This window comes from Molossus molossus, unplaced genomic scaffold (assembly GCF_014108415.1).
Source record: "Molossus molossus isolate mMolMol1 unplaced genomic scaffold, mMolMol1.p scaffold_m16_p_10, whole genome shotgun sequence".
Lineage (NCBI taxonomy): Eukaryota > Metazoa > Chordata > Mammalia > Chiroptera > Molossidae > Molossus > Molossus molossus.
This window is the reverse complement of record NW_023425345.1, coordinates 89,084,279-89,207,737: the sequence shown is the minus strand read 5'-3', so window position 1 is coordinate 89,207,737 and position 123,459 is coordinate 89,084,279. Positions and strand designations below refer to the sequence as shown.

The following is a 123,459-nucleotide window of genomic DNA, read 5'->3' as shown; positions in this document are numbered from 1 at the left end:
ATTTTGTGCTATTTTTGCAAGCAATGAATTACTAAAAATAGAAGGTAGTGTTTACTCTCATGGCTTCGGGGAACAGCTATGACTTGGTCTCTGACCAAGTAGATTCGGTGGTAGAGTAAACGTCCTGGTAAATGCCTCTCAGTGCAGACCACATCCTGACTGGACCTCGCTCCAGGGAGGTTTGGATAGCCCAGAAAAGCAGGCCCAGCACATTTCTAGGGGCCAGGCCCTTCACAAGGCTTTCCAAGGGGAGTGGGCCTTTGCCTTTGCTGTTTCTCCTGGGACACTGCAAAGACAGCAGAAGACCCAGGTGACAACCTGTGTGAGTTCATTAACCTCCGGAGTTCTTTATCTCACCACCACCACTCGATATAATGCCAGGGTCAATGTCCTAGTGAATTACAGCATGCAGGGCTCCGAGGCAGAAAAGAGCCCCCTCCTTCCCTAGGAGCTGAGCAGTGAAGGGGATTATGCTACAACCCACCCTGTGGATGAGCCTGACCGTGATCCCAGTGTTAGTGTTGGAAAAACAGTACCAGGTTTTAACCTCGGTTCTTGAGTTCTGGCTAAGAGAAGAATTCAAAGCCAAGACTCAAATTATAAGAGAAAGTTTATTTAGAAAGACACAGAGGTAGAAGAAGTGAGTCATAGAAGAAATGGGCTCTGGAAACAAGTTATAGCAAAAGAAGGGCCCTTGGAGCTTAGGGGAGGGAGGGGGAGGGGGGGAGAGAGAAAGAGAGAGAGAGAATGCATCTGTATGTGTTCTACAAGTACTGAAGATTGACATAATTTTTGTTTTTCTAATCCTCATCTGAGGATATTTTTCTATTTATCTTCAGATAGAGTGGGAGGGAGAGAGAGGGAGAGAAAGTGAGAGAGAGAGAAACATGGACATGAGAGGGACACACTGACTGGTTGCCTCCTGCTTGACCCCGACCAGGGCTGGGGATGAACTGCAACCGAGGTACTTGCTCTTGAAGATGACCTGCAACCGAGGTTATGTGCCCTTAACCAGAATCGAACCCATGACTCATTAGTCCGAGAGCTGACACTCTACTCCTGAGCCAAACTGGCGAGGGCTGACATTTTCTTTTTTTCATTTCTTCAGCCGTATCTCAGAATCTCTCATTAGTGCACCCTGTGTCTGCATCTCCAGTGGTACCACTGTCACCAGCAAGTGATCAATGATATCTAATCTCTGGAAACCTCTTAAAAATTATATTTATTCTTTATTATAAAAATTTTGGTGGACGTTTCCTAGTAAATTCAATAGATAAGGGAATAAAAAGTAAGAATAGAAAAAGATTGTTGTACAGTGTATCAAACTATTGCATATAAACATTGAGGCCCATGCTTACTTTTTACCCACACAGAATCACAGATCCTAGAGTTTGGAAGGGATTTAAGGTGGTTAACTAAATGCTAGTTAATTGAAAAAAAACCACAACAAAAAACTAGTAAAATAATTATTTGCAAACAATATGACTGTCTATGTAAAAAAAAAAAAAAAAAAAATCAGAAGACTCTCCTGACTACTAGAATTAGAATTTGAAGGTTACAGATAAATATTCAAAAATCAATAATGAGCTTATATCCCAACAGAAAACTAATTGAAAGTATAATTATAGCAATGACCTTTCATTTCATACTCATAAGATTGACAATGGCTAAAAGCACAATACCAAATTTTCAGGATGTGGAGAAATGGAAATTCTTATACACAGCTAGTGACCATGAATTGGTACAACCACTTTGGAGAACAATTTTGAACTATCTGACGAAGCTGACAATGAGCATACCTAAAAACCCCAGCAATTCTAGTGTATCTTGGAAAAACTCATACCCTATCCACAAGAATCCATATATAATGATGCTTTGGTCAGAACTGTGTATAGCAGAAAGAGATAGATCTTTAAAGTCTTAATAAAAGAATGAATAGATAAAGGAAAGTTGGTATATTCATAGAATGGGAGATACATAGCAATTAAAGTGAAGTGAATTAACTTTATCTAAAAGTATCAACATAGCCAGGGCGGTGTGGCTCAGTGGTTGAGCACTGACCCATGCATCAAGAGGTCGCTGTTTCCTGGTCAGGGCACATGCCCAGGTTGTGGGCCTAATCCCCAGTGTGGGGCATGCAGGAGGTGGCCAATCGATGTTCTCTCTCATCGATGTTTCTCTCTCTCTCTCTCCCTCTCTTGTCCCCTCTCTCTAAAAATAAATAAATTAAATAAATAAATAAATAAATGTATCAACAAAAGTAAATCTTGAAACACAATGTTGAATCTTAAAGGCAAAGGTGATACCAAGCCTTTTTATCTCATTAGAAGGCATCACCATCCCTTGGCTGATCTCTTCCCTGGAAACCGGCAACAACCTAACTGCTTCTCATTCCCACAAGGCAACTGTGGCACATCCTGCTTATACCTCTCAGTAGCTTCTCAGCGCAGCCTTAATAAAATCCAAACTTCTTCCCAAGGTCACTTTGGCCTTTTGCAATCCCTCACCCCTCTCTCACCTCACCTCCACCCCTCAGACCCCACCTCTTCAGGCGTTGCCATGGTTCCAGCCTCAGTGCATGTATTGTTCCTCCACGAGCACACCAACCGCATTCCTGCGCAAGAACATTACACTCGCTTGCTGTTCCTTTGGTTTGGCTTGTTTCTTCTTACCCTTTAGGGTTCCATGTTAATACAACATCCTCAGCAAGGCCTTTCCTCACTGCCCTGCCAACACCCTGGTTCACTCAGCTCTCTGCCAATCAGGACCACAATAAAATGGTACACCCCCCGCCCCCACCCACGGTTTCGCTTTCTGCACTTTCAGTTACCCACATTCAACCATGGTTGGAAAATATTAAATGGAAAATTCCAGAAATAAACAATTCATACGTTTTAAATTTCGTGCTGTTCTGAGTATCTCTTGCGGTCTTGCGTAAATCATCTCTCAGTTTCCAAGCTGTAGCTTCTCCCCGCCCCTTCGTTCCTTAGTAGCTGTCTCTCCCTTATCAGATGGTCACAGGATCTAAACCTTTGTGTTCAAGTCCCCCTTATTTTATTTAAAAATTTTCCTAAAGCACAAGAGTAGTGGTGCAGCCATTCAGAGACGCCCAAGAGAAACCCTTTGAAGTGCTGCCTTTAGGTGAAAAGGTAGTTCTCACCTTAGCAAGGAAAACCAATCTTGCTGAGGTTGCTGAGAACGAATCTTCCATCTGTGACACTGAGAAAGAAAAGGTTCCTGCCAGTTTTGCTCCTGCCTCAAACTGCAGAGGTTCCGGCCACGGGGCGTGGCGGGTGCTCAGTTCGGATGGAGAAGACACAACCTGTGCGGGTGAGACGGGGACAGAAAATGCGTCCCGATGAGCCGCAGCGCGTTGCGGCAGGAAGCACCGAGCTGTCAGAGGGCGACTTCGGCTCGGGGTCCCCTGGCACGGGTGACCACAGACCGATGGCTGCGAGTAAGGGTCGGTCACAGACTCAGGGCTAGGTCTGGACTGAGAAACATGAAGTTACCGGGAGGCTGCCCCTGCCGATGAAGACGCTGCTGCTATTTCTGGCGGGATGGAAGAAGTTGATTAAGGGTCCTATCCAAGCAAGTCTTCCGATACAGTGGAACGGGGCCCCCCTCCTGGAGCCCAGTAGAACCCATATTCTTGAAACTGCCGAGGAGATCCCCGGGCACAAGCCAAGGGAGGACCGAGTAACTGTGGTGCTGCGCAGCAATGCTGCAGGCGTGTGATCGAGCGGAGTGTCGTGTACAGAGCGAAGAACCCATGCAGTCTCAAAAACAAAAACAAAAATTAGCTCCTCGTGTTCTAGAAACATCATTAGAGAGCCTGGGCAACAGCCATCTTGTCTATGGAACGGTTCCACCCATGCGTGACAAAAAGACGTTTGAGGACAGTACAATATTTTGAGACCACATTCACATAACTTTTATGACAGTATAATGTTATCATTGTTATCTTGTTTATCTCTTACTCTGCCAAACTTATAAATTTAACTTTATAATAGGTAGGTATATATAGGAAAAAATATAGTATACATAGGGTTCCGTATTATCTGCGGTTTCAGGCATCCACTGGGGGGGTCTCAGAGCATGCCCCCCCCCCATAAGAGGGGACTACTCTATCCTATTTTACCATTTTCACACAGTCACAGATACCTGCAGATATCCTACTTAGTCATACATTTATATATTTAGGACAAGGGTTTTGCCTTACTCACTACCATATGCCCGGGGTCTAGAGTAGTGCCTAATATATAGTAAACACTCAATAAATGTTTGTTGATTTGTTTATGTAAAATTTAAAAACATTCAAAACTGCCCTGGTCGAGGTTGCTCAGTGGTTGGAGCATCAGCCTGTGCACCAAAGGATTGTGGGTATGGTTTCTGGTCAAGGACACATATCTGGGTTGCAGGTTCGATCCTTGGCTCCAGTCCGGGCATGTGCAGAAGGCAACCAATTGATGTGTTTCTCTCACATTGATGCCCCCCCTTCTACTCTCTCTAAGAATCAATGGAAAAAATATCCTCGAGAGAGGATTAACAACAACAACAAAAAAACAAAACTGTGCTCTATAATGTTATAGACACCTAGGTATGTAGAAAAAGATAAAAATATGAGTGGGAAAGATACAAATCACTTTGGAGTAGAGTTTATCTCTGGGGAGAGTAGATGTAGGACAGAGAGGCCTTAATCTCAGTGTGATTTTTTTTTTATTGTGAAGAAAATAAAACATTTATTAAATTTGCTTATTTGTTCAATCTGAGTGATGGTTATATATAAGAACTGCTAAAGTTTTTTTTTGTAATTTTCTGATCGAGATATTTTATAATAAAAACACAACCTTTTTTAAAGAGAGGTTTGAAATGACAAAATAGAGATGGAGAACAAATTAGTGGTTGGGGGCAGTGACTGTGAATGGGTAGCAGGTGGGAAATCTTAATGGTGACCAGAAAGTTCTACATCCTGATGTGGGTGTTGGTTACACTAATCTACAGGTGATAGATGGCACATAATTGGACGTACGTATACTTCATGCCAACACCAGTTTTGTGGTTCTGCTTGTGCTACAGTTACATAAGACACCACTACTGGGGGAAGCAGGGGAAAGGTACCAGGTCTTCTCTGTCCCTCTCTGTACTATCTTCATAACTTCCTCTGAATCAACAATTATTTCAAAGTCAAAAGGATTTTCTTAATAAAAAGAGAACTATATAGCCCACCTAAAGTAACGTTATTTCCATTTGACAGATGGGACAAGTAAGGCCCTCAAGAAGAAAAGCTCTTTGTAGTAGGTGGTGTGTGGGACCGCCAGTTTTCACTGAACAACCAAGTTACCACACGCCTGGGTCTAGACCCCTTAGTAGCCCTTTGTTAGGGCTCTGATATCACAGTGACTTCCCAGTGAGTAACTCAGGCTGCATAGCACAGCTGAATATCCCAGATATGAAATATTAAATCAGATATTAAAGTTGCATAACCTGGCTTGAAATCCCAGCTCTGCCACTTAGAAAGGGATTGGCCTACTTCAACCTCTTTAAGTATCAGTTTCCTCATCTGCAAAATAGGGACAATGTGATTATATGCCACACCTGGTGTTTAAATAAAATAATACATTTAAAATGCTTGGCATAAAACTTGGCACATGCAATTAAAAGTCTAGAAACACAGACTATTACCAGTGAAGTAAATCCAAATACATCGATTTGTCCCAAGGATCATGCTATAACCAAGCATATAACCGGGTTTTTGTGCCGAGTGAAGCGTGAAGGTTCTTGCTGGGTGGAGGTACAGAGGTAAGGCAAACTCAATAAAATTACCACAACTTCCTGTGCCCTCTATTTGATATGACAAAGTAGCTGGGAGCCCTGAATGGTGTGGCTCAGTTGGATGGGCACATCCAGTGCACCAAAAGGTTGCTGGTTTGATTCCCAGTCAGGGCACATGCCCAGGCTTTGGCCTCAATCCCTGGTAGGGGGTGTACAGGAGGAAGCTGATTGATGTTTTACTCTCACATTGATGTTTTGTTCTCTCTCTCCCTCTCTCTAAAAATCAATACAAATATTAAAAAGAGAGAGAGACAGAAAGTAGCTGGGAGAACCACACCCCCACCGGAAAAAGAAAAGACTATAAAATAAAACGGCTCATTTTGTTTGTGAAACCCTGTAGACCACCACAGGGTGTAATCACAAATTCAATGCCCAACCATATAGAATTAGATTCACCAGGCACAAAGCCAAAAATAGCTATATACTGCAAGTTCCCAAAGACCACAGCGAGACTATGGATCGTGGCTGTTTAAAATGAAACAGAAGAACATGGGCACTTCTTTTCTTCGGTCATGAACCAACTAAATTTAAAACTACTGAAACTAGATTTCATCTGCGAGAGGAGGACCAGGCTCCGCTTTCAGTTGGCCGAAGAAAAGCATTCCTGCTCCAGAGGCACACACACACACACAAGAAACTGGAGACTTAATTTATTCTCAAAAGGTACATTAAAGTTGACAACAAACCCACTTGAAATTCTGAAATCAGAACAACAAAGAAAGTAGAAAGAATTGGTCTTTCAATTGACTTTATAATGACAGGGTGTGATACATGTCTTCCAAAATATATAAATCAGGTATCTAAAGGAGGGAACAATCTAAAATAAAACTGTTTGTAAAACTAAGTCACAAAAATTAGTTAAAATATGTGAAGTATTCCCAAAGTTGCTTGGAATCAGTAAAATGCATGTCTATTATAAAAAGGAAAAAAAAAAAAAGGTAAGGCATATTTTATTTTCAGTAATGAGGGAGATTCCAAAAGCAAAGCCATCCATTTTAAATCAGTAATATTTATGACAAAAAGCACTTGTTTCATTTTGACAAGATATTAAGTATACCAGTAAATCTAAATTTCATACCCATCACATATTTTGCAAAAGTAATGAAATCAAAGTAATAAAAGAACTCTTAACAAATCCCTACTTTTAAAGTATTGCTGACAAGAAGAATGGATACCCTGTGTTTCTGGTTGGATTATTCAATTTGACATATTAACAGAATGTAGTATAATTTGCTTAAAGTACTGGTTATATAATAGTAAAATTCTTTTTTAATTTTTATTTAAAACATAAAGATTTAAATGATCAATGATCTACTAGCACAAATTTTCCCCTTAACTTTGGTGTCCGAGAGCTGATATTCTCCCACTAACTCCCTTATATAACATTCTTCTGAGCAATGTGGGTAAATGTGTATTCATATTATCAGCTGTCAGAACAACAGAATTCTCTACAATGAATTAATTTCACATTATTTACAAAAGAAAGGAATTGTATCTAAAGAAATAAGATAAGAATAATAAAAGTAAACCAGAATACTTCTTCTTATGGAAAATAAAAATGGAAAAATTATATCAATTCCATTAGCAAATTGTCAATTAAAGGATAGATTTGTTAAAGAATATCTTCTAAAGTCTTAAAAAGTTAGAAGGCTTAAAAAGTTAGAAGGCTTAGGCAGTAAAGAGTATAATAGTCAAGAAACATCTTTGTTTCACTTTTAAGCTTTTTTACAGAATATGTAAAGAGCTGTAAAAATGAAAGTACTGTAATATTGAAGGTCAATTTTAGTCAAAGTAAGAAAACGAGATTCAGTGTTAAGCTTAAATTTCCTATCTTGATGTTATCTGCATCCTTTCCTAAATTTAACTGCCTTTTATTTGAGTTCATTATCATCAGAATCCAGATTTATAAAAATGTATGTATGTAAAAATGTTAAAAGCAGCTGAATTTAGAAACCCATTTCTTTTTCCCTTCTTATTTCAAAAACAATTTATTTTCAAATTTCTAATGCAATCCCCCAGGTGCTTCCTGCCAGTTGCAAAGAATGTTCTATTTAGGGACAACATGGAACAATCCATTTCACCTCCTTTCTTCCTGCTGACTTCTAATGTGTTACAGAGAAATAAAGAGTTTGAAATGAAGAGTTCTGAATAGACAGGCTTTCTATGCCTGTTGGTTTATTTCCTTTATTTTAAGGCATAAGTCTTTGTATGATAATGGAATAGCTTACAAAGCCAGAGAGTTTCAGACCTTAAATGGGAAATTCATTTTAGTTTAGTTTGGGGTTTGTTTGCTTTTTCCCTTGTGCTAACACCTAGATCCAATTCTGGTGTGACGGTGTCTTTGTTTAAGATGAGTTTTAAGGGTGAGGGCACTGGGTTTTGAAAGGGCCATTTTCCAAACAAGCAAGTAATTTGTGAAGTAAAATACTCGTCAAAGTTCTGTCATTCCCAAAGAGTTGGTTATAATCCTAATAGGTATTATAGGTGCTACTGTGATCACTTATTAAGTAAGTTAGTAGCAACTTGAACCACAGGTTTTTTGCAACTTGACTTACATCTTGGTCTCTGGTTGTAGCTTGGTTTCATCTGTAACAGGTGTTAACAATAAAAATCTTAAAACTAAGAAATGAAGTGTTTCTGTAGAGGTAGAATGCTTTAAGCATTTAGAGTCATAAGCAGAGAGTGGGTATGGGTAGAATCTAGATACAGCGTCAGCTCACTGTGGTAATAACCACTGGTAGTTAATTCCCTTTCCAGACTACCTTTCAGTGGCAGGAAATCAATCCCATTGTCCTTACAAGTGTCCACCCCTCTGGTATCATGAGTGGTTGGTATATATGGATAAGAAACAAACGCTGAAAGAAAGAGGAGAGAAAACTAGGAGAAGGGGATGGAGAGTGGGGATGACAGGGAGTTGGAGGAGGATCTTTTTACCACAGTTGTGCTCAATCAATGTCTTTTGAACAGAACTAATTAAAGATGATATCACTAAACATTAAATCCTGTTTCTGATTTTTTCAATTCTGCCCCAGGATTTCTAAGGACAGTCAATTGTTTTATTGGGAGTGACCGGCAGAGCAAGCAGCAGCCATGTGCCAGCTCCTTAGCTTGGGTGTCTCTGGTCTTGCCGGCTCTCATGTTCTCCAGGCTGCCAGGCTCAGCCTCTTGCTGCTTCTAAAGGCCCAGGGCCCAGTACTCAGCAGAGACATTCTTCCTGGAGTGGAGATTTAACTTCCAGGTCATTTAATTAACAAATGAACAAGCTTATTTGGTCTCAATACTAAATATGCTATTTAAAAACTAACAGTATTTTAAGATGAACCCTAAATTATACTTACTACTTAAAGACAGTAACTTCTTTAAGCCTGACATATTAATTGGTGCACCCTTTTTGGACTATGATTTGGAATTACCTATTAAAATGTTCATGCACAGCCCTGGCCAGATAGCTCAGTTGTTAAGAGCATCCTCCTGATACTCCAGGGGTGGGAGTTCAATACCCTGTCAGGGCACATACAAGAATCAACCAATGAATGCAAAAATAGTGGAACAACAAATCAATGTTTCTCTCTCTAAAATCAATGAACACAAAATTTAGAAGTGTTAATGCACATGTTCTTTGACCCTAAAATTCCACTGCTAGAAATTTACTCAACATATATATCCCCAGAAGCACAAAGCAACATTAGCACAGAGATGGTTCCTGCCTTGTTGTTTGTAACAGCAGAAAACTGGAAACAACCTAAGTATCCACTGGTGGAGGATTGATTCAATGAATCGCGGGACATTTTATATCATGGAAGACTGTGCAAATGAGGTAGGGCTTTTTGTTACCATGAAAGATATATAAAGCTATGTAGACACAGAGCGATCCCAAATGTTAAATAAAGAAAACAAATTGCAGAGCAGAATGTATACTACTATTTGTGTGTGCTTTTAAAAAAATTGAAATATATGCATATCTTGCATTAAAAAAATTCTGGAGGAAAGATAAAGAAAACTTTTAACAACAGTCACCTCTGGAGTATGGGACCAGAGGGGTTCGCAATTTTATTTTTCACTTTATAGCCTTCTGAACTGATTAAATGTCTAACCATGGTAATAACCATGTAATTACTTTTGGATGAACTGAAAACCAGCTCATAATAAAAGGTTATATTAAACGTGCATTAACAAAAAAACAGAACGGAAGCTCTTTTCTGAGCCCGTCGGTGGAAGCCTCTTTGCCTAGCCACGTTCTCATCTGCAGCAGGATAACTAAGGCTATGAACAGATGTTAACCCATTCGATACACAGCAAGATGGTAAACACAGCTGTTTACTTTCACTACCTCACTCGACTGGTGAGCTTTCAGTATTAAACACGTCGAGATCGGTCCGTTTCTAAACGTCTCCTTTCTTCCCAGTCCACATTGCAGGAGGTCCAGCAGCCCAGAGCGGCGCCGGAACGCGTCTGGGAGGAGCTGCCCGGGCCACAGGGCGCGTGGGCTCCGCACTCGAGCAGGCTGCACACGAGCAGCGTTTCCTGCACCAGCCAGGGGCGCCTCGAGCCCCAGCCCGAGCGCACGGCGCAGACCTGCGAGCCGGCCCTGGTCCGAACTGGGTTTGAAAATTCTCGAGCAGGAAACGGGTAAGCGATTCCTCCTCTCGCAGACAGGCACTTTCTTCTCCTTACTCCCCCGGCTTTTTCCTTCTCCCTTGACTAGTTCCTAGAAATATCAGGCGCAGTTTCTTTCCTGGTCTTGCATATGTAAATCAAAGTCACTCGTTTGCAGTCTCTGGCTGGGTCTGGGTTTTTACCTCCTTGATTAACCATGAGCGTTCTCGCTGCCCATGCTCATTAAATGGTTGTGAAAAAGGTGGGTTGGAAGGTCTTGCGGCTTAAATATTTCTCCCAAGTCTAAAATTTTCCTCCTCTGAAAATTGTATTTCAAGAAAGCATTTTTAAAAATAGTCATTTTGCTCCAAGAGTAGTACTCTGAGGCTTAAGTACAGTGCCAACTAGTACGGACTTGTTACCCAGCCGGTTAGAGTTAAGGGAGAAGCCAGGAAGTTTAAAGGAAAGTTAACTCGCCTTTTCTCATGTCTTCACCAACTATCTCTAATGTGCTCTTCAAGTATTTATAATGTGAATGAAGAAAAGGACTGTGATTTTCATGTGTAAATTGGGAAGCTAACTTTTCCAGAGTCCGCTTCTCCCAAACCCTGCTCCGCCTCCTCCAAAAAACAGCAAGAACAGAAAACAGCAACCAAATCCCCAGGTTAACCCCAGAATGGTACTCGCTGGCTACTGGATTGAGAAATGTTATTTGGAAAATAAGGGGGAAAGGTACCTTTTTCTAAAAGTTTGGGGGGTTGGTCTAGTGTTGGTAGCTAAAACTGTATTTCACTGTATCGGTAACTCTTAAAAGTCCAGATACTTGCGTATTTTTGTCATAAATCCATATTAACACTGCCGTACTTTGTCAGCTTTCTCAGTTTGGGCACCAATGGGAGGTGCTGTTAACAGCCCTCAAAACTGAAGTTCCTTTATTTCTTCTGCCACTTGAGAAAAAGCTCTGCCACAAAATGGTAGTAACGCTAAGCTTCTACGAATCAACTTGGAGATATCTAAATGTGTATTTCCTAGAAAAAGCGCCAGGCATCAGTTTTATCTGGCAACCATCAAAATACATCAGACCACAAAACTATACATTTCTAGACCTCACAAGAAGCATGGCAAGGAATTTCAGCCAGCCAGTCAAGGATCCCAGCTGCAACTCCATCTGCAACTCAACACTGGCAACGGTACGAAAATTAACCACTGCTACCGGGAGAGGACCGGAACCCCACCCCCAAGCCCCCAAAAAAGTAATGGGCAGAAATTTCAAATCCACCTTCTTAATTTCTGGCTTTAGATTACATAGGATTATTGAACCCACCATCACACTAAACTCACACATAAACAACCAGAAAGCTCAAGTAAGTGGAATTTTTATTTGCACATTCTGTGTTATTTTACATGAAGATAAAGGACAGAAAATGAGAATTTTAGGTAAAAGCACCACATCCTAGAATGTCACAGTTGGTACAACTTCTGCAACTAGAGTATGGTACAATTGATGTACATAGGACCTTGAAACAGGAAGTGCCTTTGGAACCTTTCAGTCATGTATTCAACACCTAAAATAAAAAACACAGTGGGGATGACAAGGCATTTCCTGCAGAGAATTCCCAGTCTAGCTAGAAAGATGACACTATAAGAGTTCAATAATAGTGTACAAGGGATGGTTTTCCATTATCTTTCCATACTACTTGGGTTTTTTAAACCACACTTAACATGTATGACTTTGATAAAAGTTTAAGAGTTAAATAATGATAGCAATGAAAAGGGAGGGACAGACATGACAAGTAGTAAGAAGAATTCTGCTCTCGAAGAAGGGATCCCTCCCTCTGCTTTCGGCCCTGGATCAGGTTCACCCTGTCCCGAGAATCTCCCACAAATTCTTCCTCTTCACCTTCCTTCCCGTTATTGCTTTAGGTTGCAATGACCTCCTCACAGTTACCTTCCTCTGGTATATGAGTTCTGACCTTTTTTGACCCCTTTGGCAGTCAAGGTGAAGACTGGACCTGTTCCCAGGATACTATGTTTAAATCATAAAATTAAACGTATAGATCACAAAAGATGAATTAAAAAATGCACATACACAATCACTTTTAAGTTGTGATGTAATGATACATGTACTCCTTTATTAATTCATTAAATGACAAGATGTAGCCATGTGTCTAATGTACAGTAATTTGGGTTTAATGAAACATGTAGAGGGTATTTGGAGATATCTACAATAACTGTGATACCAAAATACCCGATTTCTACTGGTGATAAGCCCACATCTTCTGCTAATTCTACTGTGATCTGCTGCCTAGATGCATATTTGAAGGAAATGCTAAATTTCAGTTAGAGTTCAGTGACAATAACAATGTCATTTTTTTCCTATCCAAGTTCACAGATCCCAAATACACCATCTATGGATCTCTTTGCAAGTCCAAGGACTAGGTAAGAAGCCCTGATCTAGGGTCATGGCTCTCCAGACCAGTCTCCCACATTGCCACCTAATCTGATGCTGTCATTCTGCTAAAAGTCTTCAATGGCTCCCTCACTTCCGGGGTGGAATATAAACTTCTGAAAGGCAGGCAAAGCCTCGGTGCTCTGGTCTTTGCTCACCAGCTCAGGCTTATTCCCCAAGCCCAGCCCATTAGGTTCCTCTTTTGCATTAGAAGCTCCACACACAATGGGAGAACTTTGTTCTCTCCAGCTCCATGATGTCCTCTCAGCTTGGAACTCTCTCACCCTGCTTCTTGGTCAGCCCAGCTCCTTTTCTTTTTTTAATCCTCACCCATGGATTTTTTTCATTTATTTATTTATTTATTTATTTATTTATTTATTTTAGAGAAAGAAACATTGATCGGTTGCCTCCCATACGTGCCCAGACCAGGGAATCGAACACTTAACCTAGGTATGTGCCCTGACTGGAAATCAGACCCACAACCTTTTATCTTTTTCTGGTGGACAGGATGACACTCAACCAACTGAACCACCTGGCCAACACCTTTTCTTTAAGAACTAGTCAAAAGCCTCCTCCACTCTGATGCCTTCCTTCCAAGGGTTTCGTCTCTGCTTCCACTGCTCATTGTGTTGATTATCCTATTGTATAGATGACCCTTGAACAACATGGGGGTTACAGGCTCTGACTCCCCCAGCCCCCACAGTTAAAAACCCACATACAACTTTTGACTCCCCCAAAACTTTAGCCCTGGCCAGTTTGGCTCAGCGGTTAGAGCGTCAGCCTGTGGTCCAGAGAGACCCAGGTTCAGTTCCCGCTAAGGGCACGTACCTCGGTTGCAGTTTGTCCCCAGCCCTGGTTGGGTTGTGTGGGTGGCAGCCACTGGATGTGTCCCTTTCACGGCGATGTTTCTCTCTCTCTCTCCCTCCCTCCCTCCCACTCTATCTGAACAAAAAATGGAAAAATGTCCTCGGGTGAGAATAAAAAAAAAAACCTTTCCTAACAGCCTACTGTTGACTGGAAGCCTTACCAATAACAAAAGCAATTAATTAAGACCTGTTTTATATGTTATCTATATAGTATATGCTGTATTCTTACAATAAAGTAAGCTAGAAAAAATGTTATTGAGAAAATACATTCACAGTACTTATTGAAAAAAATACAGGTATAGGTGAACCCACATAGTTCAAACCCACACTGTTCAAGAGTCACCTGTCTTACAATTGCTGGCACGTGTGCCTCCCCGCTACCCAGAATCTCCTTAAGGGCAGAGACTTTCTCCAGGACTCTGCCTTGTGCCTGGCACAAGTAGATGCTCAGTAAGTAGTTGTTGAGTGACTGAGTGAGGGAATGACTAAATAAATGAAAGAGATAAATATAAACAGAAGTCAAAAATAATGTTAGCCGTAGCCAAGTGGCTCAGTTGGTTGGAGCATTGTCCTCTACACCAAAAGGCTACAGGTTCCAGACCCAGTCAGGGCATGTACAGGAGGCAACAGGTCGATGTTTCTCACATCAATGTTTCTTTCTCCTTTCCTTCCACTCTAAAAATCAATGAAAACATACTGTTGGCTGAGGATTAATAAGTAACACTACAGTTTCTGATCTCAGTTAATGTAGAAGTGTAAAAGAGAATGAAGGGGAGAATTGTGTTCATAACATTTTGAATTATGTAAATTTTACACATGTTAATTTTTTCCAAAGATAATAACCCATGATACAGTAGAGGATAACTGTCCATTAAAACACAGCATTTATACTCGTATTCTGATTATGCATAAATTATGCTATAGTAAAAGACACCAACCTCAAAATAGGTTGCATTCTAAAACGGCTTGCAAACCAGATGTCTGGAATTTAGAATAGTTTCCCTTAGAAGCTAGTTTAAATTGGTGATAAGGTACCCAATTCATCACACAAAAGTCCATTTGACTTATAATGTGCCTGAATGGGTCCATGTTTAATTTAAAATTGGTAGGAAATAATACTATCCAATACTATTGCAATATAGCTAATTAAGCAAAAAAGGAAGCAAAAAGTGGAAGTGAATGTGAGCATTACTGTCTCGAACACTGACAATGGAGGAAAGATGGGTTTAAATGCAGCAGGGTGAGGAAGCCCAGGGGAACATTTGTGAAGATCAGAAGAAATCTCTAGTTATTTCAGAAGCTTTTGAGGTTAGCAGCCCTAGCTCTTAAAATGTATAACTTCTCCCTGGCCAGTGTGTCTCACTTGGTTGAGCGTCCTCCCGTGCACAGTTCAATTACTGGTTAGGGCAAATGCCCCAGTTATGGGTTCACATTCCTGGTTGGGGTACATGAAAGAAGCAACTGATCAATGTTTATCTCTCACATTGATGTTTCTCTCTCTCCCTTTCTCGCTAAAAAAAAAAAAAAAAATCAATAAAAACATGTATTTTTTAAAATGTGTATAATTTCACTCAAGACTTAAGACCTTTCCTTCTGGCTCACACAAAGGAAAGAGAGACATTGTTTTGCAATATTTGAAAAAGTTTTGGAACACAAAAAAGAAAGAAGGAGCCCGGATGGTGTGGCTCAGTGGATTGAGCATCGTCCTGTGGACTGAGAAGTCCCAGTTAGATTCCTGGTCAGGGCACATGTCTGGGTTGTGGGCTCCATCCCCAGTAGGGGGCGTGCAGGAGTCAGCCAGTTGATGTTCCTCTGTCACATCGATGTTTTATATCTCTTTCTCCCTCTCTCTCTAAAAAATAAATCAATAAAAACATTCTTTTTTTAAAAAAGAAGGAATGGAATTAAAGGCTATATGTATCCTATAAAGTTTATCTGAGGTTGAATTAGCCAAACTAGGAAAAAGAAAGAAGGTATATTTTGCATGGTATATGTGGTGGTTATTACTGCTGCTCAGCAGACTTGTTTTTCTCCTTTGGGGCACAGGGGAGGACTGGACTGCTTGGACTCCTTGTGGTTGGGCGGCACCATTTCACAGGGCTCTGTCCAATGAGTTGGGAGTAGATGTGACCAGGCATTTCAATGCCAACAGAGATCCTTGGATTCTCCTTTCCCACTGGCTCAGCATCCCAAACATGGTCGAGGAGGTGGCTGCTTTGTCAGCCTAGGTTCCTGATGACTAAGAAAAAGAGCTTCCCTGGTGACACATGACAGACCTATATGGGTAGAGAAATCTTTATTTCAAGATATAAACCATTGTTCTTGTAAGCATCTGAGGGCTTGGGGTTGTTTGTTTTGCAGTATAACCTAGCATATTATGACTGAGGCAGTATTTATATAATTTACCTCCAAAGAAGGGAAAGGGGTGATAGGGAAGAGATGATGGCTTATAGTTGCACTGGAGAGAGCCTTACAGGAGATTAGAGGAAGGGGGGAGAGGTATAAATTCAGATGGAAGGAATCCTTCCAAGCTGGATGATGCAGGTTTGGGGAGATCTTGTATTACCTCTGAAATCAAAGTCCTAATAATATCACAATCACAAATTGGGCAGACAGGGTCATAGCCCTCTACTAATTGCGTATGACTAAAAGGCACATGCCTTCCATACATCATTGAGGTACATGCTGGCTGCAGGCCTCAGAGCTTAAAAGCATTTATAAGCTTATTGAGAAAAAGGATAGAACAGTGAATAAAAGCATGAGTTTGGAGTCCGACTGGCCTGAGTTCAAATCTCAGCACTCCCTCTTAAGCCACTCTATCTTTCTGTGTTCATCTCCTTATCTCTTAAGTGGAGATAAAAGCAGAACCTACTTGAAAGTTTTGTTGGGAGCACGACATGAGGTTATATTTATAAAGCACCAAGTGTTGTGCCTGGCATTACTAAATGTTCCAGCTTTTTCTAGTTCCCTGGAAGCCCAAGAGTTGGTTTGTTACAGAACAGCCACCTCACTGCCCTGCCTGGAACATCAAAAATCCCATGGTAGCTGCAACCTCGATCTCTTGAGACTTGCAGCCACTTCCAGGCTCAGTGATGCTCCTCTGCCTCTGTCTATGAGGTTTGCACATACCCACCCTCCTGGAGTGTGCCCCCAAGATCAGAGGTGTGCCAGTTTAAAACAGATCCAGGAAAATCGAAATAGGCAAGATGAACAGATTAGGGCAGGATCATTTATGCTCCAAGATTCTTTTCACTTTACCAAAGAATCTAAGAATTCCCTTCGTACTTTCCAGGTTTTTGTGGTTTCTTTTCTTTTTTCATTTCTTTCCTTCCTTTTCTTTTTTCCTTCCTTCCTTCCTTCCTTCCTTCCTTCCTTCCTTCCTTCCTTCCTTCCTTCCTTCCTTCCTTCCTTCCTTCCTTCCTTCCTTCCTTCCTTCCTTCCTTCCTTCCTTCCTTCCTTCCTTCCTTCCTTCCTTCCTTCCTTCCTTCCTTCCTTCCTTCCTTCCTTCCTTCCTTCCTTCCTTCCTTCCTTCCTTCCTTCCGACGTGTTTGACAGAGGAGAAAAAGGAAGCTCAGCGGCATCCCTGTCCATTTGACAATCAATCAGAAATGAGAACAAACTATTTAAATGGGAAAAATGACTTGCAGAAACATATTATTTGCCCACAACTGTCTGTGATCACATCTATTATATTGGCTCAGGGAACAAAGACAGCCCTCCAGGTCCCTTGATAATGAAAATTCATCCAAAGGGTTACTGTGATAATGGTCAACACACAGCAGATTCCTGTTTCTCCATCAGAACCGAGATCTAAAAACCCAAGTCCAAGCTACTCTCTGCTTATAGGGGAGCACTCAAAGATCCATGGCCAGATGAAAACCCAAGATTCTTTTAACCAGAATAAAAATGGAGTCAACTAACTCCAGCTGTGAAACAGTCCATAGTTAAGAGGAAGTTATTGTTTTTTTTTTTCAAAATAAATGAGAATATATTAAGGCATAGAGGCAAAATCTACACTACAGCTTAAGTAGAAACTGAGACTCCACAGATATGTGGAGCCAGTGGCCTCTGGCCACTCCCACCCCACCAGGAGAGAGGGTGCTGTTATATCTGGGCACATGGGGGTACCTCACTGGAACAACCAAAAAGCATGAAGGTGCCAAGTTCCTCATGTTACAGATGGGATAACTGAGGCCCTAGGAGATTCAGTGTTTGGCCCACAAACAATCAGAAGTGGACCCCGAGTTTTCCAATTCCTAGTTCAAGGTTCTGCCCACTGAACCACAACTTCCTACTTTCCTGGGAATGAAATCTGCCAGCTACCTAAGCTCACCCAGGGTAGAAACTAGCCTTCAAAGAGACGCATGCATCTGTGGAACCCAAAGCTCCAAACTCCAGCAGTGTGAGCCTACAGATGAGGGAAGTCAATGTCTGCACCCCTTCCCAATCTGCTTCCCAATCACTGCCCCCTTCCCACCTCATCACACCTATCAGCTCACACCTAACCAGTCTCCTTTTAAAAAAAACAAAAAAAGTTTTTATTGATTTCAGAGAGAGAGAAAGAAACATTGATGAGAGTGAAACATCAGTTGGCTGCCTCCCAAATGCCCCCTGCCAGGGATCCAGCCACAACCTGGGCATGTGCCCTGACCAGGACCAACCAGCGACCGACCTCCTGGTGCATGGGATGATGCTCAACCCACTGAGCCACACCAGCGGGGCCTAAAAAGGAACTCTTGCTTTTTTCCAATCCATTTCCAAAGGGCCTCCAGAGGATATAAAATACAAACCTAGTTCAGTTATTCCATTTTAAAAAGCTTTTTCCATGGCCCTCTGGATACATTCCAAGCTCTTCCGCAAGGCAAGATCCGTCCCTGCTCACCTCTGCTCTCCTCGTCAGCCTTTTCACAAAGACCTTCCTCACCAAGGGGCCGAAAGGTGTTCATCTGTAGCATCTGCTGGTTTCCACAGTGTAAATATTCCCACCGTGGCCGATTTCTATCTACCAGTGATTTACCCAGAGTGATTTAGCTCACAAAATCCCCAAGTAGTATGTTTAACAACTGCCTCTCAGGAGTTCTCAGCCCACTGATTCTCCAGCCTCCTCAATTTTCTCATCTTGCCATCTTTTTAGTCACTTTGTTGTTTATTAACATCCTCATTGTCTGATGGGCAGGGAAAATAAAGCGAGTGAACAAAGAAGCAGGTAATTTTTCTATCAGTGGTGCAAGCAAAGGAGATTGAATGGGGAGAAAGTCGAAACCAGCATTAGCTAGATGTGTTTGTTGAGTTTCAATTACCTCATTCTCTCTGCCCCTATTACTGCAGATAACTAAAAGCAGATGCCCTAATCAAATGTGCAAAATGCAAACACACTTTCTGACCAAATATAGTATTGATGACCACCATCTGGAAACAGCAAAGAGGAGAAATAAACTGGGCTGGAAACCCAAGAAGGGTCGGATTCATCAAGATGGGAGAGGGGAGGTTAAAATGGGAAATCAAACAACTTCTCTGGGTAGAAATAACAAGGAAAATATTCTTTTAAATGTTAAAGATCATAGCAGCTCTCCGAACCAAAATCTAAACAGTAAAAAAAAAAAAAACTAATAGAAGGGAAAACTTGTTTAGCAAAATATAAATTTTTATCTTAACATGCTTGGAAACTGGGGAAATACAGAAAAATTTTATGGAGTTCCATGATGAAGTCTCACTCTCTCCACCATGGAAATGGGAGGGCGCCTTGTGTGGTATCTATCCTCAGACAGAAGAGGAAGGCAGCGGGCCATGTTTCTTCCCTCTCTAGGGCTCGGGCTTGCCTTCCCCTTCCCTGTCTGCAACAGAGACAGCACCATATGAATACTGGTTCACAAAACGTGCGCCTGATCTCTAGGGCAAGTCGAAGTTCCTGTAAGTTAAGGATGTAGTTCCAAGTGAGACTGTCTGTGAAAGCAGTTTTATTTTTATGGCTCGCTGAACGTTTACTGACGTGAACCCATTCTCTGTGACAACACCTTTCGGATCCAGCCTCTTGTTAAAGCTCTGGGAGGGGTGGAAAGGAATATCCAGCTTTGCTCCATGATTTCGGCGTACTGACTATCTAGACACTGGGGACTCCAGGGCTCTGAAAGGCTACTGTAGTAACAGCTGTTACTGTACTTTGGTAATAAGGTTAAGTAACCTGAATTCAAGCCACATAGAAAAAAAAAATATGTGAAGATGGAAATAAAGAAAATAGATGCCAACGTAGTGAAACAAGACTATCACAGAAACAAGACTATCACAGAATCATTCTTACAGGTAGACAAGCAGAAGGACAGAATGGAGGGCATTTCCATTCCAATCAAATGAAATGCAACTTCAGACGGAGCCTCTGACACTTGAAAAAAAGTAAAACACGCACATAACAAAAGTGTGGTATTTGGGGCTGGCTACTTGTTTCAAAACCTGAAAGGAATCAAAGAGAGAGACTAAGAGACATATTTAATCTCAAGGTATTCTAAATCATTCAATTACCCCAAGGAGAATATAATGACCCTCTTTCACTGGAGTAGAAGATGGCCGGCAGGGCTGTTAGAGGAGCTAAAAGGTCAACTTAATGACACAAAAGGGAGAAAGTGAGGCAGGAATTAACTGTGCCATTATGCCCATGAGCGGGCAAAAGCAAGAATGGGCTCCACTGGTGCGGACAGGAGGTGGGCAGTCACCCGGACGTGGCTGTGTGTGAGTCACACCTGGCAGAGACAGAAATGAAATCATAAAAGAGCGTGGATGGCAGGTTTTAGACATTAAAACAGCAAATAGGTTAGAAACATGGAGGAGTTAAAATGAATGCAAGACTCTACTGTGGATCAAGACACCCTGAAACCCAGCAGGAGCCAATTATCTGAAGTGGGGCGAAAGGAGCCAGGAATTAGAATTACCCCGCACGGTATTCCAAAGACCGGCCGTCAAATTTCAGAGGAAGAAAAATGTGATGTTAAAAAAACTGCAGGGCTTTACAGGGTATTGAAACAGAGTAGTGACAATTTAAACAGAGTAGAAGGGTGCGGTTTTTACAAACACGAAATTGAAATATGCATTCAAGGACTCTCCCACCGATTTGCTGGAAATTGTGTTTGTGTGCATAGACACGACAATTTCCTGACTTCCCTGGGTCTGACAGTCTTCAGTAAAATGAAAAAGCTAAAATACATGATTGGAAAAATGGGAGAACACGGGCCCCTTAGTAAACAAAAGGCCTAGAATGAATGACAACACTTTTTTGCTCCAAAGGCTAGAAATGACCACTGGGAGCCGAGAGGCCTGAGCCCAGCTGTCCGATGTAACTACAGCCACTCAGCCCCGCCACCCTGCGCCTCCCCACACGGAGCGGAACACGGCCTGGTCTCAGGACATTCCATCCCGTGGATTATTTGATGACGTCTCTGTCTCTTACCCTTTTACCAGGGTACAATTTTCTAAAAGCAGAGAAAATCCTTCCCAAGAAAATAAACACTCCCAAACAACTGCACCATTCTCTTACCTATTTGGATTACATAATTACTATGAAGTCGACTCTTTTACTGACAGCCAGAAAAGAACTCTCAGTTCATAAGCTGAACTGCCTTTTCTCCACGGTCCAAAGCCCTGAAAACAAAACAAAAAATACCCAACTCCCTAAAAAGCAGTCTCCAGTGCCCACTTTGACAGAATGAAAAGCCCCTCTGCCTCAACTCGGCTCCCAATTGGAAACTCAGATCAAAGCACTTTAAGTTTGTGGGGATATAGGTCAGTCCTGAATACTATATTCTTCAACACTAGCAATAATACATCCCCTTATTAATGTGCAAAACTGTCCTGCACAGAAAGAGATCCCTAGATATTTTTCTTCACACTGTTGAGGATAATTTAGGCAAGTATACATCTTAAACTTTTTGTTCAATTGTCTATAAAATGGAGCTACCAATAATTGGTAACTGGAATCATGTACCAGCCACCAAGTAAAACAGTGAACTCCCTCCCAACCCACCGCTGCACCAGAGAAAACCACTGGGCCCAGCTGGCTGAAATCCCGCAGAGCACAACACTAATCAAGGTACCTATACTTTTCCGGTTGAGGCAGCAATAAAAATGCTGAGGGCTCCTTTTATAGCCTGCTCTAACATGTTCGTCTGCATCAACGTAGAAATAGTAGCAATTTGCTCTTTGTAATTCCAGAAGTAAAAAGGGCTAGGATATTCCTGGAATGCCTCCTCACTCACAAATCAGAATGCGTAGCTCCTGTGATCACTGTACTTTGCTCATTAGGTCTGTGTGAGGATTAAATGAGATAATGCAGGTAAGGGCTGAGTAAGAACTTGGCACACAATAAACTCAGTAAGTAAATAATGTTAGTAATTGTAAAAAACAAAAACAAAAGAGAGAGAGAGAGAGGAGACCATCTCTAATATTTATCAACGTACTTGAAACAGGGAAGACTGAAATGTAAGGCAATAGTTCCACAGGGCATTCGAGATGTCTTGTCTATCTTCTGGTTTTCTCATAATTAGTCACTTGCTGGCAATAACGCAGAACTTTCCACAGTTCCGCGGGTACTTATTACCCCACTACTGCATCCAATTCTCAATAACTGAGAAAAAACTGCAGGGTCTGAAACAATGAGAAGTGTGAAAGACAAAGAAATCCCACAAAGACCCATGGCACTGGCTATGTGGAAGTTTTGCCAGAAAAGTCCCACACTAGACAACTGTTTTCAGTGGAGAAAAAGGGTAAATAATGCACAGAACCTGAACCTCTTAATGAAAAGGTTAACTCCTGGTCATAGACCAGACCCTAAAAGTAACTTCAACTTTTAGGCTACAAATTAATTCTTTCGAAGGCACACCAAGCAATCTTTTGTGTTTGGCTCTGCTGTTTGAATACGCAGGCACTAAACCATTTTTCAAGAGCTTCGTGAAAATATTTAAGCAGATTTTGCTATAATTTATAAGCATCAATGATATGCTTCCGTCTTAGCATAATTCACTTGGGACACACATGATTCACTGGGCTCACCTTCCCAGTGTCACACCATTATATGTAGCTATGCAGGAAAAAATTTTTCAAGTTGGCAAACGAGTAACATCTGGACACCAAAAGATGGTACATTTTTAACAGTCATGTGGCAAAAAAAAAAAATGGTTATAAAACTTTTTAATTTTTGTATTATGTCTACTCAACCGCTGAAAGACTAGTATATGTCACAATTTTTGTATTTTCTAAACCATGTTTTTGGAAATACAAAGGGCATTTGTGTTATGCCTGTTCAACTCGTAAAAGGGCCCCTTGGCAAGTCTTATAGTTTGTAAACCAAGCTTTCCAAAATGCAAAGGGCAAGTAGGACCCATAGCTTCAGAGAAGGGCGATTAATGCTCTGCCTCTTGCTGAATATTTGGCTTATTCCACTTGATATAAGTTTTTATGGCAACCCCTACTACCACGAAAGTATATGTTTTCTACAATTCAAAGTAATATAAGCGCAACTTGTAAAAGTCAGGTTTCTTTTATTTAGTACATTCTAATCAAATAGTAACAGCAGTAAATAAACACTTTGAAAAACAGGCAGGTATCCCCTTATATCTGGAAGAAAATTAAGTCAAAGTTTTCTACATGGTAGAAGGGAGACAACTGCTGATGTCCATAGTTAGACAATTCAAGGACAACTTGGAAATTTCTAAAGCCATTTCCTAAAAAATCCATGGCAATAGGTTGGGACACAGCTACTTCAAAGGGTAAAATGTCTCTATCTACATGGTTTTATTAACCGGGATTGAGTTGCACCTGTATAGCATGGCATTCTTGTCTTTAGCCTTAAAGGAAAAAACAAAGTCTTTTCCATTTGCACCAGTTTGAAATATTTCTGAAGTAAGGCTCCCTTAAAAAGGATTACTACAGTACTCATTCACATGGGAGAGTTCATACATGTAGTAAAAAGACAAATACAGGATTTCATGGTTACTTTTTTTGGTTGACTCCGTTAATTGCATAAAATGAAGGATAAATACTCACAAGCATATCTGATCAATAAAACCCCTAGTTACATCAGAATGCAAAATATAACATGTCCAAAACAGACTCAGATCACCAGGCATATAGAATGGAAGTTAAGCCTGTCTCAGTTTCCTTCTCCTTCCTCAGTACTTCTCCACCGAGCTCCTCTACTACTGGTGGTTGGACCTTCAACCAAAAAGAAAGGAACCTCAGAAAGGCAAGGCATTCTGATAAAAATGTTACTTCAGCCTTTACTTGGGACATTTAATTTTTGACTGAAAAGGATCAACTGGTCTTAGCCTCAGGAAGGGAAGCATTACTCAGGTAAAACTATCTGAGGGAACTTGACCTAGCTACCTCGTCACACATGTAAGTTAGATTGTTTCAGCTGTTCTTAGAATTCCATGTAGTTATCCAGAGCAGTCACTCAAGTTTGGGTTCTCTTTTACATAGCTGCATTCGGAGATACTCTATATGAGGCATGTTTAGAAAAAGAGAAACACTTATACCTGGAATTTATATTCTTCCAAGTAATCTTTTAGTCTTGTTGGCAAAGGCAGTCCCCAGATGGTACCGGTGCATTTGTTAATGGTGAGTCTGCAGAGATGCTGCAGAGGTGGTGCTGATGTGTAGAGCGGTTTGGTCAGATAAAGGTGAACAGTGCCATTCCGGGGGGCTTCTGGGCCCGTCCGCTTATCCTTGCACATCTGAACATAGTAGTCGATCAGATGAACCACACTGTCAAATTGTTTAAGCTTGGACTTGACACATATGATAGAGTCCAATCTGAATTTCCCATCTTGATATTCGATTCGCAGATTAGTTGGTCCAGCTGATGTTTTAACAGATATTGTTAGTAGGTAGTCTGAATGAGAACTATCTCTAATCAAGAAAGTTCCTTCTGGTGCCTCTTTTAATTTCTCTTTGGCTTCATTAACAGTCATACTTCCCCAGTACCAACCTGGGGTTTTGTTCAAAAGGAAAAAGAAAAGAGGGTAAAATCGTTATTATAAAGGATGTTTTAAGTGGGCCAAGTACCTGACAACATTTTTTTCTAGTTTTAAAAAGAAGTGTGTGAGTGCAAGTTTACCAGGGGCTACCATAAATACTTTTAGTAGAAATTTAATGAAAATGTAGGTCCATGTTCTTTATGAACACAAAGTGTGAGCCAGTTTTTCTTAAGTAATTTTCTGTAGCTGTTCTTTAAAGTATCAAGATTTTCTCCCAATGAAACAAGCCATGTGCATTATGTATGACACACTGGCTGACAAAGCATGATGCTTCCAGCACCACTCAAGTGAAATCGAAGATTTAAAGTAATTAGAAATAAATCAGAAGTTAAAAATAAAAGCCATGCCCTTAACATGTGGAAAACCCAACTCCAAAAGCAACTTTCTGGATGGTTGGTGTCCCCCTACTCTCCCCCAAATCGGTCTATGGCTGCATCTCTGTTCAAAGCCCTAGAAAGCACTGCCATTTACTTGTTTTAAAAACGCAGTTCTAGGTACAATAGCTTCCATTTGCTGCTTCAATTACAACTACCTTATCAGTCATTGAGAAACGAGGGAAACCCCAACTGATAATAGTACTTCAAGTTTACAATCTTTTGGACTTTGCCCTAATTCAAATCCAATCCCAACCGTCCGTGGGTCTCCCTAGCATTCTAATTTGATTTGCCTGCACCATCTCCTGGACCCATCCCGTTTGCAAAAATGACTTAGAGACATTCTGCAATGAAGAAGTTAGAACAATATGCCTCTCCTGGGACCTGGGGTGGGGGTGGGGGGTTGCTCAGATCCCCGAATCTGCTGGTCCCTCCAAGCTGAGGGGAAGCTCATGGCCCGCACGGAAAGACCACAACCACAAGTGAAGGAACAGTCCCCTCGCCCTAGCGCTACCAAAACTTCAACTTTGCCCCAAATGCATGCTTTTAGGATCCAGAGATACTGTAAGCCTGCATGGTTTGCCAGAATTTTTTTCGCTCCTTTCTCCTTCCGGATGCCGAGAGACTACGGCGAGGGGCGCAAAGCGCAGGACTGCACTGGAAAGCCCGAGCTCGGCGGGGCTTCGCGGACCACGCTCCTCACAGCTCTGCTGCGCGGCTGTCTGTTGGCCCCTGAACTTGGCCGCCAAGAGCCCCGGCAGCAGCGGCTGCTGCGCTCGGGAGCCGGATGCAGCAGAAGCTGCGGGCAGCCCTGCGCCCACTCGCCACTCGGCACCCCACGGAAAGGAAGGCACTTTTCTCCAGCTAGGGCTCGAACCCGAGTGCCAACTCCTGAGCAGCGCTGGAAGCAGTTAAAGGTTCCAGTGCGCTAAGGGGCAGTTTCCAAGGAGCCCTTCTTGCGCCCTCCTGGTATCTCAAGAACCACTTTCCTTTCGCATTCCCAAGGATCCAGGCCGTGCGGGCACCCTCTCCGCTGTCCCCCGCCCTGAGGCGGGGACGGAAAACGAGGGGACGTTTATTCCATCTCATTCTTTGCTTCCTAGCTCATCCCCACTTCCCAGCTGCGCTCCCTGCCAGCATAGCCCCCAGCCGTGACTTTGGGGAAGCGCCCCCTCTCGCACGCGCGCGGCTGCCTTTCCGCTCCCTACCTGTTTGACTGAGCTCCCGCAAGGCCTTCGCCAGACGCGCCGCCTCCGGGGACGGCTCCTCCGCGGACCCCGCAGTCCCCCACTGGCTCCGCGTCCCTTCCGCGCCATTCCCGGAGGGCTCAAGGCACCGCAGGGTCATGGGCAAAGGGTCACCGCAGCAAACACAGGTGGCCGCCCGAGCTGGGGTCAGAGAAGGGCACGCGTCCTTCCTGGAAGTCAGTGGGAACCCCAAAACGCGTCCCTGCGGAGTATCCAAAATGGTGGTGGAGGGGGTGGGGAGCTGCTGGTTCTTCCTCCCCAGGTCCTGGTGGACAGATGGCAAAGTCCCCCGCAGGCGCGGTCACCCACAGTTTGCCTGCAAAGAGAAAGTGTGGGGTTGGATCAGTCCGAACTGGACCCCTGGCTGTGGTGTAGGTAGGAATACAGCGACGTGGAAAATCCCGGGGACTTCTTCGCGTCTATGCTCCTGCACCATTTAACCCCAAGCATCCAGTCACTGCCCAGGCCCAGCTCTAGAGACAGGAGGACAGAGAGAGCAGGGATCCGAGACGCCAGAGTTGGCCGGGGGAGGGGGGGGAGGAGCGGGAGAGACAGGATGAGGGTGGGGAACCGGGTGTCTTCCCGCCCAGGGCAGCTCACAGAAATCGCAGGCTAGCAGAATGGAAGAGCAAAGAGTCACCTGCAAACACAGTGGTAAAATATGCCCTAGTCAAGGGCAAGTGGAAAACTGTTTAAAGGCAAAAACAGAACTCTCAAAATTGCACTCTTATCTCTCACTTCGCACTGCCTGGGGAGCCCCAGGAGAAAGTGCCAGGCACAAACCCAGTTCCCCGCCCTAAGGCGCCGCGGGGCTCGTGGGGCCACAGCCACCAGCCTGGGGAACTGAGGTGAGCAAGTAACCGCATGGCCAGCCTGGAGGCGGCCTCGCTCCCCTCCCCCCCGCTTCGGGCAGCGGTGGGGGGCGCCGCCAGGGGCCGTGGCGGCCGCTCCCGGGGCCCAGCGGCTGCTGCTGTTGCTGTTGCCGCCGCGGGCGCTGTCGAGGAATCGACCCGAGCGCGCAGCCTTCGCGGGGGTTCGGAGCCCCGGCCCCTGCCGGGCCGAGCAGGCGGCAGCAAGAGCTGCGGGACCTACAAGACAACCAGAGCTGAGCCCTTACCTCGGCTTCGGCCGCGGTCTCCGCACTCAGCAGCCTCCCCAGCGGACCTGGGGCGGGGAAGCCGGGAGGGGCCCCAGAAAGGAGGGGTGTTGGCCCGAGTTTCCCCTGTTGACTTTTAATATGGGATTGAGATGCCTGGGGATGCAACGAGACCGGCGCTCAGCGGCAGCGGCCGGAGTTCTCAGCGCAGAGGGCAAACAAAAGGCCGTAGGATCATCGCCTAGAACCCCTGGGCTCCAACACCCCCTCCCGGGCTCGCACCCCCCTCCCCCACCCCGGGCAGCTGCTGGGTTCCCTCCGGCAGCGACCAAGGAGGTGGGAAGGACAGAGGGAGGAGTAAGGAGCCAGGGCGGGAGGCAGGAGGGTGGGGAGGAGCGGGAGATCAGGTTATTAGGAAGATTATTAATTTGGATGGCAGTTTAGGAGAAAAAAAACTCTGGAGACTTCCCGACGCCGGGAAGGAACCGGAGAAAGCCGGCAGTAGCTCCCGGCAGCGGAGCAGAACCGCGGCTCGGACTCTTCCCCTGGCGGCTCTAAACTGTGGAAGCCAAGGCCGCCCGGCGCTCGCGGCGGTGCCTGGGTGCCCTCCCCAGCGACCCTTCTGGGGCGGAGCCTTCGGGCTCCTCTGACCAGTACCTGCCACCAGCCCCGGCCCGAGCTCCTCCTGCGCCCCGACTGCGGGCACTGAGGATCCCGAGGCGGTGAGCCCGGAGCCCCAGCGCGCACTGTCCGCGGCCCGCGCAGCGCCGATGGCGGCGGGCAAGGAGGTTCATGCTTCAAGGGAAGCCCAAGGCCCGCGAGCCGCAGCGGCGGCGGCGGCGGCGAGACTTGGCAAGAGTTAAATGTCTGTCCCCGGAGCAATGTGTGCGCGCGACTTCCCAGCCCGACGCGCCTCCCAAGCTCCCCGCCTCCCTCCCCGGTCCAAGCTCTGAGAGCGCCCCGCCCGACTGCTGCGGAGGCCGCTTTCCAGGAACTTTCCAGGAATTCGCACCACGTGACCGCGCCCAGCTACTGCTTTAAAAAGGCCGGAGCGCTACTGCGCAGGCTTCAGGGGAGGCGGGCTCTGAGCGCTCGGGTGCAGGGCAGGGCGGCGCGGCTGCCTGGGAACCTGCCCTCCTCTGACCCCCCCTTCCTCCCCAACACAGACACACTCCCGATTGTTTGGAGACGCGCAGAACACCCCGGCCACCGTCGTCCGGGTTTCGGCCAGAGCCTGTCCTCCGGCCGTGCCAGGGGTGCGCCGAGATCGAGCGAATAACACCCTCGTCCCTTGGCCCGCGGCGGGTTTCTCTTTCTATCCCCTCTGCCCCTTCTCGCGTCCCTCCAGGCTGCATTTTTTGTGAGCGGCGGGCAGGAGAGACCGCAGGTCCTCGAAAAGGCCCTCCCTCTCGAAGAAGACGCTTGAGAGGTGGGGGAGGCCCCTTTCCAGCCCCTCGCCTGGTGTCCACGCCTGACCGCCGGAGGGAGCGGGCTGGAGGCGGTGCCTTCGGCCCCGGTCCTAGAAGGCATCCAGCGGCGGGAGAGCGGCGCCTGCTTAGTTCCCTCCTCCTGGCGTTGCTACTCGCGCTCTCCAGCACCCGCCTTGCCCGCTCCTCCCCTCCGCTCCGCTCCACCTCCGTCCGGCCGCCGGGCGGCCCCGGCTCACCTGAGCCGCCTGCGGAGGGGGCTCTCTTTCCCGCGCGCCTGGATGGTGCTGGGCTTGGGGCTCGGTGCCTGCAGTCGGGAAGGCGCGCGTCTCTGCGATTTCCTGCAAGGCTGGCGCCCAGGGACCGGGAATTCGGAAAGACCTCGTCACTTCTTCCCTGCTCGGGGACCCTTCACCTCTTCCCACCCGGTTGGAGGCTCCCTGGCCTCAGTTGGAACGCATCTCCTTGCCTGCACGCCCGCCCCGAAATGTGACCTACTTTTAAAAACCATTAACATTCACGGGAAAACCGGATCCAAAATTTCGATAACCATTTTTCTTTGAAATATTCTATTGCAAAACTGCTCCAAAGCTTGAAAGGTCAATGACCACTTTTGGTTGAAGCGGTAGCTATGGGGAAGTTGGGCGAGGAAGGGGGAGGAGGCGTGGGGAGGCGCGGCTCACAAACCTTGCCTGGTGCCCCCTCTGCTGTCTCTGGGAGGAAGCGTAAACCAGCTCCCCGCCTTCCCCGCTGGGAGCCAGGGACAGTTGTTTCCGCTTTGACTGCTTTTGATTACTATGCAAAGGATAGGCAGGTGAGCCCGGAGGGGTGGGGCATTTCCCAGCTAACAAAGAGCTTTCTCAAAGATGGAGTCGGGTGCATTGAATCATGTTTTAATTTTTATAGAGTCGTTGATGTGGAAGGCAGAGCTAATTGAACCCTAGTTTAAACCCTCTATAAAGTGGCTGCAGACTGGTACGGGTCGTTGACCGTTTTTAGACCCTCAGCCTTTTCTATAAAATTAAGGGACTGGACTCAAGTTTCCGGTAAGGGACTGGGATGAATGAACAAATCCGATTTCATGCAGAGGTTGTGTGCAGTCTGAGACCAAAAACCTTTAAGAATCATTGTTATCTACTAGGGTTCACTATGTTCTAAATTATTCCATATGGCTCCTTCCTTGGTAGAGAATCCCAGAGGCAAGGTGTACTCACTCTTCTGTAGTTTAATTAAAAGATAATTAAAAAAAAATTTTTTAAGATAAAATAAATTTCTATTTAATTGTCAGTTAAAATGAATCTGCCAGCAACTCTTCTTAATGTGCATTCCTGTTGCCTCCTAACACATGCTTTTGCCTCTTTAGCACATGCTGTTCTATCTCCCTGGAGTGCCCTTCTCCAGATTGGGTGCATGGCCAGCTCTCATCATTCAGGTCCCAGTTCAGAGTCACCCCCACAGAGAGTCATTGTCCACAAAGTTTACAATAAACACAATACCAGCTGTAGGATTTTCTAAATGTCTCTCAGCAATACCCAGCACTTGGTTGGCCTTTTTAATCCACAAGAAACACAGATGAGAGCCTCTTAGGAAAAATGTTCAAGGGATCATGTTAAGTGAAAAAAGTAAAATATGAAATTGTATTTATTTGAAGCTATTAAAATTATTTTTGCATGTGGGCAAAGACAAGGGAATGTGGAGAAATGAAAGCAGCTTTTAGTAGAGTGGCAGATATGGGTGTTTTTAAATTTGACTTCTCTTAGTACTGTTCTAGTATGTTTTATAAGTCAGCATTTTCCCAAAATTGCACGTAGGCCAGTGTCTTCAATTACTCTAAGGGAATAGAGTTTAGTTTGTAGAGCTTGTAACTCCAGTCCTGATGGACTTCTCTCCTAAACTCCAGACCGGCCACTTAGCATGGCTTTTGAACGTCAAAAGGCATCTCCAGGTTAATATGTCCCGAGGTGAGTCCTGATAACCCCTTAAAACAACACCCCTTTAAAACAAAAATACAAACCATTCCTCCTTCAATCTTCCCCGTCTCTGAAAATGTCAATTCCAGTCATCAGTTGCTCAGGCCAAAACCTTAGAGTCACCCTTGATTGCTGTTTCTCACCCACACACACACACACACACACACACACACACACACATTTCACCTGTCAGCCAATCCTTTGACTTCACAATAAACCCAGAATAGAAGCACCTACCACATCACCACACACCAGTCCAAGCCACCCCATTTGTCTCGCTTAGTGCTGCAGCCTCCTTCCTGCTGTCCCTGTACCCCTGACAGACTCCTGACAGAGCAGTGAGAGCGGTCCTCTTTAGACTAAGTCATTTCATGCCCCTCCTCTGCTCCAACCCAAATGGCTACATCACACCAGAGTAAAAGACAGAATCCTAAGAACCACCCGCAAATCCTAAGGGTCACCTCTAAGATCCGGTCCCATTTGCCTCTGATCTCATCTCTTCCTGCTCTGTTCCTAATCACTCTGTGCAAGTTACATTGGACTCCTTGCTATTTCTAGAAATGCTACTCTTTCTTCTTCCTCAGGCCTTTTTCTATGCTCTTTCCCTAAATATTATATTCTTCCTTTAAGATATTTGCATGGTGCCCTGGCCGGTTTGGCTCAGCGGTTAGAGCGTTGGACCATGGACCAATGAGTCGTGGTTTCAATTCCAGCCAAGGGCACGATACCTCGGTTATGGTTTGTCTCAGGCCCTGGTTGGGCAGTGTGGGAGGCAACCAGTCAATGTGGTTCTATCACATTGATATTTCTCTCTGTCTGTCTCTCTCTCCCTTCCTCCCACTCTATCTGATGATAAATAGAAAAGTATCCTGGGGTGAGGAATTAAAGAAAAAAAGAGAGAGAGAAATGCATGGTTTGCTTCCTCTGATCTTTACTGTCCCCTTCTTAGTGGGACCTTGCCTGATCACCTTATTCAGAAGCCACCCTCCCACAAGTACTTATCCCTCTTCCCTAGTGTAGTTTTTTTTCCTTAGCATTGATCACTATCTAGCCTAGTTTATATTTTATTTATTGGTCTGCCTGTCTTTTTCCTCCACTAGAATGTAAGCTTCATGAGGACATGTATTTGTCTTTGCATTTTTCACAGTTGTATCTTAGCACTTTGAATAGTTCCCAGCATGCAGTAGGCAATCCATAATTGTTGGATGAGTAAATGGATGGATGAATGAATGTTTTAGCAGCATAGCTTTATTTATATATTTATTTATTTATTTAGTCCTCACCCGAGGACATTTTACTGCAACCGAGGTACGTGCCCTTAGTGGGAACCGAACCCTGGATCGCAGGCCAACGCTCTAACCCAGGGCTAGCAGCATAGCTTTAAAATTAAACTGCCTAGGCATGAATCCTTACACTGCCACTGCTTGCCACATATTGATCTTTGGCAAATAATTTAGCCTCTTACAGAGATAATAATGGAAATTACCTCATATAGCTGTTGTGAGAATTAAATGAGATAATCTATGAAAAATGCTTTGGCTGTCAGCAAATAATAAAGATTAACTGCTTTTTCTACTATCACCCTTTTACCCTCAGTGAGTCTGGATTTTCTCCCCGTAGGTAAGATTATTATGTATTTGTCTGTGTGAAGCTCGACCGTTGCCCTCCTGAGACTGCCTGAGACTCTTACAGTTCGTTCCCTGGAGCTCAACTTCGGATTCAAATTTGTAGGGTTAAAAAGTGATTCCAGCCCTGGCTGGTTTGGCTCAGTGGTTAGAGTGTCGGCCCTCAGACCAAAGAGTCCTGGGTTCGATTCCAGCCAAGGGCACGTACCTTGGTCGTGGTTTGTCCCTGGCCCCAGTTGGGGTCGTTCGGGTGGCAATCAATCGATGTCTCTCTCACATCGATGTTTCCTTCTCTCCCTCCTTCTCTCCCTCCCACTCTATCTGAAGACAAATGTAAAAATATCCTCGGGTGAGGATTAAAAAAAAATAAGTGATTCCATTTGTTTCTAGATGTTCAGAATCATATCTGTTCTATTCAGTGGGGCAGCCGGGACACGGCTGCAGTGGCGAACTGTCACTTTGCATGAGGAGGGAAGGGAGAGTGATTTTCACAAAGCTGGAGAGCCTCTTCAGCTGCCTAGACGAACTACTTGCCAAGGCTTGAAAATCCCCTCTATGTGCCAAACCCAAACTGGACATTCTTGGTTTTTCAATGCAGATGTTTTATTACTGGAATTGACAAGTACTCCACACTGAGCTTCTGCCAAGTTGCAGAGATCTTTAGTTTTTGTTTTGAGGGTGGGGGAGCTATAGAGTGATCCTTGGCTGTTGTATCTGAAGCACTTATGAGCAGAAGTTATGCTTATAAGTGACCACCATCACTTCCTTTTAGAGTTTCCCATTGCACCACCACCACACACGCACACACACACACACCATTCAAGGATTCCCAGTGATTTTAGGACCCAGTCTCCTGGGGAGGATGTGATCCAGGTTAGGCACTAGGAATACCCTTTGCCCCTGGACACAGGGGTCTGTCCAGTATCACAACCCAAGTAAACTTTTTAAGGGTGTTATGTAAGCACTATAAGAGAAATAATCCCTTCCCTTATGAGTTGATGAGTAGCAATGACCATACAAGCCAACTCTTCTACCACTTGGAGAGGGCCCATCAAAGAATGAAGGCAAGAGAAAAAAGCAGAAGTTCAGAGTGTGTGTTGGGGGGGAGGCATTCCTGAGCACTTGAATCCAACAAACCTGAAGCTGTGCTGCCCTAGGCTTCTCAGATATGGGAGACAATGAGATTTTCCTCCTACCTGGCTTGATTTGTCTATAACTTTCAATCAAAGACACTTCCATGGGGTGTAGTGGAGGGACTCGTGGGAAGGAGTGGAATGGAGAACTGAGAAGACAAAGAAGAGAGATACCTTCTACTTTAATAAGGATCTCTTACTTTTCCTCTGGGGCTTCTCATTTTACCAATTCCCTTTTACAGTGTCCTTCTTGCCCCATCTCCATAGAGGAGGACACTCACCAGTGGACAAAGGAGGAAGAAAGGGAGCCAACCATTAGCTTCTATGCTCTAGGGCAGGGATAGAGAAGGGAGAAGTCAGGCAGATGGCTTTCCCTTAAACTTACGGGATCCAGGAACATGGGAAACGGTCATGCCCTCGGTCTTTTCTCCCACAAAAGTTGAGGGAAATCATGTTGTAGGACAGTGGTTGTTAATGTTAAGTCACATATCTCTCAGAAATTCTCGTAGAATCTAGGAGTGTTACGGTTGGTATGCCAGGATTCTTTAAAAAAATGTGAACCAAGTTAAAAATCTGGAGATTTCACTGCCAAGGAGATCCAGATTTCTGCTTTCTCTTAACCAGCCCTAAGATCTGTCAACACTGGGTCCCATTCCCTCAAGGCAGTGACCAGCTGAAGCAGAGTGGCTGCCGCCTTTGGAAGGCACATTCACCACAGTCCTCACCATCCTTGGTGGTCACCCTAACACTGGGCTGTATTTGCCCTTTCTTGTCATCCTTGCATTGTTGTTTTTCGTATGGTGGAGAAGTATTTCTCCGGACCAAAGTCTCTACCAGAAGCAAGGAAATAAAAGATAGATCCCCAAAACTGAATATTTCAAGATAAATGGAAAGAACTTACTTCTCTGTGAAAGTGAAGCATATTTCCCTGTGTTTAATAGGCAAAGTGTGGCTGGGTTTTCCCAGCTGACCCATTTCATTTTTCTATACTCTGACCCTGCAGGCACTTTCGTGTAGGTTCCATCTGGGGTTTCTTTGCAGAAAAATGTCCTGGAGGCACAGACTCAGGGCTTAACTGATAACCTGAAGCCTGATTCTGAATCCTCAAGGGCCTGTTGACCTCAGGTGAGCTCCTAAGGGTGGATGGTCTGCATTAAAGTACTGAGAGGTGAAGGTCTGCCTGCAGCATTCTGCAGGACTCTCTTTTTTGAACTGATCTTTCTAGACCAGCGGTTCTCAACCTTCCTAATGCTGCGACCCTTTAATACAGTTCCTCATGTTGTATGTGGGTGGACCTGCCTGGAGATAGATATAGGAGCGGTGTCTCGGTTCCTAAGACCATCAGAAATATGTGTTTTCCAATGGTCTTAGGCGACTTCTGTGAAAGGGTCGTTCAACCCCAAAGGGATGAGAACCGCTGATCTAGACAGAGGACCATCAGTCATAAGACTGGTGCTGGATTTCACTAATGCAGAATAATTTTCTTTATCTTTTTTTTCCTCCCTCATAACGCTGTCATCCTCTGGCCTCCTTGGTTCTCAAACATATCAAGCCTGTCTCAGGGCCTTTGTACTTGTTGTTCTCTATGAACTGCTCTTTGCCAACACTCTGATGACATCATTCCCTCACTCCATTCAGGTCTTTGCTCAGAGAGGCCCTCCCTTTTGTATCAGCGACTGTTTCTTTCCCTTGCTTTATTTTTCATTCCAGCACTTAGCACTACTTGACATTATAATGATTTTTCATTTGTCATTTGTTTGTGTACCTCCTATTGGAATACAAGCAAAGATTTTGTCTGTTTTATTTACCACTGTATCCTCAGTACCTAAAGCAACTTCTGGCCCATAGTAGACACCCACTATAAAATTACCGAGTCACGACATAATAAAGGCCATATATGAAAGACCTACAGCCAACATCATACTCAATGGGCAGAAACTAAAAACATTTCCATTAAGAACAGGAACAAGACAGGGATGTCCACTTTCGCCACTCTTATTTAACATTGTACTGGAAGTCTTAGCCACAGCAATCAGACATGAAGAAAAAATAAAAGGGATCCAAATTGGAAAGGAGGAAGTGAAACTGTCATTATTTGCAGATGACATGATATTATACATAGAAAACCATAAAGACTCCATCAAAAATCTACTAGACTTAATAAATGAATTTGGTAAAGTAGCAGGATACAAAATTAATGTCAAGAAATCGATGGCATTCTTGTACACCAATGATGAACTCACAGAAAGAGAAACTGAAAAAACAATCCCATTTACCATCACACCAAAAAAATTAAGTTACCTAGAAATAAACTTAACCAAAGAAGTAAAGGACCTATTTGCAGAAAACTACAGGTCATTGAAAAAAGAAATAGAGGAAGATATAAAAAAGTGGAAGCACATACCCTGTTCATGGATTGGAAGAATTAACATCATTAAAATGTCCATACTACCGAAAGCAATCTATAGATTCAATGCAATCCCCATCAAAATACCAACGACATATTTCATAGAACTAGAACAAATACTTCAAAAGTTCATATGGAACCAAAAAGACCCCGAATAGCCACAGCAATCTTGAAAAAGAAGAACAAAGTAGATGGGATCACAATACCAGATATCAGGTTATACTACAAAGCCACTGTAATCAAAACAAGAACAGGCATATAGACCAGTGGAACAGAACTGAAAACCCAGAAATGGACCCAAGGCAATACGCTCAATTAATATTTGACAAAGGTGGCAAGAGCATACAGTGGAGTAAAGACAGCCTCTTTAATAAATGGTGTTGGGAAAATTGGACAGCTACATGCAAAAAAAATGAAACTAGACCATCAACTTACACCATACACAAAAATAAACTCAAAATGGATAAAAGACTTAAATGTGACCCGTGAATCCATAAAAATCCTAGAAGAAAATGTAGGCAACAAAATTTCGGACATCATGCGCAGCAGAATTTTCACTGATACATCACCTAAGGCAACAGAAACAAAGGAAAAAATGAACACATGGGACTGCATCAAACTAAAAGCTTCTGCACAGCAAAAGAAACAATCATCAAAATGGAAAGGCAACCCACTGTATGGGAGAACATCATTGCCAATGATGTATCAGATAAGGGGTTAATTTCCAATATATATATAGTGCTCATACAACTCAACAAAAGGAAGATAAAGAACCCAATTAAAAAATGGGCAGAGGAGCTGAATAGACACCTCTCCAAACAGGACATACAAATGGCCAAGAGACATATGAAGAAATGCTCAACATCACTAATCATCAGAGAGATGCAAATTAAAACAACAATGAGGTATCACCTCATACCTGTCAGAATGGCCGCCATCAACAAATCATCAAACAACAAGTGTTGGCGAGGGTGTAGAGAAAAGGGGACTCTAATACACTGCTGGTGGGAATGCAGAATGGTGCAGCCACTATGGAAAACAATATGGTGTTACCTCAAAAAATTAAAAATTGAACTTCCATTTGACCCAGTTATCCCGTTTCTAGGAATATACCCTAAGAAGCCTGAAACACCCATCAGAAAGAATATATGTACCCCCATGTTCATAGCAGCACTATTTACAATAGCTAAGATCTGGAAACAGCCCAAGTGTCCATCAGTAGATGAATAGATAAAAAAGCAGTGGTACATATACACAATGGAGTACTATGCAGCGGTAAGAAAGAAAGATCTCTTATCCTTTGAGATGACATGGAGGGACCTGGAAAGTATTATCCTAAGTGAAATAAGCCAAGCAGAAAAAGACAAATACCACATGATCTCACTTATATACGGAATATAATGAACATAACAGTCTGAGGAATATAGTATACCCAGAAACATGGAAGTAGGGCACAGACTGACATCCCTCAGAAGAGGGGGTGGGGGTGGGGTGGGAAGAGATAAAACACAGAACTTATATGCATGTATGCATGACCAATGGACATGGACAACTGAGCTGGGGACGGGGCAGGGGTGGGGTGGGGAGGGGGTGCCAATGGGGTAAAAAAGGTAAAATATCTGTAACAGAAAAATAAATAAAAAATTTTTTAAAATAAAATAAAATAAAAATTACCGAGTCAATGAATGTATCTACAAGTGAGGAACCTGAAATACTTTGACTACCTTCTTTCTGGCCTGGATCCCCTTAACTCTCCTCTTCCCTTGCCTGGTTGTGCTTCTCAGCATAATCTATGGCTTAGCCTTCAGACTCTGGTGTGTCTGCTACCAAGAGGGGCTTGGCTCTCTTAGAGGAGTTTCTGCTTAATCTGCTTGAACCTGGCCTCGCAACTATAGTACCTAGTAGATAGCATGTAAGAGACTTGGCCGCTCAACACACATTCATGAGTATTTAAAATATGCCAGGCTTTGTGGACAGATATAAGTCAGCCCACTCCTAAGGAGATCTCAGTCTAGTGAACGAGACTCCATCTGCAAAGCATTCTAACAAAGGGTAAATATTCATGGAGGAATGCACACAGTGGTTTTGCAAACCATTGGAAAGCACCACTACAACCATCTTGGAAAACCCAGAAAGGCTTCATGGAAGAGGAGAACTTGATCAAGCCCCTTAGCTTCTCTGGATTCTTGTTTTCCTCATGAAAAACTTGGATTCAATGAGCTGTTATGTTTCCTTCTCGTTCAAATCACCTTCCAAGCTCTGTTCCATGACCTCACAAAGAGCAATTGATGGTGTTATTAGACCTAAGCCTGGGCCGCTTCTAGGTATGTTTGATTTTTCCAGAGAGGTTCACAAAGTTCAAGGCCTGGTATGATGATGTGGTAAGCAGAGCAGGCAGAAGAAATACCTATAAGTAAATAAACACCACTCCTGGTTTAATCATGGAATTCTGAGAAGCAACAGCACCCAGTGAACCAATGTAGAGCTTGGCAATCATGGATGAGACTAACTTTAACCAAAGGCATGCGGCAGAGCTACGGAACGCAAGCTCTAAGCGGTATGAACAGGAGCCACCTCCTCAAGCCACAGGGCAGCATCCACATACAGTCCATGTGGAGAGGCAGCTGAGCACACATGCAGGCCTTCTCTGCTGTCCTAGCACAGTAACATTATAATGGCCATGTCCTTCCATCAAAGAAAGCAGAAAATGATGGGTTTAATCTCTCTTCACCAATATGTTATAGCATATACCTGATTTTATTCTTATTACAACCCTTTGAGGATGGTAGAAAAAATACCTACTTTACATGTAAGCAACTTAAGCCAACGTAGAATAAGTAGGTTACTGTGCACTTGCAAACATGTTGTCTTTAGGAAAACAGTATAGGATTTAATGTGAACAAAGGAAACAATTTAAGTGGAAAAGTAGGTTAAAAGGCAAGTTGCTTTTAAAACAGGTTATTCTAATTATTGACAGTGCTATTCCACCAAATGTGGCTGTAACATTTTCAAAGGTTATTTACAATATTTAAACATAGGCTGGGGATAAAGAATTGAGGAGAAAGTTGGGTTCTTTCTGTTTTGTTTTAAAATAGTCCCTGTCAAGAAATCATTACATTTCAGTATGTGCCAATAATTCTAAAACAAACACTAAAGTAAAGTCGTGTTTCTTACGAATTACAAACAGAAAAATCTACTTACGAATAATTCTGTGAACATCATGCTGATAAGTCCTGCCATTTTCCCTTTGGCTTTTCCAATGCTTGCTCGAAAGGAGATTTTTGTTGCAAGTTCCCCTCTATTATTCTCAATTTTTTATTTATTTATTTATTTTTCTTTATTGATTTTAGAGACAGAGGAAGGGAGAGAAAGAGAGAGAGAGAAATATCGATGAGAGAGAACATTGATTGGCTGCCTCCTGCATGCCCCTCACTGGGGATTTGGCCCACAACCTGGGCATGTGACCTGACCGGGAATCAAACCGGCAACCTCTTGGTGCATGGGCTGATGCTCAACCACTGAGCCATTTAAAAAACCCATACTTAAAAGAGAAATTTGTCGACAAAGTCATCAGGCAAATCCTGTCTTTCTCAACATAATATTTTTAAGCCTGAGGTCTACAATGCCTTCCGCTCTGCCACAACCACCAAGTTTCTCCTGCCACATGTTCATTATCAACCAGATTAACTGTATTGTAATCTGTGGATTGGAACCATTAAATGGACATTAAAAGATGGCACAATACATTAAAATGATATGAATAAATAAATAAGATATTCCTGATAGCAACTGGGAAATCAGAAGACAGTCATAACATGCCAGCATCTCACACAAAGACTACCACAAAAAAAATAAACCACCAACTATCAAAACTCACACAAGAAGAAATGGACAACTTGTATAGACCTTTTTCTACTAAATAGACTCCAGATTGAGAAGACTTCACTGATTAGTTTTACCAAACACAATTAAGAAATAACACCTATTGCTGGGCAAGTGTGGCTTAGTTGGTTGGGCATCATCCCATGCACCAGGAGGTCACCAGTTGGATTCCTGGTCAGGGCTCATGCCCGGGTTTCAGGCTTGATCCCCAGTAGGGGGTGTGCAGAAGGCAGCCAATTGATATTTCTCTCTCCTCTTCTTCCTTCCTCTCTCTCTAAAATAAAATTTTTAAAAATTTAAAAACTCATTTATAAAGTTCAACATCCATCCATTATAAAAAATAAAAAAAAAATTCAGCAAACTAGAAACAGAAGGAAAATTTCTCAATTTGACAAGCCTTATAATAAAAAAAACCAATAGCTAACATCATTTTTACTGGTAAAGATTGAATACTTTCCCCCTAAGTTTGGGAACAATGCAAAAGTGTCCACTTTTACAATTTCTTTTCACCATTGTATTTGAGGTCTTAGCCAGTGCGATAAGATAAGAAAATGAGTAAAATTATATAGATTGCAAAAGAAGAGGTAAAAATGTCTATAATTACAAATGACATAATTTATATAGAAAATTCTAAGAAATCAAAAATACAAATAGTCACTACAAAAAATATGTGAATTTAGCTAGATTTTAGGACACAAGTCAATATAAAAAATAAGTTGTTTTTCTATTTACTAGCAACAAACTATTAGAAATTTAAAATGTTAAAAACACCATTTATAATATATTAAAAATATGAAATATTTCAATCCAAATTTAATCATAATATACAGCAAAAAACTGTATATTAAAAAACTTTTAATGCTGAGAGACATTAGGAAGAACTAAACAAATAAAGAGACAAAACATGCTATGGATGGGAAGAGTCAATATTGTTAAGATGTCAGTTCTCCCCAGATTGATCTATAGATTCCACACAATCTTAAGTAAACCTCTAAAGCCTTTTTGGTTTTGTTGTAGAAACTGACAAACTGATTCTAAAATGATTTGGAAATGCAAAGAACCTAGAAATGATTTAACAAAGTTACAAAATTCACTCTATCTGATTTTAACATTTATTCTAAAGCTACGGTAATAAAGAGAGTCCAGTACTAGTCTAAAGATAGACATATAAAGAAACAGACTAGGGAATCCAAAAATAGCTCCACCAAAATATAGTCAGCTGATTTTCAACAAAAGTGCCCAAGTAATTTAATGAATACAGGACAGTTTTTCAACAAATGGTGCATGTACAATTGGACATCCATACCAAAAGAGTGAACCTTGGCCTTTACTTCAAACAATACACAAAAATTAACTTAAAATGGATCATAGACCTAAATGCAAGAGATAAAACTATAAAACCTCTGAGAAAACATTGGAGAAAATCTTGTTAGGCAAAGGTTTCTTTCTTAGGACACAAACATCACAAACCATAAAAGAAAATGTTGATACATTGGGCTTCATCAAAATTAAACATTTCTGCTCTTCAAAAGGCTTGTTATGTTAATAAATCTCAATAAACCTGATATTATAAAAGACAAGGTTAATAAAGTTGGTGGAGGAGCCACAGACTTGGAAAATTATTTTAAAATTCTATATCCAATAAGGGACTTGTATTCAGAATACTTAGAAAGAACTTTTACAGTTCATTAAGATTATTTAAAAATCCAACTAAAAAAGGGTCAAATTATTAAACAGACACTTTCACCAAAGTGTGTGTGTGTGTGTGTGTGTGTGTGTGTGTATATATATATATATATATATGGCAAATTAGTTCATTAAAAGATGCTAATTTGAATGAAGAGAAATATAAGTTAAAGCATGACAAAATACTGCTGTACACCCACTAAAATGTCTAAAACTAAAAAGACCGACATTACCAAACACTGGCAAGCATGAGGAGCAATTGAAACTCCCAGATTGCTGGTAAGAATGAAAAATGGGCCCGGCTGGTGTGGCTCAGTAGTTGAGCATTGACCCATGAACCAAGAGGTCACCGGTTCAATTCCCAATCAGGGCACATGCCCAGGTTGTGGCCCTGATCCCCAGTGGCCTTTTCCATAAGCTCTTCCTTTTCTGCCATGGGCAGTGTTGGGGCCCCTCCTCTCTATTCTTCCATTATATTAAATCATTAATAAAAATGATAAAAGAGACTTGACTTAGGGTGGTGAACACACAATACAACATGCAAATGATGTATTATAGAATAGGATACCTGAAACCTATATAATTTTATTAACCAATGTCTTCCCAATACATTCAATTTTTTAAAAAAGTATTTATTGTATGTTTATCTCTCTCACTTAACTAGGAGCTACCAAGGGCAGGACCTGTGTCTTCTCTATTTTTCATCAAATCCAAACTGCTTATGATGGTTTACCAGGCCTGTATGACATCACTCCTCTGTCCCCCTCTTCTCCACTATGCCTGACTGCACATTGCTAGTTTCTCTCACTTCCTGGCTGCGCATTGCTAGTTTCTCCAACTAGAACATCCTCCCTCCCCATAACCCCTCTGATATATGAAAATGTCTTAATCATTTTTCATGTTTCAACTAAGCTATTGTTTCCCTGAGAATATCTCAAATAACCTTCTAAGCCTGGTATGGGGGCCCTCCTGAATGTTCCCACAGCAACTCAACCACTGGGTATATTAACACCACTCTGTTATAATTGCTTGTTTTCACATTAGCCTGTTAAGTTCCATAAGATCAAAGACCATATCTGTCTTATTTACTGTAGTAGCTATATTATTATTATCATATCATAACATTATATAATATATAATATACTATTACATTATATATTATATTATGTAATAATAATAGTAATATTGGCTAATGTTGATTAGGTACTTAATATGTACCAGGCATCCTTCTCTGTGTTTTGATGTATTAACTCAGACTTTATAGCAACCCTTCAAGGTAGACCCTACTGTTATCACTTTTTACAGGTTATGAAACTAAAATATCAAGAGGCAAGTAGCTTTCAAGGTCAACTTCTAAGAAGAGTACTTATAAACAACAACAACTGCTATTTATTGTGTGTTCTCCAGTTCTCAGTTCATATGCCATCGGAGAAATGATGTTCCGTCAATGTTTGCAGAATCGATTTGAGGGGAGGAGGCTGTACTCGAGCTGGCAGCTTATGTCTGGCAGAGAAAAGAGGGCAAACCAGGCAAAGCTCTCCCAAACACTGGGTGCCCACGCCGGGCTGAGTGGGGCACACGGAGGAAACACCATCCAGCACAGCCGCTCTGAGGCCCTAGGCTCCCTCTTCCTGATTTCTTTATCAAGCACACCCTTTGGACTTGTGACCCAGTGACCCTCCTGCTTCCTTCTGAAATGATTCCACACCCCATTCTCACCCTGCCTTATAGTGGCTGTCTCTTGTGTGCATGCTGTACCCTGACAATTTTCCTGGATGGCTACTAAGGCAAAGACACACCACCGTGAACAGTGGAGGTGCCCCGATGGGGTTGTTGATTCTGCACTGGAAGAGTCCTCAAGGAGCCACCCAGAACTGAGTGAGCCGGGAGGAGCTCGAGCTTCTCAACCTCAGCTGCACAGTGGCAATACCTGTAGAGTTTTTTAAACATTAATACCTAGCCCTGGCAGTGTGGCTCAGTGGTTGAGCGTTGACCTATGCACCAAGAGGTTGCCGGTTCGATTCCCGGTCAGGGCACATGCCCAGGTTGTGGGCCACATCCCCAGTGGGGGGCATGCAAGAGGCAGGTAATCAATGTTCTTTCTTGTCGATGTTTCTCTCTCTCTCTCTCAAATCAATAGAGAAAGGATTTTTTTAAAAAAAAAAAAACTTCAATGCCTAGAGTGTATCCTCAAATTAATTAAATCAAGATCCCTGGGGGTGAACCTCAGGAACCGGTGCTTTTAAGCTCCCAGGGAAATTCCTAGACTGAGACCCACTGCAGAGGAGCTAGATCTTCTCCTCTGTCGAGCCTTACTCTCCCTGCACTAGTTTGAGAACAGTATAAGCTTTGCCGGTGAGCCCTGGCGGGTAAGCGAGGCCAGGTAGACTTGACAAAGCCTTGTGGGAAGCAGCCAGCCCTCTGTGGCTGGCCAGGCTGCAGTTTTGTGCTTCTGGCCATCATAACCTGGTTGGTCTAGGTGCTGAAGGGAAAGTGGTACCTCCCCACTGGCTCCTGAAGGGACAGGATGACAGTGAGAATTGGATCTCTATCCCCAGGGCTGTATCTGTCCTTTTCTGAGAAACACCTAAAGCTGTCTACTCCTCAGAGATATTTATATGTCCTTAGGAGAGGAGAAGCTCAGTCCCCAAGGGAATATGGGGTACAGTGGTCTACTCACCCCTTCTTCACACTCAGATTCTCCCTCCAGTGCCAGGCTCAGAGGATCCAAGTCGTGCATTTGTTAAGGCAAACGGTGCTTGTCCTTACAACTCTCTTGATTTGATTTTTGGTAATAGCGGACTTTGATCTGAGGTATTCCTCCCCACGCCATGCCCGACCCTATACTTCTCTGGTTCCTTCTCCAAACTAAGGTGACAGCAGAGAGGAAATAGTCAGGAAATGAAAGATAAAGGCATCAGACACAATAGCACAAAAATGGAGGTAAGGATAACAATCATTGTCACTATTAGTACCGTGGCGGACATTTATTCAGTGCGCCGATGTTCTTAGCTCTGTGCTAAGGCATCTCTCATTTGTTCTCCCACCGGATCCTTGAAGGCAGGAAACACCGCCGCTTACCGGGAAGGAAGGGAAGCCACACGGGAGAGCAACGCTTTGACTTTTTTCAGAGGAGAGATTAGTGGTTCTCAGAATCACCTAGAACTGACTAGAAATGCAAATATTCTCTCCCCAGAGGCAAATTCATGGGCAACCAGTGTTTTCACACAGAGTCCACAGCTGAAGCCTGATTTTATCTTTGAACGAATGTTTGCTGAGTGAAGTCCGATGGGAGCAAGTTGGGTGGGAGGGAGGGGATGGGGGGGTCCTGGAGCCTCAGCTCCCACACAGTCCTGCCTCCTGGGACGCGTGCTTCGCCACCTCCCTGCTCCAGGGCCTGCGGCCCTGCACCCGAGAGGCAGCCAGGCTGCCTTGACGAGGGGAGGCTTGCGTTTGCCACGGTCCCCTGCCGCTGACCTGCACGCAGATGCAGGAGACAGGGGTCCGATGCAGCGCTGGGTACTCAGCAGGGCAAGGCGGCAGCTGTGCCCACCCGAGGCTGGCAGCACGACAGCGGGCCACTCTTCGGGGGCTCTCGCCTCCCCGATCCAGTTAGTGCGCGTGTCCTGGCGTGGGGGTTACATCTCCTCGAGGTGACAGGGGCCATAGTGCCCGCGGAAAGGACAGATTGACTCCCCTCCCCATGACAAGGCCCTGCATACTCCTTTCGCAGCAGACCCTGCGAATTATATACCCGGCCTGTCTCTGGCGAGTGAAAACTCGCCAGGCCGCCCAGCCGTGGCCCGAGAAGCCCTGCAGGTGAGTCGGGCCCGCGGGAGCCGGGCCGCGGACGCACCGGGAGGCCCGGAGCGAGCTCGAAGGAAGCGCACGGCTGGAGGCGAGGACGGCAGCAGCTTGGGGTCAGACACATCGTCTTCACATCCCACTCCTTTGCAAAGTGACCGTAAGTGCGTCACTTCACTCTCTGAATCTGTTCAGCCGTTTCTAAAATAGGGATAATTCTCCCTTGCAAGAATGTCGTGGGAGGTAAATACGAGTGTTATGGAAAGGTGCGCTGGATACTGTCAAGCTTGTGTCAACGAGCCGCAGCGCCTGACGAGTAAGCACCCCATAAATGGTTCTGTTTTCCGCTCAGATTTCTGAAAAGCAGCGGGACAGCACACACAGACTTTCCCCGCAACCAGGTCCTCCTTTTACACTGCACTTTGGGCTTCATTTCTAATTTTAGGTGCCCTCCAGAGGCGCCTCCCCAGATCCTCCCAGGTGTTATGTTTAAAGACCCCCTCACTCCGATTCTGACCTGAACTTCATTTCTGTTGCATCACTGCGATGGCTGATTGTATGTGTCACCTTGACTGGGCTGAGCGATGACCAGATAGCTGGTAAAACATTATGCCCTGGTGTGCCTCTAAAGGTGTGTTTGGAAGAGATTCATATAGGTAGATAGACTGAGTGAAGAAGATCGCTTTGTGGACGGGCAGAGTCTAACCCATTGAGGGCCTGAATAGAGCACAAAAGCAGAGGAAACATGAGTGTGTTCTCTGAGTGAGCGGGGACATCCACCTTCTGCCCTCAGACATCAGCACGCTTGGCTCTTGGACCTTCAGACTCAGACGGACACTTGTATCATTGTGCCCCCCACTCCCCCCTCCTCAGGCCTTTGGACTGGGACTGAATTACTCCAGTGGCTTTCCTCGTTCTCCAGCTCGCAGACAGCGGATCATGAGACTCCTATTGGTACTGTTTCTCTGGGAAAACCCTGGCTAGTACATCGCCTTATGTCTCTTTGCATTCTTTAGGCAGGAGCTTCCTGGGTCCAAGGAATCTTTCACTTCTTTTGGAGGAACTAGCATTTGAATGACCTCTCAGCCTCCTGCTGAATTCAACAGACCAGTTCACAATTCATGGCCATTTCCACAAACTCTGATGCTACCTTGTAACAATGCTTGTGTCCAGCTCAGAGGCCCCCTGCCAGCAGTGTGGCCATTCCCTGCCTGCACAGTGCTGGCTGCTGCAGGCCTATGGCCTCACCCTTCTCTGGAGAGTTGCCTTTGACCCATGGAAGCTTGCCCTGCCCGGAAAGGTTACTGTATCCCCAGAGTCAGCCACAGCCAATGAATGGCCAACTGATACAGGGTTGGAGCAACTTTGTAGTTCTGTATAGTGTCTCCTGACACCACTTCTGACACCAAATGTGTGGTTTTTCCTGATCAATTCTCCAACACCAACTGAGTGTTCGACAATTCAGTTCTAACATTACCTGCAGTTAGCGTCAGATCCCACAGTTAAAGGGCTCTGTCTCACAATGCTGCTCCCATTTCAGATGCTAGCCTCAGGTGGGGACCCCACATGACCAACTACAAGTTCAGGGGTTCCCACAAAGCCCCCCTCCCCAGGTTTGATAACTCACTAGAACAACTCAGAACTCCAGAAAATGCTCCGCGTACTATTATAGTTCACCACAAAGGATACAAATGAAGAGATACATAGGGTTGGAAGGATCCCAAGTGTGGGAATTTCTGTCCCTGTAGAGTTGGGTGTGACACCATCTTGGCATCTGGATGTGTTTACCCACTCAAAAGATCCCTGAATTCTGTCATTTAGGGGTTTTATGGAGGCTTCATTACATAAGCATGACTGATTAAGTCATTGACCATTGGTGATTAACCTGTCTCCAGCACCTCTGCCCTCTCCAGAGGCTGAGGTGTGGGACTGAAATTTCTAATCCTCTTTTCAAGTATTTGCTTTTTCTGGTCATCAGCCTCCATCCTGAAGCTATCCAGGGCCCCACAGGATTCATCTCATTAGTATACAAAAGATAACTTCTAAGGTATTTGGGACATCTGTGCCAGGATTCAGGGACGAAGACCAGATATATGTTCTATTTTGTTTTTTACTCCTCACCCGAGGCTATTTTTGCATTGATTTTTAGATAGAATGGGAGGGAGGGAGACAGAGAGAGAAACATTGATGTGAGAGAAACACATCAGTTGGCTCCCTCCCACCCAACCCTGACCAGGGCCAGGGATCAAACCTGCATCCCAGGTATGTGCCCTTGACTGGAAATTGAACCCAAGACTCTTCCACTCTAAGCACTGAGCCAAACCAGCCAGAATATATATATATATGTGTGTGTTTTAATTATAGCACAGGTACCTGTCATCCTTCAAAGCTCCTGTGGGGTCAGGCTGCACCCACCCTTTGCTAGCTTCTCCCTGCCCTGTCTCACTCATACCCTCAGACTGCACACAAGCCCTCTGCTGGCTCTGCTTCTGGAGAATCCAATCCAAAACACACCTGCAGCCCTGGCCAGTTTGGCTCAGCGGTTAGAGCGTTGGCCTGCGGTCCAGAGAGACCGGGGTTCGGTTCCCGCTAAGGGCGCGTACCTCGGTTGCAGTTTGTCCCCGGCCCTGGTCAGTCGTGCGGGTGGCAGCCACTCGATGTGTCCCTTTCATGTCGATGTTTCTCTTTCTCTCTCTCTGTTCCTCTCTCTCCCTCCCACTCTATCTGAACAAAAAATGGAAAAATGTCCTCCTGTGAGGATAAAAAAATAAAATAATAAAATAAAATAAAACACACCTGCAGCTGTCTACCCCCTACAGGTGCTTGTGTGTCTTTTATGTGACTCCTTTGACTGAGAGTTCCTTGAGGTTTAATCCATACCTAATTCATCTTTGCCTTCCTATAACACCTACACAACGCCTTGCATGCAGAAAATGGTCAGTAAATGTTGTGGAATGAGTATTTCATATTTTGAAATTCTTTACATGTCCGGGGAGATTGTTAAATGACTTATTTTTTTCTAGCTCCCATTCTGCACTCCTTCCTCAAACTTGGCACATGGACAGTTTAATTCTCCCCCCTGAAACGAGGGCAAAGGATTTCAAGAAGCTGCTCAACAGGCCCCTTCCATCTGGAGCCAGAGATAAAGTAAGCTGGTCAGTGCCTGAGGATCTCTGTTCTTTCCCATTTCTCTGCTCGATCAAGTTAAACAGTCCCTAAGAGTAAATAAACGTGGAAAAGATAAAACAAATATTTTTTCCCAAATGGATTGGTCCATTCCTTTTGTGGGTCAGAGGAGGGAGAACCAGCATGTTTTGATTAAATCAGCTATTGCCATGAAATGATTTGCTTGTTTACGACGGGCTGTCCTATTTCTTGTCATTATCTACGAAAGTGGGAATTCTTGGTATTGCTGAGAGGACGGCTCTGAATAGGAAAATGGCAAGGTTCCTTAACCTAATGTTCTTACTATGTTACAAAGTGTAAAAACACGGGATCCAAAGCAATGACAAGAACAACCCCACATAATTGCAGGGTAGAGAAACAAGAGGAGCAGGTGGGCTCTCCTTTGAGGAGTCTTTCCTTACAGTATGCTTCTGATATGTAATTCTTCCACTTCCCTTTCTTTTCATTTATTATATATGCATCACACCCAGGTGCTACCAAGGTTTGATTTATTGGTAGAGGAGAGGTACCGCTCCTTGTGACTCACACAGCATGAGAACCACAGTTCTTCCTAGCGTAAAATTAGGTCTTCATGACCATGAGATACCGTTGAATTCATAGTGTTGGTTGTTTAGTTTTTATTCTCCAGAGTGATGGTGACCCCCTACTACTAGTAATGGTAATGATGATAAATGACATTTACTGGATGTACCAGGCATTGTTCTATTTTGTATGTACTAACTGATTAATCCTCCACCACGACTCTGTGAGGTAGGTAACATTCATATGCCCATTTCACACATGAAGAACTGGGCCTTGTACATGTTAAATAACTTGCCCAAGCATAAAAGTTCTAAGTGATAGAGCTGGCTTCCACCTGACATAGTTAGCTCCAGATCCCTGCAGATGCTGCCCACTAGTATTAGTCGTAACAGCAACTGTTTACATCATTTGAGTAACATTCATTGTCTTAACTCTATGCCAGCAATGATTCTTAGTTACATGTATTAACATTGTTAATCCTCACAAAAACACCATCAGATAGATATGTATCGGCCCCATTTTACTGCAGCACAGAGCAGTTCAGTCACTTGCCCATGGTCACCCAGCTGGTGAGAGAAGGAACCAGGTTTTGAGTCAGTCCGCAGGCTGCGGAGGGGGCGCTCGGGATTTCTGCTCCTGCTCTCGGGTGCGCTCTGGCTGTGGGGACAGATGCACACTGCTCTCAACCACACTTTGTAAAGTCAACTCTGTCTCCCTGGGACACTATCCAGGGACTTACGGAACAAGAGTTTCTAGAGACCTAGTCTTCACCACACACCTGTTCTGATATTTGTTTGCCTGCCCAGCATTGCCCCCTTGTTTCGGTAAGAGCACTCTCGTTTCCTGTTCGAGAAATGTTTTAGTTTCTGTCATTGCCATAACAAATTCTCATATGCATAGTGGTTTAAAACAACACGAGTTGCCCTGGCTGGGAGGCTCAGTTGGTTGGAGCATCGTCCTGTACACCAAAAGGCTGTGCGTTCGATTCCCGATCAGGGCACCTACCGAGGTTTTGGGTTCAATACCTGGTCGGGGCATGTAAGGAAGCCAACCAGTCGATGTTTCTCTTTCTCTCTCTCCCTTCTCTCTAAAATGAATAAGCATATCCTCAGGTGAAGATTAAAAACAAAAAACACAAATTTATTATTTTATGCTTCTGGAGATCACAAATCCAAAATAGTTCTCGGTGAGCTCAAGCCAAGGTTTCTGCAGGACATGTTCCCCCTGGAGGCCCACGGGGAGAATCTATTTCTTTGCTGTCTCCAGTTTCTGGAGATTCCCACAGTCCTTGGCTCTTGGCCTCATCCCTCCGTCTTCAAAGCCAGTGATGCCGGGCCAAGTCCTCCTCAGGCCACCATCTCTCTAGCTGTCCCTCTTCCACCTCCTTCTCCCACTTTCAAGGACCCTGGTGATTATGTTGGGTTTACCTGGATCATCTTCCTAGTTTAAGGTCAGCTGACGGGCAATCTTAACTCCTCTTTGCCGTGTAAGATTCATAGTTTCTCAGGATTGGGATATAGACCTCTTTGGAGTAGGGTTGGAAGCATTATTCTGCCTGCTACAGGGAACCTCCCCTTTTTGCTCTTGGAGTATATATATATTCTGGGTTAGTCCAACTCAACAACTGTGAAGGATAGGCTTGGGACTTTTACTGGAATTCTTGGGAAAGAGCCCCCACCCTAAGAGCTGATCACAAATCATCTGCTCCAAAGATGGGTTAAGAGCAGGGCCTCTCCCTGAGTGGTCAGAGGCCCTTCTGTGCCGGCGGGTAAATATTGTGACGGTCCTCCCTGCTGCTGGGGTTGACATCTGATTTGTACACTTTTGCCAAAACATGGGGTGAGCAGTCCTAAAAACGAGGCCTCTTCCTCCTGCTCTTTTTTTTGGGAGTTACAATGGGATAGTTGCAATCTCCTTAAAATACTTCGAGAATAAGATTTCTTTAATGATGTCCAGCTGAGCACTGTTTAGTTGTACTTTGTTTAGCACTTGCTGACTTTGTTTAGTGCTTGCTGGCTTGATCGGAGCCTCGGGACTGTGCATCAGTTTTCAGCATTGATTTTGACTTTTTCTGTCACCTCATCTTTGTCGTTCTCAGCATCCCTAAAGTTTAAAAAAGATGTAGTTGGGTATCTGTTTGGTAGGATCCATTTGAAGGAGCCTTGTTAGTCAGGTATCTGCTGTGCGAATGCTGTGTAACAAATGGTTCTAAAATCTCAGTGGTTTGCCCTGACCAGTTTGGCTCAGCGGTTAGAGCGTCAGCCTGCGGTCCGGAGAGACCTGGGTTCGGTTCCCGCTAAGGGCACGTACCTCGGTTGCAGTTTGTCCCCGGCCCTGGTTGGTCGTGTGGGTGGCAGCCACTCGATGTGTCCCTTCACGTTGATGTTTCTCTCTCTCTCTCTCTCCCTCCCACTCTATCTGTACAAAAAATGGAAAAATATCCTCGGGTGAGGATAAAAAATAAATAAATAAATAAATAAATAAATAATAAATAAATAAATAAATCTCAGTGGTTTACCAAAGCATTTTTTCTCCCCACAGGTCTGTGGGACAGCTGGAGCAGTTCGGCTTTGGGCTGCAGATGGAGATCAGGTCTCTCCACCTTTCTCTTTTTCCTTGGACCAGTAGCTACCTGGGACAGTTGTCATGATAGAGGACAAGAGGCCAGAAGCACATTTAAAGTCTGTGCTGAAGCCCTGGCCGGTTTTGCTCAGTGGTTAGAGCATGAGCCCTTGGATGGAAGGGTCACAGGTTTGATTCCTGGTCAAGAGCACATACCTGGGTTGCAGGTTTGATCCCTAGCCTGAGTCAGGGTCGTGGGAGAAGCAGCCAATCAATATGTCTCTTCCACATTGATGTCTCTTCCACATTGATGTCTCTCTCTCTCTCCCTTTGCCTAAAAATCAATAGAAGAAAATATCCTCAGGTGAGGATTAACAAAAAAATAAATAAATAAAGTCTGTGCTCATATCATGTCTGCTAACATTCCATTGGCCACAGCGAGTCATATGCCAAATCTAATATCAATGAATGGGGAAGTACTCGGATCTCTCCAGTGGGAGGCACTGTAGAGCAACATGGCAAAGATTGTGGGTGCTTTCCAGGGTAGGAGAGAAGAATTAGGACAATCAGTTCTTTCATAGATACCCTCAATTTTTATATTGTCCTTCTCTTTCATGGAAAAGGAGAAAAGAACTACATACAAAGGTAATTTTAGTCCTGGCTAGTTTGGCTCAGTGCCTCAGTTCCTGGTCAGGGGAGTGTACCTGGGTTGCAGGTTCAATCCCAGCCCTGGCAGGGCTCGTGCAGGAGGCAACCAAGTCGTGTCTCTCTCACATCAGTGTTTCTCTCTCTCTCTCTCTCCCTTCCTTCCACTCTAAAAATTAATGGGGAAATGTCCTCAGGTGAGGATTAACAACAACAAAAAGGTCAGGTAAGGATTTTTTTTTAAAGGTAATTTTAAGAATTTCTGCAAAAAAAAATTGTAAAGCTATTTTTAGAAGTTACCAGAACTAGTAAGATCTTATCCCATCTCCTGTCTGTACGTTCTGCTTCATGGGACTTTGCAGGAGCACAGGGGCCCACACTCAGCAGGGCCCTGCACTTGGTTTAATATTCTGCTCTTGCTGTCTTGAGGTTCTTAATGATTTTTGAATGAGTAGCTCTGCATTTTCATTTTGCACTGCCCCCCCCCCAAAATTATGTAGCTAGTCCCTCCTATACATACAATATTTGTGGTCCCAGGTGGTGAGAATTAATGTGCAAAATGGCAACTCTGAGATCTGTAGATTCCAGAATGATCCAAAATTCAATGACAATGACCATGTTCTTTCAATCACTCAACATGTTTACTGAGTGCTGCTACAATTCTAAGTTTTAGAGATAAAACTGAACTATGGAATTGACATTGTGCCATACTTCTTGTTATCTGCCCACTAGAGAGATGACCTTCATGTAGAGCATTAAGGAGAAGTGAGACAAAGACACGCACAACAGGATGTGCCATGGGTAACGCAGGTGGGGGCGCATGTCAATCCCAGCAGGCAGCAGGAATTCCATCCATCCCGGTTTCGTCCTCTCAAGAACGCAAATTAGGGGCAAAATCAGAGTAATACTATTAGAAAGCTCATCCTAAATCCACACAGGTTTGTGAGGATAACAAATCTTTCACAACTCTGCTACTTTGGATATTGCTTTAGTCTCTAAAGTGGCTAAAAGATCCATTTTAGAAAGTTTTTTCAACCATAAAGACTGAAATCAAAGAGCAAACCAAGTTGCTACTGATCTGCTTAAAAGATCAAAACAGGTTATTTCCCACTCAAGCAGCAGGGATCCTGCCCTGGAAAGGAACAAGTTTGCTTGCTTTACAGAAATCCATGCCCTTGGGAGGAGGGAGGAGGGGGTCAATGGGGGAAAACAGGAGAGACATCTATAATGCTTTAAACAACAAAGATAATTTAAAAAAAAAAAAGCCAGCCCTGGCCGGTTTGGCTCAGCGGTTAGAGCGTCCGCCTGCGGTCCTGAGAGACCTGGGTTCGGTTCCTGCTAAGGGCATGTACCTCGGTTGCAGTTTGTCCCCGGCCCTGGTTGGGTTGTGCGGGTGGCAGCCACTCGATGTGTTCCTTTCGCATCGATGTTTCTCTCTCTCCCTCTGTTCCTCTCTCTCCCTCCCACTCTACCTGAACAAAAAATGGAAAAATGTCCTCCGGTAAGGATTAAAAAAAAAAAATTCATTCCCTCAAGCAAAACACCCTCACCCCAAGCTCCCCCCAACCAGACTCCCTGCTTCCAGCAAGCCCAGCTAATGACATGGACATGTGCCTCCCTGAGACAGATGACACCTTCGGCTCTCCCAAAACTTGTCCCTCCAGGCTCCCATGGAACAGTTCTCAGACTTTGTCTGCATGGGAAGCACCTGGAGGGGTTTGGTGAACAGACCTCAGACCCCATCCTAGACTTTTGATTCAGCAGGTCTTGGGTTGGTGTCTAAAATGTGCTTTTCTGATAACTTTCCAGGTTCCTGGTGCTGCCTTTGAGAACTGCTGCTATAGGGCGTTGCCTTGGGCCCTGAAACCTACCTGAACAACCCTGTCCTCAGTGCAGAGGATGTTCCCAGACAGATGCTAATTCACTTTGGCTTTCGTGACCATCCCCATTGCAACTTCCTCAGCTCCCATTCATTTTCCTCAGGAGTCCCCCTGCTCCAAACTCCACTAAAAGTATTCTTGCTGAAGTTACACATTATACACCTGCTGCGAAAGTTAATGGACAGGGATGTCACCACTTGGGTATCTCAACAGCTCTGTCATAAGTCAACATGTCTAAATGGAATTCATCATCTTTCTCCTGCGTTCTCTTCTGGTGTTTGAGCCCGCCCAGCTGCATGGCGTCCCTCCTTCTGATAACAATATTACTCTTATTTGCAGCAACTCAGTGTAGTTCAGATGTGATTTCAGCCCAACCCTCCTGACTCCTTGATTTTGGCTTCTGGTCTCCAGAACTGTGAGAAAATAAATTTTTGTTGTTTTAAGCCACCCAGTTTGTGGTAATTTGTTAGCATTCACTGACCACTAATACATCCTGCTTCCTTCTAATGGGTGGGGGCCAGCAAACCCTGCTTAGGAGATCTGACCGAAGATATAGAAAGTAGGAAATTTCATTGCTTCTTCAAGGCAAGTCTGCTTGCTTGAGAAATAGTCCAGTTGTTATCAGACAAAGTGGGGTGTCTCCCTCCCCACTGGGAGCTGCTGAGAGTGGAGTCCTTACAATATCTTGAGAAAAATAATTTTTGGAGATGTGCACAGGAGAATGAGTGATTTTTTTTTTTTTATCCTCACCCTAGGACATTTTTGCATTTATCTTCAGATAGAGCGGGAGGGAGAGAGGAAGGAAGAGAGAGAGAGAAACATTGATGTGAGAAAGACACATCGAGTGGCTGCCACCCACACAACCCCAACTGGGCTGAAGACAGACTGCAACCAAGGTACCTGCCCTTAGCGGGAACCAAACCTGGGACTCTCTGGTCCACAGGCCGAGGCTCTAACCGCTGAGCCAAACTGGCCAGGGCAAGAATGAGTGATTTTTATTTGCATGGAGTTAAATTTCTGGGTGTCCAAAGTCCCACTTCCCTTAATCCAGTCCTGGAAGATGTGTAGCTGGGGTTTTAGTAGAGCTAGAAACAGAACCAATGGCCAGAGTTTCCTTCCCATGCTGGAGCTGGGTCAGTTCAGCATCAGGCATCAGGCTAGTTACAGTCCGTTAGTCCACTGTGTGTGGGTGAATGCTGGAGAGCCAGCCCCAGGGAACAAGGGTCCCAAGAGCCATAAGAGCACAAGAGCACAAGAGAGAGAACTCCTTTGCTAAGGGGATTAAATATTCCAAATTTCACACCCTTCCAGTGGCCATGCCCTTTTTGGCCAATGACGTTTGTTCCCAAGTATGACTGACAGCAAGTACCTTCCTTACATCACCCCAACTTTACTGGGCATGTGTATATCACCCCTTTGTTGGACCTCTGGGGAGTGTAAAGCTGTCGGACTGCATGCCTATAATGGCTTTGCTCCTTTCCTGTTATTAACAACTAGGTTAATTACAATGGTATCACAGTCACCAGCCTGTCCAGAATAAGATAGTTGCCATATTGGCACAGATACATGGCTCACCAAAATAGCACTATCTCTTTCAGCAGTCTTGTTTAATTAGTACCTTGAAGGTGTAGGCTATTCTCTCTCTGGTAGGCCGAGGACAGACTTTCTTGTATAATAAGAAATTTTTTTAAATTTCGCTGAACAGCTTTCCCAGAAAGCTTAAAATTAATTTCCTTTGTAATTCCTGGTAATAACCGCTGATAACGAATTTCCTTGCCAGCTTTTGTAATCCTGGTGACATCACAGAACCTCCAACTCTGTAGGAAAGTGTTCTTCAGATGGCTGTGATGACATCAATTGCTGGGAGGGGAAAAAGAAACAGGAAATTCTGTGTTCAGTTTTAAACTGATAAGTGAAGGAGGAACTGGTTTATATATTTTTTTTACTTCATTTAAAAACTTTTTTTTTCTTTATTGATTTTAGAGAGAGAGGAAAGGAGAGGGAGAGAGAGAGATAGAAACATTGATGAGAGAGAACATCGATTAGCTGCCTCCTGCATGCCCCCCACTGGGGATTGGGCCCATAACCCAGGCATATGCCCTGACCAGGAATCGAACCAGTGACCTCTTGGTGCATGGGTCCGACGCTCAACCACTGAGCCACACATGCCGGGCAAGGAACTGGTTTTTATTTATTTATTTATTTTTATTTTTTATTTTTTTATTTTTTATCCTCACCTGAGGATATTTTTCTATTTTTTGTACAGATAGAGTGGGAGGGAGAGAGAGGAAGGGAGAGAGAGAGAGAAATATCGACGTGAAGGGACACATCGAGTGGCTGCCACCCACACGACCAACCAGGGCCGGGGACAAACTGCAACTGAAGTACGTGCCCTTAGCGGGAACCGAACCCGGGTCTCTCTGGACCGCAGGCTGACGCTTTAACCGCTGAGCCAAACTGGCCAGGGCAGGAACTGGTTTTTAAAATAAGTTCCCATAACTAAGCATCACTCTCAATTACTTGACTTTATTTATTCAGTCTATTTATTTGCATAACTTAGTCAAAAAAATTAGAAAGTGTAGCCCAGCCGGTGTGGCTCAGTGGTTGAGCATTGACCCATTCACCAAGAGGTCACCGGTTTGATTCCTGGTCAGGGCACATGCCCAGCTTGTGGGCCAGGTTCCCACTGGGGGAAATGCAGGAAGCAGCCAATTGATGTTCTCTCTCATCGATGTTTCTAGCTCTCTCTCCCTCCCCCTTCCTCTCTCTCTAAAATCAATAAAGAAAAAAAATTTTTTTAATTGGGGAGTATAGACCAGAGATCCTCACTTCAGAATTCCCCAGGTCACATTACCTCATGTCAGGCATGAGCAGAGGGGCTGTAAAAAGACCCAGATTCAGGGCAAGGAGGTAATTTTTAGGAAGAAAAGAAAAGAAATTTGAAAAAAAAAAAGAAATATAGATGACCAACAAACATTTGAGCTGGGCAATTGCACTAATTGTATTAGTCAGCGTTCTCCAGAGAAACAAAACCAATAGGACGTTGTATATACAGTAGAGAGACTGAGCTTTATTTAAGGAACTAGATCATGCATTGCGGGGGCAGGTAAACGCAAAACATTCAGAGGCCAGCAGGCTGGAGACCCAGGGAAGGTTGACCTACCTTTTCTCTTAAGGCTTTCAAGTGACTGGATGACGCCCACCCACATTACGGAAGGCAATCTGATTTACTCAAAATACACTGATTTAAATATTAATCTCACCTAAAAAATAAATATATATTCATTCATAGCAGCAGCTAGACTTGTGTTTGACCAAAAATTGGGCACCATGCACTAGCCAAATTGACATGTAAAATTAATGACCATCCTAATTTTTAAAAAGCAAATATAACTGACAATCAGCTATTTTTCACCCAGCAGGTGTGTGAAGATTGAAAAGAACCCTGCCTAGTTTTGTTGAGAGATAACAGAATACTCATATACCTTTAGCGGGGGCACAGGCACCAAAAACTTTTCTGTGGGGCAGTTTGGCAGTATCAAACAAGGACAAAACTGTTGGCATATGTGGGTGCTCCAGCAATGCTGCACATCGTGAAAAGTGGAAGCAGCCCCAATGTCCATCAGTTAAGTGAGGCAAAGCTCGGAGGTACTGTGGATTTGGTTCCAGACCATTACAATAAAGTGAGTATTGCAACAAAGCAAGTCATTATCTTTTTGCTAGTGAAGGGTCTTGCCTTCAACTTGTGAAAAACACAACTATGAAACGCAATAAAGGGAAGTGTAATCAAATGAGGTAGGTCTGTACATCTCTACAACGGAATACACTCTAGACTTTAGAAAGAGTGAGGATGGTCTATATTCCTAGACACGAAATGATCCTTCCAGTATCAGGCTGTTTGAAAAAAGCAGGTTTCAGCACATTGTGTGGAATTTGATCTCATGTATGTACAACTGAGTAAGTAAATTGATATATTTCTTAGATAGCACATTTATCAAAATCTTTGCCTTTATCTCTGGGGGATAGAATCTCAGGTTATTTTTTGTTACTTTTTAAAAATATTTTATTTTATTAATTTATTTTTGTTACAGATATTTCTCCTTTCCCCCCCAAAACCCCCTCCTCCCCATTCACCCCTACCCCCAGCATTTCTGTCTATGTCCATCGGTTATGCTTACATGCATATAAGTTCTTTGGTTCATCTCATCCATCCCCCCAGGCCCCCTACTCTGAGGTTTGTCAATCTGAACCATACTCCTTTCTATGTCTCTGGGTCTATTTCATTCATCAGCCCACCTTGTTCATTATATTCCACAAATAAGTGAGATCATGTGGTATTTGTCTTTCTCTGATTGGCTTATTTTGCTTAGGATAATACTCTCCAGGTCCCTCCATGTCCTCTCAAAGGATAAGATATTTTGTTACACGTTTTGAGGGCTTATAATGTGTCAGGCATTCTTTTACGTATTTTACATGGATTAAATTCATTTCATAATCTGTGTAGTTTGCACTTTTTAAGAAAACAAAAGCCTGTATCTTTTTTGTCCCAAAAAGATAAAGCAGCTTTTATTTATTTATTTATTTTATCCTCACCTGAGGACATTTTTGCATTTATCTTCAAACAGAACGGGAGGGGGGGTGGGGAGAGAGAAACATCAAACATCGATGTGATAGAGACACATGCGTGGTTGCCACCACACGACCCCAACCAGAGTTGGGGACAAACTGCAACCAAGGTACGTACCCTTAGCGGGAACCGAACCTGGACTCTCTGGTCTGCGGGTGGACGCTCTAACCGCGGAGCCAAACCGGCCAGGGCAATAAAACAGCTTTTAAACCTGTCCCTTCTGTTCTCACAGAGGGGCAGCCCTGGTGTCCGAAAGCCCCACAACCTTGGGACCCAGTGTTCCACTGGAAATCCCCCCCCCCCCCTTCACAAGTAGCGGACGTTCTCCCATTGCTGTTGGAGTGTTCTGTCTGTTTGATTATTATGGACTGAGTCTCTGAGCAATGTGTTCGCTTTTAACCCTCGTTCTTACTCCTGAGCAACCCTCTCTCATACACAGCCCTTCTGATGTATTTCCTTTGTCTCCTTTTGTTACTGTGTGTTCTCATACCTTATGCATTGTTTGATAAGCCTGTATGTTTAATTTACCTAAATGGTTTGACCTTATATTTCATTCAAGAGTTCTCCTGCCTTCCCCGCCCCTTTACCCATCCAGGGCCAGTACCCACTTCAGGCTCTCGCTGTCTCTGCCGGTGCTGCCTCGGGGGACTCCCGGAGTAGCAGGAGTGTCCTCCACCACCCCTCCATCAGCCACTCACTCAGCCACGTGGCTTGCCCCAGTCCTTATGGTTCCATAGGCCACCCAGAAAGCAACCTTGGCTTTGGTTTTCTTCATGTGTGTCGTCCTCTCTACTGAGAAACACGGTACAAGTTCTCCATTTTCCAGCTGGAAGCGATGGCAAAGCCAGCAGAGTGCCCAGCTGAGAGCAGACCTTGCAGATCCCAAACTTAGGCACCTGGACACTGTCTTCCAGCCCTCTCCCCTCCAAGTAACTCCCCTGTCCCCCTAAATCACGTTCTCTCTTCCACCAGGTTCCCGGTTTGGTTTGTGTGACTGCGTACGTCTGAAGGCCTGATCTCCAGTCCCAAGACTCCTCTCCGTATTTTCCAGAAGACCCAAGGTCCTTGTCATCTCCCAGCCCCAGAGCCACCAGGCACCATTCGCAAAACGAATAGGAATGTATGTGATGAGTCCCCACTGTGACCTTTTGGGTTTCTGCCTTTGACTCATCCCACTGGCTGCCTTTAACTTTCGTTTGATCTAATTTGCAAAAAAAATGCTAGGGGTGGGGCAGAGGGCCGTTTATCTTGAGGTTCATGAAGCTGAAGTTTCAAGGCCCCTCACTGGTAAAGGCCCTAGAAGTGCCAGCAACGCGTTCACAAGAGCGTATGTTTTTGTTAAATTTGCAAAATTAAAACATTTTAATGTTTCTTAAGCACTAACCTGTCTTATTACAGTATTTTTATCCTAAAATTATTATTTCCTTAAAAAGCGTTTTCCAAAACTATAATGCTTCCCTCCAACGCCCAAAGCTGGTCTCCGCACACGGGGCCGTGCAGTGTGGTTGCTCCTGAAGCCACATACCCGGGGGCTGACCGAACCGCCAGCCTCGGTCGTGATCTGGTTTGAAACACTGTTACCGTAGGCGGACTCCTAATTCCCATTTATCAGTACGGCTCCCACCCACGTCTCTTCCTGTACATCTCCCCACCATGCCCTGCCCCCACCCCCATATCTGGTTCTGTTGAATTTCCCATGTAAGTGTAAGAAACTGAAGTGCAGATTGACAAGAAGCCAGTTTTTAAAAAGGAGCTCAAATGTACCAGGCAAGCACGTTCAAGAAGCCCACAGCTGCCCGCTGTAGGGGACGAGAGTAGGGATCAGGCTTATGTCGCTCGGTCTGGGTCTTTGGAGCGGTGGCTGTTCAATGAGGTAGAAATATTTCCAATTCTACACCCAACAAAAGAGTAAAAGGACAAAATTCCTTTAAATTAGAAAATTCCCTCAAACCAACATCTCAGCAAAAATTTGAGCACACAAAAACAGTGCTCAGGGGATATCTGTAATCCTTTCAACAATTAAAAACAAAAACAAAACAGTGCTCAAGAATTATTAAGTTGCCTGGCCGGTTTGGCTCAACGGTTAGAGCCTCGGCCTGCAGACCAATGAGTCACAGGTTCAGTTCCATTCAAGGGCATGTACCTCAGTTGCAGTTCATCCCTGGCCCTGGTTGGGTAGTGTGGGAGGCAGCCACTATATGTGTCTCTCTCCCATTGATGTTTCTCTCTCTCTCCCTCTCTCTCACTCTGATGATAAATGGAAAAATATCCTCAGCTGAGGATTAAAAAAATAAAGTAAAAGAAATTATTAAGTTAACAGATCTCATTTTAGAGGAAAGCACCTCAGTATTGTACACAGACTCTGTTTCCATCTAAAATATCCTAGAAAAGAGGCTTCCCAGGAGCCTATTTTCAAGATAAAGTTTTTTGGGGATTTTGGGGGGGGGGGTAAGAAAGAATTGTTTTCATCTTCCCTTGCAAAATGCCTTTCCAAAACTATTAACCCTTTTTTAAAATGTTACCCTTCATTTTTCCAGCAGATTTTTATATAATTTTTTCCGGTTACAATAGTAATCCATTCACGTATTGATTGAACAGATATTTATTGAGTGCTTACAATATTTCAGACCCTATTCTAGGTGCTTCTCTCACTAGGAAAATTTTACTGTTATTAAATAATCTTTGTAAACATTGTTTAATATCATAATATTTTACGATAAGCAGGCTCAAGAATGTGTTTAGCCCGTCTCTTTTTGTTAAATGTTTAGACCGTTTCCAACTTCTTCCTGTTGTAAATAATGCAGTGACCTTCCTTGGAATAGACCCTCATCTATATCCATGATGAATTCTTTGGGACACATATCTGGGAGTGAATTACTAGATCAAAAGGTAGGAGCACTTCTCAGTTTCTTAAGAAATATTCTGGCACACTTCCTAGCACATTTTATCACCAGGATTTCCTCGGAGCCTCGTAAAGTGAAGAATCACCCATCCCTAGTTTAAGATGGGAGAGTAGATGCTATTCCTTCCATAGAGGTTTGCTGAGTCCTAAAATAATTTCATTCTCCGATGTCAATACAAGTAATCTGATGGTGATAAGATGAACGTTGTTTTCTTGAACCCCTTCTGTACAACACTCTGAGGACATTTCTGCATTCTGTTTGCAAAGGCAAAACACTAGAAGAAGAAAGAATACCCGCACACTCATCTGCGCGTCACCGTCACGCCCGGCAGACGAGAAGTCCACCCGGGACGGAAATCATCCGTGGAAACATGCAGTCATGTGCCCACGATTACAGTAATCATCTTCATTACTGCACTGTGGGGATTGGGGTAGGGTGGGGAGGGACAAGATGTAGCTGAACACATTTCTAAATGGCCTCACTCACAGTGACAGCACACTGAGCAATGAGCCTTCCAGGCTCATCCCCCTCAGCCCTGGCCAGTCAAGGGGGAGATGCCTCATGGAGGTGCCTTTCAATATAGAAGCAGATGTTACTGCATAGCATTTTATCCTCTACAACACCGCCCCCCAACTCCATTCCTTAACTCTACTTTTAAAAAATCTGCTTTCCAAGAAAACCAGCGCCATCTTAGGAAGGACCCCAGGTCTTGGTGTAAGAAGAAAAATTCTGAGAAACAGACAAAAACAGGAGCCAGCCCTTTGGCCTATCGGTGGTTCTCAAACTTCCTAACACCGCGACCCCTTAATACAGTTCCTCATGTTGTGGTGACCCCCAACCATAAAATTTTTGTTGCTACTTCATAACTGTAACTTTGCTCCTGTTATGTTTTAGGCGACCCCTGTGAAAGGGTCATTCGACCCCCAAAGGGGTCCCGACCCACAGGTTGAGAACTGCTGGCCTAGGGGAAGGTGGACTATTTGCTAACTTCATAGCCTCATTGTCTTATTTGAATCAAAAGCCCCTTAAGCGGGAATTTTGTAAAATGGTCTGCCTAGGGCACGAGCTATAAAGATTGAAAGTCAAGCTTTTCCCTTTTCTGGAGGCCACGCAGCCTGAAAATAACTGTCTGGTCTTCTCCCTCCAGTTGCGCCCAGGCCGGAGAAATCCATGCTGAGGACACAGTTTCTTCTCTGGAAAGAGCTTTACCCCAGTGGAGAGCAGATCAGTGGTGGGGTGGGGAACAGCCGCCACGCGTTCGTCCACGGCGTCCTGATGCTCAGCTGGGCCCGACGCGAGGCTGGACGGTGTGCGGGTCCACAGCGGGGCCCGCGCCACCAGCTTGCCGGGAGGCCCACGCCCAGCCCGTCGCAGGCCCATGAGGACGCAGCTGCGGACTGCGCTGGGGCAGCGGAACCGGAGCCCGGCGGGCCTGTGGCGGGTTTACCTTCGCCAGGAGGGCAGGCCTGAGGGCGGAGCTGGGACAGGGTTTCTGGCAGAGGGGACACGTGCAGAAGGGCTGGCGTTCGGGGGGTGAGGAGAAGAGGGGCGCGTGCAGGACGACCCCAGGGAGGTGGTGGGACCACGCAGATCCCGGTCCCGTCCTGAATAGGGTTTAGGCTATGAAAGCCCCTATTACTCCACAACTCCACTTCTAGGTATTTACGGAAGAGAAATGAAAACATATGTCCCCGAAAGAATGAACAAGAACATTCGCAGCAGCCTTAAAATAGCCTGAAACTGGAAACCAGCCAAATGTGCACCCAGGGAATGCGTAACTAAATCATGGTCTATTCTCACTCAGTGGGAAGGAATGAACTCACATCTACATGACATACCCTCCGAAAGATTACGGTGAGTAAAAATAGCAGACGCTCAAAAATCTATACTGTGTAATTATATGTGTACGAAAAACAAAAACAAAAAAAAACTGGCAAAACTAATCGATGGTGATAAAAATCAGAAAGTGGGCGTGCACACTCCCTCCCCCAGCAAGTCTGCACCTTTCCCTTCCCCCTCTCCTTCCCCCACAGGCACGTGTCTCCTAAACTCCAGGGCACCCCACAGGATTCGCAACCAGGGGAGCAGTGGTCGGCAGCAGCTCCTCCTGGGTTACCCCGAACCTGCCTCCAAGGCCCCCTTTTCTCTGACTTCCCTGGGAGCCAAAGCAGCCCCACCTGGTCTCTCTCCTGTTGCTGCTTCTATCCCAGGCCCTTCTTGTTTCACCGGCCTCAGCTTTAGTAAATGTACCCCCCCCCCAAAAAAAATCAGAAAGTGGTTGCCTCCGGGTGAGAGGACCAGCCAGGGGGCAGAATAACTGGGGCAGGGAGCAGAAAGCTTTCTGCAGTGATAGAAATTTTCCCTATCTAGTTTGGGGTTGTGGTTTCACAATATTTTCCAATGATCCAAAGTCCTCAAACCGTCCTGAAGATATGTGCAGTATATTATTTGTGTACTATATATATCAAAGTTTTTTTTCAAAAGTACACCACCCACAGAGAAGTGTTTTAAGCCTGGGAATGATATCAGATTTGCAAAGTGAGAAGAGCCACCTGGCTGTGGTGTGGGCAGGATGAGGGGCCAGAATGGAGGTAGGGGTATGGGCTCCTCCGCTTTATGTGAGTGACCTGGGAGCCGGCATACCCCTGGGCACCCATGCATTTAGCCCCTCAGCTGCTTTTAATGTAGAATTCAGATCTCCCCTTGGCCAACCTCCCCTAGGAATAGTGCAAAACAGTTGTCAGTGGACTGCGGAGGGAATTTAACTGGAGAGGAAAAGCTGGGAAACTGTGTTAAAAGAACTAAGGAACCCACAAAGGATGATAGATTGAACCACACTTCGTTTACAGAGACTCTGTCGAGGCAGGATTAACGTAATTATGTTTGTTTTTAATATTTTAAATCTGTCCAATGCTTTCTGAGGTTTTCTTCCCCACATCTACAATTTTCTTCTGAAATGAAGAAATCTAGCAGGCTGGATTGGTTGATGGAATAGAAGGGCAAAAAATTATCTTTTACCCAATTGAAATAAACAATCAAAATGATACAAGGTAGAATCAGGTTGTATCTCAAAAAGGACATGGGCAATGTTACAGCGATAAAAAAGGTTTGGGAGGCGGCCAGTGTGGCTCAGTGGTTGAACATCGACCCATACACCAAGAGGTTGCTGGTTCAATTCCCAGTCAGGGCACATGCCCAGGTTGTGGTCCAACCCCCAGCGGGGGCCATGCAGGAGGCAGCCAATCTATGTTCTCTGTCATCGATGTTTCTATCTCTCTCTCCCCCCTCCTCTCTCTCTAAAATCAATAAAGAAAAAAAAAAAAAGATTTGGGATAAGAGGATTGGTTGGTAGAGTCAGCTTTAGGATCCTAAAGGATTTATCCTAGACACTAATAAAAAGTTGGAAAGGCACTTGCTTGCTGAACATTTAAAAGAACCACAGAATTGGACCTGGCCGGTTTGGCTCAGCGGTTAGAGCTTCGGCCCGCGGACCAATGAGACCCGGGTTTGATTCCAGCCAAGGGCACTACCTCAGTTGCAGTTTGTACCCCACCCTGGTCAGGGCCCTTCAAAAGGCAACCAGTCGATGTGTCTCTCTCACATCAATGTTTCTCTCTGTCTCTCTCTCTTCTCCTCTCTCCCTCCCTCCTAATCTGTCTAAAGATAAATGGGAAAATGTCCTTGGGTGAGGATTAAAAAAAAGAAAAAACATTAAAAATAAATAGATAAATAAAAGAACCACAGAACAAAAGTGTTTTAGAGCTGGAAAGTATTCTTAGAGGGCATTGCACGCCCTGGCCAGTTGCTAAGTGGTTAGAGTGTCGGCCTGCGGTCCAGAGAGACCCGGGTTCAGTTCCCGCTGAGGGCGTGTACCTCGGTTGCAGTTTGTCCCTGGCCCTGGTTGGTTGTGCGGGTGGCAGCCACTTAATGTGTCCCTTTCACGTCGATGCTTCTTTCTCTCTCTCTCTTCCTCTCTCTCCCTCCCACTCTATCTGAACAAAAAAAAAAAAAAGGAAAAATGTCCTCAGGTGAGGATTAAAAAAAAGGGCATTGCAGCCTACACATTTCACAGATAAAATGCAGAGCCAAATGGACCAAATTACCCAGGAGTGTTCCTCCCTAACATTTGGTTAGCACTTTACCAAGTACTTCCACATGTGTCGTCTCATTAAGTTCTCATAAAGTGCTGGCAAATAGCAATCACCACTTCTTTTCAGAAGAAGAAATTGGGGCTCAGAAAGCAAAGCAGAAAAAGCTAATTCTCACCAACGTCCGAGTTTCTTCTTTGAGGCATGCTACTAGACCACAGCTCCTCGCTCTCCTGCAGTCGAAGGGGTGGCTGGCAGAGTTCTGGCCAGCGGAGTGTGGCAGGAGCCCCTCCAGGACTGGCCACTATAACCGGTGCTATACAATCCCTTGTTTTCCAGACTTCTCTCTTCTTCTTTGCCTGCTTTCCAGATACATAGAATCTGAGGTCCCAGGGGATGGTGAAGCTACCTCTTGGTAGGAACTTGGGTTCCTGAATGACTTTGTGGAGCAGAGATGTTTTTCCCCATTCACAGACCCAAGTTAACCTGCAACAGGAGTAAGAAATAAATCTTTATTGTTTCCAGGCACTGAGGTTTTGGTGGTTGTTGTACCTAACTAACTTAAAAAGGTTAAGGGAGTAATGCAAAACCCATGTATTCATTATCTAACAGAATTCTCTGTTGAGTACATATTACATGTACCAGAACTGTGCTTGGCATTGAGTGTATATCATTGAATTAAGATACATCTGGGCCATGCTCTCATGGAGCTTACATCCAGTAGCTCACATTGTTATGGACAGGGCTAGGATCCAAAGAAGCATCTGCTAACTCTCAATTTCTTCCATGTCCTCCTCCACGTGCTTCCTCCCAAATAATCTGAATCAAAATGTAGGGCATTCCTCAAAGATTTCTCTGAGAAAAGAAGATTTGTCCCACCATATGAGTTTTAGGATGGAGAGAAAGAGGTTGGGTTGTTTGTTAAGCTTCTATATTCCTCAAAACCTGTGAAGGCCCAGTCATGGTACAATTCCCCTGTATTGTAGAATCTTAGTAAGAATTGGAAAACCATTGTTTTCATGTATTTACATTTTTAGTTAAGGATTAGCCTAAAACATGTATTTCAATTAATATTGTTGAAAATGGCATGAGTTCATTTCCCTGCATTAGTAAGTGTAGTAGGTGATTTTTAACTCCTGCAGATCAAAAATTCTATGAATGAGCCTATGTATCTTTCTCTTTGATAACTGTGGCTTTCTGGTGTCTCATGGTCACTACTCAGAAAAACTGTTCTTATTATAATGCATTGTTAAGGGACTGGGTTAATTCTGTCAGACTCAGGATATCCCAAACAATTGGTCAGATGTTTAGAATATTCAGAGCCTAGTTTCTTACGCTTAACTCTCTTTTTTATTTTTATTTTTTATCCTCACCCAAGGACATTTTTCCATTTTTTGTTCAGGTAGAGTGGGAGGGAGAGAGAGGAACAGAGAGAGAGAGAAACATCGATGTGAAAGGAACACATCGAGTGGCTGCCACCCGCACAACCGACCAGGGCCGGGGACAAACTGCAACCAAGGTACGCGCCCTTAGCGGGAACCGAACCCAGGTCTCTCAGACCACAGGCCGATGCTGTAACCACTGAGCCAAACTGGCCAGGGCTTAACTCTCTTTTTTTAGACAAGTAAATTTGGTGTGTAGGACAAGCTGACATGGCCAATAGATTCTGAGTTTTCATTTGTTTCTCAGATCTTACTCTTTTAAAAAATTAGATATATAGATATGTATCAAATTTTTCCTCTTATTCAAGTGAATTTTACATGACTATTATTACATCAGGTAAGACCCTTTGTTTATAAGTAACAAAAGATCCATTCAAATGGGCTTAAGCAAAAAATATTTTTGGTTCCAGTTATTAGGCCTGGTGTCTTTCTCCATCTCTCAACCCATGTCATTTGGTTGGCTCCATTCTCAGGTAGTCGAGTACCCGCATCAGGAACACACGTGCAGGTTGCCATGGGCCTGGGTCACGGACCTACTCCTGATGCAGATATTAGAATGCCCCTGAGACCGCACAGAGTGAGAGTAGGCACAGGGTAAATCCCCAGAAGGAAACGGGGAGGCTGGTTCTGTAAGGAGGGGTAGGCAAAGAAAGTCTATGGAATACACTGAATGATTATAAGCATTGAACCAAATCCAGATTCTTTTTATTTTATTTATTAATTATTATTATTTTTATTTTTATCCTCACCCAAGGACATTTTTCCTTTTTTTGTTCAGATAGAGTGGGAGGGAGAGAGAGGAAGGGAGAGAGAAAGAGAGAGAAACATCGATGTGAAAGGGACACATCGGGTGGCTGCCACCCGCACGACCAACCAGGGCCAGGGACAAACTGCAACTGAGGTACGTGCCCTTAGTGGGAACCGAACCCGGGGTCTCTCTGGACCGCAGGCTGATGCTCTAACCATTGAGCAAAACCGGCCAGGGCATTATTTTATTTATTTTTAAAGAGGAAGGGAGAGAGAGAAACATTGATGTGAGAAACACCTATCAGCTGCCTCCCGCACGCCCCCTACTGGGGATCGAGCCCACAACCCGGTGCCCTGACTAGGAATTGAACTGGGGTTTAGTCCATGGGATGATGCTCAATCCACTGAGCCACACCAGCCGGGTTTAAATGCCTCCTTTCTAAAGCAGCGAGAAATAAATCATTTGTGAGAGAAAGTGTGCATATGTTTCCCTCCAGCTACAAACAACTTCCTAAGTGCCTACTCAAGCTGACCCTTCTCTAACCAAGAGTTATTCTCACAGATTTTACTGTCCCTACTCTTTTAGCTTTTCTACTCCTTAAGGCTAAGTAGAAATCCTAATTCTGTGTTTACCTAGACATTTGCTAATTTTAAGGACAGCTAAACAGGTTCATGGCTTTATTCTTTTTTTTTTTTATCCTCACCCGAGGACATTTTTCCATTTTTTGTTCAGATAGAGCGGGAGGGAGAGAGAGGAAGAGAGAGAGAGAGAGAAACATCGATGTGAAGGGACACATCGAGTGGCTGCCACCCGCACGACCAACCAGGGCCGGGGACAACCGAGGTACATGCCCTTAGTGGGAACCGAACCTGGGTCTCTCTGTACCGCAGGCCGACGCTCTAACCGCTGAGCAAAACCGGCCAGGGCTCTTTTTTTTTTTATCCTCACCCAAGGACATTTTTTCCATTTTTTTGTTCAGATTGAGTGGGAGGGAGAGAGAGGAAGAGAGAGAGAGAGAGAGAAACATCAACATGAAGGGACACATTGAGTGGCTGCCACCTGCACAACCCAACCAGGGCCGGAGACAAACTGCAACCAAGATACGTGCCCTTAGCGGGAACCGGGAACCAAACCCGGGTCTGGTGGGACTGCAGGCCAACGCTTAACCACTGAGCAAAACCGGCCAGGGCTCATAGCTTTATTGTTTAAAAAGAATCTGGAGCCTAGCTGGGTGTGGCTCAGTGGATTGAGCTTCATCCCATGGACTGAGAGGTCCCAGCTCTATTCCCAGTCAGGGCATATGCCCAGGTTGTGGGTTCGATCCCCAGTAGGGGGCGTGCAGGAGGCAGCCGATCCATGCTTTTCTCTCTAAAAAAAGAGAAGAAAAGAGCCCTGACCGGTTTTGCTCAGTGGTTAGAGCATTGGCCTGCGGTCCAGAAGGACCCGGGTTCGGTTCCGCTAAGGGCATATACCTCAGTTGCAGTTTGTCCCCGCCCTGGTTGAATCGTGTGGGTGGCCATTTCATGTCCATGTCCCCCCCCCCCTTTTCCCTCCCACTCTATCTGAACAAAAAATGGAAAAATGTCCTCGGGTGAGGATAAAAGAAAGAAAAGAAAGGAAGTATTTAATAAATTAACAATATATATTCAATGCAAGAGTGTGGTGGGAGGTGAGGAATGGAAATGCAGCATAAACTAAGGTCCTTAGTGTAAGGAATCAGGGGCGCAGCCAAAAAACAGAGAAGAGACTGGAGAGCCAATCAGCCGAATAAACAGGGATCAGGCTTTATTGGGTACACTCCGGGCGGGTTCACAGACTCCGGGGGTCGAGTCCTAGATGCCGGGCCTGATGCTGGGGTTTGTGCTTTTTTTATATCTGCCCATTGCAGCTGAGATTTGTCTGTTAGGGTTTGACCTTGCAGGGGCTATGCATGGGAGCCTCTGGAATGTGAGTCGATAAAAGCAGGATGGGAGTTAGTCTACAAGCCCGGGGCAGGCCATTCTCGGAACAGGGTGGGAGGCAAGGCTGAGCAAGCGAGTCAATGGTCGAGCAGTTTGCCTGGCGCCAGTTCCCAGGCTATCGGACATTCCCGACTCTGTGATATAGGAATAGGGGTGAGGTCGTCTTTCTGGCTACTTCCTGCTGGACAGGGGCGGCGTTACGGGAGGGGGCCCGAGTCGGCGTGGTCTGAGTCCGGGGGACTGGTCAGAGGCTGGTATTGTTGTAGCATCATTTGGTGGACTTCTAGTGTCCATGAGAGTTGTGCGAATCAGTCCTGAATGAAGAAAACAAGGGGCAATTAGCAGTATAATTATTATGAGGAGTACCGGGCCGAGGAGGGGGTAGAGTAAGGAGTACACAGAGGATTTCCACCAGGGGGAGGCATCTGCTGAGAATTTTTGTTTTTTAAGTTCTGAGCTTAGCTGGTGGAGGGTTTCAACACGGGTTTCTACCAAACCTGATTCGTTGATATAATAGCAGCATTCTTCCCCAAGAAATAAACAGGTTCCTTCGAGTCCCACTGTTCTGCATAGAAAGTTGGGCTAGAGATGTTATTTGTCTTTGAAGAGAGGCTAAGGACTCCACTGAGCTGTCAATGGCTAACTGGAACTGGGATGCAAGCTGGGCGGAAGAGATTAGGGAGTTTGCGAGTGCCCCTCCTCCCATTCCCGCGGCTATGGCCGAGGTGGTGAGGGAGAGACCAATTACAAAAGGGAGAAAAACTGCGCGTTTCTGCCTTGGGTGAGAGTAAATGTATCGGCGTTAGAATTCAGCAGGGGTATAAACCGTAAGTTGTGGAGTCAGCGTGACCGGGAGGCAGAGAAGAGAGGGATCGAGAGGCATGGAGAGGGTTTTTGAAAGTGTGTTGTTGCACCAAAAAAAGAAACCGTCCAGAGCTATCAGTTAGAAAGACCCCCGGGAGACTGCCTGGACAGATGTCCCAACCTGACACATAATTAGAAAAAGATGGTTTGGAACAACTGCTGCTTCTTTTAGGAAAAACTCAACAGGCATTCACTTTATTTCTTACCATTTTGGGTGAGATGTTTATCAAAATGAAGTGAGCTTTTGACAATGTAAATTAAAACCAGACTCATCTGAAGTCACTGTGGGAGTGAGGCTTCTCTCTGGGTGAAAAGTGGCTGAAGCCCAGGTCCGTCTAGCTTGGGCAGGAAGGCTGGGCAGGGAGGCTGGGCAGGAAGGTCCATCTAGGAAGGCTGGGCAGGGAGGCTGGGCGGGAAGGCTCACACAGTTCCGAGCAGGCAAGCGCACACCTTGCCTCTGGAGCGAGGAATGGGGTTCCATCCCTACCTGGACTCTTTTCCTCTCTTACCTGTTTCTCTCCCGCTGGCTTCCTCCCTAGGAATCATGCCACAGACAAGTCCAACGACCCACCTCTTCACTTGTCTTAGGGAGGGAGTAAGCCTCTGCCCAGCTTCACTTTTTCAAACCATGAGGAAGGATTCTCATTGGCCTGACCTAGGTCATGTGCTCACTCAGGACCAAAACACTGTACTTCAGTCAGCCCTGCTTGACGTGGTGACTCATCTCTCTCGTTCCATTAACTATGTCCAGGAGCTGGGACTCCCCACGAGATCTGTTTGTGGTAGGAAAATGGGCATTTTCCAGAAGAAAGAGGGTTGAAACGCTGAGTTGACAAAATCAGAGATGCTCTCACCAAACATCCAATTCTTTTCTTAATAATAAAGGCCATTAAATTAAAAAAATATAATTATCACTTAATAAGTAGAGTTACAATTGCGCCGCCAAAGCCCACACACCGGGAAAAAATGCTTGGCACACGAAGATATCCCAAACATTTCACAGGTGGTTTCAGGCTTTGCTCCGTGCTCAGCCTTGGCAGATGGCCCTCTCTCCCCTGCTGAGACCATTTAATGCCTATTGAAAGGCAGGACTCTGCCCAGATTCCTGAAATGAATCCGAGCCTTAGGGAGACCTCTGGAGTTCTACATGCCACTCTGAGACTCAAGGTCAAATCATCTTTAACCAGCTTCTGACCATAAGCTTCAGCTCTGATGATCAGAACTCTGCTTTGCTCATCTTTACCAAGGCCAAGTTTCTTCCTCTCGTGGTCCCTGTGTGACCTCTACAGAGCCACAGCCCTTCACACACAAAGCCTCTTGCCGATATGGTTCAGTTGGTTGGGCATTGTGCCATGCACCAAGAAGTCGCTGGTTGGATTCCCAGCCGGGGATCATGCCCAGGCTGTGGGTTTGATCCCCAGCAGGGGGCACACAGGAGGCAGCTGAACTATGTTTCTCTCTCCCTCTCTCTTCCTCTCTCTCTCTGAAATCGACAGACACATATTTAAAACAAAACAGAAAGTGGTACATCAGATCTTGGATTCGAAATACTATTTCCCTCAAAATACTATTTCCCACTCAAAAGTAAAAGCAGTCCTCAGGGAAATGTCTGATTCCAGTGCTAGGGGAGGATTCGTATAAGAGGAGCCTGAAACATCTTAATGTGCCCTTGACCGGAACTGAACCCGAGACCCTTTGGTTCGAGGGCTGACGCTCTAACGGCTGAGTCAAACCAGCCAGGGCAGTACTCAACTTTTAAAATGTTCTTAGGATAGGGATAGGGCACAAATCGCATCCTTGTTAGTAAAAAGGAGGTAGATACATACACATTATTTTCACTTGCCTTTGGGACTGTTAGCTAGATTCCAGAGGACTTTCTCCAAGAGCAAGCAGATCAAGCCCTTTCTCCCGAGTTAGTGCTCTAGCCTGGAAAAGAAATCCTCTCACTTGGTCCCCTCTTCGTGGTTTTCTTTTCTTTTTCTTTGATTTATTTAAACTTAAAAAACAAAAACAGTTCGTCCATTTCTCCCACTCCCAAATCCCCACTTCTGGCAACAACAAATCTGTTCTTTGTATTTATGAGCTTGGTTTGTGTGTTTTTTAGATTCCACATATAAGAGATCACATATTTGTTTTTCTCTGACTTATTTCACAATGCATAATGCCCTCACCATCCATCCATGTTGTTGTAAATGGCGAGTTTTTGTTCTTTTGATGATTGAATAATATTTTATTGTATATACACGATTTCTTTATGTACATATCCATCAACATACATTTAGGTTGTTTCTATGCATTGGATTTTGTACAGCTGCAATAAACATAAAGGTGCATTTCTCCTTTTAAGTTATTGTTTTTGTTTTCTTTGGATGAATACCCACAGATGGAATTTATGGCAGTTCCATTTTTAATGTTTTGAAGAACTTCCAAACTTTTCCATGGTGGCCGCACCACTTTACATTCCACCAGAGTCCACACCTACTGTCTTCACAACTGACACGTTAACAACTTGAAGCTGTTTGCTTTATATGAAGCCTATAAAGCATCAGTGTTTATTTGTGAAGTGTTGAACATCTGCTTTTTTCATTAGTCTTTCTTTCAAAGAGGTCTTTTGATTTTAGACTTATCTTTTTACGACTGTTTAGGGCCAGTGTTGGGAAAAATTGACAGCAAGGGGCATGAGATAACTTGATAATTTGGGGGGTAGTGATAAGAATATTCTCTATCTTCATTGTGATAGCAGTTACTTGGGTGCAGATATTTGTTAGAGCTCATCAAACCATATATTTAAAATGTGTGCAATTTATTGTATGCAAATCTAATAAGGTAGATTCAAAAAATGCTTCTCCATGAAGCAACCTTCCCCAATTAATCTAATCTCGTGACTCCTTCTTTTTCTGAACTTGATTCCAGTTAGTTCTTCCCCCCCAGCCCCCCCCCACCCCACCCAACCCTACTCGTAGCTAATTGGTGTATGTGGAAAAGAGACAGCATTATAATATATGGTTTAAGTTCATGGAAATTATCAGTTATCGAGCATATCAATGAGTGATTATTAAAATAGAGATGATTTATAAGTAAAAGCTATAACTTTCTTTTGGACACGGGGAAAGAAAACTCCAGTCAATTTCTGATTGAGAGCCCCCAGTACCATGTGCATTCAGCTCAGCCCTGCGGGGACCTGAGCACCTCCACCCAGAGCTTCCCACTGTGCTAGGCCACGGCGTTTGCGTTTCTCCCTTCAGAGGTATAGCCTGTTTCCCCACCCCTGGACCTGGCCTTGTGGGAGGGGTGCTATGGCAGTTCCGAGACCAGGCCTCAAGTAGCCTTGTAGCTTGCAGTCTTCCGCCCTTTGAACCTTGAAGCCAAGTGAACAATCAGGGCTGGCTTGCTGGATGATGAGAAACACATAGTTCCCCTTACTGCCCCAGATGACAGTCACTCAATCACCAGACATGTGGGTGATACAACAGAAGACCAGCCAGCCTAATCAACGCAGTTAAGGCTCTCAGATGCACTGGCAACCGGGGTCAACTGGATCAACCTGATTGAGCCCAGTCTAGACCAGGAGATCACCCGAAAGAACTGTGAACTAACTCATTTCTGGAATTGAAAAAAAAAAAACACAAAACACATCTGAAACTGGAAAAATGTGTGCCTGAAATGCCACAGCCCTCCAAAGCAACAGCACATGTCTTGTTTTCTTCTTTTCTTATAAATAATACTTAGAATCATCCTGGCCAGTTTGGCTCAGCAGTTAGAGCGTCGGCCTGCGGACCAGAGAGTCCTGGGTTCGGTTACCGCTTAGGGCACGTACGTACCTCTGTCGCAGTTTGTCCCCGGCCCCGGTTGGGGTCGTGTGGGTGGCAGCCAGTCGATGTGTCTCTCTCACATCAATGCTTCTCTCCCCACCTCCCCCGCTCTATCTGAAGATAAATGCAAAAAATGTCCTTGGGTGAGGATAATAATAAAAAAAAAACTTAGAATCTAATTAAGGCTGCTTCGTAGAATATGTGGAAACCACACTTTCTTATCTTGCATATCAATATCACTCCGGTACTAATGTCATTATGTGCTCAGCTGCAGGCAGAAAACTAGTTGCGTGTGGCACACATGGCAGGAACTGCTGAAACGCTCAGGCCTATCGCGAGGGAAAAACAGAACCGTCTTCTCATAATTTGACACGTTTCAGGAGTTTCATAGATACCCCAATCCCAAATCCCATTCATGGAATCCTTAGGTAAAATCCTTTGCACTAGAGCAATTTCTTTTATGAAATCATATTTAAAAAGTTTTTTTCTTTATTGATTTTAGAGAGAGAAGAAGGGAGAGGGAGAGAGATAGAAACATCGATGAGAGAGAACATCAATTGGCCGCCTCCTGCACACTCCTCACTGGGGATCCGGCCCACAACCTGGGCATGTGCCCTGACTGGGAATCAAACCAGTGACCTCCTGGTGCATGGGTCAATACTCAACCACTGAGCCACACTGGCTGGGCCAAAATCATATTTAGATGTTTGTGGCACCATGAATGTACCAGGCCTTATGAGGCACTAGGGACATAGTAGTACACATCAGCATTCAGCGTCCTTGTAAAGTCATGGAGCTTCCAGTCTGGTAGGGGAGATGGACAGCTATCAAATAATCACACACATAAAAAATGCCTTATTACAAACTTTGATCAAGTGCTATAGAGATAAGAATTATGTCCCACCTCTCTGCAAGCAAACAAGAAGAACGTGTAGTGAAATAAAGTTAATAACCCCCCCTCCGCACCAAAACACCAACTTAGAATTCTATACCTTGCAAAATTATCCTTTAAAAGTGAAGAAGAAATAATGACTTCCTCAAACAAAAATTGAGGGAATTTGTTGCCATTAGCCCTGCCTGGCAAGAATGTAAAAAGTAGTCCTTTTTCTTATTTTAGAGAAAGAGAGAAAGGAGAGGGAGAGAAACATTGATGTGAGAGTGAAACATTGATCAGTTGCCTCCTGCACACCCCCTACTAGAGATCGAGCCCAAAATCTGGTCATGTGTCCTGACTGAGTATTGAACCAGCAACCTTTAGGTGCACAGGATGATGCCCAACCAATTGAACCACACCAGCCAGGGCTAAAAGAAGTTTAGAGAGAAGGAAAATGATATAGGTAAAAAATGCGAGTCTACATTAAAAAAAGAAGAACAGCCTAGCTAGTGTAGCTCAGTGGATTGAGCATTGTCCCATGCACTGAGAAGTCCTGGTTCAATTTCTAGTCAGGGCACATGCCTGGGTTGTGGGCTCGATCCCCAGTAGGGGGCGTGCAGGAGGCAGCCCCATGTTTCTCTCTTACATGGATGTTTCTCTCTCTCTAAAAAATTATAAACAAAAACATATATATATATATATATATATATATATTTTTTTTTTTTTAAAGGAAGAACAGTGGAGAATAAGTAACTAAAAACTTTTACTTTTCTTATTCTTCATTAACATACAGTATTGTTTAAAAATATTCCCTGGCTGGTTTGGTTCAAAGGTTAGAGCAAAGGGTCTCGAGTTCAATTCCCAGTCAAGGGCACATACCTGGGTTACAGGTTTGATCCTGGCCCTAGTCTGAGTCATGCAGGAGGCGACCAATCGATGTGTCTCTCTCATATAGTTTCTCTCTCTCTCTCTCCCCCTCCCTTCTTCCCTTCCACTCTATCTAAAATCAATGGAAAAATATCCTCAGGTGAGGACTAACAACAACAAAATAGCAACAATGTATTCAATTATATTTAAATGTTTATGTATATATACACTATGTTTTAGAGAAATGAAAGCAATGATACAAGGGATGGGTGGGAGGAATCAAGATTATTTTGTTATTACTAGGTACTCACACTACCCATAAAACAGTATAGTATTATTTAAAAGTAGACTTGGCTTAGTTGCAAATGTATACTGCAAACTCTAGGGCAACCACTAAAAAAAAATTAAAATTAAAGTATAACAGATATACTAAGAAAGGAGAGAAAACAGAATCATAAAATGATTAATGAAAACTACAAAAGGCAGAAAAAGAGTAGAAGACAAAAAAAGGAACAGCCCTAGCTGGTGTGGCTTAGCGGTTAGAGTGTCGGCTTGGGGTCCAGAGAGACCCGGGTTCAGTTCCCGCTAAGGGCATGTACCTCGGTTGCAGTTTGTCCCCAGCCCTGGTTGGTCGTGCGGGGCAGCCACTTGATGTGTCCCTTTCACGTCGATGTTTCTCTCTCTCTCTCTTCCTCTCTCTCCCTCCCAGTCTACCTGAACAAAAAATGGAAAAATGTCCTCGGGTGAGGATAAAAAAAAAAAGGGCACGTACCTTGGTTGCAGTTTGTCCCCGGCCCTGGTTGGGGTTGGCAACCACTCGATGTGTCTCTCTCATATTGATGTTTCTCTCTCTCTTCATCCCTCTCTCCCTCCCACTCTATCTGAGAATGAATGCAAGGAATGTTCTCAGGTGAGGATTAAAAATAAAAGAAAAAGAAAAAAAGGAACAAAGAACAGGGCATAAAATAGAAAACAGTAACAAATACGGTAGATAGTAAATCGAACTGAATCAATAATCACTTTGAACATCAGTGGTCTAAATGCACCAATTATAAGAAAGTGATTGCCAGAGTGGATAAAAAAACTAGACCCAACTATATGCTGTATGCAAGAAACCCACTTTAAATATAAAGGCACATACAAATTAAAAATAAAGAAATAGAGAAAGATATACCATATTTGTACTATTCAAAAGAAAGCAGGAATAGCTGTATTAATTTCAGACACAATGAATTTAAGAACAAGAAAGTTACCAGGAAAAAGAGAGGCATTACATAATGATGAAAGGGTCAGTTCTCCAAGAAGAAATAACAACCCATAACACGTATGCACCTAACGACACAATGTCAAAATACATGAAGCAAAAACTGACAGAATTGTAAAGAGAAATAGATGAATCCACTATTATAACTGGAGAATTTAACAGAAATCAGTAAGGACACAGCTCAACTCAATAACACCATCAATCAACTAAATATAATGGACATATATATATTATTTTATATAACAGCAGCAGAATACACACTGCAAGCTAATGTGGAACATTCACCGAGATATACACATTCTGGGCCATAAAACCCTCTTTAACAAATTTAAACGAATGGAAATCATATGTCTGCTCTCAGACCTCAATGGAATTAAATAAAAAATCAATAAAAAAGAGAGAGTTGGAAAATCCCCAAATACTGGCAGATTAAACAACACACTACTAAGTAACACATAGGTGAAAGAAGAAATATCAAGAGAAATTAAACAATATTTTGAACTAAATAAAAATAACACTTTATCAAGATTTGTGGAATGTAGTGAAAGTGGGCTTAATGGAAATTTTAGCACTGTATGCTTCCATTAGAAAAAAAAACATAGATCTAAAATCAAGCATCTTAAGCTTCCACCTTAGGAAACTAGAAAAAGAAAAGCAAATTAAATCCAAAGTAAGCAGAAGAAAAGAAATAAGACTTAGAGCAGAAACCAATGAAAACAGAAGATAAACAGAAAAGAAAAAATCAACAGGACCAAAAGCTGGTTCATTGTAAAGATCAATACAAATAAATAAACAAACCACTAGCCAGGCTAACTAAGAAAAGAAAAAGAAAGAAGATACAAATTGCTAATATCAGAAATGAAAGAAGGAACATCACTACAGATCCCATTGACATTAAAATGATAATAAAAGAATATATAAATAATTCCATACACACAAATTTGATAACTTAGATGAAATGTATTAATCAGGCAAAACTCACACAAGAAGAAATAGATTAGTTGAATAGGCCTATATCTGCTAAAAAAATTGCATCGATTGTTAACCTTCAAAAACATGAAGCACAAGGCCCAGATGGGTTCACTGTTGAATTCTACCAAATATTTAAGGAAGATTCTATACAATCTCTTTCAAAGAACAGAAGTAGCAGAAATACCTCCTAACTTATTATATGAGGCCAGTGTTATCCTAAATATCAAAACCAGCCAAAGTCATTACAAGAAGACTACAAACCAGTATCTAAAATGAACACAGATGCCAACATCCTCAACAAAATACTAGCAAATCAAATACAAAAAGTATAAAGAGAATTATATACCATGACCAAGTGGGATTTATTTCTGGTATGTAAGGCTGGCTCAATATCTAAAAATTAATTAATGTAATCAATCAATATTGAAAGAAAGAACAAAGTCAAAGGATAGACACAATCCAACTTCAAGACTTACTATAAAGCTACAGTCATCAAGACAGTGTCGTATTGTGAATGAAAAGACAAAACAGATCTATGGAACAGAACAGAGAACCCAGAAATAGACCTACATGAATACAGTCAAGTGATCTTTGACAAAGGCAGTACATGGAACAAAGACAGTCTTTTCAACAAATGGTGCTGGAACAACAGGACATCCACATGCAATAAATAAATAAACAAATAAATAAATCTATCTAGATATAGCTCTTAAACTTTTCACAAAAATTAACTCAAAATAGACCTAAATGTAAAATACAAAATTATCAAACTTTTAGAAGATAGCATAGGAAAAATCTAGATGATCTTGGGTTTGGTGATGACTTTTTAGCTTAACAATAACCCACAACCTTCGGACCAACTGGTGATGACTTTTTAGACATAACACCAAAGGCATGATTCATGAAAGAAATAACTGATAAGCTAGACTTCATTGAAATTAAAATTTCTACTCTGTGAAATGACACTATCAAGAGAATTAACACAAGCCACACACTGGGAGAATATATTTACAAAAGATTTATCTGATAAAGAACTCTTGACCAATAGATACAATAAACTCTTAAAATTCAACAATAACTAGATTAAAAAATGGGCCAAAGACCTTAATAGACACCACACCAAAGATATACAGATGGCAAATAAGCATATAAAGAGATGTTCCACATCATAAGTCATCAGAGAAATGCAAATTAAAACAAGATACCATTACATATTTATTAGAGTGGCCAAAATCCAAAACACTGACACCACCAAATGCTGACTGACGGGATGTGGAACAATAGGAACTCTCATTGCTGGTGTGAGTGCAAAATGGTCCAGCCACTTTGGAAGAAAGTCTAACAGTTCCTTACAAAATTAAACATACTCTTACCACACAATCTAGCAATCATGCTCCTTAGTGTTTACTCAAAGAAATTGAAAACTTATGTCTATGCCTGGCTGGTGTGGCTCAGTGGATTGAGTGTCGTCCCATGGATTGAGAGGTCCTGGTTTGATTCCTGGTCAGGGCACATGCCTGGGTTTCAGGCTCAATCCTGTTGGGAGCATGCAGGGGGCAGCTGATAGATGTTTCTCTCTCACATCGATGTTTCTTTTTCATTGATGTTCCTATCTCTCTCTCCCTACCTCTCTAAAAAAGTTAATAAAAACACATTTAAAAAGAAAAAGAAAGAAAACTTATGTCCACACAAAAACCTGAACATGGATATTTATAGCAATGTTATTCATAATTGCCAAATTTGGATGCAACCCGAGATGTCCTCAGTAGATGAATGGACAAACTATGGTACATCCACACAATGGAATATTATCTAGTACTAAAAAGAAATGAGCTATTAAGCCCTCAGAAGATAGGAAGGGAACTTCAATTCATATTACTAAGTAAAAGAAGCCAATCTGAAAGGCTATATATGGTATGATTCCAACACATAACATTATGGAAAACGCAAGACTATGGAGACAACCAAAAAAATCAGTGTTTATCAAGGTTAGGGAGGGAAAATGGGATGAATAGGTGGAGCGCATAGGATTTTTAAGGGTAGTGAACCTACTCTGTATACTATAATGGTAGGTACATGCCATTCTACATTTGTCAAAACCCATAGAGTGTACAACACAGAGTGAACCTTAAACTATGGACTCTGATATATGGATAATATATCAATTGTACCAAATGTATCACTCCAGTAAAATGTTGATAATAGGAGAGGCTATGTGTATGTGGGGACATGGAAAATCTCTTCTACTCAATTTTGCTATGAACCTATAACTGCTTTAAAAAATAAAGTTGGCCCAGCCTGTATGGCTCAGTGGTTGAGCGTCAACCCATACACCAAGAGGTGTCCAGTTTGATTCTTGGTCAGGGCGCATGCCTGGGTTTTGGGCTCAATCCCCAGTGGAGGCAGCCAATTGATGTTGATATTTCCCTCTCATCAATGTTTCTGTCTCTCCTTCTGCCTTCCACTCTCTCTAAAGTCAATTTTTAAAAAAACACATTAAAAATAAAGTCACTTTTGCCCTGGCCAGTTTTGCTCAGCGGTTAGAGCGTCGGCCTGCGGTCCTGAGAGACCCGGGTTTGGTTCTCGCTAAGGGCACGTACCTCGGTTGCAATTTGTCCCCGGCCCTGGTTGGGTCAGGGCCCTGCAGGAGGCAGCCACTCGATGTGTCCCTTTCATGCTGATGTTTCTCTCTCTCTTTTCCTCTCTCTCCTTCCCACTCTATCTGAACAAAAAATAGAAAAATGTCCTCAGGTGAGGATAAAAAAAAGTCATTTTTAAAAAGAAAAGTATCCACCAGTTCGTTAATAAGAGCATTATTTATAATATAGGAAACAAACAGAAACAATGATTATGTCTAACAGTAGGGACTTAATTAAATTGACAAGCCAGATAAAATAATATGCATCCATTATATCAAGGTATTTAATGATAAGCCAAGAAAAATCATAATATTCAATGAAAATAGCAAGTTACAAAACAGCATGCATAATACTTTATTTATTTATCTATTTATTTATTTTTATCCTCACCCGAGGACATTTTTCGATATTTTGGTCAGATAGAGTGGGAGGGAGGGAGAGAGAAACATCCACGTGAAAGGGACACATCGAGTGGCCGCCACCCACATGACCCAACCAGGACCCGGGACAAACTGCAACCGAGGTACGTGCCCTTAGTGGGAACTGAACCCCGGTCTCTCCAGACCGCAGGCCGACGCTCTAACCGCTGAGCCAAACCGGCCAGGGCCTATTTTTATTTTTTGAAGTATATTTATGTAGTGAAACAGAGAAGAAGGTTAAGCAAAAATGTTGTGTTATCTTTGTACTGGACAACTGTAATTTTTATTTTCTATTTATTTAATCTCCAATTTTTAAAAAGAATGCATTATATTACATTCATGTTTTGAAAATCAGTGTCATTGGAAAAACTACGTATCTCGATAGATTCTGGTTAGGTAGATAATACAGTCCCTAAGAAGGAACAATATTTTGCTATTGGCCTAGCAAAAAGTATAATGCCTCCTTCACATATAGTAGGGGTTTAATAAATGTTTGATGACTAGATCAAAAGAATAATGGCCTCAAAATATTTCAACATTTAGTTTTACTACTGCCATTTACTCCATTAGTCATTCTTACCTAAAGAATATCCAAATATTCTGCTAGTTAAGCACATTAAAAATGACTACCTTTGGGTGTAGGGTGTTCCACCAGACCATGTCAATGTGCCCTCTGGTGGTTTTAACCAACAGTGCTCTTATCAATCTGAGGTGTGCTAATCTACCTCCACAATGGAAATACGAGAACAAGGACTGGGTAGTGAGTTTTTCATAAAACCTAATTATTCTGCTTAAATGCCTGTCTCATCTTATGTAATTTTTAACTTTCTGAAAAAAACAAGTATGTGGACCTTTCACAATGACTGAATAAAGCTAGTGACAGTGGGGAATGGGAAGAGCCGTGTGGTGGTGATGGTGCTAATGGAGTATGTACTCACTTCGCCAATTTAAAAATCAGCAACCCATGGAAACCAAAATTCTAGTAACTACGGTATTAATCTGTATTTCCAGTACAATAAAATTAAAGTTAATTCTCCAAAACTGACATATGAGTATGTGGTTTGGGCAACTTACAGTTGAACAATCTCTATTTAGTAGCTCTTTGTACTTGAAGGAAATCTGTCATTTAATTAATATGTTTTTTATTCTCTCTACTTTTAATATGGCATAACTCAATCTGTGTAAAACATTGGATATAAATCAATCTAAAAAAACCAATGTATTTTTCAAAGATATGTCATCAAACATGGCTAGTAAATATTTCTAATTATCAAGTTCTATCAACTTCTCTTTTCTCTGATCTTTCCCCCCAAATTAATAATACATTAATTTTTTTAAAAAGTAAAACACAAACATTTTCTTCCAGTAACAGTGGTCATTATTTCCTTTCCTATTCATTATTCTTTATATTTTACTGAATACTTGAACCTCAGCTAGAGTTTTATTAAAAGAACTAAACAATAGATTTTGAATATAAAATCATTTTTCACATCAATTTTTAAAATATCACAAATATTTTTGCTCTGGCCAGTTTGCTCAGTGGTTAGAGCGTCAGCCTGCGGACCAGAGTCACAAGGTTCCATTCTGGTCCTTGGCATGTACCTCGGTTGCACCTTGGTCCCCGGCCCTGGTCAGGGTGGTGCGGGAGGCAACGAATTGATGTGTATCTCTCACATTGATGTTTCTCTCTCTCTGCCTCCCCCCCCACTCTATCTGAAGATAAACGGAAAAATATCCACGGGTAAGGATGTTAAAAATAAATAAATGAATATCACAAATTTTTTAGGAGTTTGAATAAAGTACTTTTCGCCCTCTAATAAGATTCCTCACCTCCGAAACAGATATCACAGGGACAGCAATGTTAGTAAGGACCATATACAGGGTGGGGCAAAAGCAGGTTTACAGTGACTATGTGAAAGTTTATTTTTGTATTATTTATTATTGTGTTATTTTCCATATGAACAAGTATAAACTGCTTTTGCCCACCCCTATATAAGCTGGTAGTGACAGCCAACAGTAGGATACTCTACTGACATTCTCGTAACACTAGTTTAGTGATATTAATGCTTTAATCACAGAGTTGCATGTATTCCAAAGCTAGCATAATTTTAAAACAACTAAAAACTTTTCAAACAACCTACGTAACACAGTCTTTATAGGAAAGTACATTCCTGGGTGAAAGAAAAGACCCCCTTGTCGTTGTGATGCACTGTAAAAATGCTTTGGAGAGTGACAGTTCGGATCCCAGCCTTCCCACTTGCTAGGTAAGGAGGTCACTTAGCGCTCGTTAATCTGTACATGAGGACGATGCTCTTCCTTCAGAGGATTATTGTGAGAATTCAATAATAATAATGCATGTAAAGAACCTAGCAGATAGTAGTAACTGATTAAAATGTAACTAATTTAATTATTTCCTAGATGCCAGAAAAAAAAACCCAAACCACTATAACATGTTTTCTGAGTGGAACTTCTCAGTTTCCTTTGAAAGGCAATTTAAAAATGTCCAGGAGAACCATGCACATTTTTATTAATCATACTTACACTACTAACAATATTTGGTTAATAATGTAGAATACTTGATTATACTAGTCACATAAAAATAAATGGAGCCCAGCCGCTGTGGCTCAGTGGATTGAGCGTCGTCCCATAAATTGAGAGGTCCCAGTTCGATTCCCCTTCAGGGCACATGCCTGGGTTTCAGGCTCGATCCCCACTGGGGGTCGTGTAGGAGGCAGCCGACCAATGTTTCTCTCTCACATCAATGCTTCTATCTCTCTCTCCCTTCCTTTCTCTCTAAAAAATCAATAAAAACATTAAAAATAAACAAATAAATATCTCAAAGGGAAAATAAAGTAGGTTCCTCTAAATAAGAATGTCAAATCCAGAATTACTTAATATACATAAAGAAATACACATTCTAACAGATGAAAAAACATTTTATTACTATTTTTCTATATAACACAGTAGTGAACATAACATATCTGATTGCATTTTCTCAAATAGTAAATGAGATACAGGACAGCATTCCTCCTCGATTACTGAAAACCTGTGTCATCTGTCTTTTGGAGGATTCAGTTTCTTACGACGTCTATGATACCTTGAAAAGAAAAAAATATTTAACATGAGATAATTTATTTTAATAAAAGTTAACTGTTTCTGATAGAAATATCAAATGTCTGATTATTTTGCCATTTACTACTACTCAATAAAATCAACCAAACATATGCTGTTAGATATATCTCAGATAGTTCTTATTAAGCCACATTTCCCCAGACTAAAAATTGTTTTCTATTAATTGAACATTTTGAAAAACCCTGATTTAGATTTGAGGATAATTTCAATATGGTAACCTGGATGATTGGTAAAAGTCAATAATTAACTAATAATTATTTTTATAATAAAGAAACAGCACATTGTGAGCATACTCCACTAAAGTTTTATTTAAAAAGGGATGTTTTCACCCTGGCCGGTTTGGCTCAGCAGTTAGAGCGTTGGCCCGTGGACCAGAGAGACCCGGGTTCGGTTCTGCTAAGGGCACACACCTCGGTTGCAGTTTGTCCCCAGCCCTGGTTAGGGTCGTGTGGGTGGCAACCACTCGATGTGTCTCTCTCACATCGATGTTTCTCTCTCTCTCTTCCTTCCTCTATCCCTTCTGCTCTATCTGAAGATAAATACAAAAAAAAATGTCCTCAGGTGAGGATTAAAAAATAATAATAATAAAATAAAAGGGTTTGTTTTCCTCTAAATGGAGGACTCAAGCTGCAAAAGAGTGTTTTAATATACACTAGGATACAGTTAGTAATACGTCTATGGAAAAATGTGCAATATCATTAAAAAAAAGGAAGAAGTAAAAATTAAAACTGCAAGGAAACATTTACTTGTTTTTGCAGTTACAAATATTTTTAAAATCATAATGCCCAATCTAAGCACAGGTGTGATGCAATACAATATCAGACCTGATTGGTTAAAGTATTAATTGGCACAATACTTTTTTTTTTTTATCCTCACCCAAGGACATTTTTCCATTTTTTGTTCAGACAGAGCGGGAGGGGGAGAGAGAGAGAGAGAGAGAAACATCGACGTGAAAGGGACACATAGAGTGGCTGCCACCCATACGACCCAACCAGGGCCGGGGACAAACTGCAACCGAGGTACGTGCCCTTAGCGGGAATTGAACCCGGGTCTCTCTGGACCGTAGGCCGATGCTCTAAATGCTCTGAGCCAAACCGGCCAGGGTGGCACAATACTTTTGAAAAGTGGTAGTAGCAATATATATAAAAAAATTGTTTTAATAGTCATAACATTTGATCTAGTAATTCCTCTGCTGAAAATCTATCTAAATCAATATAGACCAATAGTTAAAATTTTAACTGAGGGAGGGGGAGATACAAGATGCAAATTTAAATTATAGTATAATTAAAACCATACAAAAATAAGCAAACACAACTTGTATAGATACAAAGATAAATAAAATGCACTGTTAGCAGTGATCATCTTTTCAGTAATTTCACCATGAAGAATTTTTCTTTTTGCTTCTCTCCATTACCTTATTTTCTTTATTAAGAAAATTTCTGCATAGAGTACATGCAGTTAAGGCCAGATTCTGACAAGTTGATCTGAGTTAATGTTTTCTTTTTTGCTAATATGAAAATATAATAATTTCTAGGCCATAAATGATATGTATCTTATGCTCTTTAGTTGTGATGACTAAGACATCAAAAGCATTTTTTAATTGTTTTAAGGCTTCATACAGGCAACTTTCCTATACATTATTTTTTTATTTTTATTTTTTTTATCCTCACTCGAGGGCATTTTTCCATTTTTTGTTCAGATAGAGCGGGAGGGAGAGAGAGGAAGAGAGAGAGAGAGAAACATCGATGTGAAGGGACACATCGAGTGGCTGCCACCCGCACGACCAACCAGGGCCGGGGACAAACTGCAACCGAGGTACATGCCCTTAGCGGAAACCGAACCCGGGTCTCTCTGTACCGCAGGCCGACACTCTAACCGCTGAGCCAAACCGGCCAGGGCTACATTATTTTTTTATGTTGATTTTTTAGACATTTGTGAAATGTAGCCCTGGCCTGTATGGCACAGTTGTTGGATGACATTTGTGCACCAAAAGGTTGTTGATTTAATCCCAGTCAGGGCACACGCATGGGTTGCAGGCTCAACCACCAGCAGGGGTTGTGTAGGAGGCAGTCGATCTATCGCTGTTGCACTCTCACATTGATGTTTCTCTCTCTCTCTTCCCCCCTCTCTCTAAAAACCAATACATTATTTAAAAAAATAAAAAAATTTGTAAAATAGAGAAACTAGGTTGAAAAGAAGTGAGTACATCTATATATACTAACATGGAACACGAAATTGTACAATAATACATGTAGCATATTTGTGACAATATGGATGGACGTAGATGGTATTATACCAAGTGAAATAAGTCAGACAGAGAAAGACAGATATCATTTCACTTATATGTGGAATTTAAAAAACAAAATAAATGAACAAACAAAACAGAAACACACATGGAACAAATTGATGGTTGCCAGACAGGAGGGGCACTGGGAAACTGGATGAAAAAGGTGAAGGAATTGAGAAGTACAAATGCGCAGTTACAAAATCATCATGCTCTAATTGCTGAGCCAAACAGGCCAGGGCTGTCCACAATTTTTAATCTAGGGTAGAACTTTACCTCCTGGTTCATGCTGCAGCTAATTCCCAAATCTGTTTTTTTTTTTTTTTTTTTTATCCTCACCCAAGGACATTTTTGCATTTTTATCTTGAGACAGAGCAGGAGGGAGAGAGGGAGGAAGAGAGAGAGAGAAACATTGATGTGAGAGAGACACATTGAGTGGTCGCCACCCATACGACCCCAAACGGGCCCAGGGACAAACCACACAACCGAGGTACGTGCCCGTAGCGGGAACTGAACCCAGGACTCTGTTCCGCGGGCCAATGCTCTAACCGCTGAGCCAAACTGGCCAGGGCCCCAAATCTGTTTTCTATTGATGATACTAGCTAATTTTTGTTACCCACATGGGAAAATATTAAAGTAGTTCTTTAAAAAAAGTACTACTGCTATCTGTACATTTATAGGATTGCTCTAATTTCACAAATTTAGAATTACTTTCCAGACCCTTCTTATCTTCCATCTAGCCTTCTTTCAATCCTTTTTTTCAACATAACTTTACATTTAGTGGAGCTATGTTCACTTACTATTTTCTTATTTATGAGGTTTCACAAGCAGACAATGGAGTGTTCAGATGTATTATAAAGTTGTACACATGAAACTTATATAAGTATCTACTATGTGCCAGGCACTATTTCTAGGTGCTAAGGATTCTGTATTATACAAAAGAAGACAAAACCCTCACCCTCATGAAGACTACATTCCAGCGCAGAAAACAGGAAAACAAGATGCATATACTGCCAGGGAAGGCTATAGTGAGTAAAAACTTGAAGGAAGTGAGAGCGCTGGCTTTGCTGACATCAGCAGGAAGCGCATTCTACAGAGTGAACAGCAAGTACAATGGCTCTGAGGTGAAAGGAAGGGCATGTTCAAAGACAGCAAAGAGGCCATGGGGCTGGAACAGAGTAAACAAGGAAGTGAACAGTAGAAAACGAGGGTAGAAAGTTAATAGGGTTAGATCACATAGGTTTTTTTCTCTGAGTGGAAGGTTTTCAACAGAAAAATTATAAGAACTAACAGAAGTCTTAACAGGGTTATTCTGGATATGTACTAAGAACAGACTGTGGGGAAGCAAAAGCAGGTGCAGGAGACCAGTTAAGAAGCACTATAATAAGCCAGGCAAAAGATGGTGGCATGGACCAGGATGATATGGCAGAGGAAATGCTGATAAATGGTCAAATTGGGATACATTTTGGAGACAGCTAACAGGATTTCCTAATAAACAAGATGTTGAGTGTGAGACAGAGAAGAGTCAAGAGTGGCATCAAGGTTTCTGGCCCAAGCAGCTAGAAGAATGGACCTGGCATTAATATAGATAGGGAAGGCTGCAGAAGCTGGTTTGTGGGGGAACATCAGAAGCTCAGAACAAGACATGTTAAATTAGGGATGCCTATTAGACAAATCCAGTAGGCAGCTGATAAACAGGTCTGGAGATCTGGGGAGAGGTGAACAGAGATAGATTTGGGATCATTAGTATCTTGATGGTACTTAAAGCCATGAGTCTGGATAAAATCACTGTCTTAAAGAATGAGACAGAGCCTGGTTGGTGTGGCTCAGTGGTTGAGTATCGAGGCATGCACCAAGAGGTCACCAGTTCAATTCCTGGTCAGGGCACATGCCCAGCATGTGGGCCCAATCCCCAGCAGGAGGCATGCAGGAGATGGACAATTGATGTTCTCTCTCATCAATATTTCTCTCTCCCTCTCCCTTGTTCTCTCTCTCTAAAATTCAATAAAGTAAAAAAAAAAAAAAAAAAAAAGAATGGAACAGAAAAGAGGAGAGAGCCAAGGACTAATCCCTGGGGCACTCAAAAATTTAGAGACAGGGGAGATAAAAAGGAATCAGCAAGAAAAACTAAGACAACATATGAACTTTAAAAATGTAAGAAGAGTTTCAACAAAGTGATTAAGGTTAAATTAATGAGAAAAATAACAGATATCTCAAATACAACTATCAGAAACTCTGTAACATTGCTAAAATGATGTGTTCTGGAAAGAATTATACTGGAAGGAATGCTCCATCACTTTTGATTTCTTTTGTGCCAACTGAAGAAGGCTGAAGAAATGAAGAACTTGTGTACAGATGCTGTCAACTCTAAAGGTCAACAAGAAATAACTCAGAATCATGTCCTCAAAAACCATTTACAGAGTGGCTATCAAACACAAATTACTGCAGGGAGTACAAAACAAATAGATTTACGTAAGTTGTACCTTTCAAAGAATATGTTCATGTTTGAAGTTCCATGACTTCAGGTAAATATAATTTAATAGCTAAGCCAGCTTAATTTGTTTTCATTACCTATAATGTCATCAAACAAGAAGCAGCAGGAGCCTCATGGCTATATGTGTTATTTTTTAAATCAACCTTTGTAGAATTAAAAAAAAACACAGTAATTCAGGCAAAGGCAGAGGGTAAAAAACTAAAAGTTCAACTTAACCCCAAACCCAGTGTCCTGTGTTTCTTCATTACCCATCTCCCACACTAAGAATTCAAAGAGTTCTAGCACTCAGTCTTGGTAAAAAGCCCAAATCTAAGACTCTGAATTGCCATCCTAAAATAAACCACTAGAATTAGGAAAAGGCAAAACCTAATTCACAGATTTAGCAGTAACAATTTTAACTCTAGATATTTAGATGCAAATAATCTAACTAACAATGTTTACTGGCCACTAGGCTATTTCAGCATCAATTCTGTCCAGTCATACTACCTACACTCCCAGTCCACCTACCTTAGGTGAGGCCAATAACTAGATGCAAGTATTTTATGACTGGATGAGTTGGGGAAACACCTTGGGATCATCAAGCTTTTGATGACCTTAAGAATCTGATAATGATAAACATCTTTGTGACCTATCTAGATCAAATGGAAATTTGATGAACTCACATAACTTGACAGCTGAACTCTGGGAATAAAACTCCAAGAATCAATGGGAAATTTAACAGTGGAACATCCCAAAGACTATTGTAAATAAACTACCATTTCAAAGAGAAACTAACTGAACAACTTCAAAAAGGTGTGAAGATAATTAGGTAAGATGATATTCCATCAGACAGTAACTCAGCACCACCACATTGAATTAAAAATATTGTATTAGCCCTGGCCAGTTTGGCTCAGTGGTTAGAGCGTCAGCCCGCGGACCAATGAGTCACGGGTTCGATTCTGGCCGAGAGCATGTACCTTGGTTGTGGTTCGTCTCAGGCCCTGGTTGGGTCGTGTGGGAGGCAACCAGTCAATGTAGCTCTATCACATCAATCTCTCTCTCTCTCTCTCTCTCTCTCTCTGGCTCTATCACATCAATATCTCTCTCTCTCTCCCCCTCCCTCCCTCCCTCCCTCTCCATCTGATGATAAATAGAAAAGTATTCTCGCCCTGGCCAGTTTGGCTCAGCGGTTAGAGCGTCGGCCTGCGGTCCAGAGAGACCCGGGTTCGGTTCCCGCTAAGGGCACGTACTTCGGTTGCAGTTTGTCCCCGGCCCTGGTTGGTCGTGCGGGTGGCAGCCACTCGATTATGTCCCTTCACGTCGATGTTTCTCTCTCTCTCTCCCTTCTTCTCTCTCCCTCCCACTCTATCTGTACAAAAAGTGGAAAAATATCCTCGGGTGAGGATTAAAAAAAAAAATAGAAAAGTATTCTCAGGTGAGGAATAAAAAAAAAATGTATATACACACACACACATATATATACTGTATTAGAGACCTTATGAAAATTACAAAAGAAAAGATACATTCCTAATGACGAGAAAATAATCTAGAGCAGAGGCCAGGAACAATAGAAGGATGTCTATCTTCACCACTTTTATTCAACATAGTACTGGAAGTACTAGCCATAGCAATCAGGCAAGAAAAAGAAATAAAAGGCATCAAAACAGGAAAGGAAGAAGTAAAATAGTCATTATTTACAGATGACATGATAATGTATATAGAGAATCCTAAAGATTCCATCAAAAAACTATCAGCCCTGGCCAGTGTGGCTCATGGCTGGAGTGCCAGTCTGCACACTGAAGTGTCTTGGGTTTGATGTCCAGTCAAAGGCATGTACCTGAGTTGCAGGTTCGATCCCTAGCTCCTGTCAGGGTGTTTGTGGGAGGCAACCAATAGATGTGTCTCTCTCACACCTATGTTTCTTTCTCTCTTCCCCTCCTTTCTACTCTTTCTAAAAATCAATGGAAAAAATATCCTTGGGTGAGGATTAACAACAACAAAAATCTATCAAAACTGATAAATAAATTCAGTAAAGTGCCAGGCTACAAAACTAATATTCAAAAATAAGCTGCATTATTACATACCAATAACAAACTATCAGAAAGAGAAATGAAAAAAAAAAAAACCCTAAATTTGATAAAAATTTTAAAATAAAATAAAATCATGAAGAAAAAAAAAGAAAACAATCCTATGTACAACTGCATCAAAAAAATTAAAACCTTAAAACACCTTAGAAATAAATTTAACCAAGGTGGTAAAAGACTCTACTTAGAAAATTGAAGGACACTGAAATAACTAAAAGAATATTTAAATAAATAGAAACATATGTTATGCTCATGGATGGGAAGATTTAACATCATTAAAATGTCCATACCCACAGCAATCTATAGATTCAATGTAATCCCTATCAAAATACCAATGGCATTTTTTTACATATCTAGAACAAATAGTCCAAAAATTTATGTGGAACTACAAAAGACCTCTAATAACCACAGTAATCTTGAGAAAGAAGAACAAAATTGGAGGTATCATGCTACCTAATATAAAACAAGGCTATATATAGTAACCAAAAAAGCACAGTACTTGTATAAAAAGACACATAGATCAATGGAACAAAATAGAGAGCTCAAAAATAAACCCATGTCTATATGGTCAATTAATCTTTGACAAAGGAGACAAGAATATACAATGGGGTAGACAGTTTATTCAATAAATAGGGTTGGAAAAACTGGACAGACACATGCCAAAAAATAAAATTAGACCACCTCCTTACACCATATACATGAATAAACCCAAATGGATTAAATACTTAAATGTCAGACTCAAAACCATAAAACTCCTAGAAGAAAACACAGGCAATAAGCTCTCTGATACTGCTCTTAGTAATATTTTTTCTGATATATATCCTTGGGCAAGGGAAACAAAAGAAAAAATAAACAAATGGGACTATATTAAACTAAAAAATTTAAGCACTGCAAAGGAAACCATTAACAAGATGAAAGGGGAGCCCACTGAATGAGAGAAGATATTCACTAATAATATATCTGATAAGGGGTTAATATTCAAAATTTACCAAGAACTCACAGATCTTAACACCAAAATAAACAATCCAATTAAAAAGTGGGCAGAGGTCCTGGCCAGTTTGGTTCAGCAGTTAGAATGTCAGCCTGCAGACCAAAGAGTCACAGGTTCAATTCTGATCAAGAGCACATATCTCAGTTGCAGTTTGATCCCTGGCCCTGATTGTATGGTATGGGAGGCAAACAATCGATGTGTCTCTCTCACATCAATATTTCTCCCCCCCCACCCCTTCCACTCCGGATTAAAAAAAGAGTGCAAGTACTGAAAATCAAAGGAAAAAAAATATTTAAGATGGCTTGATATTGAAAAGAAAAGTCAGATTGGAAAGCAAAACCCAACTATATGTTACTTATAAGAAACCCACTTTAAATATAAAGACACGGACTTCTGGTCAAGATGGCGGGTAGGTAAACGCGATATCGCGTCCTCCCACAACCACATCAAAGTTACAACTAAACTACAGAACAACCATTATTCAAGACCGCCTGAAAGTGAGCTGAATGGAAGTCCTACAACTACGGAATTAAAGCAGCAGCCACATCGAGACTGGTAGGAGGGCGGAGGGTAGGAGGGCGGAGGCAGACGGGCTGGTCCCACACCCACGTGTGGCGGATAAAAATCAGGAGGCTCCCGCGGCTGGGAATGTCCTCCCTGAGGACTGAGGGGTCCCCGTCCCACACCAGGTGCCCTGCTCAGGGTTCCAGTGCCAGGAAGAGAATCCCCATAACTTCTGGCTGGAAAAACCAGTGGGAACTGAGGCTCAGGGAAGCTGAAGCGGCTGGAGCCTCAGGCAGCTCCTTAAAGGGCCCGCGCACGGACTTAACGGACTCTCTCCCTCTAAGCTTGGAAGGGAGGCAGCTCAAGGGGCACCAGAGACATACAGGGAAGAACTGAGCTGTTTGGCACTGGAGTGAGGGCTGGAGAGCGGGACAAACGTGCTGTAAGAGGCCTTTGTACCTTTGGTGAGCCCTTCCCGGGGGCGGCAGACAGTCTCCATATCTGGGACTCCAGCAACCTGGCTCACACTGGTAGCCCCGCCCTGGTGATTCCCTGAGGCCCCTCCCCACCCAACTTCAGGCCCACCCAACTTCAGGCCCACCCAAACTGTTGCCACTTACTTCAACATAGGTTTGGCCTGTCTTGGATCCTGCTTCAGGTGTTCCTAAATTCTTTCAAACAAGCAGCATCTGGTCTCAGATAGCCCCATACCTGTTGTTAAGTAATACACAGAAACAAACACAGGGAGGCAGCCAAAATGAGGAGACAAAGAAACAGGCCCCAAATGAAAGAACAGAACAAAACTCCAAGAAAAGAACTAAGCGGAATGGAGATAAGCAACCTAACAGATGCTGAGTTCAAAATACTGCTTATAAGGATGCTCAGTGAACTTAGTGAGGGCCTCAAGGGCATAAAAAAGGACCAGTCAGAAATGATGAATGCACAGTTAGAAACGAAGGAGGCTTTAACTGAAATAAAGAATAATTTACACAGATTCAATAGTAGAGTATGTAAATCCAAGAAGCAAACCATTGATTTGGATATAAGGAAGCAAAAAACACCCAATCAGAACAGCAAAAAGAAAAAGGAATCCAAAAAAATGAGGATATTGTAAGGAGCCTCTGGGACAACTTCAAGCATGTCAACATTCGCATCTTGGGGGTGCCGGAAGGAGAAGAGAGAGAACAAGAAATTGAAAACCTCTTTGAAACAATAATGGCAGAAAACTTTCCTACCTTGGTGAAGGAAACTGACATGCAAGTCCAGGAAGCACAGAGAATCCAAAACAAGATGAACCCCAAAAGGCCCACACCAAGACACATCATCATCAAAATGCAAAAGGTTCAAGACAAAGAGAGAATCTTAAAAGCAGCAAGAGAAAGGCAGCTAATTACCTACAAGGGAGTTCCCATTAGGCTGTCAGCTGATTTCTCAAAAGAAACTTTGCAGGCCAGACGGGAGTGGCAAGAAATATTCAGAGTGATGAAAAGCAAGAACCTACAACCAAGATTACTCTATCCTGCAAAGCTGCCATTTAGAATTGATGGACATATAAAGAGTTTCCCAGACAAGAAAAAGTTAAAGGAGATCACCACCACCAAAACATTATTATACGAAATGATGAAGGGTCTTTTTGAAGAAAAAGATAAAATATATGAACAAACAACATGGAAATGAATACATATCTATCGACAATGGAATCTACAAACAAAATGAAAAGGCAGAACAGAAACATTCTCATAGATACAGAGAACATTTTGTTGGTAGCCAGATGGGAGGGGGTTGGGGGAATGGGTGAAAAGGTACAGGGATTAAGAAGTACAAATTCATTGCTAGAATGACAAACCTCAAAGGGAAAGGGGTTGGGGGTGGAAAGAAATAAACCAAAGAACTTATATGCATAACCAATGGACACAGACAATAGTATGGGAAAAGATGGGAGGGGTGCGGGACAGGGGAGTAGGGGGTCAATGGGGGAAAAATGAGGAACATCTGTAATACATACAACAATAAAGATTTAAAATAAAAAAATAAATTAAAAAAAGAAAGAAAAAAATAAAGACACAGGGTAAAAATAAAAGAATAGAAAAAGATGTATCTCATGCAAATGCTAATCAAAAAAAAGCTCGATAAGCTACATTAATACCAGACAAATAAGATTTCATACTAAGAAATATCAGCAACAGCCCTGGCCGGTTTGGCTCAGCGGTTAGAGCGTCAGCCTGCGGTCCGGAGAGACCCAGGTTCGGTTCCCGCTAAGGGCACGTACTTCGGTTGCAGTTTGTCCCCGGCCCTGGTTGGTCGTGCGGGTGGCAGCCACTCGATGTGTCCCTTCACATAGATGTTTCTCTCTCTCTCTCTCCCTTCCTCTCTCTCCCTCCAACTCTATCTGTACAAAAAATGGAAAAATATCCTCGGGTGAGGATAAAAAAAAAAAAAAGAAATATCAGCAACAATAAAAATGACCCTTCATAAAGATACAGGTGTCAATTCATCAAGAGGATATAATAATATAAATATATATACACCCAATAACAGAACTTCAAAATATATGAAAACAAAGCAGCCCTGGCCGGTTTGGCTCAGCGGTTAGAGCGTCCGCCTGCGGTCCGGAGAGACCCAGGTTCGGTTCCCGCTAGGGGCATGTACCTCGGTTGCAGTTTGTCCCTGGCCCTGGTTGGTCGTGCGGGTGGCAGCCACTCGATGTGTCCCTTTCACATCGATGTTTCCCTCTCTCTGTTCCTCTCTCTCCCTCCCACTCTATCTGTGCAAAAAATGGAAAAATGTCCTCCGGTGAGGATAAAAAAAAACAAAGCAGACAGAATTGAGAGGAGAAAGAGAAAAGAAACACAATAACAAATTACAATGGCAGATTTCAACATTCCTCTCATAATAATTGATTAAATAAATAGAAAATTAGTAACTGTATAGACAACTTGAACGATACTATCAGCCAACTAGACCTAATAAGTATTTTTAGAAAGAAAAAATATACTTAAAAAAACATTTTTAACTAAGTAAAATGAAAACAAAACAAATAAAAATTTTTGGGATACAACTAAGTACTGCTGAAAGGGAAATTTATAGCATTAAATGCTTAAATTAAAAATAACCCTAGGTAAAAACAAAAACAAACAAACAAAAAAAACCTAATCACCTACAGTAAGAAGGAAGGAAAACACAAAGAGCAAAGAAAAATAAATAAAATAGAAAAAAGAAAAACAATAAAATCAATGAAAACAAAAGCTAATTATCAAAAAGATCAACAGAATAACAATATCAGAAGTAAAAGAGAAGTGACATCACTACAGATTATAAAAATATTAAAAGGGAATATTATGAATAAGTGTGCAAATGAACAATTCAGATGACTGGAAAAATTCCTTAAAAGATAATCTACCAAAGCTCCCTCAAGAAGTAAACTGAATGGTCCTAAATACTGACTATAACAATTGAATTTGTAGTTGAAAACCTTCCCACAAAGAAAACAATGGCTTCAATGGTGAATTTTAACACTTAAGAAAGAAATAACACCCATTCTATATATACTCTTCAAAATAATTGAAAAGGAAATATTTCCAAACCCATTCTATGATCAAACATTACTCTGATACTAAAACCAGATAAAGGCATTATAAAACTACAAACTAATAGCCCTAATAAACAAAGTAGTAAAACTTCTACCCAAAATTTTAGCAAATGGAATCTACAGAAAGAACAATATATCATGACCAAGTAGGGTTTAGCACAGAAATAAAAGGTTGGTTTAACACTTATATCACTCAACATAACTCATCATAGTAAGGACTAAAACAGAAAAACCATATGATCATCTTAATAAATAAAAGCATCTAACAAATTTAATATCCATTCATGATTAAAAAACAAAACAAAATACTCTCCACACCAGCAATAAAAGGGACTTCTTCAACCTGATTACAAAAAGACCCATAGTCAACATCATAACTTAATGTTAAAAGACTCAGTGCTTTTCCTCACTAAAAATAGGAAGAAGATCATGTCTGCTGTCCACACTATTCAGCATTAAGTACAATGTTGTACTTAAGGTCCTAAGCAGTGCAATAAGGCAAGAAAAAGAAAAAGTATACACATTGTAAAAAGAGAGGTAAAGTTTTCTTTATTCAATGACACCATGAGCATCTATACAGAAAATCCTGAGGAATATATAAACAAGGTAGCAGAACTAGGCTCAAGACTACAGGATATAAAGTCAACACATAGAAATCAATTGTATTTCTACATAAAAACAACAAACATTGGAAACTCAAATTATAAACACAATGCCATTTAAAATAGCATAAAAAATATGAAATGGTTGGGATAAATTTAACAAAAAATGTGCAATATTCATACACTACAAACTATAAAACACTGTTAAGTGAAATTTGAAAAGACCTAAATAAATGGAGAAATATACCATTTTCATGAATGGAAATATTCAATACTGATAAAACATCAATTCTTCTGAATAAAATCTCTTTCAAAATTCTAGCTGTCTTTTTGTAGAAATGGTAAGGGGATTCTAAATGTATATGGAAACACAAAAGAACTAGGATTGCTGAGACAGTTTTGAAAAAAAGAACACAGTTAGAGGACTTAATATACCTGATTTCAAGACTTATTTCAAACTGTGATAACCAAAACAGTGTGTGCGATATTGCAAAGATATACACATATATTAATAGAATAAAATAGAGGCTACAGGACACATATATAGTCAGTTGATTTTCTTTTCTTTTTTTTTTATCCTCACCTGAGGACATTTCTCCATTTTTTTGTTCAGATAGAGTGGGAGAAAGAGAGAGAGAGAGAGAGAGAAACATCGATGTGAAAGGGACACATCGAGTGGCTGCCTCCCGCACGACCCAACCAGGGCCAGGGACAAACTGCAACCAAGGTATGTGCCCTTAGCGGGAACTGAACCCGGGCCTCTCTGGACCTCAGGCCAACACTCTAACTGCTGAGCCAAACCGGCCAGGGCTAGTCAGTTGATTTTCAACAAAGGTGCTAGGGAAATTCAATGAGGAAAGATACTATTTTCAACTAATGGCACTGGAACAATTAGATAAACATAGGCAAAAAAAACACACACCTCAATCTACATATAAAAATTTACTCTAAATGTTAGAGCTAAAAAAATTATAAAAATTCTAGCAGAAAACATAGAAAAAGCCTTAGTGACCCTGAGTTAAGCCAAGATTTTTAAATAGGACACAAAAATCTCAAACTAAAAGGAAAAATTTATAAATTGAACTTCATCAAAATTAAAAAACTTTTTTTCCCTTTATTGATCTTAGAGAGAAATAAAGGTAGAAAGAGAGAGATAGAAACATCGATGAGAGAGCCCTGGCCAGTTTGGCTCAGGAGACCCGGGTTCGGTTCCCGCTAGGGGCGCGTACATCGGTTGCAGTTTGTCCCCGGCCCTGGTTGGTTGTGCGGGTGGCAGCCACTTGATGTGTCCCTTCACGTCGATGTTTCTCTCTCTCTCCCTTCCTCTCTCTCCCTCCCACTCTATCTGTACAAAAAATGAAAAAATGTCCTCGGGTGAGGATAAAAAAAAAAAGAAACATCGATGAGAGAGAACATCGATTGGCCACCTCCTGCATGCCCACCACTGGGGATTGGGCCCACAACCTGGGCATGCTCTCTGACCGAGAACTGAACTGTTGACCTCTTGGTACATGGGTCAATTCTCAACCAGTGAGCCACAAGGGCCAGACAAAATTTTAAAACTTTTGATCTTCAAAGACACTTAGGAAATAAAAAGGTAAGGTACAGACAAGGAGAAAATATTTGCAAAACATATATACCTATCATATTAAGGTCTGTGATCCACAAGTTTTATACCTTAGTAAGACAACCAATCTACTTTTTAAAAAATAGGCCAAAAATTTGTATTTCAGCCCAGCAGGTGTCGTTCAGTGGATTGAGCATCATCCCATGCACTGAGAGGTCCCGGTTCAATTCCTGGTCAGGGCACATCCCCAAGTTTCGGGCTCAATCCTCAGTGAGAGGCATGCAGGAGGCAGCCAATGAATGTTTCTCTCTCATATAGATGTTTCTATCTCTCCTTTCCTTTCTCTCAAAAAAAAATCAATAAAAAATAAAAACATATTAAAAAAATTTGTATTTTACCAAAAAAGAAAACAGAAAAAGCTCTAATCATGTGACTGGCCAATAAGCATATGAAAAGATACTCAATATCTTTAGTAATTAGCAAAACCTACATTAAAACCCCAATGAGCCCAGCCAGTGTGGCTCAGTGGTTGAACATGTACCAATGCATTAAGAGGTCACAAGTTTGATTCCCGGTCAGGACACATGCCTAGGTTGTGGGCCTGATCCCCAGTGGGGGGCATGCAGGAAGCGGCCAATTGATGTTCTCTCTCATCAATGTTTCTATTTCTCTCTCTCTCCCTCTCCCTTCTCTCTCTAAAAATCAATTTTAAAAAATTAGAAAAACAAAACAAAACAAAAAACCCCACAATGAAATACTACTAGTTACCCAACAAAATGAGCAAAATTAAAAAGACCGATAATACCAAGTGAAGTGTTGGGGAAAATGTGGAGCAACTGGAACTCTCACACACTACTGGTGGGAATGCAAAATGGTTCAGTCACTTTGAGAATTTCTTATGAATTTAAAAATGCCCTTATCATAAACTGAGTAATCCTACTAAGTAGTATTTACCCAAGAGAAATGAAAACATGCCAATACAATGACCTGTACTTGAATGTTTATGCAGCTTTATTCATAATAGCCCAAAACTCCAAAGAACCCAAAATAGCCATCAATTGGTACATCAACAAATTGTGGTCTATTCATACCAGGAAATACTACTCAAAAATAAAAAGGGACAACTAATGGCACACACAACATGGATGAATCTCATAAGCATTACACTAGTTAAATAAGCCAGACACAAAAGCTTACATGCTGTATAATTTCATTTATAAGAAATGCTAGAAAGGGTAAAACATGACATTCTAGAAATTCATGAAATTCTAAAAAGTGATAGCAAGATCAGTAATTGCCAGGCGTGGGGGTTAAAGGAAGGGAACTGACTGCAAAAAAGCATGAGAGAACTTTTTCGAGTGTTGAAATAGTCTATATTATGATTGTGGTATTGATCATATAACTGTCTTTGTCAAAACTCACCAAATTGTATACTTTTTAAAACTGATACTTTTTCTGTGTGTCAATTATACCTCACAAGAGACTATTTAAGAAAAGATTCTTCAAAAAGAGTGAGTTAGGAGGAAAACTATGAGTAGGAGACAATATGAGTAATTATCATTATCATATTATTATTGAGCATATATCATATGCCAGGTGCTTAACTTATATGATTATATTTCTCAAAACCACCATTCAATTTAGGCATTATTATTTCTATTTTCTTTAACAGATAACAACACTAAATAACTAGCTAGTAAATAGTAGAGGCAAGATGATTTGAGTCAGCTCAGGCCTCTTTAACACAAAGTTATACTCTCAGAAAAGTCTTACTAGATTGGAGTTCAAAAAGCACAAAATGCACATACATTCATGAGGTATGTGTATAATACGAGGTAGAGCTACTCACCTAGGGACAGTTTAACAGTGTTTATCTATGGGGAATGTGTATGAGTAGGTATAGAAAAGATTCCTATTTTATACTTTATTTATTTATTTTTTTGGTGCCGAAACCCGGGAACGAACCACCTATTTTATACTTTAAGTACTTTCACATTGTTTAAAAAGAATTTTGTTTTTTAAATAAGTATTTTATACCTTTTAATAACAACTTATTTAAAAAGATGTCCTGGCCTTGGCCTGTGTGGTTCAATGGTTAGAACATTGGTCCACACATCAAAGTGTCTCAGGTTCGAATCCTGGTCAAGGGCAAGTACCAGGGTTGCAGGTTCGATCCCTGGCCACAGCTGGGGCACACGTGGGAGGCAAACAATTGTTGTGTCTCTTTTCACATCTCTCTCTCTCTCTCTCTCCCCCCTCCCTCTCTTCTACTCTCTAAAAATCAATGGAAAAAATTTCCTTTGGTGAGGATTAACAAAAAATAAAGAAAAAGAAAAAGAGAAAGAAAAAGATGCCCTTCCCTGGCTTAGTTGGTTGGAGCACTGTTCCATACACCAAAAGGTTGCAGGTTCCATTACTGGTCAGGCACATGCCTAGGTTACAAGTTCGATCCCTGGTCAGAGTGTACATAAGAGGCAACTGATAGATGTTTCTCTCTCACATTGATGTTTCTCTCGCTCTAAAATCAATAAACATATATTCGGGTGAGAATAAAATAAAATAAAAAAAGATTTAAAAAGATGTCCTATGCCCTGGCCAGTTTGGCTCAGCAGTTGAGCATTGGCCTGCGGATCAGTGAAAAGATGTCCTAGGTCCCCAATTATTAAATTCATAATAGGTCCATTCTTCTGACTGCTATAACTTAAAAATGATAAAATATTTAGTATAACAACCTTCTATATACTGCCTGAAGTTTTAGAAGTGGTCTCTGACATCTAGACACCAACACTTGAAAATGGCTTACATTAATCCAAAATATATGTAGAAGCTAAATAACTACTTGTTGAATGATCAGTAATCACACATTACCTTATTTAAAATTCTGAAAGATGATGATGCATCACAAGGACAATACCTATAGGTAAGAATTTTCCTTATATACATAAGCCAGTATCTGGAATTTTTCTGAGCTCTGTATTAGGATAGATATTGGAATAATGAATTGCACTTAATTAGAGTTTTCTTGTAACTGAAAATGCCTAGTAATCCTGATGGGACAAGACATACCAGTAGATTAAATTAGCAGTCAAAGGATAATTAGCAGTAATAAGATTAAATAAATAAATAAGATGGAACATAGGTGGGGTACTACACATAAAGTTCTGAAGATGCAGGTGTGGTTTCAAGGCTCCCTAATGGTCTTCTTGTCCACCTTCAAGTTACACACCTTTAGAGGATTTTTATAACTTCAACGATTTGGTTATGAACAAAAGATTGCAGCAATATAGAACACATGGGAGAGAAACAGGTACTAAAAGCCATTATAGAAGAATTTCAAGGTGGAGCTTGAACTAAAATATCTGAATAATGGCAAGAAATAAAAGATAAACATGAGAAATTTTATAAATCATGGAAAAAACCTTACAAGACAGATTTAGATTTGGGTTTATGAAATAGCTTGCTAATTTGTTTTCACATACCCTAACTTACAATTTACCAAATTAGGGAAAAAGCCAGACAGCGTGCATAAACAGAGTGGGTATTAAATAAGAAAGAAAAATCAAGAAAGAGGATATGAAATAAAGCAGGAATTGAAAGACACCATGACGGCCAAAAATAATCTCAGATTTTTTTCCTGGGAAATTGATAGAGCAACAGCACTTGTATTACCGGAAGGGCTTTTAAAGACAGGAAAATAAGAGCTGTGTTTTGTTATGAGTTTAAAACTTTGAACAGATATCTAGTTTGAAACAATCTAAGGACAATGATACTGGAAATTAGACCAAGGGCATTTTTTTTTTTTATCCTCACCTGAGGACATTTCTGCATTTATCATCAGATAGAGTGGGAAGGAGAGAGGAGGGAAAGAGAGAGAGAGAAACATCCATGTGAGAGAGACACACTGAGTGGCTGCCACCCACATGACCCCAACCAGGGCCAGGGACAAACTGCAACCAAGGTATGTGCCCGTAGTGGAAACCGAACCCGGGACTCTCCGGTGCACAGGCCAACGCTCTAACCACTGAACCAAACCATCCAGGGTAAGATGAAAGAAATTTTTAAAAAATGTGTTAACAAAGCAAGTTGCATATCACCTATATAACAAATGTAGTTAAAACTCTCAGAATTAATGTCAGCAAGACATGGAATATGAGGCACAGCCCTGAGGAATCTCTAGTAGAACTAAGGCTAAGGAAGAAAATAATACCTTCTAAAGAGAAACAAAAAAAGTAAACTGCGCTCCAGATCTATACATCCACCTGCTTTCAGAATTACTCCCCACTAGATGACCCACAGGCCCTTCAGACTCAATGAAACCAACAATAGGTTCATCTTTCTCACTCCCAAACCTGTTTCCCCACTTGTATGAATGGCAGCACCATCCTCCTGAACATGTCAGAAACATGAGAGGTGTCCTACCTCTTCTGTCTCCCCCATCCACATCGTCGAGTCGCCTACTGCTGCTCGTTAAATCTCTTCACGATAGTCCTCTCTTTTATTTCCCCCCTTTCTATTCCCATTGCTGGTCCTTTCACTTAGATCTTCAATATTTTTTATGTAGACTATTATAATAGTTCCTTAACAGGTCTCTCTGACTCCAACCTTTCCACATATCACCTTATCCCAAATACAGAACCCACTTAATAATTTTCTAATGGATAGAAGTTGGGCATGCCAGTTTGCTTCTTAAAATTTGGCAATGAAAATATGATATGAACTCAGTACAACATAAAATCCTTCACAAGACCCTTTCTACATTCCCTCCTCATATTCTGAGTCCTATCCAAGGTGAACTACTTGCAAATTCCCCAGTATACTCTAACACATGCTGTTCTCTCCGCCTGAAAAGCCTTTTCCCCAATCCTCATAGGTAACTACTAACCATCCTTCAAGGCTCAATCACGCAGTTTTTACTCTCTGTTTCCTCCTTGCCAATAAACAACTTCAAAATAAGGATCGTGTTTCTGATTATCCAGTACTTAGTAGAGCAGCTCAATAAATGTATATTCATTAATCCCACAGCATGTCCAGCCATAAATGTGCCATGCCAGCCCAGTGCTATTTACTGGGGGACACAGTGAATAAGAACAAAGGGTACTCAAACAAACATAAACAATGAAAAAAGCAACATCATGGTTTTGGTGGGGTGGAGGCAAGGAAGGGAGAAAGAGAAGAAAATACTAAAGCCAGAGTCAGATAGGGGTTAGAATCAATGTAATACAGTGTTAGTATTTACAAACAGAGGGACAATTGTAAACTACTAAAGAAATTGAGAACAATATATACTACCCAATTATATGCTGTGTACCCTAGTTTTGTTTTTTTATAACTCAAAATCTGTTAAGGAAATGGATTAAGGAATAAAATCAAGATAAATCATCAGGATAAAGAAAAACAATGTTAAATGACTATATCACAGAATAAAAAAAACGTTTTTTAATCCTCACTGGAGGACATGTTCATTTTGAGAGAAAGAGGAATGGGGGGAGAGAGGGAAGGAGGGAGAGAGAGAAAGAGAGAGAAACATCGATGTGAGAAAGGAACATCAATTGGTTGCTTCCCGTATTCGCCCTGACCATGTATGAAACCAGTAACCTAGGTAAGTGCCCTAATCGGAAATCGAACCCATGACCTTTTGGTGTTCGTGATGTTGCTCCAACAGAGCCACACTGGCCAGGGCAGAATGGAAATATTTTTAAAAATTCTTACAAAATTCACTGAAAGCTGTGGTTAAATCCCTCCATTAAAACAAAGTAAAAAAGTATTATTACAGTTTAGCTAGGTACATGTAGATTTTAAAATATAGTAAATAATCTGGTGGGAATGTAAATTGTTGTAACCACTATAGAAAACAATACAGAAGTCCCCCAAAACTAAAAATAGACTACCATATGATCCAGCAATTCTACTTCTGGATATTTAGCCAAAGAAAACAAAAACAATAATTTGAAAAGATATATGCATTCTATGTTCCCTGCAGCATTATTTTTATTTATAATAGCCAAGACATGGAAATAGCCTGTGTCCATCAATGAATGAAAAAAAATGTGATATATAAAAATATCAAATTACCCAGCCCGTGTGGTTCAGTGGATTGAGCGTCGTCCCATGGACTGAAGGGTCACGGTTTGATTCTAGGTCAGGGCACATGCCTGAGTTGCGGGCTCGATCCCCAGTGGGTGGCGTGCTGGAGGCGGCCAACTGATGTTTCTCTCACATCAATGTTTCTCTCTCTCTCTCTCTCTCTCTCCCCCTCTTCCTCTCTCTCAAAAAAATATCAATAAAAACCTATTTAAAATATATATATATATATATCAAATCATTATGGTCTATGCCTGAAACAAATACGTTATATGTCAATTATACATCAATTTAAAAAAAGAGAGAACATATACAGTAGGTAATCCTACTGGGTATTAATTTCCCCATACAGAAGTTTAATGCAAGGTAAGTTATGTATTCTTTCAGTATGTCTAGTGCAAGCTGAAAGAAAATAGAACTTACTGTCCACGAGGATACCAACGGTGCTTAGTAGTAAAGAACATTTTGCTAAGTTGTTCTATCATGGGTCCTTGTTCAAAGCTTTCACCTTTTTCTTCTAATCTGGTTTTCAGTACTTGATCCTGTGTTTCTTCATAATTATGCACAGGATCTGGCCGAGGGATAGGCTACAAAATAAACAGTAATAAATAGCTTCGAAATATAGAAAAGTTAGTGAGCATTTGATTGAGTTTATGATAAAACAATTACCATTCTCAAGAATTCATTACAGTACCTCTAGGTGGACAGGTAAACTATCAGAACAAAGTTTCACTTAGTTGCATTTTTAATTAAAGATTAAGAAATATGCCCTGGCCCTGGCCAGTTTGGCTCAGCGGTTAGAGCATCGGCCTGCGGTCCAGAGAGACCCAGGTTTGGTTCCCTCTAAGGGCATGTACCTCGGTTGCAGTTTGTCCCTGGCCCTGGTTGGGCCCTGCGGGAGGCAGCCACTCGATGTGTCCTTTTCATATTGATGTTTCTCTCTCTCTCTCTCTCCTTCCCACTCTATCTGAACAAAAAATGGAAAAATGTCCTTGGGTGAGGACAATAAAAGAAAAGAAATACGCCCTGGTTGGTTTGGCTCAGCAGTTAAGAGTGTCAGCCTGCAGCCAGATTCCCAGTCAAGGACACGTACCTGGGTTGCAAGTTTGATCCCCGGTCAGGGTCGTGTGGGAGGCAGCCAATTGATGTTTCTTTTTCCCTTCCTTCTTTCCTTCCTTCCTCCCTCCCTCCCTCCCTCCACCCCTCCCTCCTTCCCTCCCACTCTATCTAAAAATCAACGAAAAAATATCCTTGAGTGAGGATTAACAACAACAAAAAAAGAATAAGAAATATTTTTCTTCTTACATCAAGTTTTGGGTTTCTTTTCCAATAATAAAGGTCTTATTTAAAATTCTATTTCTTTCAATAATAAAGACTTATTAGATTGGTTTCTATGTTTCAAAACTATAAATTATGCCAATTATTATTATTATTAATATTATATTTAAACATGGAACGCTTCACAAACGTGTGTGTCATCCTTGTGTAGGGGCCCTGCTAATCTCTGTATTGTTCCAATTTTAGTGTATGTGCTACTGAAGCGAGTACTATTTTTTTAAATTAAAAATGTACAGTCTCTACCCTGAATAAACTTAAAGTGAGATAGAAATCTTTCATTAAAAAGAATACTTCTGGATACTTGACTTGGGTGGTGAACACACAATATACAAATGATGTATTATAGAACTGTATACCTGAAACCTATATAATTTTATTAACCAATGTCACCCCTATAAAGTCAAGGAAAGAAAAAAAAGAAAAAAACAGTAAAAAGAATGGGCAAGGGATGGGTTTGAAGACTGATTTAGTGAACATTAAATTTCTTAGTTGGGGACAGACAGTCTGAACAAGGCAAGTATATACTTGAATTCTTTATATTGAAAAAGAAAATTGTGTAAAAAAAAGAAATCAGAAAATTTTTTATATACAATAGAAGCAGGAAAAATTTCAATGTGTTTATTTTTTGATCATGAAATGCCAAAAAATGATGCTTTATGGCAATTTGATATTTACTATACTTATATTTACTTAGCTTATATACATGAAACAATAAGAACTCTTTAAAAGTCAATATATAGGGCCCAGCTGGTGTGGCTCAGTGGTTGAGCATCCACCCATGCACCAAGAGCTCACCATTCGATTCCCGATCAGGGCACAAGCCCAGGTTGTGGGCCCGATCCCTAGTGGGGGGCATGCAGGAGGTGGCCAATCGATGTTCTCTCTCACTGATGTTTCTCTCCCTCTCTCTAAAATCAATAAAGAAAAAAAAAGGCAATATATAGGTGCATGAAGGTGGCACAAGTACATCAGAAATGCAAAGTAACAGACATCAGTGAGAAGTAGAATGGGAGCCAAGTCAGAGACTTATCAGAGGGCAGAATGTATCCTGCAAAGGATAACAAACCCTACGAGTAAAGGAACGTAGGTAGGGACACACGATAAAGAGGCAATCTTAAGAAACAGATCTCAAGAAATCAGATTATGAAAGGCCTTCGAGGTTAGTTTTATAAGTAACAATTTGATATAAGTAGAAATGAAGAACCACTTTTGTGGTGTGAGAGGTAATAAGGAGGAAGGATAATAAAGAGGTTGAAACTTGGGCTTTGGCCTCTGATTCTATCCTTTATTAGCTCTGTGACCTTGGGCAAATTATTTAAGCTCTTAATTTCCCTTTCTGTAAAATCAGAGAAGTAATATCTACCTAATAAAGGCTTGATGATGATGACTAGATGAAATAATAATATATAGTATGCTTAGCTGTCTCTCATTCTCTTAAGAGTTCAAAATGGTATACAGCTGTTACCTTTTAGGTTCTCAAACACAAAAAAATGTGATTTAAACTTATTTTAAAGATGCCCTGGCCTGTTTGGCTCAGTGGTTAGAGCATCGGGTTTGATTCCCACTAAGGGCATGTACCTCGGTTGCAGTTTGTCCCTGGCCCCAGTTGGGGTCGGGTGGGTGGCGACCACTCGATGTGTTTCTCTTGCATCGATGTTTCTCTCTCTCTCTTCCCACCTCTCTCCCTCCCACTCTATCTGAGGATAAATGCAAAGATGTCCTCGGGTGAGGATAAAAAAAAAAGAAAAAAGAAAAAGTGCGCCTTAGACACAAAGTAATGTTAAAATATCATCTTTGTTGGTAAAGTGAAATATTAACAATTGTCTTTGCTAGTTACTATCAGACTCTGATGGGTAACAGCAAATATGAGATTGGAGCCTATAGTTTTCTCTCTTTCAGGTTATTAAACTTGTTGCTAAAGATAAAATGTTTTAAATATTATCAAAAAGCTAGTTATTTTCAAGTGTTAATAAATGTTCATGGTCTATGGTCCTATTCCCAAACAGGCACAATTCTAATACATCACAAATGCTCTCCGCTTTGTATGATTAAAAACAGATTTTTTTCCCCAGGCATACAGATAAAAGACAGTGGAATTAATGGATTCTTCAAAGTCTATACCAAGAGCCTCTGGCAGACTCAGAATTGATTATTAGGCAGTATTTGATCTCTTTGACCAATTTCAAAGAAAGGGTACATGAATGTTTCAGTAAAAAGGAAAAACTAAAATAAAACTGAATATCAACTTCATAAAACATTCAGTACTGTCATGCTGAATTTCCTACTTTTCTTTAGAATTTTAGAAATTTGATGTTCAAAATTTTCCACTAAATCAACCACCAAAAAGAACTGCCTAGTACTTACATTTTCATTTTATTTTTCCAATCATTATTTTTTTGTCTCTGGTAGAATATCTTTATTTTCCTAAATTAGAAATTCTAAATTTGGGAAACATATTTAGAATATTAGTACTTTTAATAAAACATATACCAGGCAGAAGCAGAAAAAAAGGATCTTTTTACCTGGATCTATGTAAGATAATCAACATACTTTAGAGTTAAACCTAAATGACCAGAAAACCAAAGATGCAAATCATCTTAACTTTCTGAAAGCCAGTCTTAGTTGGTATTTCTACCTACATATGACTAGGATCTTTGTACACAATATACTTTCCAGGGCCTAGAGAATCAAAGGTCTCACAAGAGTTGCAGCTCTACTTCCTGGAGAAAAGAGGAAAATAAAGTCTACATTTTAAGTCATGTTTGAGGATATTTATTTAATGCTACATATTATTATCATGAGATTTGTAAATCTGGATTCAGAAAGAACATACTTTATTCTAACAGTTACATGTTTTCAAGAATGTTTCTTATTATGCAGCCCAATCTAGAATTTATTAGTTGAGAAACAAAAAAAATCCATGCCTCACCATATGAATGTTTCTTAGCCCTAAAACAGAAAACCCTTAAGCTCGGTGAGAGAGAAACAAATGTGTTCATTCAATCAATCAATATTCATTATGAAGCTACCAAGTAAAAGCTGTGATTCCAGGTGCTGAGGATATAGTAGGGAACAAAAGAGACAAGGCTCTGTCCTCATGGAGCTTACATTTTAGTGGCAGGATAGAAAAATAAGAAAATATTCAGTGTGCAAGAAATGATAAATGTTATTGAGAATAGTAAAGCAAAGAAGGACAATGGGGAGTCCAAAGGTAGAGGTACTACTTCAAATGCAGTAGTCCAGGAAGGCCTCACTAGGAAATTAATAAGGAAAGATCTAAAGTAAAGGAAATAAACTGAGATTTCTGGGGTAAAAGCATAATAGACAGAGAAAGCAAGAAATACAAAGGCCCTGAGGCAGGAGCTTGCCTGACATACTTGAAGAAAAGCAGGGAAACCAGTGTGGTAGCAGAGCGGTTACATGTAAACTGACAGGAGTGACCTTCCTGACTACAGAGAGGAATACTGACAATGTGGGAGAGGAGACAACCGCTGGAACAAAGGGAGTGCAGCAGAAAAAGAGAAAGCAGGGATTGGGCATGCATGCAAGGGAGTGATTATAATGATGGATCAGGGAATCTATGCTGGGTAAGGAGAGAAGTGAGCATGTGTGAGATACATGAGGGACTGTGAAAAGTAGTTCAATCATTGATATAGGTGTCAATGAGGAGATGAATAATTCTTGGAGCTGAAAGACTAGGGGCAGTTGGTAGTAAGCTAGAATTCTTGAAAGCGAGATTGGGAGAAAGGAGAACCAGTGATTTGTGATTAGAATATCTCTAGAGCACAACCATGGGAGTAGGGGCTGAGGTAGCGAGAAAAGAACAGAAGTTGGAGGCCAGGGTATTAGACAGATGATCTACACAGATGCTGAAATAACAAAGAATTAGGACAGAAACAGCATTGGAGAGTGTGAAAGCACATCTAAAATCTTCAAGGAAGAGTAGAAGGATGGAGAAAGAGAAGTAAACTGCAGTATGGCAGCAACAAAAAAAAGGTGGTAGATGGTACAGTTCAGTAAATAACAAAGCTAGAAACTGTTAGGGAGAGGGGGAAATGGTCTGGATATGACAATGAGGAGCTACAGAGACACCTACCCCACCTCTAGGCCCAGTAACAAAAGGATATAGTAGGAGAAAAAACAGCAACTACTTTAAAGACTGCTGGGGAAGCACTGGCCCTAGGGTACAGCCAGGTTTTTGTTAAGCCAGAAGGTGAGGGCAACATTCTGGAACAAGTTTAAGTTTATGAGAGATTTTGCTGATGACAGTAAGTTTAAGAGTACAATGGAAAGGTTTTGAGAGTTGGGAGGGATAGGAGAAGGGTCAGATTCAGGTATATAAAGAGCCATATATGGATGAGAATCTGAATGCTGAAAAATAACCTTGTAGTCTTGGGCGTCTTGCTATTACTACTAAGAAAAGAAAAGGCATGTAACCAGAAATATACCACAAAATAAGAATGGAAGAAGGCACAAAATAGTGTCAGCTGGGAGGTTTACAGGCCCAGAGCCATTAACTTAGGCCTATTTTCCATACACTGCTCACAGAAATGAAACAAAAGAGGTATTAAATTATTGACTATGATATGTGGCTAGAATTCAAAGCAGTCAGACAAAATGGTGAGGTTAAAAAGGGAATAAAAATTAGCAAAATAACAACCTATTTTGTCAAATCAACCAGTACTCTGGACCCTAATTAGATGCATTATGTGATGACTTGAATTATCTAATTATTTTCTCAAAAAGCAAATGAAACATTACCAAATATAGTAAAAGAAGGCTTAAAGAAACAGAAAAAAGCCTTTCAAATAAAAAATAATAAAAAAGACTTGGGCCAAGCTAAAATAAATTGTACTGAAAACAAAACAATGCTCTGGCTGGTGTGGCTCAGTTGGTTGGGCATTGTTCCATGCACCAAAAGGTTGCCAGTTTGATTCCCTGTCAGGGCACATGCCTGGGGTTTCGAGCTCAATCCCAGACAGGGGGCAAGTAGGAGGCATGCGACTGATGTTTCTCTCTCTCTCTCTCCTTCTCCCTTCCTCTCCCACTAAAAAAATCTTTGAAACAAAACAGAACAAAATCTCTTATAACTAGTGCCTAACATTTAAAGAAATATGAAAGAAATTAAAGTAGGCCACTTAAAACATATGCCCATGTTGGCAGATTAGAAAAAACTAACATTAAAAGGATTATCAGACTCAATACAATACTAAAGTTATGAAATAGCACTCTAAAATACAAGTTTTTCATAATTTACTAGATAATATAGGGTAGTAAGGGACAATGTGCTCTGTTAGTTTATATCAGGTGTGTTGATACCTAGTCAGAAATCTACCCAATTTTAGACCAGAAAACTGATGCCATAATTATGTTTATTTATTTTTTAACCTCACCTGAGGACACTTTTCTATTTTTTGTTCAGATAGAGTGGGAGGGAGAGAGAGGAAGAGAGAGGGAGAAACATCGACATGAAAGGGACACATCAAGTGGTTGCCACCCACACGACCTAACTAGAGCCAGGGACAAACTGCAACCAAGGTACATGCCCTTAGCAGGAACCGAACCTGGGTCTCTCTGGACCGCAGGCCGACGCTCTAACCGCTGAGCCAAACCGGCCAGGGCCATAATTATGTTTAAAATGGTTTACTTTGTGTACAGAAAATAGCCTTTAAAGAAATAAGATGAAATAGAAATAAGAAAAAAATCAAAATAGTAAAATAAAAAAGCCAAAAGATCTAAACCAAATTTTTAAAGAATCAAATATAAGGAAATCCTTCTTTTTAGATACTTTAAGGAAGTGTGAATACTTCTAACAGCAAATTAAAAATTATATAATTTTCTCATACATACTTTGGTGTGTTCATATGGAATGTCCACAGAAGGATGGTAGCAAACTATTGTCCTGCTATCAGATGTCAAAGCAAGTTCTACTTTGCTAAAAAAGAATGTTTCAGAAACAAAGTTATACTGTATTCAAGGCAGAATGATTACTCTTAGCGCTAAAATGAATTATTCATTAATCCCTTAAGAACAGATGCTATATCACTGGACTGGCAAACCTGGTACCCGTATCATACAGAACAATGCAGACCATCCAACAAAATACATCAGTTTAACTACCACCGCAAACTCTTAATGCATTACCCACTATTACATCTAAATGATTCTTCAAATTATTTATTTTGTAGACTACACAGATATTTGGAAGAGACTTTCATGTTTGTCACTATTATTAGAACTTCTTTTTCTTATCTATAAACTGCCTTCAAAAAGTTGTAAGGACATTACTTGGTTGAATTATTAAAACTGAAGATCAGCAAAATACATATTCTTCCAGGTAAAGGATCAGTTGAATTTCTTTTTTTTCCCCTCCCCCCTCACCAGAGGACATTTTTGCATTTATCTTCAGATAGAGCAGGAGAGAAGGGGGGGAAGAGAAAGAGAGAAACATCGATGTGAGAGACACATCAAGTGGTTGCCACCCACATGACCCCAAGCAGGGCGGGAACAAACTGCAACCAAGGTTATGTGCCCTTAGGGGTAACTGTACCTGGGACTCTCTGGTCCGTGGGCCGACGCTCTAACCACTGAGCAAAACTGGCCAGGGCTGAATTTCTAATCATAAATATTGTAGCTGGGCACTTTGTCTAGATCAGTATTTCAAGTGCCTTTGGCAGAACAGTACAACAGTAAGAAGATTCCCAAAAAAAGGGTTCTATGGTCAAACAAATTGTGAACTATTGAGTATTATCCCTTCACTCCGTTAGTCCCTCGTAAGAACGCATTTTGGCAATATTCCTCTAAACACTTCCAGGAATGCTCTGACTAGATCTCATTCTTTCAGGTACCAACTTAACAAGTCTGTTTCTCAAAGACTCTGACAACTAATACTATACTCGATCCATATACATTCCAAGGAGCACAGCTTTCAGCTATTATTAAATATATGTGTTCTTTAGATGTCTATAAATTTAAGTTCTAGGATTTCAACACCTACCAGATTTGAGCCAGACCAGCAATTAAACTATAAAGTGTATTTTAGCTAACACGGGATAAAGTTGTTTCATCGTGATTTTAAGATTAAATACCATAATATGGCTACAATGAATATTTAATCTATCAAATGAGTTTTGATGAAGGATGTAGTTTTACATAATGTACCTATAAGACTCATTCTTTTGAAGTTCAAAAGTGTTACCTATTATATTATCTAATTTCATCACTATTGAAAAACTTACTAAATGTACAATTAAAGCTCAAAGTAAAATTATATAGTGTCAAGAGGAAAGAAAAAATATTTTTACTAAAATTTACAAAAAAAAATGTAGCTTAAGAAAATATGTTGTGGCCCTGATCAGTTTGTCCAGTGGTTAGAGCATCGGCCTATGGACCAGAGAGTCACGGGTTTGGTTCCTGCTAAGGGCATGTACCTCGGCTGCAGTTTCTTCCTGGCCCTGGTTGGGGTCGTTTGGGTGGTGACCACTCAATGTGTCTCTCTTCACATCAATGTTTCTCTCTTCCTCCCTCTCTCCCTCCTGCTCTGAAGATAAATGCAAAAATGTCCTCGATGAGGATAAAAAAAAAAAAGGAAAATATGTTGCAGTTTCTGCATATCAGCCTGCTATAGAGAAAAAAGACAACATCTTATTCATATGTTCTTCCTAGTTCTTAGCATAGTGACTAGAATGGAGTAAGTACCAAATAAATTGTGGTTGAATAAAATATTTGTGATTTAGGTTATTCAATATCAAACAAAAGATAAGATAAATAATTGCATAAGCTAATAGATATAAACCCTAAGAGAAAACTATAAAAATGACTTAAGTGTTTCAAGAATGCTTCAGGAAGAAAAGATAGCATTTTTAACAGCATATCTGTCTTACAACAAATTAAGTATTCACTGAAACATGATAATGATTTTTATTTAAAATGTTTATAAGCCCAGATATTGGGTAAATAAGATCACTGAAATCATTTTAAAAACAAAGAATAATAAAAAATCAGAAAAACCCCAAACAAGAAATGAAATGAAATTCATTTCAGATACAGCTAACACACTGTTACTTTTACAATTGAATTTTAATACATACCAATTATAGTCATCTGGAAGAGAAGAATATGTAGATTTATGACAAACACAATATAAAGCTCCACCTGCAAAAACCCCAATAAGTAAAGTGGATTTAGTTCATTTGAACATATGTACTCACATAAATGTAAAGGTAGTTTCACTCATTTAAACAATATTTAGTTTATTATGAAATAGGGACGTACTAAGGACTAGGGATTCAACAAGTAAGATCCAGTCCTGCCCTCTGACAGGGTACAAGTCTGGTGAGAGACAGACAAGTGAACAAACAATTCCAGTATAAAAGATAAGCCCTGTTAGGATGGGTTAAGTATTGGGAAAGAGAAGGGAACACAGAAAAGTTACAAAACACAACTGTACAGAGGCTCAGTTGGTTGGAGCATTATCCTGTACATCCAAAGGTTGCAGGTTCCATTTCCGGTCAGTGCACATACCTAGGTTGCAGGTTACATCCCGTTGGGGAGTGTAAGGGAGGCGATCAATTGATGTTTCTCTCTCACATCCACGTCCCCCTCCCCCCACTTCTCTCTCTAAAAAACATCAATAAAAACATATCCTTGGGTGAGGATTAAAAGAACAAAAACAAAACAAAACAGAACTGTACAGGTTCAAGAAGGCCTTTACAGTGGAGACAACGTCTAAGGTACTCTGAAAGATGAGGGAATAAACAGGAGTCCATAAGGAGTAAAATGATCCTTGTAGAGGGAGTAACAAGTCCAAGGACCAGAGAGGTAAAAAAGAATATGAAGTACTTGGGTGTTCTAAAAAATTTCATGTGCCTGGAGTACACAGTTCATAAAGACGGAATGTTAAGTGATAAAATACAAAATAAACTGTTCAAAATTAATTTTCCTTAATCAAAATGCTCATATTTGAAAGCACATTTTTCTTGTTTAGAATATCTACAAATCCAAGAGCCATAATTACTTTTCTAAAAGTTTGTGAAAGGTTCACAATATAAAGCTCCCTCTGCAAAAACCCCAAAGAGTAAAGTGGATTTAGTTAATTTGAGCATATGTGCTCACATAAATGTAAAGGTGTTGAGAGAAAGGGTGTTTTTTTAAATTACGTAAAGAAAAAATGTAAACATAGCTCAGTATAGTTAAAAGCAAGTTCTGAATATATCCTGGCTGAAGTCAAGGAGCACTTTTCTCAACTGAGCCTCTCCCTCCTCAGTATGAAACACAATCTCTACTCTGTTCAAATATCGCTCATCCTTCAAAATCAAATGCTACTCTTCCATAAAATCCTTTCCCCCCTCCCCCGCCCCATAACCCCCATTGCAAAGGACAGACTTGTCTATTTTACATGTTCCACAACCAACACTTCATATGACATTGCTATACCTTCTTGCAGTGTGCATCAGTTATTGATGTGTATCAAAGATATGTAAAAAAGATGTGTCTTCCATCTTGTACACCTATCCTTTCTCCAAGGATTGCATTACACTTAGAGGTCTAAATATAAGTTCTTATTCCAAAGCATAAAAAGTGCCTTAACAAAATTCACCATTATCATACAAGACTGTTCAGCAAAAAGTCAACCCCAAACTTCTATTGATGTAAGATAATAAAATATAAAGAATTAGAAAGTTAACCTCATCTCTCAAAAGATTCATTAATTTTCAATTAACTGTGCTAATACATACCAGCATTCAATAAGACAAATCAGAGGATAAAGTAAAAAATATTTACACAATTTATTTTCTTGTTTTATACTGTTGAGGACCTTCCTAATTATGTCTAGATTAATATTAAAAGGAGTTTTATTCTCTGAATACATGTTCACTGAAAGAAACATCGGATTGGGTGGCAGAGACAGGACAGACAGAATTAAGTGTTCTTAAGTAGGCAGAAGGGAAAATACAAGAACAGTATTTCAGTTCAACAAGAAACTGTACAATTACTACTCTGTACTTACACAGACATTTGTTTGTACCTTCATAACATACATCACATTCTACCTCCTATTACAGGTATTTCTAGTTTCTACAGATGTCTGTTTCACCTGCAAATCTAAGTAAGTTCCTTAAGGCCAGCAACCACACCATGGTCATTAATGTGTCCCCTACAGTGGCTACCAATAAAAAAGTGATTGCCAAACTGCCTCTAAAATGTTAATTTCTGCATAATTAATACTTGAAAAACTTTTATGACATTTTATCAAGAGAAAAATTCTAGTTATGGTAAGTATCAGAGATTCTAAATATATAATTAGGACCGATGCCAAATATCAATCATCCAAAGCAACTTAAGGTGCCAAAAAGAATTCCAATGAAATTCAGCTCTCTGTAACTTATAAGCTATTATTACATATATATGTTTAATTGCATTTTGATAAGATATATATAAAAGTTGAGCCCTGGCTGGTGTGGCTCAGTTGGTTGAGCATCATCCTGTGCACCAAAAGGTTGCTGGTTCAGCCCTGGCCGGTTTGGCTCAGCGGTTAGAGCATCGGCCTGCGGTACAGAGAGACCCAGGTTCGGTTCCCGCTAAGGGCATGTACCTCGGTTGCAGTTTGTCCCCGGCCCTGGTTGGTCATGCGGGTGGCAGCCGCTCGATGTGTCCCTTCACGTCGATGTTTCTCTCTCTCTCTCTTCCTCTCTCTCCCTCCCGCTCTATCTGAACAAAAAATGGAAAAATGTCCTCGGGTGAGGATAAAAAAAAAAAAAAAAGGTTGCTGGTTCAATTCCCGGTCAGGGCACATGCCTAGGGTGTGGATTCAATGGTCCCTGGTCAGAGTGAGTATAGAAAGCAACCAGTGATGCTTCTCTCCCTTCCTCTCTCTCTAAAAATACCAATAAAAACATACTTTAAAAAAAAAAAAGAAACTGACAGCCCCACTTAATTTACAAATGTTCAATATTTTACATTACTATAGGAAAGGCAGTACAGCAGGAAGTGTATTGGACAAAGTACAACAGGAGACATAAGTTGTTTTTTTGTGTGTATGGTACGTGCCCCTAGCAGGAACAGAACCCGGGACTCTCTGGTCCGCAGGCCGACACTCAACCACTGAGCCAAACTGGCCAGGGCGAGACGTAAGTTTTTATTGCAGTTCTCATTTACCACATATATTATCTTGGGTAAGTTTCTGAAAGCCAGAGAACTCAAGTTCCTTCATCTTTAAAAAGATAACACTAGCCCTGGCCGGTTTGGCTCAGCGGTTAGAGCGTTGGCCTGCGGTCCTGAAAGACCCAGGTTCGGTTCCTGCTAAGGTCATGCACCTCGGCTGCAGTTTGTCCCCGGCCCTAGTTGGGTCATGTGAGTGGCAACCACTCAATGTGTCCCTTTCACATCGATGTTTCTCTCTCTCCCTCCCACTCTATCTGAACAAAAAATGGAAAAAATGTCCTCGGGTGAGGATAAAAAAATAAAATAAAATAAAATAAAATAAAAATAAAAAGATAACACTAGATTGTATACCATGTAGTATCATTCAAAGTTGTAAAGATCAAAAGGCTTAATATACTTTAAAAAACTGTAAAATGTTCCACATTCCCATGTTAACTGTGTATTTTGCAAGGTCTTAGAAGTTCCTTCTGAAATATAGGCAGGACTTTTTATTTTTGCTCATTGAACTTTCTCCCTTAATCATGGGTTTGCTTTGTCTATAATTTTAATGTCCTTCCTTTTGGTATGAAATATCAATGATAGTAATACTTTACTTCAATAATAGTAATAATAGAAATCATGCAGAATAAGGGGCTTCAGGATGCAAGAAGTTAGGTAGTCACTGAGTACTGGGATGATTAGAAACAGGATAATTTTCTGGGGTAACAAATTCATTTTTAGTTAACTAGATATATGACAAATCCAATCCATTCAGATCAGTTCAACATTTATCACCCACTATGTATGAGAGGCACTGAGAAAACCAAAATAAATTAGACACTGTACAAAGTTACAATCTAGCGGGTACAGTATACATACACAATTTTCACTTATCCAAGGGCAGATTAACCTGAGTGAGGACTAATTGCTGTTTCAGGACATGGACTAGGTAAAAACTGATTAGGTCTGATTTTCCATCAGCCTTGGGGCTGGGTTCCTGTCAGGGCAAAGGGGAGGTTAAGCAGCAGGAGTCTCACCCACAACTCAACAAAAATGGTAATCAAGAGCTGACTATTGTTTTCACTCTTACATTTAAAGTCTCTTAGCAATCTCCTCCTCCTTTTACTTAGTTCATTTATACTTTTACTTATACTTTTTAATCCTAGTCTTCAAACAATTCTTTCCCCCTTAACTTAATACGTAAAAGTTCAAATGCAAATGAGAGTAAATAGGAAACATGAACGAACAGATTTAGGTGAGGCAGAGATGTGTAAAAAAGTTGGCTGCCCTGACTGCTCAGCTGGTTGAGCAGCGTCCCCCGAAAGGTTGCTGGTTTGATTCCAGATCAGGGCATATACCCAGGTTGTGGGTTACCCAGGTCAGGGTGTGTACAGGAGGCAACTAATCAAAGTTCAACCGATTGATGTTTTCTCTCTCTCCCTCTAAAATCAATAAAAACATATATATATTTCTAAAAGTGGGCTGATGTAGTTAAACTTGCAAAAGCAAACATATTGGAACACTCTATGTCTGCTTCAGACAGTGGAAAAAGAAGTGAAAGGCTGGCAGGGAAATAAGATTTTAATAATCTACTTACTTATATGGGTTGATGTTTTGACTATCAAACATGTATTAATAGACTTTGAAGAAAAAGGCTACATATATTTCTTTAGAAAAGTTAGGTAGAAGCCCTGGCCAGTTTGGCTCAGTGGTTAGTGTGGTGGCCCATGGACCAAAGAGTCACGGGTTAGATTCTGGTCAAGGGCACGTACCTTGGTTGTGGTTTGGGCCCTGGCCCTGGTCATGAGGGAGGCAACCAATAGAAGTGTCTCTCTTACATTGATGTTTCTCTCTCTCTCCCTCCCTCCCACACTATCTGAAGATAAATAGAAAAACATGCTTGGGTGAGGATTTTTAAAAAAGGAAGGTAGAAATTACATTTTATTTTCGTTTTTAAAATGGCTAAATAGCCCGGCCAGTGTGACTCAGTGGACTGGGCATTGTCCTATGGACTGAGAGGTCCTGGTTTGATTCCTAGTCAGGGTATATGCCCCAGTTGTGCACTTGATCCCCAGTGCAGGTGTGTAGGAGGCAGCTGATCAATGTTTCTCTCTCACATCGATGTTTCTATCTCTCTCTCCCTCCCTCTCTAAAAAATCAATAAAAACATATTTTTAAAAAATAATTAACTAAATTATTAAATATATAAATAAAAACACTAAGAAAATACACCAAAACATTAACAATGATTACCTTTATAAGATAGGATGGTAATTTTGCCCTTTATTTGCTGGTGTTAAGTACTACTAAAAAAGTAATATGTGGAAATATAGTAAATTGATTCAAACCAGAGAAAGTTCTTCTTTATCAATTCCCTCATTTGCCCTATGCTAAAATCCCACCTATGGTCTACACAGATAACTCATTTGGTCCATACTTTTTCCTCTGCATTTATGCATGTATACACACACATTTATGTGGTAGATCATATTTAAAATGCACAAATAGGATCATACAATAGATACTGTTCTATGACATACCCCCCCCCCCTTCCATTTGGATATCTTTACATGTAGTAAAGATATACCATAATTTATCCATCTCCCTTTTGATAGACATTTAGGCTTAATCCTTTTTTCCATTATTGCAAACACTCCTGCTAAGACATATAAAATAAATAAATGTTTTAAATTTCCTACAATGAATACATGTTTCTTTAATATTTGAAAAAGTTTAAAATTCTTTTTAAACATTAAAAATTCACTTACTTTGAACTGGAAATAAATGTTTCAATATAGTTCTGCTTGATATCGCCCATTTCACTGCAGATACGGCCATGGTGAATCACGATGCTTATCAGGAGGTATGGAAAAAGATTTGAAGAGAAAATGCTTTTAAAATTTCCTTCTAGGCATACCTATTTTCATCCCTGAGTAAGAGATTAAAAAATTGTTTAAATTACTGCTACCTATGGTAAGTTAAAGTGACACAATATATTGACCACTACAAAAACAAGACAGGAATCACTATCAAGAACCAGTTACAAAGCAAAACTTTTAAACAACTTGCCATTTCTATACAATGTAAGAAATGAGCAACATTATCAAAATATAAGATCAGAAACCCCAGAACCACGTCCTTTACAATTTCTCTTAAATGCAAATTTCTCAGCACCTAGTGTAGTCCTTTCCATCTAATGAGCGCTCAGTAAATGTGTAATTACCCTTAGAAACAGTCACCCACACATATTACACAGAACATCCTCCTTCATAATGCTAATGTGTCTGTATACAACTTCCCAGGTACCATACACAAGATCTTATTACATCTCTTAAAGTAGTAGTCTGTTTCCGATTAAATGAAATATTAAACAAAGCCTATCCTTGGCCTATTAGATACTGATTTTGGCGAACACATATTAACACCCTGAAGTGCCAAATATAATTTCATCATCTTATATACAGGGTGAGGCAAGAGTAGGTTAAAGTTGTGAGTACACAAAACAGTTTATTTTTATTATTTATTAATTTTTGTATTATTTTCCATACAAACAACTGTAAACCTACTTTTGCTTTACCTTGTATGTATAAGGTTTTTAATTTTCCAAGGTGCTTTCATTACCATTTCATTCGTTTCACTCTCATATTAATCATGTGTGGTGTCTTTATTTTGATTCATGAAGAAACTAAGTACAAAGTTTAAATGACTAGCTTCCAAGAGCTTTAAGAGTCACAAACTGGGAAATATTGGGCAAGTCATTAACAAAAATGACACCCCCCCACCCCATTTCTTTCATGGGGAAAACAACCACAACCTCCATAGCTGATGTATATAAAAGGATATAAGCCTTGTTACTGTACTGGCCTGCTCATATCACCTCGTCCTGATTAAATAAACAAAAGGCCAACTATGGAGCTTTCGGAGGCAAACTGAGGAAGTACCAGCTGGCCTGGTATTCCTCTAAATGTACTTGTCCTCTAAGCAAATTTGTTATTTTTTAAAACTTAGAAAATAGAATGAATAGCAGGAGAGAGGTGTGCTGACCCAGTTCACCCCGTTCCCTTTGCCTCAGCCCCCTCCCACCTCCATTCCCTCCTGCTTATCACTAACTGCCTCCACTTCTGTACTTGCTTGCTTGCTCTCCCCCAAGGCCAACAAGAAATGCCAGTTGCAGAAGTTTGTAACAAGCCCCCTATAAAATAAAAAAGTAGCTGAAAGTCGGGGCTGATCTCTGAGAACTCGGGATCAGTAGTTGGCCAGCTTTGCTATTTGGCTTTAATTCAACTCTGGTGGTCTCCCGGTCCTCTTGCGCCACAACAGTTTCATCCCTTGTTTTTAATTGGCCTTGATGACAATTTCCTCCCTTGCCCGATTCAGACTAAATGGAATCAGCACGCTGTCTCGTTTGCTAGACTAAACCTTGCAGGCTGGTTCCCTGCACTGTCAGCCCATTAGCACTGCTATCCCGGAGCTCATACTGTGCTCTTTACAGTGTACAACCCGCTTTCCTTTGCAATGTGTGCTCTTCTGCAAGCCTGTGAATAGGCATCTTCATTTTATGCATTCAGAGGTTCAGAGAGGTCAAACGAGTTACCTGCCCACTGTACCTCTGCTTAACAGGTGGCCAGGGAGGTCCGCAAACCCTTGTCTTCTGAGCACGAACGGTGAGCAAAACTTTTGGGGAAGAGGGGGGGGGCCCTCTGCCCGAGGCCCACAGGCAGGCACACCCACCAGAGGGTCACGTTATTCACCCCCGCGAGAAAACTTCTGAGGGCAAATCACTTGGACCAGAATTCAACCCTGAAGCAAAACTGCAGAGAGGCTTGGAGGGCCCTGAGTTTGAGGAGCAGGCTACCAGGAGCACGGGAACTAGAACCCGGGGGCAGATCCGAAAGACTTGGCCCTGGAGCGGTCCGCAAGCGACTGGCACCGGCACGAGGGGGGTCCCCACAGGCAGCGCGCGGCCACACGCCGGCCGTGCGGCAGGACGGACCGAGTCTGGGGACGCCAGCAGCTTTATTCTGCCGCGAACAACAGGTAGGAGACCTGACAACTGCGGTGAACCGTCCGGGCCTACCCAGCTTCGCTTCTAGAGATTCCCGGACTGCACGAGTGAAGGGCAACGGTTACCTTGACAGCTGCTCACCGAGGACCCGCCATCTTGCCTAGATCCGGGTCCTGGGCGACACCACTCCGCGCGCCTTCCGGCCTGCGGGGCACTCTGGGAGATGTAGTCTCGCGGGGAAGAGCCCCGTGCGTCAGGAGGGCGGGGATCCACCGAACGTGCTCCCACGTGTAGTTGCAGCGGCTTGCCTGCAACTTTGCTCACGCCGCTCAAAAAAATCAAAATCACTGCCCCACGCACGTATCCTTAGAAAGTAACAAGCGCTATTCTCTTTTAAGTTTACGTGAATACTTAGAGGACCTCGAGATGCTCCTTGGTGGATGAGTTAAGGTTTCCCAGAGGAAGAGGTATTTCATAGAAGCACTGCAAGGGAGTGGGGTTGGATGTGAAGTTTAAAATGGGGAAGTGGGGAGGATCTACAATCCAAAAACCCAGCCTTGTGTTCTGGGAACTGTTCTGGTGATTCATGATGGGAGGAAGAAACTGTGCAGAATCCTGGACTTTACCTTTTATCTTGCAGGAAGAAAAGCACCCCACCCCCTTTGCACTTTCTGTTCTCATTGCCATCAGTGCCCTTCTCTCACCTCTATGACACTGCCTTACTTTATATGTCTTGCTCAAATATCATCTCAAAGAAAACCACACCATTAAAATAGTGTCACTCACCCTTATCCAGTTGCCATCCTTTATTTTTCTTTATAACATTTACCATTATACGACACCATATTATTTGTTTCCTCATTTAATGTCTGTTTCATGCTACAATGCAAGCTCCTTGAAGGCAGGGACAAGTATCTATTTACTTCTATGCTGTGTACAAACCCAACGTATAAAAATGTAGTTGGCCTTATTGT

The 123,459-nt window shown here is 41.8% G+C and overlaps 2 protein-coding genes and 1 non-coding gene across 8 annotated transcripts; all 3 read right to left on the bottom strand.

Annotated features, from left to right (window-relative positions):
* Positions 1-23,256: 23,256 nt before the first annotated feature.
* On the bottom strand, positions 23,257-28,205 carry SOCS2 (suppressor of cytokine signaling 2). Of its 3 annotated transcripts, XM_036253088.1 has the most exons (4): positions 28,142-28,184; positions 27,506-27,640; positions 26,350-26,704; positions 23,257-24,718 (listed from the first exon to the last, which is right to left on the bottom strand). In XM_036253088.1, the coding sequence occupies exons 3-4, from the start codon at positions 26,486-26,488 to the stop codon at positions 24,261-24,263; spliced, it is 597 nt and encodes a 198-aa protein (XP_036108981.1). In that variant the 5' UTR covers positions 26,489-26,704; positions 27,506-27,640; positions 28,142-28,184; the 3' UTR covers positions 23,257-24,260. The 3 variants fall into 3 exon arrangements, with proteins under 3 accessions (XP_036108981.1, XP_036108980.1, XP_036108982.1); XM_036253087.1 differs by lacking the exon at positions 27,506-27,640 and having other exon boundaries at positions 28,142-28,205; XM_036253089.1 differs by lacking the exons at positions 27,506-27,640; positions 28,142-28,184 and adding an exon at positions 27,029-27,113.
* Positions 28,206-70,244: 42,039 nt separating this feature from the next.
* MRPL42 (mitochondrial ribosomal protein L42) lies at positions 70,245-122,667 on the bottom strand. Of its 4 annotated transcripts, none has more exons than XM_036252089.1 (6): positions 122,611-122,667; positions 120,249-120,409; positions 114,429-114,492; positions 112,189-112,273; positions 105,424-105,587; positions 70,245-70,296 (listed from the first exon to the last, which is right to left on the bottom strand). In XM_036252089.1, the coding sequence occupies exons 2-6, from the start codon at positions 120,316-120,318 to the stop codon at positions 70,266-70,268; spliced, it is 414 nt and encodes a 137-aa protein (XP_036107982.1). In that variant the 5' UTR covers positions 120,319-120,409; positions 122,611-122,667; the 3' UTR covers positions 70,245-70,265. The 4 variants fall into 4 exon arrangements, with proteins under 4 accessions (XP_036107982.1, XP_036107980.1, XP_036107981.1 ...); XM_036252087.1 differs by lacking the exon at positions 70,245-70,296 and adding an exon at positions 84,653-84,790; XM_036252088.1 differs by lacking the exon at positions 70,245-70,296 and adding an exon at positions 84,653-84,790 and having other exon boundaries at positions 120,249-120,332; positions 122,611-122,641.
* LOC118624809 lies at positions 106,445-106,548 on the bottom strand. The gene has a single exon (XR_004958478.1). It is a non-coding gene; the product is annotated as a U6 spliceosomal RNA (small nuclear RNA).
* Positions 122,668-123,459: the final 792 nt, after the last annotated feature.

Coding starts and splice junctions, on each gene's coding strand:
- SOCS2 (XM_036253087.1), bottom strand. CDS start 26,488: ATGACCCTGCGGTGCCTTGAGCCCTCCGGGAATGGCGCGGAAGGGACG. Junction 24,719..26,349: donor GCGGGAGCTCAGTCAAACAG/GTAGGGAGCGGA, acceptor ACAAAACCCCAG/GTTGGTACTGGGGAAGTATG.
- MRPL42 (XM_036252087.1), bottom strand. CDS start 120,318: ATGGCCGTATCTGCAGTGAAATGGGCGATATCAAGCAGAACTATATTG. Junction 112,274..114,428: donor CTTCCAGATGACTATAATTG/GTATGTATTAAA, acceptor ATTCTTTTTTAG/CAAAGTAGAACTTGCTTTGA. Junction 105,588..112,188: donor TTCCATATGAACACACCAAA/GTATGTATGAGA, acceptor TTTATTTTGTAG/CCTATCCCTCGGCCAGATCC.